At 37.9% G+C, this 141,019-nt stretch overlaps 13 protein-coding genes, 3 long non-coding RNA genes and 1 pseudogene across 34 annotated transcripts; 10 read left to right on the top strand and 7 right to left on the bottom strand.

Moving 5' to 3' along the window:
- The first annotated feature begins 2,554 nt into the window (after positions 1–2,554).
- Positions 2,555–9,023, top strand: PRD3 (putative recombination initiation defects 3). Its single transcript, XM_086596631.1, has 12 exons — positions 2,555–2,757; positions 2,837–3,005; positions 3,292–3,438; positions 3,557–3,686; positions 4,494–4,546; positions 4,656–4,850; positions 5,225–5,287; positions 5,374–5,426; positions 6,658–6,811; positions 7,451–7,532; positions 8,020–8,128; positions 8,653–9,023. Exons 1-11 carry the CDS (start codon positions 2,693–2,695, stop codon positions 8,124–8,126), a joined length of 1,218 nt encoding a protein of 405 aa, XP_086452757.1. The 5' UTR covers positions 2,555–2,692; the 3' UTR covers positions 8,127–8,128; positions 8,653–9,023.
- Positions 9,024–17,806: 8,783 nt separating this feature from the next.
- Positions 17,807–24,703, top strand: TRM15 (GPI-anchored adhesin-like protein, putative (DUF3741)). 5 transcript variants are annotated; one of them, XM_086596632.1, is made up of 8 exons: positions 17,825–18,480; positions 18,870–18,910; positions 19,229–19,458; positions 20,398–20,486; positions 21,104–22,802; positions 22,888–23,033; positions 23,217–23,403; positions 23,491–24,703. In XM_086596632.1, the coding sequence occupies exons 3-8, from the start codon at positions 19,305–19,307 to the stop codon at positions 24,081–24,083; spliced, it is 2,868 nt and encodes a 955-aa protein (XP_086452758.1). In that variant the 5' UTR covers positions 17,825–18,480; positions 18,870–18,910; positions 19,229–19,304; the 3' UTR covers positions 24,084–24,703. The 5 variants fall into 5 exon arrangements, with proteins under 5 accessions (XP_086452760.1, XP_086452758.1, XP_086452759.1 ...); XM_086596633.1 differs by having other exon boundaries at positions 18,870–18,906; XM_086596635.1 differs by having other exon boundaries at positions 18,870–18,906; positions 19,258–19,458.
- Positions 24,704–25,539: 836 nt separating this feature from the next.
- On the bottom strand, positions 25,540–27,362 carry LOC147513543 (uncharacterized). Of its 2 annotated transcripts, XM_086596639.1 has the most exons (5): positions 27,073–27,362; positions 26,768–26,997; positions 26,543–26,683; positions 26,380–26,459; positions 25,540–26,081 (listed from the first exon to the last, which is right to left on the bottom strand). In XM_086596639.1, exons 3-5 carry the CDS (start codon positions 26,606–26,608, stop codon positions 25,832–25,834), a joined length of 396 nt encoding a protein of 131 aa, XP_086452765.1. In that variant the 5' UTR covers positions 26,609–26,683; positions 26,768–26,997; positions 27,073–27,362; the 3' UTR covers positions 25,540–25,831. The 2 variants fall into 2 exon arrangements, with proteins under 2 accessions (XP_086452765.1, XP_086452764.1); XM_086596638.1 differs by having other exon boundaries at positions 26,768–27,362.
- Positions 27,363–31,464: 4,102 nt separating this feature from the next.
- LOC147513544 (uncharacterized) lies at positions 31,465–36,539 on the bottom strand. Its single transcript, XM_086598926.1, is given in 4 exon segments — positions 31,465–32,815; positions 32,817–33,081; positions 33,175–34,065; positions 34,107–36,539. Coding segments are annotated over 4 exon segments (4,620 nt in total). The 5' UTR covers positions 36,220–36,539.
- Positions 36,540–38,151: 1,612 nt separating this feature from the next.
- LOC147513545 (uncharacterized) lies at positions 38,152–40,127 on the top strand. The gene is made up of 2 exons (XM_086598927.1): positions 38,152–38,348; positions 39,107–40,127. The coding sequence occupies exons 1-2, from the start codon at positions 38,152–38,154 to the stop codon at positions 40,125–40,127; spliced, it is 1,218 nt and encodes a 405-aa protein (XP_086455053.1).
- Positions 40,128–41,810: 1,683 nt separating this feature from the next.
- On the top strand, positions 41,811–43,588 carry LOC147513546 (uncharacterized; annotated as a pseudogene). Its single transcript, XR_015215500.1, has 3 exons — positions 41,811–41,867; positions 41,976–42,763; positions 42,990–43,588. The product of XR_015215500.1 is annotated as an uncharacterized LOC147513546 (transcript).
- Positions 43,589–46,048: 2,460 nt separating this feature from the next.
- LOC147513547 (uncharacterized) lies at positions 46,049–49,317 on the top strand. Its single transcript, XR_015217391.1, has 2 exons — positions 46,049–46,707; positions 49,047–49,317. It is a non-coding gene; the product is annotated as an uncharacterized LOC147513547 (long non-coding RNA).
- A 3,829-nt stretch (positions 49,318–53,146) lies between these two features.
- On the top strand, positions 53,147–67,269 carry CCT (RNA polymerase II transcription mediator). Its single transcript, XM_086596640.1, is given in 14 exon segments — positions 53,147–53,417; positions 54,918–54,977; positions 55,643–55,748; positions 56,447–56,515; positions 56,694–56,747; positions 56,923–57,030; positions 59,569–59,718; positions 59,810–60,157; positions 60,329–60,808; positions 60,810–61,587; positions 61,590–62,721; positions 62,896–65,394; positions 66,005–66,320; positions 66,407–67,269. Coding segments are annotated over 14 exon segments (6,681 nt in total). The 5' UTR covers positions 53,147–53,289; the 3' UTR covers positions 66,860–67,269.
- A 3,285-nt stretch (positions 67,270–70,554) lies between these two features.
- On the top strand, positions 70,555–71,312 carry LOC147513549 (uncharacterized). Its single transcript, XR_015215502.1, has 2 exons — positions 70,555–70,731; positions 70,901–71,312. It is a non-coding gene; the product is annotated as an uncharacterized LOC147513549 (long non-coding RNA).
- Positions 71,313–71,396: 84 nt separating this feature from the next.
- Positions 71,397–86,791, bottom strand: ROPGEF3 (RHO guanyl-nucleotide exchange factor 3). Of its 2 annotated transcripts, XM_086596642.1 has the most exons (8): positions 86,653–86,791; positions 73,327–73,701; positions 73,108–73,224; positions 72,870–73,021; positions 72,720–72,794; positions 72,306–72,596; positions 71,827–72,171; positions 71,397–71,749 (listed from the first exon to the last, which is right to left on the bottom strand). In XM_086596642.1, exons 2-8 carry the CDS (start codon positions 73,628–73,630, stop codon positions 71,627–71,629), a joined length of 1,407 nt encoding a protein of 468 aa, XP_086452768.1. In that variant the 5' UTR covers positions 73,631–73,701; positions 86,653–86,791; the 3' UTR covers positions 71,397–71,626. The 2 variants fall into 2 exon arrangements, with proteins under 2 accessions (XP_086452768.1, XP_086452767.1); XM_086596641.1 differs by having other exon boundaries at positions 72,720–73,021.
- LOC147513551 (uncharacterized) lies at positions 83,748–84,521 on the bottom strand. Its single transcript, XM_086598929.1, has 2 exons — positions 84,019–84,521; positions 83,748–83,927 (listed from the first exon to the last, which is right to left on the bottom strand). The coding sequence occupies exons 1-2, from the start codon at positions 84,517–84,519 to the stop codon at positions 83,748–83,750; spliced, it is 681 nt and encodes a 226-aa protein (XP_086455055.1). The 5' UTR covers positions 84,520–84,521.
- Positions 86,792–89,071: 2,280 nt separating the features above from the next.
- Positions 89,072–94,833, top strand: LOC147513552 (uncharacterized). Of its 7 annotated transcripts, none has more exons than XR_015215506.1 (7): positions 89,072–89,483; positions 91,814–92,283; positions 92,847–93,002; positions 93,094–93,213; positions 93,304–93,870; positions 94,022–94,146; positions 94,259–94,833. It is a non-coding gene; the product is annotated as an uncharacterized LOC147513552 (long non-coding RNA). The 7 variants fall into 7 exon arrangements; XR_015215507.1 differs by lacking the exon at positions 89,072–89,483 and adding an exon at positions 90,592–91,689; XR_015215509.1 differs by lacking the exon at positions 89,072–89,483 and adding an exon at positions 90,592–91,681 and having other exon boundaries at positions 94,266–94,833.
- Positions 94,834–94,874: 41 nt separating this feature from the next.
- On the bottom strand, positions 94,875–96,079 carry LOC147513553 (Calcium-dependent lipid-binding (CaLB domain) family protein). The gene is made up of 5 exons (XM_086596643.1): positions 96,013–96,079; positions 95,856–95,921; positions 95,604–95,742; positions 95,191–95,323; positions 94,875–95,042 (listed from the first exon to the last, which is right to left on the bottom strand). The coding sequence occupies exons 1-5, from the start codon at positions 96,077–96,079 to the stop codon at positions 94,881–94,883; spliced, it is 567 nt and encodes a 188-aa protein (XP_086452769.1). The 3' UTR covers positions 94,875–94,880.
- A 299-nt stretch (positions 96,080–96,378) lies between these two features.
- LOC147513554 (GMP synthase (glutamine-hydrolyzing), putative / glutamine amidotransferase) lies at positions 96,379–100,304 on the top strand. The gene is made up of 6 exons (XM_086596644.1): positions 96,379–97,017; positions 97,186–97,436; positions 97,569–97,944; positions 98,073–98,204; positions 98,292–98,467; positions 99,668–100,304. The coding sequence occupies exons 1-6, from the start codon at positions 96,463–96,465 to the stop codon at positions 99,789–99,791; spliced, it is 1,614 nt and encodes a 537-aa protein (XP_086452770.1). The 5' UTR covers positions 96,379–96,462; the 3' UTR covers positions 99,792–100,304.
- A 1,738-nt stretch (positions 100,305–102,042) lies between these two features.
- LOC147513555 (2-oxoglutarate (2OG) and Fe(II)-dependent oxygenase superfamily protein) lies at positions 102,043–103,475 on the top strand. Its single transcript, XM_086596645.1, has 2 exons — positions 102,043–102,528; positions 102,647–103,475. Exons 1-2 carry the CDS (start codon positions 102,173–102,175, stop codon positions 103,248–103,250), a joined length of 960 nt encoding a protein of 319 aa, XP_086452771.1. The 5' UTR covers positions 102,043–102,172; the 3' UTR covers positions 103,251–103,475.
- Positions 103,476–115,472: 11,997 nt separating this feature from the next.
- LOC147513556 (transcription factor GLABRA 3-like) lies at positions 115,473–120,730 on the bottom strand. Of its 6 annotated transcripts, none has more exons than XM_086596648.1 (11): positions 120,576–120,730; positions 119,807–119,859; positions 119,544–119,715; positions 118,620–118,877; positions 118,320–118,416; positions 118,155–118,169; positions 117,908–117,964; positions 116,658–117,635; positions 116,094–116,537; positions 115,931–116,012; positions 115,473–115,823 (listed from the first exon to the last, which is right to left on the bottom strand). In XM_086596648.1, exons 3-11 carry the CDS (start codon positions 119,660–119,662, stop codon positions 115,807–115,809), a joined length of 2,067 nt encoding a protein of 688 aa, XP_086452774.1. In that variant the 5' UTR covers positions 119,663–119,715; positions 119,807–119,859; positions 120,576–120,730; the 3' UTR covers positions 115,473–115,806. The 6 variants fall into 6 exon arrangements, with proteins under 6 accessions (XP_086452774.1, XP_086452773.1, XP_086452775.1 ...); XM_086596647.1 differs by lacking the exon at positions 120,576–120,730 and adding an exon at positions 119,989–120,546; XM_086596649.1 differs by lacking the exon at positions 120,576–120,730 and adding an exon at positions 119,984–120,546.
- Positions 120,731–134,549: 13,819 nt separating this feature from the next.
- On the bottom strand, positions 134,550–134,963 carry LOC147513557 (uncharacterized). The gene has a single exon (XM_086598930.1). It carries the CDS (start codon positions 134,961–134,963, stop codon positions 134,550–134,552), a length of 414 nt encoding a protein of 137 aa, XP_086455056.1.
- Between the last annotated feature and the right edge of the window lie 6,056 nt (positions 134,964–141,019).

The following is a 141,019-nucleotide window of genomic DNA, read 5'->3' on the forward strand; positions in this document are numbered from 1 at the left end:
ATTTTTTGTTGAAAATATGGTACATTATGATTAAGATGATTGAAAATACGAGTAAATAATGATCGCGGCCCATACTGAAATCGGCGGCCGAAAGTCGTGGTCACGAAAATATAGGATTTCATGCAAAGTAGTTAGCATTTACACGAGCCAGTGTTGCCTCGTACTGACGATTTTTACATTTTCTTCATTTCTTTGAACCACTATGCGGTCTATAAGAAGACTTCGCTTCTTGCTGACGTAATAAACTCAGACGATGTCAAACCAAATATAGAACAATAACCACTAATTTACGAGTTTTAACTGTAGTGTTATCATTTGAAGAGCTCGAGCTCGATGAAGAATCAGAAGAAGATGAATCAGAAAAAGATGAATGATCCATTGAAAAATCGTCAAGAGTTTTGGTAGTGTTTTTTTTTTGTTCAAGGAGATGAGTTTAGATGGGAGTGAACATGAAAAATGAAGAGAACATCGCATGACTAAGAGGGTTAAATGGATATAGCACGCGGTTTCTGGAAAACCGCGCGGTTTTCTGAAAACCGCGTGGACTTGAGCCTGTCAGGAATTGGGCTTTAGTAGCGCGGTTTTAATTTGCCAAAACCGCGTAGTTGCTTGGTAAAAATTTGATGTTGCTCCTAAAGTTGCTTGGTGTTTTTTTGGTTCAAAATTTTGGTGTTTTTTTGGTAGCTCTCCTAAAGATGCTCTAAAGTTAGAAAACTTTCCATTCTTTTGGATATCGTGGAAAGATAATTTTGGTATATGTATATAGAGGAACGTCGAGTCATTTCTTGCAATACTTACATTACTGCTAGGGGTGTAAAACAGGTTGGGCCAAGCTAGTCCGGCCCTCAAACCATGAAGCCCATATGATTTGAGGGTTGGGCCTATCATGTAGTGAGGGGCAAGCCTAAGAAGGCCAGTGCTAAAATTGTTAATTTCTAACCCTCACCTCATCCCTCTCTTTAGAGAATTGAGGGTTGGGTTTGATTATTCTCTTAAACTATTTATTTACCGTATAATTTAAATAATAGGTTTTTTCAATATTAATTTTGATTAATATATTTAATTAATAATTTGGTTAAAATTTGTAAGATAATAAAATTCAAAATTTTTGTTCTTAGATTTTATGTGTCAATGTATTCAATGAACCAATAAAAAATGTATATGAGACAAAAAATATGATGTGGTGTTGTAGAGTGTAAAATAATTTGTGTCTGATTAGTTGAAGTTGATTAAAAACTTTATTACCATGTACCAAAGATCATATTACATCAATATGATTTATATTTTACTAGTATATTGCCCGTGCCATACGACATTAAAAAACCCCAATCGAAACTCGACTAAAAAAACTCCAATCGAAACCCGACAAAAAACCTAACCAAAGCCCACTAAAAGTCCAGCCGTTGTTAACTTCAATAATGATACAACACTCTTGTTCCACACTATTAAACGACCCACACCTCATAAGCCATATGATTCACGACGTCATAAGCTATATCCAAAGGTTAGAGGGTGGTGTTTGATGTTCAACACCACCCTAATTTGTTATATAGATTCTTATTTATACATGGAGAAGCGACCCGGGTTCATATTCCGACAATGGAACAATTTATTATTTTGAACTAAATTTTTCATGTAACGTTGGAGGAGCCTACACAAAGCACTAACTTATATAAAACATATTTTTCATTTTGTTATTTATACAATTACGTAATTTTTAACAAAATATAAATAAAATTATATATAAAAATTGTAAAGGCCTTAATGAGGGCCGGGTTGACGGCTGCCCTCATCCTTTCACATATAGGCCTTTACCCTCCCCTCAAAATGTGAGAGCCTGGCTGGGCCGATCCGAGCGAGCTTGAGGGCCAAATTTACACCTCTAGATACTGTCATATGTCATATGTCATATGTGATATGTGAGTGCCAAATAAAATAGAGTAGTCTACTCGCTAGTCAAAACACAAAGGAGAAAAAAAAATCCCTTGTATTTAACTTAGGGTGTGTTTGTTAAATTTTAACTCATATAAAGAAAAGGAAATAAAATGGGTGATCCACTATGGAATGAAAACGAAATAATTTTAAATGGTATGTGTTTGGTAAACTGGGAAAAAGAAAATAAAAACTGGGGAAAGAAATAATAATGTTTGTTTGCAAAAGCTATGGAAAAGAATAATTATATTGTTGGGTGTGCTATGGAAAGAAATTTAAGTCCCTAGCTATCTATTTTATTTCATTTCTACAAAAATTTTACGGGTTAGCTAAGGATATAAAACCTTTTCCATTTATATGATTTTGTTTTCAAATAAAAACTATTTCGCTAGTAAACAAACACAAAACTAAAAAAAAAAAAAAATTTTCCCTTTCTATAGTATTTACACTTTAGATTTTTAGCGGTCCAAGTTGTTGCTGTGGTGCTTGTACAAACTACAAAGGATTGGGCAGCAATGTGACGTGAGTCACGTGACCGAATACCCCTTGCCTATAAATATGTCGACAGCGTGAGGAACAAAATGAATCAAATTCAATAAGTTCCCGCTGAAAACCTCTCCATTTCTCTCTTTCTCTCTTGAAACATCAGATCTAGGGTTTTCATATTCTTTATTCCTCAAATTCACATCGATTGCATCACCGTGTGTTATTCAAGATCGTTCGTCTTTATTCAATTTAATAATAATAATAATAATAATAAATGAAGTTAAAGATCAACAAAGCTTGTGATTTGAATTCCATTTCCGTTCTTCCACCTCAATCCAGGTTCCTTCATCTCTCTCTTTATCTCATTGATTGATTTTTCAGATCTAGATTTATTTATTTTATTTTTTGAATTTGACAGAAGTAGATCAAATGCGATCGGTTTTTCTGGAAGCGATACATCGGTTTTTGGTAGAAGTCAAGGAGCCTCTCAGATTCGTTCGCAGCAGCAATCACAACAATCGTTTTCACAACAAACGTTTTCTCAGCTTTCTCAGAACTCACTTGACGATGTTTTAATCAACGAACAGGTTTTTTCTGTTTTCTAGGTTTACAAGCATCTCAAATCTTAATTGTTTATCAATTTCATACATGTCTCACAAATTCAAAGTGTTTTCATGACTAATAGTAGAAAATGCTTGTGAGATTTTTATGAATTTCGTTGTGTAATTAATTTTAACTCATGGTAATGAAAAAACGAAATTGTGACTATATGTTAATCCTACTTATGAGACTAAGTATGTGTGCATGTTCGATTTTGTCTGTTTGAAGTTACTCACTAGCTGACTTCATTGGGTGATATTTGTTGACTTTCAGCGTTCTCAGGAAAGAGAGAATTCGACAAAGAGGATTTCCTGTTTGGCACCAGTTGCTTATACTAGGGAAGAGTCTCAAATGCCAGTGTCGAGGTCTTCCAACAATATCGTGCGTAGATGGAATTCTGCCCCTCTCAAGATCATAGATGTGAGTTAAAATATCTTGATATTTAAATTACATCATTTTGGCTAAGTGAGTTTCTTTTAGTATCCATGGTTGTATGTTCTGCATTATATAAGTTATGTTGGCTTTCTTAACAGGTCAGATTAGTGAAGAACTTGAACACAGGATGGGAATGGTAGAAAATTCGTTAAACAGATTTGGAATGATCCTTGATTCTGTTCAGGGAGATGTCATGCAAGTAAACAAAGCAGTTAAAGAAGTATTATTGGAGAGTAAGTGCAGCATTCTTTAAATCTTTGAAATTTCACAACGAGGACAATGTATGTTATTAAATTTGATCTCCTAAACTCAGGGGTGTACTCTTTCTCAGTATTGAATCAGGCAAGGGCATTGGATGTAGATTAACATGGAAATAAATCTATGTTCCTCATTCTATTGGGGTGGAGTGGAACATGGCTAACGCCTTTTTTTCTCTTCATACATGGATGATTTCTTATTTAACATGCTGTGTTCCTGTTGTAATGGTATGTCTATATGTGTTATGGTGTCCCAGTCCAGTACGACATGATAGAGGCACTAGTTAACTACTTATGAGAATTACATTAGTTTATTTGGTTTAGATTTTTCGTTTTATTTTCATTTTTTTCTTCTTAAAAAAGTGTAGTAAGGACCTATATAAATCTGAAACCATCATTTTTGTTTCTTTTGTCCTAATGACAACTTAACAAGGAGGTTTCAAATATGGTTAGAATTGTTTGGAACGGATGTATTGGGCATCTGTCCACCATGTTTTTACATATGGCAAATTTTTTGGAGTCTCCATGTCAGGTTGCACTCAGCCACTCAGTACATCTATTTACCCATTGACTTTAAAGTCAGTTAACTGCATATGACTCTATACATCAGTTAAGTTATATTAGTTGTTTGATAACTTGATTGTGAATATCTTTAGTTTGTATTTAAGATCAAATGTGTCCACTCGATCATAATTGGACCGGAATTTTGAATATATAAAAGGAGTGCATTATTCTCATTATCCGCATCATTTACGTAATAATTTATTTGATGTTTTCATTCAGCGGAAAGCACACGGAAGCAGTTGGCTGCTCAAGATAGCTTACTGCACCTAATGGTAACAACCCGAGATTTGTCTCTGTTACTAGCTTTTGTTATTTTTTAATCTTCCAGATGTTACTGGGTGTATGCTTTCTTATTAAAGCAACTGGATTAAATGTGACCAGGTCAAGGGAGAGGAAGATATCAAAGCAATTCTTGATGGGAGCTTGAAATCTATCCCCGATCAATTGAGAAAGGATTTACATCAGTACAAATTACAAGAGACTGTGTCTGCACTTTTATCTTTACCAGACAAGATTGAAGCACAGTTCCTTAAGATGCAAAACCAACTTTGTGGGGTCGTCTCCAAAGAAATGGAGGTACTAGTAATACTTAAAAGGAGTTTAAGTTTATGGATATGAGCTAATTAATGTAATTGTCTTTGTTGATTTCTCTAGGACAAAGTCAGAACTGCTAAATTACTACTTCCTAGAAAATCATTATCAACTTTTTCTATTGCTGAATCTTTTCGGATTTCCTGATAGTTGACAGCAAGACTGTATTTTTAAACATTGATGAAATGAATACCAGTTTACATTTGCATTCCATGTCAAGATTATGAAAATATGATTCATGTTTGTCAAGTAATTTACTCTGTAAGCGCATATCTGAGAGTAAAGGTTCTAATGTTTCAGTTGTGCAATTTTACTTATGCTAGCGTGACCACTTTTTCTTACATCTTGGTTCTTTGCAGGCAATAGTGAGTAGCATAAAATCTCCAATCACTAAGGATATGAGACCCATTCTACCACCGCAGGTGCATTCTTTTTTCTCAGAATGTTGATCTGGTTTGTTCTTGTGTTTTTGCTCTCTCTTCTAAAGCTCCACATTACAAAACTGCAGACAAGAAGCTCCAACATCCAATTTCAGAAGGAGCAAGTACAATTCAGGAAAAAGTATGTTCTTGAGACTTGCATCTTCCTTGGCTATTATTCTGCGACATTGCACTAGGTATGATAGATGTTAGATAGTTGACTCCTCCAATAAGACATATAATGTGGAAAATTCCTGAAATAGGAAACTGACTTTTCATTAGCAACTTGTGGGGAACTTGAGCAAATGCTTCTTAAATAGACATGTGATAAATGCAAGAGAAGGTGCTTCTAATGAAACTTGAGTATAAAATCGCAACTAATAACATGGCCTGCAATACAAAAATTACACACCCAATTTCTTGCATCTCTCTCGTTAATAAGTTGCATGTCATTATAAATTTATCTTTCCTTATTGTCATTTGTCATACCTGGGTGGATGAACAAACACCACTGCCTATGAAGTAGCAACAATTCCCTAGTGGTTTTTGTCTGGAGGAGTATCCAGCAATTAAAGGATGGAATGGATGCATTTAAAAGAAGTATATATCTAGCAGTTTGAAAACAAGTCAAAAATATTATTTTCCTTCAGCTAATGCATGATTATGAGTGCTTGACTGGCTTACTGTTTCTGATGGCTATCCAATTAAAATATTATTATCTGGATCTGTAGTTGATGAAGTAAGTCATTTGTACTTTCAGAGCCATAAAACCTCTGTTCCAAGTGTTGTTATAAAAATCCTGTTGTTTTCTTTATTTTTTTTTCTCATCTGCCGCATCCTTCACCTGGAGAGGTGGTATTTGTTGGGAATAGGTGAAATTTTCCCTAGGAGAGAATCTTGGGTTTGGTACCTTTAGCAGATGCGATAGTTATTTATGTACATTATAGTGTAGATCTTGAATTAATGTGTTTGGTCTTGTGTGTAGCTCAACAAATCATTAGTGCTTTTTACTTCATATTTTACTATTGTAGCACTTCATATTTTCATTGTTATTTTAAGTTTAATGAATGTTTTAGTAGGAATTGTTTGTTTTGTATAAATGAACAAAATAACACTATAGCTTTTTTAACTATTAACTTATCTAAGGAGATTCCATTCAGAAAAGGAGTTGTTTACAACTCGGTTGCCATTTATTAGTACTATCCGTAAGGCAAAAAAAGTTTTTTGCCCTTTTTCTATTTAGTTGGTCCTTATTACAGCTAGAAACCATTAATAATGTATATGTGGGTAACATTTGAATGTTGGTTGAGTTTTTCAGTTTCTTTGGCATTCTTGGTACCATTTTAATGTTCTGGAATTACATATGATGGCAGTGTTAATGAACCTCCAAAGGCTCGCACTCAGAGAACTCTGATTCCAAGGATAAAGATCGAAAGCCCAGAAATCTTCAAAGAGAAACCAGCTTCATTTGCAAAGAGACTAAACAAGGCCAAGCACAAGCAGGAGGAAATCTCTCTAATTGAGCTTGTAAGTTTCAGTACTCTTTATCTTTTGTCTGGAATAAATGCTTCGACAAAACACTTTAAAGCATTCAAATCCTCTTATAAATAGATGGATATGGTACTATGGTGAGAATGCTGTATTAGGAGTGGTTATCAATTTTTCGGTTTGCTCTTCCATTCTAGGTGAAGAAAGGAATCATAGACTACAAAAAAGGATTATAATTTAGTAAAGAAGGAACATTTTTTTGAGAAGATCAATTGCTACAGAGAAGAGGACATGGGTAGCATAAGAACTACTAGTCCCCATATAGGTTTTCCTCTTACCATAAAGCAATGATACTCATTCTTAGGTGCATATTTTACATCTTAATATCTTGATTGATATCATTTTTATGTCCCTCTAGAAGACATATTGATGGTAAGCTTTTAAAATTAGATTGAATAGATAATGTCGATCAAAGGGCTCGTCTTCCTCTGGTCGAAAGTGTGGGAGGAGCTTAAGTATATACCATTTTACTTCCTTTTTCAGATGGGAGAAGAGCATACAAGTAAAAGTACAATAATGTTCCAAATAAAGTTCTTAAAGGAGATGAGCATATAAGTTCAGAAGTACTATCCAAATGAAGTTCCAAGCTCCACATTTTTATAAACATTGGTCTTGCAGGATAGAGAATGGAGAGTGATCATTGATTCAGATGAGGAAATTGATGGAGGCTTTTCCTGCTTGCTTGGAGAAAAGGAAAAAGGTACTAATCTGACAAATTGTGTAATGTCTCATATGTTTATTCTTTCGAAGAACCATAATATGTCTTCCTTGTTAAAATGGTGATTTACTTGGTCAATATAGCAAGTAAAGGTGCTAATGAATTTGATAGCTTCATTTGTGTATGATACATTTCAAATTTCCAATTCATCAGTCTATTAGAAAGGAGCTCATTTCCTACTTGATATAAGTAGATTGGTATTTAACAGTACTGGTCTAGTTGAAATGGAGTTAAATTTTCCTCATTTTGCAAGTGGAAACTTGTAAGCAGAATGACTGTTGAATACAAGCTAAGAGAAATAATGTTGTTGCTAAAGGGGGGAACAAAGTAAAAAAAAATACACGCACAGACACAATTTAGCCAACTAGATAGCCTTGCCTTGAGTATTCAATATTTATGGCTTTAAATAGTAAAGGCATCAATTCTGGACCTACTGGCTATTTGACCATCACTCCTCGTATTAATACAGGTATTGGAGGTGGTTTGTTAGACAATGCAAAGGGAGAGACTGATAGAATTTTGAGAAAAGCAAGACGGAGAAAGAGAAAGTACTGCAATACCATAATTTTAAACTGAAGGTATGATGACATTATTGTCTCTCAATTATGGTTCTTGGTCGCACATCATTTGCTAATTTGAGTTTTGAGTCTACAAACTGAATTTAGGTTTCTCGAGTCCAAGTGGAAGGGCTCTTCAACTGAAGCCTCACTTACTTTTACCTTGAGGCTGAAGGCTGATGGCAAAGTCTTAAACTTTCTAAAACTATCAAAGCTTAAGTACAAAACTTGTTCCATATCATGTCCAGTGTACGAAATCTTGACCCAATGAACCCTATCTTTTCCCTTCAGAGCTTGACAACATTACTAAGCCTATTTGATTATGTGATGGTGTTAAAAAAGCATCACTTGCTGACATTGGATATTTGGATCAAATGATATATTCAATTATATTCTCTGATTTTTCGTGGTTCAAAATGGCATGATAGATTTATTAAAGCAGACCATGTAATATTTTTTCTATTTCACTTGAAACAAAATGTATATGTATATTACTCTTAACCAACTTCATGCGGCTGAAAGAAGATCACATTTTTCTGTCACAGGAAAGAGGTGCAGCTGAAGTTGACAATAATTTCTAGTCCAGATATGGTACTATCATCTTTGTTAGCAATTCAGTAAGTACCTTGGCCTTCAAAATTAGTGTAAGCATGAATTTTAAACATAGATGCCTCTGCTGAAGAGATGCAGATGTAAAATTTCTTCACTTACAAATAGTTAAGCAGATGTACTCAAAGGAGTCTGAGTTGGGTGGGGATTGGAATCAAATAGTATGACCTCTGTGGATTCCATGAATTACTGTTGTTTAACCACAAAAAACTTGAGATCCAGATTGGGTTGAATCTAAGGTGACTGTCAAAAAGATGAAGGTTGCTTTTTAGGGAAAAGTTACTAAATTTACAAGTTGTTTTGATCAGACAGAGAAGCGTTTGTCCAGACGGGTGTTCTTCTATAAATTTATTAAGACAAGCACTTCTTTAGTTGAACACCTATGGTCGAAAAATTTTTCCTATTTCAACTGGTTTCCCAATTAGAGCAGGGTAATTTCTTTCTTTGGCTAGGGTCATACTCACCTATGTTTTAGACTTTTAGGGTGTTGATCACAAAATAAAAGGTTTCTCGAACAACTTTTTTTATTTGGAAAAGTCAATTAAAGGTGTTCCTACTGTATTTCAGTTGGGTTTCTTTGAGGTTTCCAGTAAAAGAGATCGAGTGGTGATCTTAGTTAACTGTGTCAGTCTGTTCATGCTTTTGATGTATGTTGCTAAAAGGTCAGTGAACTCATGCACCATGTTTTTATCTTTGTGCATTGTTCGAGTGCTTGTTTTCTGCGTGAATAGTTTCACCTATTCAGAGAATTTTTGTGGTGGATTACCACCAATCCGTCACAAATTCACAACCCTTAAGGAACTAGTGTGCTGGAGGATCTCATAGTTCCCACATGGGGAATCTTATTCCTCTTCTATGTAAAGTATGAAAATGTGATCCATGGTCCATTTGTCATGTACTGTCTGGACTCTGGACTTTATGAGTGGTAAAAATGAGTGTACGCTTAAAAGTCACCGTGAGACATTTAGTCAGGAGGCACTTTATATCAGGTATTTTTGCTGTACATGTTTATGTAGGATCCAGATAAAGAAATATGTCATGCCCAGTAGCCAACTAGCCGTAATGGATGGTACCAACTTAGGATATTGATTAACCTTCCAGTTCAATATTCTTTCTTCTTGTTCTTCGCTGGATTGTTTTTCAGTTTACTCTCAAGTCTCAACTATAATCAATTGGTTTAGGTTTTGTGACTTTTGTCAGATAAATATTTGGTGAGCCCAGCTGTATCTTACGCACCCTGTGCACACAACACTCTGTCTGTGTTCTTTATAAACGATATTTCTGAGAGAATATATTTGAATAATCGATTAATGAGTCGCATAAATTCCAGTGCCTTTTATTATTATGTTGCACTCAGAGCATGATGAAGTTTTGCCTTTGTCCTATTAAAGTTTTTTTTGCTTAGGGTAAGCTTATTTTTCTACCACATTTGAGCCATTAATTAGGAAGGAGCTGCAATTCAACTAATAGAGAACATATTTTTTGTTTGAATCGGTTCTTGATTCCATTTGACGTTTTGAGCATGCTGGTCTTGGTCTGGAGCGTTGCTCAGCAGTGAGGACTGGACCTTTCTCTTTACTTTGACTTGAATGGTGAACTTGCACATTCTCATCAAAATATTGAGGTTCTATTTATAAGCAGAACTTCTATGGATTCAAATTGTTTCCTAGCTCTACAATTCTTAAGAGTGTTGCATTTTTGTGCTTGTGTAGGAGTTTAACTTCTTACCTAAATTGTGAAAATTCTGACACACGATTAAGACTCTTAATAATTTAAACAAATCCTCATGGATGTTAAAATTTAATTGGATCTCCCAGAAGTTACAACCTGTTTCAGAAACAGTTGGTGTTACTGTACAGATGCGTAGAAATGGTGTTTGGATGTACTGTATTGGTTTTACCAGGCTAATCTGGCACTTACACTCATTTTGCGCGAATTGTTCTCAAAAGCTAGGCTTGCGTATGGACAATTATTTTCTAAACAAAACTTCCTTATTCTAGAATAGTACCAGAACAGGACTCTTTATCATTGCAAATCATCCCCAAAAAACCCTGAATGAGTAAGGTAAGGCACTGAGTCAAAACCCAGAGCACCTCAGTTGGTCAGCTATTTTCAAAGGCTCAAACTGTGTCCAATGCCTACCTCCTACTCTCCTAGCAGTGGTTTCGAGTGACTCTGCTCAGTTTCAAATTTTCGCTCCTTTTGAGAGAACTTGTCTAATCACCTTCTATGATTGAAAGTTTGAAACAACGTTACTCTTCTTGATTCGCTTTATGTTGGATGGGTATTGCATATTCACGATGGTCAACAATCACGAACACTTCTTTAAACGGCAAATTTGAGGATGTTATGGTATAGATAAAGTTAACTATAAAAATTAAAAAAATTCATTGACGAATATGAGTTGTACTTTTAGGTTATTAGCCGTTAACTTGTGAATAATTAGTTTCCCTTCTCGTTTTTAATTGTATAGTTTTGGCTTCTTGCATTGATACTTGTATAGTTGTATGTCATTGATGAACTTCTAAATACAATTATGCCACATGAGCTACCCTAATGACTCTGGCCATAACTTAGTGTCGTATGCGCTTGTTCTTGTTTTGGTAAATGTTGCTTTTGTGCGCAAACATCTCACTCCAGAATGTTGTTAGCATACTCCAAATTGAAATTATTTTTAACTGTTTGTCTGTTTTGCTCACCTTTGGGTAAGTAAGTGTGGAATTTGAGCAGAGCGGTTTGGGCTTGGCTTGTTTAACCTCGGTTCGAGTTTGTTCGTTTAACTATATAAGCCGAGCTCGAGCTCAAATTAAAACTCGTGTAGCAAATGAGTTTGATGCAACTCAGCTCGTTTAGCTCAAATAGTATCTTTGTAGTGTAAAATAACCAAATTATTTGGTTTGAACTCATTCGCTTAACCATATGAGCCGAGCTCAAGCTCAATTTAAGACTCATATAATAAACGAGTCAAGCTTGAATATAGTAAAACTCGGCTCGTTTAGCTCAAATTCCACCTTACCTTTGGTAAACTACAGCAGGAGCTTATTGGTTTATCTGGTTTGCCGTTGGTGGACTCAATGAAAATCATGATTGATTGGTATTATTCTTTTATATCCTTCTTCGTGTACAACAAACAAAATGAGTCCGTTGTTTGACATGGCATGAGTACCAGACCACCAATTTTTTTATATCAAACTTTTATGTTGTTTTAGCTTGTTAATTGTGTTACATATTCTTTTCTTCCTTAAAATACATTTGGACACACTTTTTTCACAAGATTCATCAACGCCAAACGCCCTTAGCCAGGCCATTGTGTGAAACACTTGGCCTGGAGTCCCGGAACTCATGTTAATTCTTTTTTTTCGGAGAGATATGGATGGCAATGATGTGCTCCCCCACTTCCTTCAAGATTGTAGGATCTCCACTTTACTAAAGGTGGCAGCTATGTTCAGGATTGTGCTTGTTCTAAAGATGCTGACGATTCTTTAAGCTGGCTTATGGAAAAATCCTCGTTATATGCTACATAGACGAAATAGAAAAGCAAGGTATAAAATGAGTTTTTTAAAGATGTCAACCTCCAAAAATTAAAATGGTGATTATGAAAAGTAGAATAAGCTTAACTAGGTAATGACTAGTCTATTAGTATTCAACGTCTCAGTGATATATCTCCATTGTCTTATTAGAGGATTGAGGCAACTCACATTTTTTTAACTCGTGTCAACCACTAATTTTAAACTAATGACATTATATGTGAATATTATACATAAAATGAAATAATAAATTAAAATATTTGACCTCGCTTATTGTAATCAATCACTATCTATTGCTTTGAAGGCGGCCAATTGTGAATTGTGATATTGGCGTTGCAACCTCTTAGAGCTTCATATTCTTCAACCTTTAACGAAGCCATTGTCCATTACTGATTTACTGGTTGACAATTTTCGAAATAGTCTTATCAAGGACGTTTCTTTTAAAAAAAAATTGTCGTTTTTTTCTTTTTGGTTTACAACAGGATATTTGTCAGATGTATGTGTTTCTTGACTGACTTATATTCCCTTGGAACTTTGAGTAACGTCTCCAAATAAAACACAAGTGTTTGTTAATTTTTGAGATGGCCTGTCGTTTAGAGCTTGAACAATATATATGTTCATGCATGGTATGCATGATGGTAACACTAATGGTTTTGTTTTGAGTTATCATAAAGTTATCTCACCTAATTGTGTGGCATTGAATCATAAATCCACTTTCTCAAAGTCATCCAACTCATGAATTGATGGACACCAATTTTTTAAGAGCATGGCTTTTGAACTTTGAACTTTGTGATAGGAATTAGGTAAAAATTTAGAGGGTTGAGTAACCGAAACCCAAGAAAAGCATCCGATGGTTTATCTCAAAAAAATAAAATAAAATAAAATAAAGCATCCCATGCAAAAGGGGGTGAGCTAAGAATTTCAAAGACCTAATCTTGGACCTATTAAATGCAAGAACGAGTTTGTGGACAAGCATGAAAATCCTGTCACGGGACAACATTAGTCATTTAGTTGAGTGGTACACTAACAATTTGAGTTACTATGGTAACAACTGAGAGCACAATAAATCTATCTAGTAAAACATAACGGTGTGGGTCCTCCACACCCACCTATTTATCTTTAGATTTAAAATATGACTTGACAAATCTAAATGATGGTGGGGAGTGGATATGTTATTAAGAAGGAACAAGAATAGTGGATCAAGAAACAACAAAAATCAACAAAAACTATTGAATGGGTTGTTCTGTTGGCGTGCTGGGCTGAAATTTAAATTGGGTCGGATAGGCTGGGTTTTGAAGCAGTGTCGTATGGCACGGGCATGCACTAGTAATATAAAAAATTAAAAATCAGTAACTAGTCATCTCCCTCGTTTGCTCTCTACTTCTCATATGTAGTCTAGGTCTTTGAAAATTAGTTCATCATTTCTTCGAAGACAACGAATTTATCGCTTCAACATCGTTATGGTGCCCATTTGTGTATTAAATTGCTCTTTTAGTAAAATCGCACAATATCAAAATTCATCGTTAAGATTTCAATCAAAGCTCATTGTCTCCTGTAAATTTAAGTTTTATGGATAGAACTTAAAGAGAACAAATATCAAAATTTGTCATTAACAGATTTACATCATCAATTTTAAAATCCCCAAACCCCCAAATTAAACCATGATTTGTGAGTTTGATACCCAATCATCAATTCGTTCTTTAAACTTCAATTCTCCGAGGAGATTGATGCATATATCTATAAACGTTTGGGTTTTCTATATGGGTGCTAGTTAGCTTCTTGAAATCTTATATGATGCATGAAGTATCCTGAAAATGAAGTGTGATTTTTTTTCATGGAATCAAAATGAGTTCAACTACCCTGTGAATTTACTAATGGGTGGGCACTGTTGCCTAAAGCTTCGAATTGGCCCCCGAAAAGAGACTTGAGCTTTAAAGATTTGGACTAAGATTAGAGAGCAACAGATTAAATGAACAGTTTATGATTCCATTTTAATTTTTTGTTAGACAAAATAAAATAAAATAAAAAATAAAATGATGTTGTGCTCTAAGTTGTTTCTCTATTAATTTAGGTTGTTGAAGTGGACCACTCAGTTGATGGTGTCCCGTGGACAGGATTTCTATGTCTGTCCACAAATTCATTCTCTCTTCTGTTAACCCAACATCCATCCATCTACTCAACTTACAAAAAGTATAGAAATTAAAGTAGTGCATCCCAAGACCTAGTAATTATAATTTTATTTTAGAATAATATAAGTCAGCTTTTAAGCTACTTCATTGTCTTTTGTTGCATTATAACCTCGGCATTCTGCCATTTGGCTTGGGTATTGTATATGATGATGGAATTATGAATTCTTTTTAATATATATATATATATGGTAGGTTCCATTTACAACACTTTTTATACGACGTTTTATACAATACTCTCACTGGACCCTTCAAGATGATTTAAGGGAATAATTTTTTGTGGATAAGATATTTTCACTGTGGATATGACCTCTATAAAAAAATCGGGTCTTTTGATCATTTCTAAGTTTGCCAAAAAACTATTACAAAATCGATATTTCTAGACCGATAATAAAAATTCATAGGTTGAAAGTAATTTTTTCTCATGGTTAGGAGTTTTCAAATTAGTTGAATTTTTGTAGAGATGATCCCTATGCTGTGAAGATCATATCTACAAATAGTCAAGGCTTAGTTCGTATTTTCAAAGAGTATTGTATGTAACGTCATATAAAAAATGTTGTAAATGGAACCTACCCCTATATATATATATATATTATAGTTTTTTTAAGTTTTGTGTAAGTTATTGAGGTCAACTGGTCAAGTGAATGACATCAAATGTTGCTTACATCCTAACCACTGCAAATTGCGACTCAAGACTAGACAACTATTTAATTAAAGGGCTTGTTTGTGTTTGTCAATACAGTATTACAGTGAGAGCAAATTGATAAAAGTCTCTAAATACCTTGAAATGTTGCAAACGGTTGTTGTCTCGCACATATTTTATACATTGTAGGTTATTGCAGGTGGAGGTGGGTACTGAATGAAATTTCATATACAATTAGAGTAAAAACATTTAAAAGAGTGGGAAGAAAAACTACCTATAATACATGCATTTTTTGGATTGAAAATAAACTAGCTAGATGGAACAAAGTTCGCATTCCGTACAAACAAATTTAGCGAAAGTATGCGGGTCAAAATAGAATGAAATATGTGGTTGTGGCGCATCCGATCTTACAGCCAAAAGCGTAACTAGCTAACTGGCTAACTGCAATATGGGCAACATTGAGTTGCTTTGCCTTTTAGTACCCATTAGGTGGATATGGATTTTTCCAAGTTGTTGAAGCTTTAGGTTCAACCGTTCAACTAAAGATGGACATCCCTAAAGATTTTTGTCTAATTTATGTAGATATTGAGTATCCTCTAATTTAAAGTGGTTAGAACTTATATTATATTCAAGTATTCTTCCCTTGGAGACAAGTTTTGTTATGATAAAGGATGCAGGAAACACTTGATAAAGGTCCAAGTCTAAGTAGTTTGGGAGAAGATCGAATTCTATTAAAAAATAATTATTGGTGTGGTCCCATCTTAATTCGCCATCCTTCTTTATATTATGATGAATTTTGAACATCTTTGTGAACAAGCCAAGAATCAGGTTTTCTGATTGTAGGGTTAGTTTTCCTCATTGTAGGGTATTTGGGTTGCAAAATCCCATTTAAATCTGTATGGCGAAATATTAGTTTTTGGGACCAATTATTGAAGAGAAAAATATTTATTTGGTCTGCATATTCTGCCTGTAAATCAACTCCATTTTTCATCTCTAGCCATTTGATGCACTTTCTTTTTGAGAATTAACATCTTTAAAAGCCTCTTGGTACAAAGAAGGTACATATAATGATGATCACAATTAATCATGACCAACAGATGTGTTTCACTGAGGAAAAAAAATGCCAAACGGCTGATATAATAGTCTAAATTTGGATGATATTTATGCTCGGGAGGGTCGACATTTTAATATGTGATAGTAGATAGTTAGTAAATTAAGGCTTGCTGAGAGTAGCTAAAACTCTCACGTCATGTTTGTTAACATATATCCAAGGCTCCAAGCATCAATTTGAAATGAGACAAATCGTTCCACCAAAATATAAAACGAATTTATTACTATTACAATACAAATCATTGAGGATAAATCATGTTCATGTTTAGATTACAAGTTTAATTTTTGTTAGATTCGATTGTTGAAAGATAAAGACATAATTAAGGTCATTTTCCAACTAATTAATTGCTGGAGACACCTTACCTTCGAGATGCTTAAGTTCTTTGTCAACACACTTTCACAAACCATGCATGCACAAAAAGTCACAATAGACGATCAATCCAATTGACAGGTATCAATATCACAGGACAACAAGAAACAACGACATTACCTTTCTTTTTCAGATTATCATCCAAGTAAGTTAATCTGGTCCAAGTAATTGAATATTACAGCATAATTTTTTTTTATAGGTAACTGAGGTTGTTTTAGGAGTCTCCTACCCCTTTTCATAAAATAAAAGAAGAAAAGTTATTTACAAACGTTCAGTCTCACATATTCTTTTCCCTAGGCATCTCTTCTCTAATTGTTCTATATTCCTCAGTAAAAGTAATAGGATCAATATAAATACATAGGAAGTTAGGTATATATAGTTGAAGCCAACGCATTAGCCAACTTGTTGACTACTCTGAAAATGTGACATATGGTGAACAGTTTCATCTAAAGTTTCATAACGTTAATACTCCTCATCAGACCATTTGCATCCCAAAAATAGCTATCTCTGTTGATGAAGGAGACTACGTTGGTGAGTCAGTATAAGTTTCCTACTAGTGTCTATATATTATGTCAAAGAGACTGAATTGACTTAATTATTAGCTCGAACGATAAAATTATAATATTTACCTCCTGTGCTATATAATATCCCTTAATATAATTTCTGTTGTTGCATTGATGTTGCCGTCGTCGTCATCGTCACCTTATTTCCTATTGGCCATCTCAAAAGGCTACTTTCAAATTTATCTTCTATTGGTACAGTCAATTACCACTACAAACGTGTGTTGGTACTTAGTAATAATTCTAATTCAAGTGGACCTTCACTTTTATCATGGGGGAGAGCTGGGTGGATGCTAGTGGCGGACCAGCCCCATGAGTCCATGACATAGAACAACTGACACTCTGGTGCCTAACAGATGTACCATGTTTTTTTTTTTTTTTTACTAGGGATTGGACCATGCATCACTAGTGTACATGAACATCCCACCAAACAATAGATGAATTTATCTAAAAAAATGAAGGTAATGGTTACCAAGCTTCAATCCAACTCAATTAACTTCCCAATTATTCCTTTGTTGGATGCTTGGAAAAACTTTGTAAGTAATACTTTCGGTACATAATTGGACTCGTATTGATGTCAGTCATATTCAACTGTGTTGTGCTTTGTCGGCTGGTGGCCTGGTGCATATTTTTTTGCCCATTTCCTAGTGGCTATCTGAAACTACTGATTTGCCCTTGTCCTATTTTTCTCCCTCTCTTCACACAGAGTTTTGAGTTTTCTTCTAAAAAGAAGAAGAAAAAGTGAGAGTGAGAAAAGGAAAGAAAGAGAAATGGATTGAAGGAAGGTATAAAGTTTGATCATGATCATTGAACGTGGAGTTGCAGAGCCACTTTTCTTGAAATTAAAGCTAAGTGGTTTGTGGCGTGGGACCCAAGTTCATGGAAATAGATGCTAGTTAGTACACCAACTGTCATCTGTTCATCTCTTCTTCTTCTTTCTCAGCTTTTGTCTCTTTTTTTTTCTTTAACGTTTACTTTTCTTTCTCTCTGTCTCTGATCACTTCTTTATTACACTTTCTCCACTCTGTAAACGACAGAAGAATGTGCTGAAACTAGTGTAGTAAACATTGGGATTTGTGTTCTGGAGAAGAGAATTTTAGACATGGGTGGCCTTATTTTGTGATCATTAATGTCAGAAAGTTTTCTTATTTGGTGATAAAAAGCATTGTGATTAATGTGTTGGAATACAAGGAAAACTTTCCAAGACTTGGGGTGTTCTTCTTTTTTGATGTTTATTGGCTACAACTCCTAAATTTGTTGAAAACCCATCGTTTTTTCTGCTCTAGAAATAGATTTGTGGGTGAAAATTGAGTTCTTTTTTGAAGGTGTGGGAGTTCTTCTTTGGCTGCATAAGGTCTCGAGTTTCAGGTGTGTGTTAGATTGGTTACTTCCACTGCTTTAAGTTTTCCAAGGCTTCATTGTTTGTTAGTAACATAAACTGATAATTAGTACAAGGAGAAACAGATATTGCATTATTCAGTTAGCTCTGATATACATTTTATTTTTGTTAATCAACACTTATAAAAACTACTTTTGTAATATTTGAAATAATTAAACTGGGTTGAGAATCGATGCTCGATGATGTAGAACTTAGAACACCATCTAGATCATTAGTTCACTTCCATAATACCCTTATATCAATTATAAGAAGTTAGGTAATTTCAGAACGGCGGTGATAAAAAGCGTCTAGGTTTGGGACTTGTGCTCCTTTAGAGAGATATTATAACTTGTCTAATGCAATGAATCTGATTTTATAGGGTCAAAAGCTGGATTAATGCCCAGAGCTTGTATCAAGTAGGTAAAGTCTGATTGCTACTTAATCTGTATTTTCTTTTGCTTTCATAGATGTTTTCCATGGACTGCCGAGAAATACATTGGAGTTATTAAAGGCATATATAAAGAGAGATATTCATGGAGTTTCGTGTGTGTGTGTGTGTGTGTGTGTGTGTGTGTCTTCATTTAATTGTATTTCTCAGAATCTAAGAATTATGTGACCTGGGACAAGGGTTTGTGTTAGAATCATTTATTGCTATTTTTACACTCACTTTCCACTTAGAGAAATTGACACTGCTCTGTGTCCTCTAATATGTGATTTCTTCTCTTTATTCTTGGCTAGATCTGATGTGATGTGCTGTCATTTACAAGGATTAGGATAAACAGTTTGGACGAGACTCAGTTAACTACCTTTAGTTATGACAAAGAAATCACAGAGACGTCTTGTGCAGCATGAAAGAGGTCAGTCAGGCTGTATGTCAGGCTTGATCAGTATTTTTGACTTCCGCCAAGGGCGCTCCACTCACAAATTACTGTCTGATAGAAGGCATGGCAGTAGCAGGCACCCTGTTGGTAAGAGATCTGTTTTGAATTTGTAAGAGATGTGACAGTTTCTTTTAAGTTAAGTAGTGTCTGAGTTGGAAGTTTAGGATTCACCCTTGATCATACCGAATGGTATTTTTAATTTTATGTTCCTATATAGATCGTGTGTCTTTTAATCTTTTGGAATATGAACTGTCTTATGTGATTTAACAGTATTCTCTCTCTCTCTCTCTCTAGAATAAGCTTATTTTATTTTTTTGTTCATGATATGTTTGTCATTACTTCACGATAGGCTTATTATAGTTTAGATGGTAATTCGAGACTAGTCATTATTAGTGCCTTGCATCACTCTTTATATGTCAAGAAATTGAATCCTATACATCTGTCTACAGTTTTACAAATATAAATATGGAAGAGTAGCTGATATTTTACGAAAACTACCAAGAAATCAAGTGATTTCTATAGTTGATGTAGATGAATGTTAACAAATATAAAATTCCATCAGAAATGTATGCAAACCAATTTAGAAATACGAGCTCTTATAGTCTGTACAGGGTAATTTCCTGTTTGAGTAATCATCAAGTCCCGTTGCACTATACTTAAAGAGCATTTAAATATTTTATCGGGCACCAGTGAGTAATAGTTTATTTATAGTTGACAGTCATGTAGATTCCTTAATCCCGCTTTTTAACTTAAAATGGAAGTTACTATAATGTGTAGGAGAAAGCATGATTAGACGCACCTCCATATCATATTTATTCAGTCATTCAGTGTACCAGTTGCAGTGATAAAGACTAAACATTGTTACTGCGTTACATCTCTTTCCCAGTCCGAAACTAGATTACTATAGTTTTGTCCGTTGTTAATTGTCGGAGTGTTGCAAAAATCCTATTTTAGTCAATTTTGGTATATCATTGCAATCATAAGCAATTATCTTCACAAGTTGGTCTGTTGATTTTCCTTTTGCAGGTACTGCCCCTTCAAAGAGTAGACTTAAGTTATTGAATAAGACTGATGAAAAGCATCAAGGAAGTGATGCAGATGTTGAAAACTATTCTGTAAGTTCAGATTTTGATAACATGTTTTTTTCCAGATCTTAGGTCAACAAGGTGCATGTAGGCTTTACTTCTATTTTGATTAGCACCATTTGATTAAGACAAATTATTGAATAGATTACTCTTTAGTTTTATACACGAATTTCTACTTTGTTTTACATTTCCTAGTTAATTTGCTTAGTTGTAACTAGTTACCTACTTTCCTTTTTCTAAGCATTTGAGTGCGCACATATTACAAGCATTGGGTCAATTTGTCCCGACTAGGCAGATTTTGCAATACTTGATCAGTATTCAAATCTTTTGCTAGAAAAATTACCTTGCTTTGTCTTTCTAAAGAAGTCTCCTTCTCTGCTTTATCTTTCAAAGCTAGAAAATGGTTCAACTTATCCACCGTGCAGATAAAGCTGATTACCTTTTCCAAGATTGTACAATACGTTAACTAGATGTCATGGATTGTTTATTTGATATTGTATTATAAGATTAATAAAATTTGCACTCTTTGATCTGGATATGTAGCAAATACATCTTGGAATGAAATGATGGTAGTCTAGGTACCTGGATATAGAATTCTATCCCAGAAATGTATATAGCTAAAATGGTAATTTTACCTTTACTCTCAGGATGACGATGAAACCAAAATTTTGAAGCTCGAGAAAAGTAATACAAGTGTGAAGAAACTCATAGAAGAAGATATGTCTGGTGAACAGCAAACTGAGAAGCATATACCTAGTGCTGCAAAGGAGCTGATACAACCTGGTCCAGATGTCAAAGGAAGTGCGGGAAAGTTCCATAAACCAACAAAAAAGAATTGCAAGGTAGCCTGTGATATACATGTCCAAGACTCTAGAGATTCTGCCACCTTGGAATCTCACGAGTATTATCAAACAAATTCAGCAAAAAGAGTGTCACGTCTGGACATAACTTCACTTATGGAAGAATTCTGTAGCCAGATACAACATCATCAGGAAGTACATTTGCACCGTGAGAGAGCGGAAGATTCTTGTGGTGCACAGGAATGTACCGACTTTGTGAAATGCAAAGAGCTTGGTGAGCTGGATATGCATTTGGTTCAAAAGCTTTCTGTCCAAGAAAAATTTAGTGAAGCAGCTGAGGCTTTTCTAAATCAGAAGCTCATTGACACTAAACAACTCAATGAAGATGGGCCAATTCAATCAAAACACTTCGTTGATGCTTTGGAGATTTTGAATTCGAACAAAGAACTTCTCTTGAAACTAGTGAAAAACATTGAAGACCCACATGATGCTCCATCAGATGGTTATTCAAGGCAAGCTGAGGTTGTTTGTAGTAAAGAGGTGCAGAAACAAAACATTCATAAGTTCTTCTGGAAAAAGGACAAGTTTCAAAGAAGGAACACATCAAAGGAAAGTGACAATTCTCAGGTTTCAAATCGTATTGTTGTTTTAAAGCCCAAAGCAAAAGGTGCCCAAATCTCAGCCACTGCAAACTGTCCTAGCTCCTCGCCTCAATCCCCTTACAGTTTGAAAAATACAGGGTGGAGTGGAAGATTCAACTCCCAATTTTCTCTTAGTGAAATAAAAAGAAAGTTGAAAAGTACCATGGGAGAAAACAGGAACTACAGGCATCGGATTTCTATGGATGGCATTCTACATAAAGTTCCTAAGGAGCACTGTGACTCAGGGAATAGTGTTAAAGGGGATCCAGAAAATATTGGTGGAAGAGAGTTGCCAAGTAAATCAAATTTACACATTGAAAGAACATCTGAGCCTTCTACAACGGGTGAAACATCCGAGCCTTCTTCGCAGTGTAATCCCAGCACTGCTCATGAAGTTGCTTCAACCAGTGCGGCTAGTCGTAAAAACTTAACCATGAATACAGGGGGTTATTCCAAGCAGAGAGAGGCTAATATCTATCTTGAAGCCAAGAAGCATCTTGAGGAAATATTGACTGGTGGAGATCAAGACGAAGGCTTCTCGAGCCAACAAGTCCCAAAAACCCTAGCAAGAATATTGTCTCTGCCTGAATACAATTCTTCACCTGGGGGCACTCCTGGAAGAGACAGCGAACATGATTTTGTTACTGCGCAGATGAGGTTTTCTTCTAATGGAAATTTTCAGACTGTGAGCGAAAACATATGGCAGTTCAAACCAAGTAACAATGCCATCCATCCAACTTCATTGAGGACAAACTTAGAGATTCAGCATGAATCTGCTGATGGCGACGACTCTGGTATCAATCTCCAACAATTTGACTCAAAACCAGATAAGTCTGAGGAGCTTCTTGCCCATACTGAAATTCATGAGAGCATCTGTCCTTCTAAGGTGGACTCGAGTCTCCAAGGTATTCTCTTCTCTATCACTTAACGTATAAGGTGAAGCAAATTTTTGGAGTTGTAGTGATTACAATGTTCAAAGGTTTTCTTCAGGTGCTGTGGATACTACGGGAGAAACTGATGTTGATCCGCTGGAGGAGGATAATTTACTGGATGGGCCTTGTGAAGCGAATAGTAGTACATTCATCATCAGCACTGTCGTCCGGGAGGAAGAAGAATCTTCCAAATGCTTGAGACTGGTACTGTTTCTTTATTAGATATTTTGACGCATTTAAAGTTTTATATAAATTTTCAAATGTGGAAAGTATTTCATTTGATTTGTCTACGTTTGATTTGGAATTTTATTCTCTCTCTTTTTTTTTTTTTTTTTTTGTTTATCGAAATAAAGCTAGAGTCTCACCACCCATTGTGTTATTTTCTAGGAGCCTCCGACAGATGATGAACCACCATCATCTTCATCATGTTCGCTCCCATCTGGCTCTTTAGTCATCCAAAAAGTTGAATCTTTGCAGAGCATTAACGACCTACCAGAGCGACCAAGTCCAGTGTCCGTTTTAGAGCCATTCTTCGACGATAATAGCAGCCCGACAACCACCACACCTAAATCAGGTACGTTCTCCTACAGCGTACTTATAGTCTCTGACCCTACACCTTGTATTGAAATTCCATCATAATTAATTTGATCAAACATTGCAGCTGAACTACCAATCCAACCACAACATTTTCAGTTTGAAGACTATGACTGTTCTACAGTGGTGGTTACCTCGTCCTCTTATCAGGAGAACTATTCAAGGTCATGTGCGGAGGATGAAATGACCACTTTTGAGTATGTGGAAGCAGTGTTAAAAGCATCTAACGTGAATTGGGGTGAACTCTCGGAAAAGTACCATTCTTCAGAGATGTTGCTTAATCCATATTTGTTTGATGAAGTAGAAGTCATATCCAGCCAATATTGTGATGACAGAAAGGTCTTGTTTGATTGTATCAATGAAGTTCTCGAGGAGCTATACGAGCGCTATTTTGGCTCTTCCCCTTTGGTTGCTTTTGTCAGACCAGACATCCGGCCATCCCCAATGGGGAAAGGCATCATAGATGAAGTGTGGGAAAGCATCAATTGGCATCTCTTACAGCTTACGCCGTGTACATTAGACCAGATCATTGGAAAAGACATGGAAAAATCCAAAACATGGATGGATGTCCGATATGATGTGGAATTTATTGGTCATGAAATGGTAGAGGACATTCTAGAAGAATTGATGGGAGACATTATATTTGACTTCTGTAGCTAACATCCAATGGGACATTGATAAACATGGGCAGATAACAAGCAACTGAGAAGATGCAACTCGGATTTGGATTTTTTTTTTCAGTATCTGATCGATGACCGATGTGGTATTACGGTAATCAAGCATATCATAGTTATTTTCTTTGTGAAAATGAAGGATTGTCCAGTGATAGGAATGGTAACTCCATCTCCATTGATAGTAGCTTACTAATAACACGTTGGATCCGGCATCCTTCAAAAGTTTAGTATAAGATGTTTGTGAGTCCTAAAGATCAACTGGACGACAATGGCAGAGTAGTTGAATTGTACAGAAGTCTTCAAGCAGATTCATCAATCATCTCTACAGCATTGATTTGTTTTCCTCAATTGTGATAGATATATCAGTACTACAGTGGTTGAAGGGGTCGAGTCTAGTTCCATTCAGGGTAGTGACAGCTCCGGTGTAGTGGTTGAAGGGGTTGAGTGTTTTTTCAAGGGTGTTGACTAAGGGGTTGCTGTGTTTGTATAGATATATATTTTTTTTTCTCTGTTTCTCTTTCTCATTTGTTTTCTGTAGAAAGTTTTCTCGACTCTTTGGTGTGTTATAAACTTGTGCTAGAAAATAATAATTTTTTTTTTATACAATTAGTGGTACTCTGGCGCATCTTATATTTCTGCATCTTGCATCAACTGTGAAATAAACGCTACCGTATTCATCACTTAGTTTGCAATTGAAACTCAATCTAACATTTCCAACCTCAACACTGTACTTTCTTGAACTGCTATGGTAAATTCAGTATACTTCTGCAATAAACGTATGGAAAGCTGTTCAAGAAAAAATACATAATAACACTGGTATGAAGTATTAAGTAAACTCTAATCTGGACTTCGGGAGGGTGGGTTGAATACAACAAAGTACTTCCAAGAGTATCCCATATTCTCATGTGGCCACGCACATAATCATTTTGAGGTAACGTCCCGTAATTTGGAGATGTTCCATTCGGCTATGACATAAACTGAAAACCAATCAACTCCAAGTAGTATGAACTATGAAGAACTGGAATCCTTAGGAAAGGCACTAACCACAATTCTGACAATTTTTTGGAGAAATTAGTCTAAGCATGTTAAAAGATTGCATAAACATTTATACTATCATTTGGTTGAAAAGTATCTCAGCTCACTGATGACAATATGGTAAGGATTGTGAAGTCTGATATTGCTGAGTATTGGTTCTCCCAACATCTCTTCTTCTTCTTTTTTCGCTAAACACATAATACCCATTCATTAAAACTTAAACGGAACAATGTTCAGAGCTTGCAACATCTAATGCACTGTGTTGATGCCTACTTCAAGTCTTTATCAGGGGAGGATCAATTTGCATATCCAACTCTTCTTTTTGCTTCAGAGCATAGAGGATTGTTTTTTTTGTTGGTTTTTTTGTTTAATGCATCACGACTTGATCCCATGACCAAACTAGCCAATAGTGAACCACACTTTATATACCTCAATCTTGGAGGAAGTGAATTCCACAAACTTTTCAATTACTTTTGCTAATGTCTAGCAGATTGAACAAACAAAATTATGAGGCCATAGTCAGCTTATATGCTGTTAGTATACAGTTTATGCAACCTCAAAGATAAGATCCTTAATCAACTAAGAAATGCATGCTGGAAGTCACTTCAGTCTGCGAGCAAACTGTTGACAAGCGCCTTAGGAACTGGCTACATCAGGGCATTCTTTCTTTTCCCAAGTCATGAAATACGCACTCCACAGTCACTTACGCTTTTTGCTAGTGTGCAAAGAAGGTATCACGGGAATCACTCTCTTCTTGGTAAAAGCATTTGTTCTGCTTTCTGGGTCATCATCACTGTCATCGTCGTCTTCAGCAGGGGTGTGGGACTCTTCTATACTTTTTGCAGTTCGACGTTTTCCAGTCTCCAATTTGGCACGTAATCTCCTTTCAACAGGATCCATTGAATATACAGGTTTTGATTGACGTACAGGTATTGCTCCCAGTCCCAGCCTTGAAAATGAATGATAAAAACAGCTCTTAGTTATATCTCTACACTATATGATAGCCGGATCTTTAGGAGGAAAATTTCTCAACCGAACTGTGTATTTCAATCCCTCCTAATATTTTTATATTATTTTTTAGATTATAACTAGAATTCAAAAAACCATACTATCATAGAGATGATATAAAGCGACATGTTTAAAGATTTGAAAAAAAACACCCGATGCGTAGCATGGTTCGCATACTCGTGCATAACATGTATAAGAAAAATTATTACAAAACATCGTAATTCACAAAAAAGAAAAACCTGGGTTGTCGACCTTCAAATTGTACTTCACTCAAATCATCTGCAGCTGTTCCACTCATATTGTTAACCCAGGATTCAGCCTGAAGATAAGTATCAGATTAATGGTAAACACTAGTAAAATCTCTTAAGAGAAATAAACAATAATAAAAAAAAAAGTGCTTACTAGTTTAAAAGCCTTATCCAGTGTGACCAATTTCGGTTTGGAAGCAGGTGGTTTCTCTTTACTCATTTTGCTTCTTATCGACTTCCAATATCTGCAAAAAGAATACCTTTACTAATGATGGAGCTTCTTCTTTTTTATTCGCTGCCAAAAATAAAGAGACCAAGCTTCAAAACCCTTGTTATACAAAAATATCGACGCAAGAAAGACCGAAATATCGATACAAACATATTTCCTTGAGTTTCGCGCGAGAAAAACTCTATAAAACTGTCTGGAAGATGATCTTCCTGGGTTGACAGACACAGAGAAGCCAAGAATGAGAGGGCGTCCAATATCAGAAGGCACTTCAACCTCTCCAAGGAGGATGATGTCCGGAAGTATGTCAATACATACGCCGAAACTTCACTAACAAAGCTGGAAAGAAATGCAGCAAACAGAGATTGGTGACACCCTTGACCCTGCAAAGAAAGCGAGCAAGAGTTGCTGAGAAGAAGAATAGGATTGCAAAGGCTAAATCAGAGGCTGCTGATTACCTGAACCTTTTGGCTACGAGGTTGAAAGAGCAGAAAGAACGCCGTACTGAGAACTTAGCAAAGAAGAGATCTAGGCTCTCTGCTGCTTCTAAGCCGTCCGTTGCAGCTTAATTGTTGTTGAAGGTGAAAAGTCTGCTCGAGTTTTGGTAAGTGTCAATAGCTTTGTCTATTGGCCTTATTTTGCATTGCATGCTATGACTATACTCTAAGCATTTAGGAATTTTGTTGTTTGGGTTGTTTCTGATTATGGATTGTTTAAGCAACTTTAATGTGTTTTTATGACCATCTTGAACGTTTGAAAAAAAAAACTTTCAACCAGACGTGTAAATTAAGTGGGACATATGCTGGCCCAATTGTACACCTTAAACCGATGGTCGGTGCCGTTGATTGTTGTTTGTTGTTTGGTTTGAAGGTGGAGTAGTTATTGCTATGCAAGTGATGTTAGGAATATACAACTTAATTGATCTTTCTCTTCTCCCTCTGTTCTTAGTCGGTACTGCGATGCTAATTGGATATCTGACACTAAAGACTCAAAGTCCACAAGTGGATATGTCTTTACACTTGGAGGTGTACCGCTTTCTTGGAAATCCTCAAAACAAACGCGTGCATAGCGAGGTCCACTATGGAATCGAATTCATAGCATTGGACAAGGCCGGAAGAAGCAGAGTGGCTTCAAATTTCTTAGAGGATATTCCAAATCTGGGCTAAACTCAGGTACAAGGCCATTATTAATACATCGTGGACGACCTAACTGCTATTGGTAGAAGCCGCAGTAGCAGCATGTATAACGGGAAGTCTCGACATATACGTCGTAGACATAATACCGATTAGACAATTGCTCTCAAATGGAGTTATCTCAATCGACTATGTAAGGTCAAAAGATAACATTGCGGATCCGCTTACAAAAGGTTTAACAAGAGAGCAAGTAGAAAGATTATCAAGGGAATGGGCTTAAAGCTTTTGAGATAATCAACCAAGAGTCATCATAATGGAAAAACCAACCTAGTTATTTGGAGATCCCAAGATCTAGGTTCAATGGGCCAATCAATTATGTTAGTGACTCGGTTAGCGGAGAGTAATATTATACTCTAACCCATTCCTATATAAAGCGGTGCATATCTGCCAGCGAGAACCCGGGATAAGTCAAGCTTTTAATGATTTACTATATCTTGGAAAGTTATGTTATCCAAGTGGAGTATTGCGGGATACTCTTTATAGAAATCACCTATGTTAGTCGCGAAGTGGGGCCGCTTCTATGAGAATTTTAAAGACAAATGTCTCAAAAGCACTATCTGAAACTAAGAAGTGTTCAAGGCCAAAATGAACACAAACGTGAGAACCAATAGTATTCGAGACGGTACTGCGTGAAGATGATTGTCTAGGTTTATACAAACGGCTGACAGTTCAAGGACATTAATTGAAGTCTATTGATCGTCCAATTAAATCCGATCGTCTTTCACTAAGGCAAGTTCAAGGCCTCCCATGCTACTTGACCTGATGCGGTATCTTTTCATTTGTAAAAGAACAGAAATCCGATGTTTATGATAGAAGAAGCCAAATTTTCATTCATGTGGGGGATTGTTAGAAAAATGATTTGCTCAAATCCATTTAAATATGAATGAGTAGTTTGTCTCCCAAGTTACCCCACTTAAGATGAAATGGGTTTTTTCTTGAAACAGTACGTAATGTGAGAAAAACCTTTTCAAAATGATGCATTTGTTTGAAACAGTGCATTATGCGAAAAGGTTGCGACCTTTCGAAATGTGCACTGGTTTGAAACAATTGTATCATGCGAAAAGGTGCAACAACTTCAAATAGGCAATCGGTTCAAACGATGTGCTATATGCCGAAATGGTGTGTCCTTTCGAAACATGTGACTTTTCAAAGAGTTGCTTACTTTTTCCCAAGAGTCACTGTGTTGTTTCGAAAAGGCACCACTCACCTATAAATAGTGGATGAATTTGGAGAGAAAGATACACCAGATCACACAGAGTTCTGATCTTTCTCTTCTCCCTCCGTTCTTAGTCAAATACTATGTTGTGTTCGCTGGAGTCTATAGATTTGAAGTGCTAGCTTTCTATAGAAGGAAATCCGTTCTATCTTGGGAGATAGTTTCCCATCAACCTTCAAGCACCGTGAGGGGGAAAATCTGTCTTAAGGACATAGTGTATCTACACTAGGCTCGGATTTAATTAAGAAGTACAAGACACTTACAAGACAAAAGGTTTGTATAGTTTGGTAATTGGTAAAGAGTAAGTACAATTAAGTTGTATATTCCTAACAAGTGATGAATGGTGTATTTGGTTAAATAGCAGTCTCATTTGGTAGCAGTTCTCGCATTGATGCGGTTACTTGAGTTAAAGGTTCATTGCACTTGATTTCGTTTGATCTCGTGTTGTAACAGTAGTTTATTTGAAACCGTTTGGTGTCATATTGTGGTTGTTAGCAGCATAGTCTTGACTGATAGATATTGGTAGTGGTACTTCACATTGAGTTGGGGTAATGCTGACGATGGTGGGATTTTTTTTTCAGCTGAGAAAAACAGGGTCGTAATTTGAAATGGTGTTGTTGTCGTGCTAGAAGAAAGCGGTATGTTTTTGCTTCTTTTTGTTCATTGATTTCATTCCTTGTATAAAATTGTAGATGTTTTATGTTGGTTGGGCTTTCAATCATAAAGTAAATATTGTGTATCTCCTAATTTGTAGTAGTTGATATGTTACATATCCTATATGATTCGTAGTTATAAATAGGTCTCAGCTTCCTAACATGTGATTATGACTGTATTTTTAGCATTGACAGGCCATGACAATCTAGTGGAAATCAATGATGCATATAAGACCATAAAAATGTCTTTTTTTTTTTTTTTTTCGATAGAAAACCACTTTCATTCATACTTAAACTTTAAAGAGAGGTGTTACAGATTCATGCAACCAACAAGGTGGGGGGCTAATCCCTGCATACTTGTTGGCCCATTTAGCTAACTGATTTGCTTCTGTATTACAATTTCTAGTTAGCCAGAAGAATTTAAAATCTAAAGAGGGGTTAGTCTCATGGTACTCTTTTCGAGAACATCCTCGGCTTTGTAGAAGCTATCTTCTGAGTCTCTTGTCATAGTGTTTTCTCCTGTTGCAAGATTCTTCATAAGACTTTGATTGTCTCCCAATATCACTACCTGCGAGACCTGGAGTTTCTTTGTCAGTATAATTGCAAGTTCAACACCTTTGCATTCTGCTTCCATGACATTTTGGCTTTTGAACTTGCCGTAAACTGCTCCTGCAATCCTTCCATCTTGCCCCTTACAGAAAGCTGCTGCAGCTCCTCTTCCTGTGGTCTTCTCATATGCACCATCACAATATATCTTATACCAATTCTTATACTTCACTTGTTCAGCTGAAGTGAATGTGATCAGAGCATTTGTCCTATGAGAGGCATTGTTGGACTTGAAAGCTTCCATGATTTGCTCTGTATGAGTATATACATGATTGTAGAGGTCCTGTGGTTTAGCTTCCTTTTTTTCAAACTTTACCCTGTTTCTATAATTCCAGATTTCCGACAATAGACAAATAGCATAGGTCTTTGCATATCTGCCTTCAGAGTCATTCTTCTGCAAACCCCATCCCAAAGTGTTGATTCAAAGGATTCGACATCCTTATCTTCATTCGCATTGTTCTCCGCCAAGAATAGATCCCATCCATAATCGTCTAGACCACTCGCAACCTAAGAAGCAATGATAATCTGTTTCTATCTCTTTCATCATGAAAGCCACAGCTCACATCTCCTAGAATTTTTTCTTAACAACAGCTTCTTCTCGAGCTAAACCACCCATATAAAGCTTCCATAAAAATAGTTGGGTACTAGCATCTATTTCGAGATTCCAGATTCTTTGTATACTTCTGCTATTGCTTTTCGAGCATTCTCCTTTCTCTGTTTCTCTTGAAAGCATCTTATAAGCTGATTTTACTGTAAGCATCCCTTTGTCTTCTCTCCACCAAATAATCTTGTCTTGATTGTTTGGCCTTACTGATTTGAGGCTGATGCATTCCATGATTGGTTTGGGAAACAACTCTCCCAACCTTTCTTGATTCCATTCAGTAGTGTCATTTACTACTAAATCCTTCACATATCCACTCCTTTCCACTGCTGTGAAAGAAAAATCATCAGTGACATAGTCCATTGGATGAACCGGTTTGTCATTGAGTAACAACCAAGGTTCAAAAATGTTTTATGCTCTTGCCATTCCCAAGTGACCACATAAAGCCCTCTTCTTCGCACCCAAACTCTTCTTTACACCTTTCCGAAATATGACTTAGATTCTTTCTTAAATGATTGTTTCTTGAGTAAAAGCAATCCCATTTGTATAAGGCTGCTGAAAAAGTTCTTGCCCATATAGAGTCAAGATCTTGTATCATTCTCCAAAATATGCTTTGTAAGCATTGCCGTGTTCATGTCCCTAGCTCTTCTGAAGCCTAGACCTCCATTAATCTTTGCTCTACACAGTTTTTCCCAACTAAGAGTATGCCATGCATTTGATTTATCCACGCCATTCCACCAAAAGTTCCTGTTTATTTGGTCCAACTTCTCACAAGTACTTACTGGTAGAGAATAGACTCCCATGGCATATATTGGTACTGCCTGACCCACAGCTTTGACAAGAGTGGTTCTGCTTGCTTGTGAGAGAATCTTGGACTTCCAACCTGTAACTTTCTTTTGCAGAATGTCCACAAGATATTCAAAATCCTCCCCTTTCTTCTTACTGAGTAATATTGGCACCCCTAAGTATTTTTCCTTCTCCGTGAACTTTCTGACTCTCCATCTCTTGATCAGTATTTTCTGGTGCCTGTGGTGTACATTTTGACTGAAATAAGCACTGGATTTGTGCCAGTTAACTTCCTGGCCTGTGGCATTGCAGTACTTCTCTAATAACTCCTTCATGTTGCTAGCTTCTTCAAAACTAGCTTTACTGAATACAATCAAATCATCTGCATATAGTAAGTGACTGATTGAAGGTGATCTTTTCCTTATCTTGATGCCACTTAGCTTCTTTTCCTCTTCTGCCTTACCCAAGAGTCTTGACAAAGCTTCTGTGACAAGTATGAATAAGTATGGTGACAAGGGATCTCCTTGCCTGAGACCCCTTTGTGGAAAAATATGACTCAAGGGAGAGCCATTTAGAAGCACTCTATAGGATACCGTCTCTAGGCATTTGTTGATCATTGATATCCATTTGTTGCTGAAACCAAGTTTTTCTAGTACTTGGTATAAAAATTTCCACTCCACCCTATCGAAAGCCTTTTTCATATCCAATTTGAGAGCTAGCCATCCTTGTCTCTTCTTTTTCATCATTCTCATGTGATGGAAGATCTCACTTGCCAATCCTATATTGTCACCAATGAATCTTCCCTTGACAAATGCTCCTTGAAATGGGGATATTATTTTATGCAAGTGGGTTTTTAGTCTATTTGCAAGAAGTTTTGAGATGATTTTGTAGGTGAAGTTGCATAGGCTTATGGGTCGGAATTTCGAGATATGGTCTGGGCAAGGAATTTTGGGAATTAAGGTAATAAAAGTTTCATTTAAATCAGGAGGTAACATATTATAAGTGAAGAAATCCTTAACTGTCTTGGTGATAAGAGGCCCTACAACTTCCCAGCAACTTTGATAGAACACTCCTTGGAAACCATCTGGACCTGGTGCTTTAAGAGGTTGTAGTTTTTTGACAACATTCCATATCTCCATATCAGTAGGTACTTCCCAAAATATCATTCTCCCTTTTTGTTATAACTGGCTTGAAAAGTTCCAGAATTGTGATATCTGTTTCTGGACTATCAGTGCTGAATAAGTCTTTGAAAAAAGTATTAACCACTTCACTCACTTCTTCTCTACCTTTTTTCCATATGCCGTCTTCATTCTTGAGTTTCTCTATTTTGTTTTTCCTTCTCCTATACATGGTAGAGATATGAAAGTACCTCGTATTCCTTGCGTAGTCCTTCACCCAGTTTTGCCCCTCGACTTACGCCCACATGCTTGCTTCTCTCTCAAGTAACTCAACTAACTTTGTCTTTAAGCTTTGAATCATCTCATACTTCCTTTGATTCATGTCACCAGTCAGTTGTTTCTCGAGCTGCTTCTTAACATTCTGAATCTCGAGACCCACATTGCCAAACACTCTTTTATTCCACACTTTGAGTTTCTCCCTTGTAGCTTCTTGCTTCTGCGCAACCAGTGTCATGCTATCATTTTCCTCTATGGAATTCCAGGCTTGTTCTATGACATTCTTGCAGTTCTCATCTCTGAGCCACATTTCATAAAATCTGAAAGGCTTCTTTAGAGTAGGTTCAACTTTATGTAAAGTAATAGATAGAGCAAGATGATCTGAATTGACATTGGGTACAGTAGTAACTTTGGCTTCAGGGAAAAGTTCTAGCCATGAGGGAGTTGCTAGAGCCCTATCTAATCTTTCTAAGATGTGACTTCCATAAGTTCTATTGTTACACCATGTAAATTTAGAACCTCTGTAGCCTAAATCAATCAGACCAATACCATTTATGAAGTCGTTAAACTCTACCATGCTTCTATTTATAACTTTCCGACCACCATCTTTTTCATCCAGACTTGTAATTGCATTGAAATCCCCAAAAAGAACCCAGGGATCTACTATGTGATGAGCTGCATTGGTCAAGTCATCCCATACTCTCTTTCTATTGTGAGAAATAGGTTCTCCATAGACAAACGTGAAAATCCAGGATGATGAACAACCAAAGTTTGTAACCTTTCCGGTGATATAATTTTGAGTTGCTGCTAGAATGTTCACATTGCAATCTTCTTTCCATAGAACTGTAAGACCACCTTTTCTGCCATCTGCTGGTACTACATGGCTCCCTTGGTACTTTAAATGTTTTCTAACCATCTCCATTCTCTTTCCTGTTGCTTTCGTTTCAGATAAGCAAAGGACATCCGGGTCGTGGGCACGGATGAGGTCCTTTAAGATATGAACTGAAGAGGAGGTACCCATTCCCCGACAGTTCATGGCTATCATATCTGAGGAGGCCGCTGATGAGGGTCAGCAACCGCGAGCCCATCCATGTTGTGCTTCCTATCTTCAATCTTTTGAATTTCTAAATCCTGACTTACTGTGTTGCTTTCTTCTGATGCTACTACTTTCTCTGCTTGTTCTGCCTTCTGACTGTTGCTCTCTTGAACTATAGATGCCTCTGATTCCTCTGCTTCAGATATCTTGCTTTGGACACCATCCTCTTGTACTTGAGACTCCACCTCTTTCGAAGTTTGTGCTTCTGTAGCTTGCAGTTCTGGTTCTTTCATCCCTGCTGGAGCTTTCAGTGGTTTTATCTTAAGCCTTTTGATTTTGAGATTCTGTTCTTCTTCCACTGATGCTTGTGCTTGTCGCTTTAATCTGTTTTTTACTGTTCTTCTCTTCTTCCCCATTGTAAAGGTTGGCAGGTTTTCTTCAAGGCTTCTCTTTTGACCTCTTGGTTCTTGTTTGAGCTCTTCCTGATGTTCTGTGTGTTTCTCTTGGTCTTGCAGCTCATGTACTAGCCCCATCCCCATTGGTAAAGATTCCTTAATATCTGTATTTACAACAAGATTACATCCTTGTTTTTCTATAGGTGCTTCTTCTACCATTTCCACTTGCATTTCCTCCATAGATACACTTTGGAGATCTGTACTATTACTCACCTGATGATTCTGTGCTTCAGCTTCTCTATTATTTCCTTCTGTTTGAAACTCAGCTTGTATTTCTGCGTCTCGGGCTTGTTTATCTATTCTGGCATTGTTATTAGAACAGTCCATGGGTTCTTTTTCATTTTGGATCTCTAGTTCATCACTCATTTCTAAGTTTGTGGGCTCCGTGATGATATCTTTACCCGGGTTAAGGCCCACCGGGTCTATAAGTGTATTTGGCTGGTCCACTATCATGTCCTGTTCAGCAGACTCTTTCTCACGTGCTTCAGACTGGGCCCTCTCACGCCTAATATGCTTCATTTCTTCTAGACCGCCAGGTGTCCTCTCCTGTGTACTCTCCTCAACATAATTCTGCTCTCCATTTGTTTTTGAGGCGGTGCCACCTGTACTCTCCTGATTCGGTTTTGCCAATTCATTTCCTTGATTCCCACTGCCTGTTGTAGCCCTGCTGACTGTGCCCCATATGTCCTTTTCCATAGACTTTTTTGTCGCCATTCGATCTGAAACTGCCACCCTCTCTGGTGCGTTGGTCCGGTGACCTTTATATTTAGACCTCAGATCTTGCAGTTCCTTCAAAAAATCTCCATCTCTAGTATCTTTTTCTGGATCCCATTCTAAAGTGACTCTATCCTGAATACCTCGACCCAGCTTATAAGCTTTAGCCCTTGTTTTATTGGACCATTTAAGCAGACTGTTTATATGAACTCTCCCCTTCTTCTGTTTTACTTCAGGGATTTCAAGGAACGTAGAACACTCATTGTAATCATGGCCTATGTGGCCACAATAATAACAGAAAAAAGGTGCTCGTTCATACTTAAAAGCAACTGTGTACTCTTTGTTATTCTCTAATACTATTACCTGTTCTTGAACAAGTTGTCTTCTGATCGGGAAATCTACTTGGACCCTTGAGAAAGAAGAGCCTTCCTCTGAACCTCCAACCGCGTCTAGAGCAGTAACCAGACCAAAGCCACTTCCTATTTTATGAATATTTTCCCATTGTAATCTCTCCGCCGGTAACCCATAAATCTGAATCCACATTTTGAAGTTTGCAAAATCATACTTATCTAAAGGTTGATCTCTGACCCATTCTTTGAAGGAGATGACAAACCCATGTATAAGCCATGGCCCATTGTCAAGCACAAAATCCACTGCTTTCTGGGTAGTAAATTTAACTTTAAAGATACCTTTCGTGAGTGATGATAGATAGAACTTCTCTGGTATTTTCCAGTTCTTTATTAACTGGGTTTTGATATCTTCATCTTCAAATCTTCTTGGAGAGAAAAGCTTTCCTACTACTGAAAACTCCCAATCCTTCTTATCACTTTCTTTCAGGTCTCCTAGTCTTATCCTTCTTGGAAAAGATGGGAGATTCCACTTCTTTTCCATTTCTGATTGTAAATCATCAATAACCAGAGCTTCTAAGATAAAACCATCCTCCGTTTCCATAGTTGAGCAACCATAAATAGAAAGAAAGAACTTAAAAGAGCTGTTGAGAGAAGTAACTAAAGAGAAATAAAAAATAAAAAGAAAGTTTTCTATGGGGAAGGCCTCACTTTTAAGTAAGAAGAAGAACTGATATTGACGAGAAAAAAGTGTAGGGAATAGATGAGAATACACTGAGTTTAAAGTTCAAAGAAAGTTTGCTGAATCAATGGTGATTTTGTGTGGATCTAGGATTGGTTAGAGGGGTTTTTCGAGTTAGGAATAAATTAAAAATATATTAAAGTTTCTACGCATATTTTTCTCTCTCCGTGCGTACGGGAATTAAAAATGTCTATGTACTAAGGGATCAAGTAAGCTTGAAATACAATGGATGTCATTTAAAATAAGTTGTCTGAAATCTGAATTGCATATGAACAATAATATAAGACTAGGAAAGTTTTCTTTGTTTATCTTCAACTATCGAAAGCACATAAGGGGGTAAGCTTTGTGTGTGTCTTAGAAAGAGGAAGGGGGATATGCTAGGATGTCCGTTTTGAGTTTTTGATATCTCAAAGGATTGGTTTCTTCTAGTCTATCATAAGTCAATTTTTTCTTGTTTGCAAAGCTTATATAAGCTTGTTTAAGTTGTTATCTTTATATATATATATATATATATAATAGCAGTCCCTTTTCAAGCTCTCTGAGATTGTTCACGTAAGTAAATTTTAAGTACCCACTTTACTCACGCGAAATCGGGAGAGGAAAAATTACTCCACGGGAAAACAAGGAGAGAAAGAAAAAAGGAAAATCAAACTTTCGACACAAAACACTAAATTCCTCTATTCTAAAACCCATCCAAAGATTAATCTAAACCCACCAAAGCCTACGTAATGGAAGAAATAACCAATACTCACAAACAAGAAACAAAAAACTAAACCCAAAAAATACAAAAAGTGCACGGGTAGCCTCCTTCTCCATTAATCGCTCTCGGAAAAGCCTAAATCAGTATAAGTCAAGTCAGGCAAGTGTTTTTTAATTTTCCTAATCAATTATTCACAATTTTTCGTATTAGCCGAACTTTCTTCATAATTTCCTTATTAAACTATCATTTCAATTATTATACCATTTAACTTTCTGCATAATTTCCTTCCTAGGCAATCATGGTGAAAGAGCGAATTCAAGCTGTGCAAGAGCGAATTGCAACAGTATGAAATACTATTATATGTGATTTCACTTTGTGTCATAACCACTTTAATATCTATCACACATATATTTGTTCACACATATATATATTTGTCCAGTTATATATCTATCATTATATTGATTGTTTGTTATTTACGAGTACGTACAACTATATCAACATATTAACGGGCGTATCTTAGGTCGCGACTTCATTACCACAAACTGGAGAAATGAAAGAGAGGGGAAAGGAGTTGTTAATTCACACAGTCAATTCCACAGCACGACATCCTGTTACGCCTCCCAATCCGATATATGTGCCTCCCCATCGAAGATATGCTACGCCCCCCCAATTTAGTATATGTGCTTCATAATCGAAGATCTACTCCTTCTCCATCTGTTGTGCCTCATAATCGAAGATCTACTCCTTCTCCATCTGTTGTGCCTCATAATCGAAGATCTACTCCTTCTCCATATGTTGTGCCTCCTAATCAAGATCTAATGCACTCCCAATAGGCTATCATTTGTGCCTCCTAATCGAAAATTCATCGCAGACTCTCAATAGGCTATCTCTGTTGTGCCTCCTAATCGAAGATCCACTGCAGTTCTCACTAGGCTATATGTTGTGCCTCCTAATCGAAGTTTTATTGCGGTTCCCAATATGTTATCTCATTGTGCCTCCCGGTCAAAGATCTATTGCACCTCCTAATCGGAGATCTCGCCTGCACAACGCCTTCTTGAGAAAGGGAAATGCAAGTGCCTCTAGATCACGATCAAATGACTATAGCACAACAAAATCGGAGACAGAGAGAAAAAGATGTTATGTCTGATTACATAGCAGATTCCTTTAAGAAGACGAGGTCAACGTATGAAGTTGGGTCCTCTTCATCAATGTATGATATCTTTTACGAAAAAAAAGCCGACCTCCAAATACAAAAAGATGTAGCAATGCAAAGTTGTGAGGATAACACTATGTAAGTTAAAGCTTTAAATTCTCACTCTTATGTTAGGTTTCAACATATCGTAAAGCGTGATATATCATAGGTCTATTTTTGCGAAGGATCATGATATGACCGGATTTGACGAAGTGAAGAAGAAATTCTTAATTCTCATAGAGGTCATGCGCTTCCAGCCCAAATCGCCGTCACTTTTTGGGAAAGATGGATGTTCTTTGTCCATTTTGTTCGGCCTTCATTGGAAAGATGAACAGTTATCGAAATCAAGGCTAAACCGACCTTTATTTGGAACTTGGCTTTGTTTACAAGGAAAAGTTAAGCTACCGCTTCTTTCTCCACTTGCCTCCGCACTTAAATCTTTATTCGGCGATCTAATAAACGTGCAAGATTATTCCGCGGAGCGATTCGCAATACAATGTGTGTAATGCCTTTACCAGTCTTTGGTTGCAAATTTAATGATCGTGTGTTACATGGGCTGGTCCAACCTCATTCATCCCATATGGGAGTTGCGGCACCAAATCGGTTCATTGTTGCCTGATCCGGGGATGGAACCTAAGTTTTCGCAACTTTATATTTATGATCCCCTAGCTGCTTTGGATCACCGCCACAATCGCAACCCGAATTTGTCAAGGGAAGTGTTGAAAAGTGTACAAGAAACTCTTCCTTGACCCACAAGTTTTGTGATATCTATAAGCAAGCATTTGAGGTTTTAAACGAAAATGCTTCGAGAATAACAATGTTCCGGTCCATCTACACTATGATCCGCGTTCGGATAGACGAAGGTACAATCTTCCGACAACTGATGAGATCGCAGTGATATTGCCTGGAGATGGGAGTAAGGTTGATGCCATGCGTGATATTGTACTTCGCTTGAGAGGAGGGCATGAGTTGGAACGGATAAGCGAATGCCATCCCGCTTATTTGCCTTTGCATTATGTTCTTCTGTTTCCTTATGGGGATTTGGGTTGGTCACCTGATTTAAAGTTGTGGGACGTCAAGAGAAATGCTCCAAGCAATGCAAGACTCACCCAATTATTGTATTACGCCTACCGTTTGTTTGAACGACCCACAGAGTACTCATCCATCTTACTGGGGTGTAAATTGTTGCATGAATTTTTGGTTGATGCTTGGGCTGCATATGAACAGAACCGTCTACGATATATTAGACTAAATCAAGACACCATCCGTTCGGATGTGTACAAGTGCTTGACAAATGTTGCACTTGAGGGATTAAGTCCTGATCAAATTGGCCAACGGTTCATTTTGTCTTCCTTGCATGTTGGAAGTCCAAGGCACATGTATGAGATTTTTCAAGATTCAATGGCTATCACCCGGCACTATAAGCACCCAGATATTTTTCTTACGGTGACTGCAAACCCTAATTGGCAGGAAATTAAAGATGCGCTCAAGGAACACCAAACTTCAACACTTCGGCCTGAAATAGTTGCACGGGTATTCGAGCTTAAACGAAAAGCAATTATGAAAGAAATCTTGAATAATGATATCTTCGGCCGGGTGGTTGCATATGTCTATACCATTGAATTTCAGAAGCGCGGTCTTCCACACATGCATTGCCTTTTATTTCTCGCACATGATGACAAGATCCCAAACAGTGAGCAAGTGGATAAATTTGTATGTGCTGAATTCCCGCACCCGACACCCACCCCCGCATTGTTTGAAACGGTGAAGAAGTGCATGGTTCATGGCCCCTGTGGTGATCGAGATCCGAAAGTGCTTCATGTATGGAAAATGGTCGATGCACCAAAGGCTATCCAAAAGAGTTTGTGGAGGAAATAATTATGGATAAAAAGGATACTCCATTTACCGGGCGCGTGACACTAGCAAGAAATATTTTGTGAAGAGGAAGAATAAAATGGTTAAAGTTGATAATGGAGATGTTGTTCCCTACAATGCATATCCGCGAAATGTTTGATTGTCATATCAATGTTGAAGTTTGTGCATCGTGTCAAGCTAAATATATTAACAAGTACATCTACAAAGGCTATGACAAAGCAACAGTGGTGGCAGCAGGAACAAATGATGAGATTCAGCAATATATTGATGCAAGGTACATTGGACCAACGAGAGGCTGCATGGCATCTATTTCAGAATCCAATGCATAAAGAGTTTCCAAGTGTCCAACGATTGGCTTCATTTGGAAGGCATGCATAAGGTTGTTTTCAATAGCAAAGAGCCCATGGATGCAATTCTTGCCCGAGCAGGAGACCAAACTTCAACACCGACTTTCTTTAAAGCGTTGTCTTTGAAGATCCGTCTGCACGAGCATATACCTATCAAGAATTTCCACGACACTATGTTTTCCACAAAGACTCTCAAGAGTGGACTCCTAGGACTCAGGGACCTTCCATTGGTAGGATGTATTTTGCAAGCCCTAATGCCGGGGAAAGGTTTTATCTACGCTTGCTACTTACGGTTGTAAAAGGGCCTACCTCCTTTGCATATCTTTATAAAGTCGGTGATACCGTGTACAACACATACAAAGAAGCATGTATTGCCCGTGGGCTGTTGGAAGCTGATGATGAGTGGATACAATGCCTAGAAGAGGCGGCGATAATGAAAACTGGATATCAACTGCGGAGGTTGTTTTGTGTAATTCTTTTAGAATGTCATCCGTTGCGACCGGATCTACTTTGGAGCAAATTTGCATCGAGTATATGTGATGATCTTGGACATCGGCTTCAACAAAACATGGCATCCCGTGATCCAACCGATGAGCAAATAACATATTACGGCTTATATTTGGTGGAACAAATCCTTTTAGAATCTGGGAAGACATTGGAAGATTTCCGCCCATGCCAAAGCAAAAGGAGGATTGGAGCAAAATTGTTGGCAATAGGCTCATTTGGGGAGCAACGCCAACTTCAAAGCATGAAGGCATAGGAGAAGAGGGTCAGTAGTTGATGTAAATCGCCTTAATGACGAACAACTTCATGCTTATCTTCTTTGTGTGATTGATTCAAGATATGGTGATAAGGGCAAACTTTTCTTTTGAATGGAGCGGTGAGGGTGCAGGGAAAACTTTTTGTATAATACAATTGCAAAGGCACCGCCGACATGGGCCTTATTGTTATCATGGTGGCATCATCGGAATTGCATCTTTGTTATTATGCGGTGGACGACCGCTCATTCTACATTTAAGATTCCAATTGATGTGATGGATACCACTTTTTGGCGGCTTTGCTAAACATTCGACCTTTGCTAACCTATTTAAAGAAACAAAACTAATTGTTTGGGATGAGGTGCCCATGCAACATAGATATTGTGTTGAGGCCGTGGATAGAACACTTCAAGATATTTTTGCGGAAACAAGAAGATATTTGGTGGTATCACTACGAGTTCTTGGTGGTGATTTTCGCAAACACTACCTTATATACCGTTAGGCGAGAGAGCAATTTGTTGGTGCATCACTACGGCTCTTTCCTTTGGAGTTATTTAGAAGTTTTGCACTTGGTACAGAACATGCGGCTTGAAATGGCGGAGTCCGAGAATGTCGAATTCGCCGATTTTTTGTTGGAGGTGTGCTATTAATGCCTTCTAATTAGAATGTTTTTTCTCAATTAGTTCCATATATAAACGAACTATTTTAGAAACTAATGAATTCATTTTTTGCTTTGATTCATTTAGATTGGTTCGAATCCCAAAGAATGCGTACAATTGCCAAATGGAATCCGCAAGTGTACCAATATCCAAGAACTCATATTCTCTGTCTATCTCCAATTGGATGTTATGGACACACCGTCTCCAACTTTCTTAACTGATCGTACTATTCTTGCTGCCCCGTAATGATGATGTGAGTTCAATTAATGAGGTTGCACTGAATTTGTTCCCGGTGAAGCATTGAGTATTTGATCGCAGATAAAATTATCGAAGATGATATTGATAATCCAAGTGGGGCTCACTATCCCACCGAGTTTCTCAACTCCCTCGACCCTTCTAGCTTACCACCTTTCAATCTCAAGTTAAAACCTAGATGCCCTATAATGTTGCTCAGGAACATAGCACCTAAAGATGGCCTTTGCAATGGGACACGACTTATGGTGCTTCAATGTGCGAGTAAAGTCCTTCAAGCCAAAATTTTGACTGGAGAGAAAGCTGGAAACCCGGTACTCATCCCAAGAATATCTCTGGCTCCCTCAAATTCAGAATTGTCTTTCAAACTATCATGGCGACAATTCCCTGTTCGACTAGCTTATGCTATGACAATTAATAAGTCGCAAGGTCAGTCAGTGAAATATGTTGGCATTGATTTGAGGACACCGGTTTTCAGTCATGGGCAACTCTATGTGGCCATGTCCAGATGTACTTCTTCAAAAAGAATATCCGTTTTTCTTCCACCTAATGCAAGAAATTGTACCACAAATGTCGTATACCCAGAAGTTCTTCTCTAAGAACATCGATACCAATGAGAAAAGGTGAGTGAGAAATTAAAGAATGTTACTTTTATTGGTTTAGAAATTAAAGAATATGTTGTATCCATATATATGCTATGTAAGTTTTATGATAGGTTTTTTTTTATGATAAGCGTGGATACTTAAAAATAAGAATAGAGATTATTTTATTTTGAGAACCATCTCTTTTGTAAACAATATGCTAAATGTATCAAGTCTAAAAAATCATGTGTATTTGGTTTGTTTGCAGGTACCAAGTTAAATTGCCATAATTTTTCAGCGACATGATTGTAGTCTTTGCTCCATGGCGCATTTATCCATATGGTAGCAGAATGGTGTGAACAGTATGCATAGAGGGGAGAATGAGAGAAATGAGGAACTCGATCAGTGGGCGTGGAGTATTTATTTTATTTTATTTTTCTCTTTCGTTACTAGAATTAGCCACAGGTGAAAAATTATGCAAAGTCTTCTTTAATGTTTAATGAGTTGTCTTTTAGTTTTAGAAGTAATTTGTGTTATGTATAAATATAAAGTTATATATTTTGGTATGGTTGATCTATGAGAATTGTATTGTTTGATTTTCAGGTTATGACAGGATTTAGGTTTTTGAAATGTTGAAAATACAAAGGAGACTATGCTGGATTTTTTTATTTTTTTTAAAAAAAAATGATGATACTCTTAATTGAAGACTCTCTCCTTTTATTTTCATCATTCTCATTCTGATATGTATTGAATTAATGAATGTATAAGGGTACGTGTAAAGAGTTGGCTTGTGAGAAATGAAATGCATAGAATTGTAATAATTAAGCCCACTTGAGTATGCGTATGAAATGATTATGAAGTATAAAACTATTGGAAATGGTTATATTATCGATACAATGCTACCATAGAGATGGTCTCTCTTGGAGTGTTGTTCAAAAGCAATGTGTCTAGAGTGCCGACTGGCACGGGCATTCACTAGTATGAACAATAATATAAGACTAGGAAAGTTTTCTTTGTTTATCTTCAACTATCGAAAGCACATAAGGGGGTAAGCTTTGTGTGTGTCTTAGAAAGAGGAAGGGGGATATACTAGGATGTCCATTTTGAGTTTTTGATATCTCAAAGGATTGGTTTCTTCTAGTCTATCATAAGTCAATTTTTTTCTTGTTTGCAAAGCTTATATAAGCTTGTTTAAGTTGTTATCTTTATATATATATATATATATAGCAGTCCCTTTTCAAGCTCTCTGAGATTGTTCACGTAAGTAAATTTTAAGTACCCACTTTACTCACGCGAAATCAGGAGAGGAAAAAATTACTCACGGGAAACAAGGAGAGAAAGAAAAAGGAAAATCAAACTTTCGACACAAAACACTAAATTCCTCTATTCTAAAACCCATCCAAAGATTAATCTAAACCCACCAAAGCCTACGTAATGGAAGAAATAACCAATACTCACAAACAAGAAACAACGAAGAAAAAAAAACTAAACCCAAAAAATACAAAAAGTGCACAAGTAGCCTCCTTCTCCATTAATCGCTCTCGGAAAAGCCTAAATCAGTATAAGTCAAGTCAGGCAAGTGTTTTTTAATTTTCCTAATCAATTATTCACAATTTTTCGTATTAGCTGAACTTGGGCCATGGAAGGATTAATCAGTCTCCAATCCTTGCTACCCACTCAGTCCTTTCCCACCCACCCACTACAAGTGGCGAAGAGACTGGTTGGCAAGAGAACAACTTAAGATCGGCTCTGCTCTGTTTTATGCATTGCTTTCAGAGCTCAATGAGGTATCATGGATTTTTCTTTATGGTATCATGGATTTTTTTTATAGTAGTGATTGATTAACTGAGCCAAGACTGCATCTCTTAGTCAATTTCCCGAGAGCTTATTATATAATAGTTGTCCCATTAAATTAACTTGCGCACCTTTTTTCCCGCTTATTGTCTATTCGTATCTCGAGGTAATTTGTTTCAAACCTCGATGCTTCATTGATTGCCCTGATTATCCAAATTGTTGAAATTTTGATTGAGTTGATTGATTATATGAGGTTTTTTATTGGAGTTTTAGGATTTTTTGATGTTTTAGGGTTTGGTTATTCATGTTAATGGGGTTTTTGTGTTTTTCATTCATTTAGGAACCGATCCATGTGTTTTCAGTTTGAAATTTTGTTTAATTGAACCATTTTTAGTTTTTCGATTGATTATTCATCGTTTTGATTAGTTTGATGAAATTGTATTGGATTCATCGCTCATACATGTCAAAATTTTGTATACATTTTTATCTCATCTCTTTTGCAGACAAGTAATTGACATTCTTTTCAATAGAGTGGGAAAAACTGAAGTGTTTATTTGTAGTGTACAGGATAGTGAATAAGGATGGCTTTCTTTTGGAATTTTACAAATGGAATAGATATAAACACTGTTATGGATGACGAGGAAGGAGAGGATTTTGGTGTTGGTAATGGATTAGGGAATGAATATGTCAATGGGAGTTTGAGTGAGAAGGATGTTCAGTTAAGGATTGATGATGCTGAGGGAAGTAGAGGTGACATTCAGGGTTCTGGAGTCGGAACAAATATGGTTGGGAAGTGGGGTTCCTCATTTTGGAAAGATTGTCAACCTATGTACAACTCACAAGCTGGCAAATGATCGAATCAGTCGGAATCGAAGAATTTGGATTCTCGATTATAAAAGTGATGAAGGGTCCAAGAAAATAACTCTTTGGATGATATGAATGGTAGGTTAGAATCGGGGGATTGTGAGAAAGATGGTGATGATGTACAAAGGAGTCCGGCTGATGTGCCTGCTGAGGAGATGTTGTCTGATGATTATTATGAGCAAGATGGTGATGGCTAGAGTGATTATTTTCATCACAGATAAATTAATCGGTTCGCCACTTCCAATTTGAAGAAGCTATTGAGGCCAGTTTCATTTAAAAAGAATGTTCAAGAAATCAAAGAGTTGAAATGCTGATGGTGATTATTATGAAGACGAATATGACAATGATGAGGAAGATGATACTTTTTTTTTGGAAGTTATTTTCCTTTTTAATAGGTTAACATATTTATATGCACACATGTTAGAATAGGAAGTGTTGAATGTGGAGCTATTCACGTCATTTATGCTGGCACCATTTCTTTTTACTAAGTTACAATCATCACCATTCATTATATTATGTAGAATACATTTGTTTCGTTGTTGGAACTATTTCAATTATTTTTATTCTTTTCTTTATTTTCCAGAAGTTGACTGCGATGATGTAGATTTTGAGCTTGATGATGCAGGTGTTGATGGCGGTACCACAAACAAGGTTATATTTCTTTTGAATTGGCTATTTGATTTTCAAAAAAAACGTTGGAAATGGTATTTGCTTTCTATTTCTTAGAATATATTTACCGTTGACCAACATAATTTTGGCACTTATTACTACAATTGAATTTATCATTGGTACACCCCCCTTGGAACTGGGCATAATTACCTTTGGCATAAATTTTTAGGTTTTATAAGCTAATTTATTTTTATTATAAAAATTATGTTTCTATTGACATCGACTATTGGGCTCCACTCCTTTATCTATAATCAGGAGACTAAGTAGGAAATAACTAAACCCTTCGTCAAAAGTCAAAAAGTACAAAAAAAAACGAAAAATCCTTCGTACGCTCCGGCCTCCCAACCTCTCTCTCTCTTATCTTCCATTGCATCTCATCTACATGCTACAGTACTAAATATCCATCTCTTATTCTTCCAAAATTCAACAAATCAAAACACTCCTATCTGTGATTTATGGAGATTCCTTTATATGGAAGCAACTTGGTATCGATGCAATTATGAGTTCCAAATTATGTATGGACCAAGGGTTAATTGGATGATTTTGGGGTTATTGGAATATTAATTGATGTTATGAGATTAGTGTTTCCATGTAGTAAGGCGGTGATTACCCTAGAAGATATGCTGATTCTGGATGGACTTCCAATTCTTGGAGCATCGGTACGTAGTCTTTTTTCACAAGAATTAGTTAGTATTGAGAAACACTCAGTAGCTTTTAATAAAGATAGTTGAATTTAATAAAGACTTTACTCAAGGAGCTTTTATGTTTTTATTTAATTTGTGTGATAGAAATTGTAATAATATATATATTTACTGAGGTTGTGCATCATGTATGTGATTATAATCTTCATATGCAGACAATCGGTGTTACTTCGGTGTTACTGCAGTGTTAGATAATGACTTATGCCTTAAAATTTAATTATTATTATTGCCTTATTTAGTTAAGCTATCTTTCCTTTAATTTGGCGGTATTGTTTGTAACATTAACTATTGTGTGCAAGTGATCGAATCACAAGTATTGCACTGCGACCACAATGCAGGACCACAATACTAATGTATATTGTTCTTTTAAATTTACACTCGAGAATATTTTTTTGTGCGTTTGTGTGTTACCTTTTTCTTAATGTGCATGTTAAGATGTAGTTGGATGATAAAATTTATTGTTTATGTAAATCAACACACTGGATGTCAGGCTTAGTGATTGAAACCTTTTGATCAATCATCTAATGATACTTTAATAGTAGTAGAGATAGAGACCGCATGTTCTTAACATGTATCAAATCCACATCAATTCCTCGCTGTCTCTCTCTCTGTTTAGTCTCAGAAGGTCAATTGCTACTACCAACAATGGCATTTGAGTCACATGCAATACTTCCACTTCTTATATTTGGTAGAATTTTAGGTTCCTCTACATCTTAATCTTATGAGAATTTAGGTCGATTCAAGTATCCTACAAGCTTTGACTTTCTATTTACAAGTTATAGGAACAGTATGAATGCTTGCAGATCTGATGATAAGAGGTGGGATTAACTGAAGTTCAGGTGGAGAGTCAGAAGTGCCTTAATATGTCTATTAGACAATCTCGTATTCACATCTTCCTTTCTTACTAAGTGGCTAAATATTTGATTTGGAATGGTCAATGACCATGAATTCCTAATTTTTAATACCCATGCATTTTTAAAAATTTATAATGCCCTATTTTTTTATGATATTTTCAGGATATACTTAGAACTCCTTAAAATATATATTGTCTCGTAACAAGATTTACACCTTAGTTATAATCTATGGTTCTCTTGCATTTTTTATATTTTTTATAATTGTTTCTCTTTCAATTTATTGATATTTGAATACATGTGCTCGACTTAAATTAGATACTTTGTTCTTTCATTTATTCTAGATTTATTACTGCTATCATTATATATATACTGAATTTACATCAGGTATATCTAAGGTACCAAACCAAGTAGGTGAACACATGAAAATATCACCTTCTTCCTTGTCACAGACAATTTTAAGGTTTTGTTTAAACTTGAAACAATGAGAAGTGAGACTTGCTAAAACTGATTATATTAAATAGAAATGATAGTAATAATTAAAAAAAATTGATAAGAATCTCCACTTGGGGAAAGCCTAGGCATTTGTGGACAGTCCACCGCCTCACCTTGATAATGCCTTTGACAGCATATTTGGAGAAAGGTACTCATCTTTTATCTATATCCAATGAGAGAGTTTGTATATCACCTTGATAACGCCTTTGACAACATAGCTGGGGAGAAGTACTCATCTTTTATCTATATTATCCAATGAGGGAAATTTTGTATATGCATGTAGTTTGTATAGACTGCATCGATCACGACTTAAGGCCATATTAAACCTTTTCGCCTTGGCTCTTCAAGTAGAACATAGACTGGGCTACCCTTTACATATAACAAAGCATCACTAATTTCTCTCCTCCCAATTTCTACACATATAAGCTACAACATTGATCATTGCCTTCCATATATTTATTTTGGTTTTCATTACAAATAAGCACTTAATTATGGTATGACTATAGTACTCTTGATGGTTAGATCTTCCTCAACCTCTTTTTTAAGTTAAAAGCCGGTACTTGATTCATATTTAGTGAGTTGTAACAATTGCTCTCACATAACCTATATCCTACACATGATTTTCATAGTTTACTTATTCTTTTCACTTACAATATATACCCTCCTACATTGTTCTGTTTTATGGTTACATAGAAGCTTAAAGCATATTGATCAATAAATTGTGTGCAAAAGCTTCATTGTTACATTTGTGTTGTAATGATTGATGATGAACATTTTTGGATATGATGTCCAATTCATCTTATTTGTTTTTGTTGTTTTAAGAGTTTAGGTTGCTGTCATAGGCTAAGTATGTCGGAAATAATCCTCAAAGTAGATTGCAGTAATGTAGTTATATATATACACTGTCTTCGATGGGACTGAAGTACTTATACATATTTTGCATGATTACAGGATTTACAGCAGCTTGGAGGCTTACCTTCAAATGAAGAAATGGATGATCATGCACTCACCCACAAACGCTACTATTTGATGCAAAGTTTCGAGCACTATTTGATTGCACAAGGGAATTAATTAGAACATTACAATTGGTGCACTTCAGATTAATGTCTTCGATTCTATTGTTGATTTGGTTATTGATTTAAGTTGGAATTTTCCAATGATTCATACCAGTTCGTGATTGGTACTTTTCTCCAAAAATAAATCAAATATAATATGTTTTCAATATTTGATTACCCAACAACAGGTTGGAATTCAAATTGTCATAATTCAATAAGGTGCACATCATTTACTGGGGTGGGGTTTCATATGATAATCAAAAAAATTATAAAATTTTGGCAAAAAAAAATGGGGGGGGGGGGAAGAAAAATGCCTGTGGGATATGATTGTTGTTTTTCCCATTACACATATTACCAGTTCCACGTATCTAATCCATTTGTCGCAAAAGTAAATTCCAAACCAGCTCACATCTAATGTAATGATATGAGCATACAAATAGTGTGGTTTTATTTCAAGCATTCCACAAAAATTATCACATGTCATTTCAAGGCCAGACATTTTAAGAAATTTATTGATTCCACATAGTTAAAACCATTTATAATTGTATTTTTTTATGCTAAGTTATTTTCTTTAGTTCCATACTTACACGCTCTGCATTGTCAAAACAAATACGTTTTTTGTAACTGCACCCGTTTGTAGGACGGGTTCGGAAGCTAGTAATAAACACATACCGGATCTTTAGCTCGAATGGTAGAGTACTTGGGAGAAGACTTGGAGCATACCTTCATGTATCTCAAAGTGATGGTGGTTCAAACCCACCAAGATCCTTAATTCTATTTATCATTTGAGATATTTAACTATTTGCACTAGGGGAGGTGGGTGGGTGGGTGGGTGGGTATACAGTGTTTGTGCAGGTGCATAAGTTATGGTCATATTGGTGGTCGTGGTTGTGTGCTGGTTTGGTGGTTGTGGTGAAAGCAGGTATTAGGAAAAAAATTGTCCATATTTAGATATTATTGCCTTGTAAAAATGGTGATTGATGGTTGTAGCTTCTGATATTCTTTGTTGTTCATGAAGATGGCAGCTTAATTTTCTTAGTGTTATTGATGTAGTCTCCTTCTGTTAATGGATGAAGTTCATGGGCTCGTGCCATATGAGCATATCACCACTGCATCCATTTTACTGATAAAAAAAAATTCACTACATCGATTATACATTTTATTTATTTATTGGTAAATCTATTTTTAAACGAAATTAGTAACTCATTGATGTGGTGGGGTTCGAACTAAACCTAGCTTTGGTATCATCACCTCAAAGGTTTTACCAATTTGGCTAGGTGCTTCATAAAACCTCAAGTATGCTTCATAAACAATACCATTTGCAGCATCACCTCTTTGCCTCTCTGGTGCTTCTTGAATATTGCATTCAACACGTACGTAAGGTAAAACATATCAAAACATTGATGAATGGATACTGATTAAATACTAGGTTACATTACATTGACATGGGCACGCGTGTGTCGGTGTTCGACACAGATACAGAGTGTCGGATATGGCGAGCAGTTGAAGATCTACACGGGGACACGGATAGGAATAATTAATTAATTTATTAATAAGTATACATTTATTAAATTATATGGTAAATAAGAAATTTGAGATAAATTAAATACAATATACGTGGTGGATACGTATCCGATATAGTTTTTTTTCAAAATATGGCGTGTCCATATAACATAGATTAAATAGAACATTACAATGAAAGTTGGAAGCGAAGTACCATTAGCATATCGGTATTTTTTTCACGCGTATCAGTTAAGGTGTATTGTTTTTACTTTGTTTTTTGTTTATATTTGATTTTACCTTCTTTATTATTATTATTATTATTATTATTATGTTTTGTATGAAAACAAATAAATATATATTTCCAAAAAGTTTAAATATTATTTGCCACAAGGAAAAAACCATATAAACAAATATTAGCAAAACTAGCAAATCTTATATTTTCCCACTATAATTTTTTGCAAACAAATATTGGCAAACTGAAATTTTCCCACTAGAATCTAATGGAAAAAACACCGACAAATATAACATTTTTTCATTCAAGGTTTGCCAGTAAACAAACACAACCTAACAAAATAACCATATCGTCGGGATTTAAAAGTGTAAACCAATAACCATACATCTCAAAATCTCACCATATTGTTGTTTTTAATTTTATATATATACCAAAATATTACATATTTACCAAGAAACCAACAATATTAAACCACACATTTGCTGTTTACCACAACAAACCATACATTGTTTATTGAATCATTCCCTTGCATTATTACATTGGTATGATTTTTTCTCACTACGATTTACATGCGTCTTTGAGCTAACTCATTGAAAAAAATTAAAAAAAAAAATAAAAAAAGAAGAATAATGTTAGTGAGTTATAAAGGGAAATGTTACTTAGTCATAAAAGTTAAATGTTCATCTGCGAGAAAGTCATATTAATATCATTCTAAAATTTTATTTTGTTGAACAACAAAATAGAAAAGTGTATATAAGGAGATGAATGAACACAAAACAATGTAAGTAAAGAAGTAGAGTAATTCTATGGGCAAAAAAAAAAAAAAAAAAAAAAAAAAAAAAAAATACAGTACAAACAACCTATCAGGGCTTAATAACATGTAAATTCCATTGGATTCTCATATTTAAAAAATAACAATAAGTAGTAAGCATTTACAGTCTTAAAAAATATATGTGTTTATACAAAACATAACTTTCAGTCTTTCACCATATGATTTCTTCACTAGACACTTTGGTACCTATTGATTATACATATTCGAGTGAGCTAAGAGCCAAAGACGTATATCTATCTTTCTTCATCAATCTAATGTTATTCTTAGTACTAACAAAAACTTGAAGTGAGTACGCAACAACGTAATAAATCGTACTTACTATAGTTAAAATCCATTTAAGGATAAATTTACTTAAACAACCCTAAACACCACATGTAAAACCATATAATAAGTATAAGAAATGGAAAACAATGTAAGGCTAATCTGGTAAAACAACCACAAACTATTTTAAAAATCAAAACGTACCCTCACTTGTCTCGCACCAGAAGCAACACAAAAACGCATCATCTCATCGTCATCATCATCAGCAGTAAATTTACCAAAAAAGAGTCAAACCCAATTTCTCTCTCCGTCTCTCTCTCTCTCTCTCTACGAAGGTACGCAATTTCTCTCTCTACTTAATTTTAGGGTTTTCAATTCGGCAAATTTAAAAAAAAAAAAAAAAAAAACCTGTTTCACATGTTCCAAATCGCTGCAATAAGTATTATTATTTTTTTTTCAAAACCCTAGATTTAATTCGATTGTTTTTTGGTAAATTGAGAGTGGCTATACTCAAAACCCTAGGTTTTGAAGTAACTCCACATGTGCTTGTTTGAAAAAGATTCGAACTTTAACTTTGAACTGTGTTATTTTGATTTATGATTTGAAATCGAGGAAAGGGGTGTTTTTGTTTTAGTTGGATTGGCAGTTGAGCTGAGGGTTTTTATTTTTTATTTTTATTTTTATTAGTTTGAGTGTAAAGTTGTTAAATGATTGGAGGGATATGGTTTGAGCTACTTATTAAGTTGATCTTTACTAGTTTTAGTTTTCAATGAGCATGGGGCATACAACGGATTAAATTGAGTTACTTCATTATTATTTATACTGTTGTAATTGGTATATTTGTCCATTAAGTTCAAATTGTATTGCTGATTTGCTGGGGATGTCAGTGTTAGTAAAAAAGATTGTTATATTTCAGTTCGGGAGCGTTCCTGTCTTTGCTGAATAGTTCAGAAGATATTCTACTAGAGTAACTGTGTTCGTGGTCCGGTGGATATTGTCTTCTTGCGAGCTAAGGTTTCAATAGAGAAGATCAAGACATTCTTCAGTTTCGTATTCCGGTTTATATAATAAGGTCAGAGGGGATAATCCCGACCTTGTAACTTGAGTAATTTAGTTGGCACCTTGCTGGAGGCTGCTGTATTATTTAAGCGGACATATATCTGATTTTGGAGGTTATTTTGGGTTGGAGGAAGTTTGTTTCCATGATTGATGCTCACACACATTGTGGCGAGTTATGATGGACTATAGATTTTTGTGCTTTTTATAATGGCACTATATCTAGTGGCAGTATGCCGGTGATTGTGGGGAGAAATGCAAAGGTATCCTGCTGCCAGCTGTGGTGGTGGAGCTAGTAACCATTCAGTTGGCGGAGCTTCTGCAAGGGATACGGCAAGAGCTGAAACATCTTTCCCGTCAACGAATTTCTCTTTAAATCCAAGGTACTGTGGTACTTAACCTCATATCGTTTGTTTATCTTTGAAAATTTCGGGGACCAGGTTCTGTTTGTGTCAATATCTTTCTGTCCATATTTCTATAAAGAATCTGGTTTTTTCCATTTAAATTGGGTCATTGTTATTTACGTACTTATTTGGTGTGTAATTGTACTCTCATGATGACGATGTTCTTTGACATCGCAAAAACATGAATTCTTGACTTACAGAACTTGATTATGGTTGTTATGATACCCTATCTATATGATAGGAGTACTAATCTTTTGCCTTCAAAAGACACCTAGGTAGTTTGTTGGTCAGATTGCTTTGGCTTATAATACTAGCTTTCATATGGAGTTGTGGCGTACTCCTACTCAAAGGGCTAATGATATAAAGCATATGACTCTTATACTTATCTCCCATTTAATAGAAAACTCAGGGTCTAATATCGTTGACTTCGCTGGGCTAGACTTGATCCGATTTTATTCCGCTATGTTTCGTGGACTACTGGACTCTATTAAAATGGCGTTACACTGGTCTTGGACACGTGTTAGACTTTGACACGACTTGTAATCTTGTGAGGCATATTAATTTGCTTTAGTAATGTACTACACTTATTCCGCTCCCCAACTGTACATTTTTTTTTGAGACCGATCTTGGTTTTATTGTGTTATAGCATGCACCACAACATATATCCATGACATAATATAAAACAATTTTGCTCATTAGATTAGTAATCATGTTTCTTTTTGGTTTTGCTCAGTCAGTCTGTAGCTGAGTAGGACTCGGGCATTCAGTTCTAGGGTCTGTCAATTTAATGTATTGACACACATGTTTGGGAAGCAAGTGACTCAAAGGGTGGAGTCCACATAATTGGTGGTGATTTTATGATATTCGTTGCAAATCAAAGTATGCTATTGTAATAAGGAGTCAAGCACAGCTAACACCATATGAACAAACCAAAGTACTATAGGTTTACAGTTCTAAGGCCAACCCATTGCATATTTTAAAAAGAGAAGATATGTATGCGGGGTGTTTATTTTTGAAACCGAAGCAGTTAATTTGAAGTTAATAACCTTCTCTGGGGAGAATAGCTTACCCTTGTGTTTGGTTTTTAATCCTAGGTAGTGTGTCATGGTAAATAGAGTGACGTGCAGTAATTTGGCAAGCTTTTACTTATTGATTTATTGATTTATTTATCATTATTGGTGTTTTATTCCAAGGATACTTAAACAATGGGTTTATTGAAGTATCCTGGTATGTTGACCGGGATGCTTTGTAATTCCCCTTTCAGTTTGTTATGGATTAAAAACTACGAATATTGTTTCAACTTTATTATAGGGAGTTTTATGTCAGTTCCATCTGCTTCTAAGAAGGATTTAGCAACCGTCATGTTCATCCTTTTAATACGTTCTTAGAATGTCTAATGACACGTTTCTTGATTATTACCAATACGTTTTCAGTCAATGCATAGTTGCAACTTTTAAGGATATTTTCTTTATTTTGCAGGCGACAAGCACAGCTAACACCATACAAGCTGACTTGTGAGAAAGAACATCTAAATGGAAGGTACTATTATTAAAGATGCAAATCTTGTTTTGTTGGTCTTATAGTGAGTTGAAATCCTTGTGAAAGAGAACACTATGAACCATGCAACCCTAATTAAGATGCCATGTGGCACCCATTTTAACAGATAACCATACAAATATGTAGGCAATCCTTTTGATGGACCAAAATGGCAAACTTGGATTTTATTTATATATTTATGTTTTTGGTATAGTAATGTACCTAGAAGACTTTTTCTATGATATAGATTTCTAGGCAATTTTGGAACATTGATGAAATGATATAGATTTACGGCAAAGTTGACTTCTGGATATTTCGGCTGGGGGTTGCGTGGTGCAACTTTCTAAAAGGGGCATGTTTTTGTTGCTTCACTTGTCTGTTTCTATTTCTTCTTCTCCTATAGAAATTTTGATCAAGTAATTAGAGAACTTAAAGCATTTTGTTTTGCATATTTGTACATGTTCTTTTATCTTAATTTAAAATTTATTCCAAGTATTGATGTAAAAGATGTAGACTACTTGTGAAAAAAGTGAGACAAAAAAGATTGTGTCTGCTGTTTTGCTGTTCATTTGGGCCCAGTGCTTACAAAAGTGCTTAGCAAACCAAAGTTGTGATTTGACTTTAAACTTTTTTGTTGTTCTGTTTTTCTTCCATTTTGTCCCCATTAGACTTGGGCCACCTGACTACTACCCCCAAACTCCTAACTGCCCTGAGGAGACCTTAACCAGGGAGTATGTGCAACATGGATACAAAGAGACTGTTGATGGACTTGAGGTACATTTCTAAATTGAGCTCCTTTTACTTTTATTTTCATTAGCAGTATTGTCTTGATGGGAACAGCCCATCCTTCCCATTTTTGGGATATTAATTTATGGGATGGTTATATGAACTCCACCTTATAGTGACTCCAAAGTTAATGCACCCCTAAAAGTGGACTTACAAGACAAATTGAGGGCTGATTTTAGGTGGAGGTATACATCCCATAATGAAGAACACCCCCACAAAAATTCAGCTCAATTGAATTTGTTTAGCCTTGTTAACAGTTGTATTGAAATTAGAATAATCTGGACGTTGGATAATTCCATAACATTCTCAACGATTTTGGACAAGGTTTTACATCTTCAAATGAGTTGATTTTTGTGAGGATGATCAATATTGCGTAGAGAACATCTCCACTAAAAATTAGCTTCTAATTCATTGTATATAGTGGCGGAGTTTGTTTGGAGTTCGTTTTAGTGGAGTTCATATCACCATCCCCTAGAAAATGATTGGGGCATCTTTGCTAAAAATTTCTAACTTTGGTTTTCCTTAAGAAAACTTTGATCAAGTTTTCGATTCTGTTGTGTGTTTCCCATTTGATGTTGTAAATCTTGTGTTCTTAGCCTCGTTTATAGTTGCATACGTGATGATATCATCTACATTGAAAAAGTAATTGCTTGCTCTTTTCTTTTTGTATTTCGTGCTTGTATCAGGAAACTAGAGAGATCACATTTTCCCAGCTTGGAACTTTTACAAAGCCTGTTGTTGTGAAATGCAAAGAGGTACTATGGTCATTTGTTAATCTTTCACATGAAAATGAGATATATTTCTGAGGCTGATTGTTTGCGTTTGGAATGTGTAAATGCTTAGGACTCCTGTTATTTTGTTAATTATATAGCCCACGTACTTCATTTATTATTTATAGTTTTTGGCTTATCTCTCTACACCTGTTTCTTTTAGGCAATCCGGAAACGTCTCAGAGCTATCAATGAATCTCGTGCTCAGAAGCGCAAGGTACCAGTCTGGTGCTTTTTATCAATCCATCCTTCACTTTTTTGTAACTACGCTGGTGATTTTTAAAGGATTAGATATAACTTTTTTAAATACACGCACATTCCATTTTCTACTATCTTCTGGTGTTCTGGTCATGGGAAGCTGAAGCTGGATATGGCTTCTTGATATGCAACAGGCTGGTCAGGTTTATGGAGAGCCTCTTTCGGGATCGCTATTAGCCAGACCACATGTTTTTCCTGAGCAAAGGCCATGTGGAGAAGATTTCAGAAAGAAGTGGATTGAGGTTCGTCTCCCCCTCCCCGTTCCTTTGTCTTTCTTCTATATTTTAAATTCATTTACAAAAGAGTGTCAGTGTTGAGCATTGCCTGGGGACATAGAGCCATTCTTTTCGACTTTTCATTGATAATTTGTTTTTCATTGAAGTTATTGTTTTCTATTATGTATTGAAACTTAAAATGTGGGAGGATAAAAATAGCTTTGCATGAACTAGTGTTGTGGCATAACTTCTCATTCTACAGCATTAATCGTGCCATTACAGCAGTTCCATTCGATCCGAATTAACTCAACCAAACCAATAGCATATTGGAATATAAATGAACTGTGACTCTGTGATCCAGATTTAGTGTTTTAATTCAATCAATATTATGGATATTGATAGTGATATCATCCAAAATGAATATTCAACTTAAAATTTCTGGGACAATATTGTTTACATTACTACTACTATTATTATTACATCATTATTATTGTTACTGTGACTGTGACTGTGACTGTGACTGTGACTGTGACTGTTATCGTCATCATTATTATTATTACTACTGTTATTGACTGATGCTAGGAGATCTCTTTGGGATTAGGGGGGTGAAAAACAAATGACTGTCAGAAATTCTGTCCCCAAAGAGAGAAACCCTTTCTCTTCTCTCCTTTCACATTCCAACCCATCATGATTTCTCCTTTCCTTCTCTCCACATCTTTCTCTTTATCTTCTTCTCCTCCATAACTGTTCTCCGCCATCACAATTTCTTTCTGATCTTCACAAGTTCGCCGCCTCCACCAACTGTTCTTCTTCCTATCTAATGTTGGTCTTCACTGCCACGCGGTTGCAACTTGAACGTGTACTACTATTTTAACAAACTAGCACTGTGCACGCACATTTTTGTATTTGCGTGTGTTTTAGATTAATATGAAAGAAAATAATTTTTTTTAAGGAACTAACTTTAAGTAGTAGACATTTACTAAATTAGGAGATATCATACACAATTATATAGTGTGTTGGACCATGGAATCAAAGTGACTTAAATGTTAGAGAAAACAATTAAAAGCAAGACCAACATGTGGCATCAAGCTAGTGCCTCACTCAGTTTTGCATTAAATGCGTACATGAAAGCTATTGAAATTTGAGTAGTTTAGGGGTATAACTGTCTCATAGATGCTTGCATGGAACCACACATCTCTGGCATTACACGGTGAAAATTAAATTACATGAGTATCACTCCAATGCCATCAACTATTACATTGTTTTGTTTGGAAAAAAACATTGAAATAAAAGAAACACAGCAAGGGCAAAGCCATACAAATAGTGAGAAAAAGTAATATTTTTTTTTAGTGTTTTCTCACTGATACCCAGCAAGCACATTTTATATTAGTAGAAATTTACATTTTCTTAAAAAGTCATATTATGTTATTTATAAGTGTTGTCAAATGTATTAATCAACTTACTTTCCCTTTGATGTCTGCTTAAATTTTTTTTGGGAGACTAAAGTTATCATATATACTATATAGTATTATTTCTGTGTAAATGCAAATTCTTTTTTTAGGAAAGTGGAAGTTTGTAGTATAGGGCTATAGGCGTGACAATGAAAACATTTGGTGACCTTGCAATGGACAAACTTTGGCTCTAATCAATCTAATTAACACAAGAACTTTCTTATTGTATAAAGTAGATCATTTTTCAAAAGATTAGGCAAATATCCCGCCATGCCTGATGACTTGCAAATAGAATGAGGGAACATTTTCTTAGAAAGTGCAATTTTGCATGACCCAGCTGAAGTGTGCCACATGCACCGTTATTACTTCTGAGCAGCCCCGGATTTGCAACATTCATGTTGCAGTTCTAATCGCTGTACTGAATGTCCACTGTTTGCAGTGCAATTTGCTGAACCACCGAACGGAGGGACGCTGTCACGTGGCGGCTTGTTTTCAAGTTGCATAACTAACTTACAAGGTCAAAAAGAACCCAAACACCTCCATATGGTCAGAGGATCCATTTCCAACAACTTTTTTCCACATGCATGTCAAACAAAATTCTCCACAGCGATGTGGTTTATAATTTTTTTTGTATTGTGTCCTATTTGAATGAGCATAGAAAAGGGAGGGCTTTTAGCCCAATTTCATGATTATTTCATCTTTCTACTCGCTCCAATTTCATCAAGTACTGGACTATGCAGGCCTTTTATTACCATTACATGCTGCAATTGAATTATTTCCAAGTTTCCTGTTATTACTTCATATGTTATGACTATAGGATTGCTTGATAGCTAACTAGCTAAGTTATATTGACACGGATAGGTGTGTCCATATCTGTGTTGGATACGAAGTGTTTGACACGGCGAAATATAAAAAACTGAGGTATATCACATACAATGTGCCGTGGTGTGTCCGACACGGACACATGGATACGTATTCGACACTGATTATTTTTTAAATTATGGCTTGTCCATGTAACATAGCTTGATAGTCAGCTATTAATTAGTGCCCTAATGGTTTGAAGTTTCTTGGATGAGTTGAAAATTTTGTAAAATAGTTCTTTACTTTTCTTCAGGGTCTCTCACAGCAGCATAAACGACTGCGATTCTTGGCTGAACAAGTACCTCATGGTTTTAGAAGGAAATCTCTTTTTGAAATTCTAATTAGGCACAATGTTCCATTGCTAAGAGCTACATGGTTTATCAAAGTAACCTACCTTAATCAGGTTTGTGAAGCCTTGAAGGTGCATTTTTAATTATCTTTTCTTGGTTCTACTCCACTGACGCATGCCAAGCTGGGGCTGCTGCACTTTGCAGGTTCGACCTCTCTCCACTAGTGTTTCTTCCGGTGGAACAGACAAAACTCATTCAGCTCGGTCTGAGCTCTGGACGAAGGATGTCATCGAATACTTGCAGTACCTTCTGGAAGAGTTCTTTTCGAAAGATGGTTCTCTCTCTACTCCACAAGGAAGGGATCAATCACCTCAAATGCTTTTGGCTGGGTCCGTACATCTCAAAGGTGATTCATCGCTGGCCCTTCTTGAGGGTGATGAACCCTCTCTTCACTTTAAGTGGTGGTATATGGTGCGCATCTTACAATGGCACCACACAGAAGGTCTGCTAATCCCTTCTCACATTGTCGAGTGGGTTCTCAGTCAAATACAGGTTATATACTGTACCTTATTCATTTTTATTAAAGGTATCTATGCATATGTCAGATAGATGTCAGTGTGGTCGTCTGTGGGTGTATGATTTTCTAATAATAGTTTTTAATAATCAATTTTTAAGGAACTAAAATTTGTCCATGACATTTCTTTTTTGCTTGTTAAATTGCAGGAGAAAGAGTCATTTGAGACTTTAGAGTTATTGCTGCCTGTTGTATTTGGTTTATTAGAGACAATTTCATTGTCACAGGCACATGTGCGCAATCTTGTGGACATTGCGGTTCGTTGCATTCAGGAACCTTCTCGTGGAGGTTCTGGATTATTAGATAATTCTAGAAGGGCTTACATGATTTCTGCTCTCGTTGAGATGCTCCGGTATCTAATAGTGTCTGTGCCAGATACATTTGTTGCTTTGGATTGTTTCCCTCTTCCATCTTCTTTACTCTCTGAAGCAGCAAATGGTAGGAGTTTCTTACTTAAGGAAGCCGAGGGAAATCCAAATGGTCCAAAGGATTTTCTCAACATGTCCACTGACAAAGGTTTTGATGTTCTTTGTAAGTTCTTATCCTTCGATGAACCTGTTTCGTCTCTTCAGAAACGTGTGGACAATCTTGTCAAGGCTGTAAGTCCTGGAGCTCAAGGTAGTGGTGTGGCTAGCTAAAGCTGTACAGGCTCTGGATAAAGCTCTGATTGTGGGAGACGTCAGAGAGGCTTATAGTTATCTCTTCGAGGATCTTTGTGACAGTGGTGGTAAGGAAGTCTGGATTGCTGAAGTTAGTCCTTGCTTACGAGCATCCTTGAAGTGGATAGGTACAGTCAGCTTGTCACTGGTGTGTTCTGTTTTTTTCCTTTGTGAGTGGGCAACCTGTGATTTTAGAGACTGTCGGACTACTCTTCCTCCTGGACTGAAACTCACTGGCAGAAAAGACTATTCACAAGTATATACTGCAGTTCTGCTTTTGAAGCTGCAGATGGAAGCTATGCTTGGTTCTGCGCCTTCCAAGGAAAGCATACCTGCGGGAACTGAAAAAGTTCCCAAAGGTGCCAGCCAGCATGATAATATATCAGGTGGGACAGCTGTTGGAAATGTGGATTTTAATAATGCCAAGTCAAAGAATTCAGGTTGGAACATGGATGCAGAAGATATTTTGCAAAGCCCAGGTCCCATGCATGATATCATAGTTTGCTGGTTAGATCAGCATGAAGTCGGAAAGGGTGAAGGTTTCAAGCGTCTTCAACTTCTTATTGTGGAGCTTATTGTTTCTGGAATTTTTTATCCTCAAACCTATGTGAGGCAGCTAATAGTCAGTGGAATAATGGAGAGGAATGAAACTCCCGTGGATTCGGACAGACGCCAGAGGCATCACAGGATCTTAAAGCATATGCCAGGATCGTATATGATTGATGTCCTGAAGGAAGCTCAAGTAGCTTCTGTCCGACACTATTGGAGGCTGCACATGTCTACTCAAACGAACGCCGGCTTGTGCTTCATGGACTAGCTAATTGTAATCCTAGAAATAAAGGTGGTACACATTTTGTAGCCCGGAAAAGAAAAGATAAGTCGACTTCTGGAGGGGATGATACTCCTGCTTCTGTTGATAAGAGGGAAAATCTTCAGTCTGTATCTATTCCTTTGCCTGTAAAAGTTTCCGGTTTTAAGTCTCAAGTTCCAGAGTTAAAAGATGCCATTGCAGCACTACTGCACATACCGTACTCTTATTCTGCATCGACAGGTACGCAACTTGGGGACTCTCAACAGGTCAAGAGGCCCTTTGGATCTTCTGGTACTACCTTTGACTCATCGGAAGGGGGAACAGATGGTTGTGAAGAATGTAAAAGGGCAAAAAGGCCAAGGTTGACTGAGGAAAGGAGTTCGTACCAGCATGGGGTTCTTTTGAATTCATTAGACAATGAAGACACTTGGTGGGTGAAGAAGGGAGCAAAACCCTTTGACTCGTTCAAGATTGATCCACCTCTCAAAGCTACTAAAAATCCATCCAGGGGTAGACGTAAGACTCAAAGTTTATCCCAAATAACTAGGATTGAAAGTAGTCAGGGAGCATCTACAAGCCATATATGTGATAATAAAGTAAGCTGCCCCCACCATAGATGCACTCATGGAGAAACGTCCAAGTCAATTGATGGGGGCAGGACAACACATCTTGGCGATATTGTCAAAACTGGAAAAGCTTTAAAACAGCTGCGGGTGCTTGAGAAAAGGACCATTGCACTCTGGCTAATAGCTTTAGTCAGACAATTGGTGGAGGGGACTGAGAAGACCGCTGCAAAAGTGGGCCAAAGTCCAGGGTCTTTTTCTTCCATTGATGAGAGGAATACTGCACAATGGAAGCTTGGTGAAGGCGAATTATTTGCTATTCTTTATTTGATGGATGTATCTTCTGACTTAGTTTCAGCGGTGAAGTTTTTGGTTTGGTTGTTACCGAAGATACCCAATGGTTTAAGCTCTGCTTTTCATAGTGGGAGAAACATTTTATTGATGCAAAAAAATCCAGAAACCCATGCTTGTGAAGTAGGAGAGGCTTTTCTTTTATCATCTATCCGGAGGTATGCAATTCTGTGTTACGCCCTGTATTTGTTTAGGTTGTTATTCATGCTGGATGAATCCTGTCCGCATATTAAAAGCTTATTTTCCCAAATAATACATATATATGTACACCCACACACACACACACACTAATAGTGGCTTCTCTAATTTGCCAAATTATTGGTTGCATTTAGGTACGAGAACGTTCTTGTAGCGGCAGATTTGCTTCCTGAAGCTTTGTCCGCAATAATGCGCCGAGTTGCAGCAGTTATTACCTCCAATGGAAGAGCTTCTGGCTCATCAGCTTCTAATTATGCTCGAAACTTGTTGAAAAAGTATGGGAGTGTGGCTAGTGTGGCAAAGTGGGATAAAAGTTTCAGGGCAACATGCGATCAGAGACTTCTTGCTGAACTGGAATCTGCACGGTCCCTTGATGGAGAGTTTGGATTTTCTACTGGAATTCCAGCAGGAGTGGAAGATCTTGATAGTTATTGGCATCAAAAAATTAGTGGGAGGATATCTAGAGCGGCACCAAGCATGAAAGAATTGGTGCAAAAATCCATTGACGATGCTGTGCAATATCTTTATGGTAAAGAAAAAAAGCTTATGTCTGCTGCTAATAAAAAAGGACCTGGCATAGAAAAGTGGGATGATGAATATCAAATAGCTCAAAAAATTGTTTTGAGTCTGATGGACTGCATCAGGCAGAATGGCGGAGCAACTCAAGAAGGGGATTATTCGTTGGTTGCTTCTGCAGTTGCTGCTATTGTTAGTAATGTAGGTGCCGCTGTAGTAAAAAGTTCTGATTTCACATTGAGCAGTAATCACTCAAAACTCCAAGCACCTGTAAGTTTGTTGAGTTTCGCTCGCCGCATTGTGTATATTCACATAACATGCCTTTGCTTGCTTAAGGAAGCTGTTGGAGAGCGTCAATGTCGTGTATTTGAAATAGCTCTTGCAACTGAAGGTTCTTCTGCTGTTGCTGGAGCCTTGGCCCCTGGGAAAGTTTCTCATAGTCAGTTTTCTGAAGCTGCAGCTGTGTCAGCACTTGTAATCGGAGCAGTTGTTCATGGAGTTACCACTTTGGAAAGAATTGTAACCCTCTTCAGATTGAAGGAGGGCTTAGATATTCTTCAGTTTGTTAGGAGTGCGAGATCCAATTCAAATGGGATATCTCGTTCTATTGGGATCTTAAAAGTGGATCACTCCATCGAAATATATGTGCATTGGTTTCGGTTGCTTATTGGGAATTGTAAAACTGTATTTGATGGATTAGTTGTGGAGCATCTTGGTGAGCCATATGTATTAGCTCTTTCGAGGATGCAGAGAATGCTTCCTCTTAATTTGGCCTTTCCTCCTGCCTATTCAGCATTTGCAATGGTTATCTGGAGGCCGTACATTCTCAATGGTAACATTGCAGCCCGTGAAGACACCCAAGTATATCAATCTTTAGCAGTGGCTGTAGATGATGCCATCAAGCACCAGCCATTTCGGGATGTTTGTTTAAGAGATACTTCTGCCCTATATGACATTCTGGTTTCGGATTTAGGTGATTCTGAGTTTGCAGCGATGCTAGAATTGCATGGGTCGGACAAACACTTGAAAAATATGGCATTTGTTCCTCTTCGTGCAAGGTTTTTCTTAAATGCCATTATCGATTGTAAAGCGCCACAATCTTTGCTTAGCCATGGAGAATCAAAAGTACAGCACACAGAAAATGAGATGAAGCTTATAAATCTGCTTGTTCATGTTTTGGACACCATACAGCCTGCAAAATTTCATTGGCAGTGGGTTGAGCTGAGGCTACTCTTGAATGAACAAGTTGTGATTGAAAAAATTGGTGCTCCATATAATATACCCTTAGTGGAGGCCATTCGTTCTCTTTTACCTAATCCTGACAATGTTAATCTTTCTGAGAATGAAAGGCATTTTACTGAGATGATTCTAACAAGATTACTTGTCCGGCCTGATGCTGCTCCCCTCTATTCAGAAGTTGTCCATCTACTTGGGGGGCGGTCGTTAGAAGAGTCCCTGTTGTTGCATGTTAAATGGTTTTTAGCTGGTCACGATGTCTTATTTGGTCGCAAGTCTGTCAGACAACGCCTTATCAATATTGCTCAAACCAAAGGCCTGTCAACTAAAGTTCAGTTTTGGAAGCCATGGGGATGGGCAAGTTCTGTTGTATATCCAGCAATGAACAGAGTAGATAAAAAGTTTGAAGTTTGCTCTCTTGAAGAGGGGGAAGTTGTTGAAGAAGGAATAGACTTTAAAAGGTTAGGAAGAATGGCACCTCAAGTTCCTGCTACTGACGGTTTCGTACCCGGCCAACAGTATGCAACTGAAAGAGCCCTTTCAGAATTAGTTCTTCCTTGCATGGACCGAAGCTCCAGTGATGCTCGCAATACATTCGCTAACGATATGATCAAGCAGTTGAACAATATCGAACAGCAAGTAAGTTTACTTGCTGGTGGTTCGTGTAAGCAAGCTGGAACTAATCCCCCTGGAATTGATGGTACTGCAAACAAGGGCAACAATAGGAAACCTATCCGGGGTGGAGGCGGAAGCCCTGGATTGGGTAGGAGATCATTGGGAGCTGCTGATTCTGCACCACCCTCACCTGCTGCATTGAGAGCTTCTTTGTGGTTGAGGTTGCAGTTCCTCCTGAGGCTGCTTCCTATTATTTATGCGGACCGGTAATCCCAAACTCAAAATTCATCTTTATACTCCTTTACTCTTTCATCAACTTTATTTTGTTTGGAAGCAGATTGCGTATGAGCTCCATAGCCTTTCTATAAGTGGCTAACTATGTTGACCGTCAACTCAACTTTATTGAAACGTTGCTTAGTGTATTTAAATCTTCAAGTGCATCATGAATTTAAGAATGAGAAATAATTGACCAACAGGGCTTTACTACACAAACTTTACTCCCTGGATGAACTCTACTTGTGATCATCAAGTACATGACTTGCCTTGATCAGGTCTTCCAATGATTTAGTTGGTTTGGACTTTGGACTTTCGAGCATTGGCAATGCCTAACAAAGCAACAGGCATATTGTACTAGTGCCCACTGATCTTGTCAATCCGTACCTTGTGATTATCCTGTACAAACCTTCCCTTGATCACGTCTTCCTTGGGTATTTTGACTCTGGGGAAATGATCTCTAACTTTTCTGTCTATGTCCCTTCAAACGATTAGAAAAAACAAGGGAAATGATAACCTTGTCAAAAATATATTGCGAAGCTTGAGAAGTCAATTTCTATATAATTATATATTGCTGGCTTCTCTTATTTCTTTAATTTTCAGGGAGCCATATGGCAAGAACACGAGGCACATGCTGGCTTCAGTCATACTCCGTCTACTTGGAAGTCGGCTTGTATATGAGGATGTAGACTTCTCTTTCAGTCCCATGCAAAGCTCTATTAAGAGATTGGACTCAATGATGGATACATCAGTCAATCTCTTTGGAGAAAGCCTCTTCGACCAGTTATTGTCTGTTCTGTATGGGTTGCTAAGCAGTTGGAAGCCCAGGTGGCTTAAGCCCAAGTCTGCCTCCAAGTCGACCGTCAAATCTCAAAGAGATTTTTCTGTGTTTGATCGTGAGGTTGTCGACAGTTTACAGGTCTGTGCTGGTTAAGTAAATGTTATAATATGTTTGCGGTTAGATGTATCAAATTCTCAATGGGATGTTTTTTCCCCATTTTGCAGTCTGAGTTGGATCGGATGCAATTGCCTGAGACAATCAGATGGCGTCTTCAAGCTGCAATGCCGGTGCTACCTCGTTTCCCTTCATTTTCAATCTCTTGCCAGCCTCCAGCAATCTCAGTGGCTGCTCTTGCTTCTATTCAGTCCAACATCTCAATTCCTGGGTTGCAACATGGATATCTAAATCAATCTCAGAGAAACACTACACCCTTGGGCAGAGTGGGTGCAAACACACTAGGAAAATCCAAACCTTTATCATCGTTGGATCAAGAAATGGAAGTCGATCCCTGGACACTACTGGAAGATGGGACTGGTTCTGGTCCTTCTACCAGTAACAACAATGTTGGTGTTACCGGTGACCAAACTAATCTAAAGGCTTGCTATTGGCTCAAAGGTGCTGTAAGAATAAGAAGAACAGATCTTACCTATACTGGGGCAGTTGACGATGACAGCTGATATGCATGATATCTATTTTTTTTTTGCCTCTGGATGATCTTGTGCCTGATTTGCTTTGAGAAAACATTGTCTACATCTTCGCAAGAGGTCGATGCAATTGGCAGCAAGGAGAGTTCTTGGAATTGAGATTTCTCATTGGCAAGAAAACTTTCTCATTGGCAATTGGCATCCAAAAGAGAAGTCTTGTTGAAGACATTCTCCGCAGCAGGCAGGTGTCAGATCTGGTTAGCAACTAACCTTTTGATAGTCCCCTCCCTGCCAAGCTCGCACAAGCGTGGCTCGGAGGTTGTTGTATATATAGAGATATTATTTTATTGTTACCCCAAAATTGAGGTGAGTAAAATATCAAGGACGTCTTGTAACTGTTTTTGATCTCATCAATATCTTGTTATAAAATCTCTTTTCTGCAACTCGTGCATCTGGAGAAGTTTGCAGGTAACCTGTATCTTATTTTATTGCTTTCTTTATTGTGTACTTGTTAACTTTTCCATTAAGTGATTGCTTATTCATGTTGCTCGAAACCTTTAAATGAAAAGGATGGTGCCGCTATTTTCTCTAGCGCTGTTCTACGTGGGTGCAATATCGAGCCAAGAGCCTGTTGAATTTGTCTCCACTACATGTCTACATCAACGAATATGCGCGTGGTGAGGCTTGTTATGTTCATATTGTGGCTTTGAGGTGGCAATATTTCCTGATGCTGGCTTTGTTCTTGGTATCTCGAATGAAACTTTCATTCTCAGGTCTGTCAGTTACTCGTTTATGTTCAAGGTTCCTTGTGGTACAGGTTCTGGGGCAATTTTGCTTTCTTACATGTATAGGTGGTTTGTTTACATTTATTCTTCAAAGTTGGGAACATCAGCTGAATTGCATTGATGCTACACTCAATAATCTAAATCATCCCTTGATCTCAAGTGATGTGTGCAACTTTTAATTAGTCCTTGTAAGTTTTTCCTTAAGGATTATTCTAATTAATGAAATTATAGGATGCTGCGAAGTTTCTGAAATTCGTGTTAGACATTCCATGGAATTTCCTAATTTGAAATTAGTAGATTTTCTTATTTAGGGTATTTATGTAATTTTCAATTGTTTGACTTGAAAGTTAATGGTCAAACTAAGTTGACTGTGTGTTTAGAGGGGAGACCCTAATTTCCCATCTAGGGGGGGGAATCCTAATTGGCTCATCTAGTGGGGGGATAATACTAGTTAACCCAATAATATTTTGTTGCCACATTTTTAGTGCAGACTGCAAACCACAGTTTGATTTTATCGTGTCCGTACTCTATACTCCATACACGCTGCAAAACTGTATTAGTGTATTACCGTGCAAACTGTAAAATTATAATTTTTATATACCTTTAAGCCAATCGCTGCATAGATAGACGTAGGTAAACAAGAACTTGGTGTTATGGCTACGATGATTGTAAATGAGCGTTTTAGTTCACCTTTACATACACGGATAGAAGGAGAATGGGATTGAATATAGTAAAGACTGAGTTCGTTGATGAGCGAACTGCTTACGTATCTTCTCTTGATTTTGGGGAGAGAGAAGAATCAGGTCTGACGTAGTTCATGTAGGTGGTATTTATAGATATTGAGAGTATAGATCCACGAGACATGTGTGCTGCCATGCGCAAGTGTGGGGTGGAGATTAAGAATGAGTGTTATGTTGGTTTTGGTAGGAATTATGTGATGATTGGGAGTGGTTGTATTAGTTCGTATATCACGGTGATTGGAAGTACATGTATGGCTCAGGTAATGATTGCCTCTGGATAAGGGAAGGTGTCATCAGATGAAGCGTTCTACTTGAGGTCGTCTGTTTGACCTGTGATATCTTGTAGCGAGCTGAAGTGGACCACCTATATGAAGCGAGCTCAATACGAAGCGATCTTGAAGGTAGGATTCTTGCTTATGAACACGTGCTTAATATTCTTGTATGAGAATATTACTCCCTCACAATGATGGATACCGTTTCAAGAGATTCAAGCCAAAATGAGAAAGATCTTGAAGCCCAAACTGACATATGGAAGCACATGTACGGATTTGCCAAGACGGTCATGCTAGCAGGTGAGCTTCCATTATGAGGTACTTGGTACACATGAAACTCTTTGCATCGACAATGACGTACGTCATTGAGGATGAAGAATTTGGATCTACTGGTGCATCAGAACTCCTCGTGAAAGGTCATGAGAAGAGCTTGATCACATATGTTATGTTGCAAAGTGCAAACACACCCTGAAGCGTTTACGATGTGCGGTCATATTATTGAAAGTTTTGATATAACAAAGAGCTTTTGGATGTCAACAAATGGATCCTCATTATATGAGAAAATAGAGGATGAACCAGAACATATAAAGATGGTTAACGATGCAATGACAAGTCATACTAAGTCTACTAGTAGTGCGGAGTGAGCGGAGAGGGAAAGTGGCTGAGAGTGAGAGAGGGAGAGGGAGAGTCAAGGTACACACCTCTCCCCCCAGGCCCAGATCGTTCGCTCCGCTCTCTCGATGATGGAGGCTCTCAGTCGTGTCTGGGTTAGTCGAGGAAAAGGTTCTCGAAGTAGTGAAGTCGCTTATTGAATATTGATGTTAGTTGGAGGAAATTCAGGTGTTGCTGCTAACTTGCTAAGGCAATTGCTCATGCCTTCCCTCAAGTCAAGTGCTGTGTTATGGATTTGGTTCATGTTATAGAAAATGTCCCTGAAGATTCAACATTCCAGTGTACGTATTTTACCTGGTGACATTTTTTTGCTTGGGTTCCTAATGCTGCTGTTTTAATGAAGGTAATTTCTTAATTCTCATTCTCTGTTGCATGCTTAAGTTGACTACACAGGGTGATTGTCATGGTCATTGTCATTATTTTTAGAACTGTTTTAATGGTCATCAGAAAAAAAATTACATCATCGGTGTGTCATATTTAATTCCTTGGGCTCCAGCAGCCGGCATGTTAAAATAGTGTGAAGACAAGACATATTTATCTGTCTTCTTTATGAGCAAGCTAGATGAAGATTGCCTTGCCATTTTAAGGACGCTATACATCCAGATGAAGGGAAGGTGATCTTAGTAGAGATTATACTTGATACGGAGAATTTCCCAGAGTTTTCTTTTGAGGGAATGGATACGGAAATTATCTGCATGGGAGGAAAAGAAAGAAATAAGCAAGAATGGGAAGATCTCTTGCACAATGCCGGGTTTAATCACTTGAAATTAATACCTATTACGGCTATCGAATCAGTCATCGTGGCCTATCCATAACTTCCGTTTATTAGATTTCGCGTATAAGTTCGTACATTTCTTGAACATCTGTTGTGACTTGTGACCTCTATGTGTGTGTACTTGCGTATGTAACTATGTACCAAGGTTTAATCACTAACCCCTATGTATTTATTTGTTGTTATCTGCGTTATCCTATATTCTCCACGTACTCGCCAAATTAAGAGGTACTTAAAATATCTATTTCAACAATACTCACGAAAAAAGATCGATTAAACTAATTTCAGGTCTCCGGTGCACAATGTGGAATGCATGTCACGGTATTTGAAATAATGTTTTTGTTATAGACACCATCTACTTACCACAAATGACAATGAATTAAATAAATTACGCGTTATTTACGCGTAAGTTTTGATGATCAAATTAATATTGAACCTGATTGGTGTATTTGTAGCCATACATTAAATTCCCTTTCACATGATTGGTAGGTTTTCAATCACCTGAAAGCACCTTCACTTCATGCACAGAATAGAATCTCAACAAGTCAACAGTGTACCTTTTTTTTTTTCTTTCTTTCTTTCTTTGCATGCTTTTATATAAGTTAGTTTGAGATGGCCAGTAGTTTTCTCACTACCAACTCCATATTCCCACTTTTGAATTCCAGTTAGTTTTTATGCAATTTTTATTTCTAGTTCAAGATTTCTTGTAATTTTGACACTTTGGAATATTCCCTTTTGTTCTTTTCAATCTCTATACAATTTGGGCTTGTTTCAATTTGATTCAATAAATCTAATTTAGCTAATTTATTTATTTATTTTTGTAAATTTTGCAGGTGGTGGTTTGTGGGTATGGATGAGAAGATGGGAAAAGAAGAGGTAAAAAAGTGATGTCACCATGTGATGTTGAAGCACTGAAGAAGTGCTTGGAGGAAAACAAAGGTGATCGTTCAAAATGCCAATCTCAGGTTGAAGCTTTTAAGGATTCTTGCTCTTTGAAAAAACCCAAGTCTGATTCGTCTTCTGAACCTACAACTGGGGCAACTCGGAAACCATCTACTGTGAAAATCAGGCGTGGTGTGATCTCTGATGTTTGAAAATGGCATTTGCAATGGTTTATGGTGATGCCCATCTTGCCTAATTTTAGATTATTATTAGTCAGATAGTAGTTCTATATGTTTCATACTTTTGTCCGTAATCGAACATATGATCATGCTTTAATGGGAAGTTTGATGTCAAATTTCTCTACTTCTTATGTATTTGCTGCGTAGAAAGTTCATGTGTTTTGAGCGTTTCCCATCTGGTTCACCGATTGCTAGCATTAGTGTAACATTAGTTAACAAACATACTACCCTGCAACTCTGCAAGCATACATTGATTACCAATAATCTATAATCGGAAAAAAAAAACAATAATCTACATTGTTGTTTCATTATATTGGTTTTGTTCTACTCAATTTGATTTTGCGTGTTACAAAATTACGCTGGAACAACATATATTAATGGGAGATGAGAATTGTGTGTCCCACATGTCAACCATAATGTTGAACTCATTCAGTAACTTCATTTATCTTGGTGTCTCGTTGTATTATCGACATAGAGTACATCCTCAATCCAAGCAACAATGTTGAATGCTAAGCCTTCTAACACTCTTGAGTAGCTCTCTAGGATCGCTTGCCCGACATCCTGTAAGAATTGATTTCTGTTAGACCAATTTGTGTTTTAACATATTAGTGCATACATGTGCACATGATAGTATGTACCTTGTTTTCCTGGATCTTGCTAGCGTCCAAGGTTGTCTGTGATAATTCAGGGTACCTCTGTTTTAGTGATAACAACAGACTCTCTGCTCTGGAAGCAAGTATGTAATTCTTGTCATTCTTGTCACCATCAGCCATCATGTCCTTGATCATGTTCCATGAGTATTTCGTGTTATTTATGCATGCTTTACGTCTCCATGTGTACATTGAAGCCTCAACTCTGTCTGCTATCTCAAGTGCCTCATGTTCAGATGTTATGTTAAGGCAATTAAGAAGATGATTTGGGGAGAACTTGTCTGTAGTCGTCATGTAACGATAGATAGAATCGCCCACGCAGGCTCTTCCACTCTAAAGGAGGACAGTTTTTAAAGAATCAGTTTTAGGTGTTCATTTTCTGTGAGAACCTGTTTTGATCCTAAAAGAAAGAAAACAGTCTTGTTTCTTTTGTGTTAAAAAGTTTTGTTGGAAGAATTTTTTCATACCTTAGGTAGAGCTTCCATGTAGTTATCTGGAACTTTCATATCTGCAAGAATGCCATTATTTATGGCCATGGCTGCTTTATGAATTTGATTTGCGCAGTCACGTTTGTGCTTCAGTTGTTTCCTTGACTTCTCAGAGATGCCACGCGTAGGAACACATGGTACTGGCAACCACCATTTGTCCTCGTTCCGATTGATAACCTTACGAAATGACCCAGATTTAGTTGTATTTGTTGGCAAGCTCCCCTGTTCTGCGTACCAGAATTCTGTGTCACGGAAGGTATCTAATATCTCCTGTTGAAAACGAGTTCTGTTCATTTCAATACAATTTACACGTTGACATTTTTCAGTTCAGAAACCACCAAATAGTGTATCAATATTTTTGGAAAACAATGCTGCGAAAGAGGTTTTTCTTACTAGTAGCATGGTATCCAGCTGCTGCAGTGCAGGAAGGTTCATGTAAATATCTGTTCTGGGTCTGGCTGTCATCACCTGAGTTAAATGGTCAATTGCATCAGAACAAAAGAAGAACAAAACCTGTAAAAGGGGTACCTGTTTATGCAATACCTCAACAGCTCTGTCCGGAAGATTTTGTGATGCAGGGACAAATTCAACAATGTAGTCACATACAGATAGAAGACAATCCATCTCTTTCCTCCACATCGATATCTTTTCTGGTGGTAGAGGTTCTAACCTCAAATTCTGACCAAAAGCAGTAGCTGTAGAAACAATTGATAGGACTGAGAAGTAAGAGGCAATAAGGACACTTATAAAAAATTTCGTAGTATTAGAATAAAATCCGCACCATAGAGGTTTGTTATAGCATTTGAAACTGCAACTGCTGTGCAGACGCCTTTCCCACTTCCAGACATGTCTTCACCCAACAACAGCTTCGAAAATCTTTCCCTCATCATGTCAAAATCTGAAAGAAAATCTATTCAGGCTGTCTAAAGTAATACGCAAATAATTACATGAGGGATATCATTTTCTTCTAAATAAGATAGCCTACACTAAATGAACTGACCTGGATCGACTGCGTCGTGATCATGGGAGTTATTCTTTACAGCATCAATGTGCTGCTTCATTTCTATTCTCGTAAGGATTGCATGACTACGTGCCACTGACTTGGAAATTGACCAGCGCAAAGGGGAGTTTCCATCAGCACAGCTGTTGTCATCTGTAGGTTCAGAAAAAGTTGATATCTCCGAGCTTGTACGGCAGTATGCAAACGAATCATCTCCACTCAAAGTGGAGTACCCACTAGTATCTACATTAGATTGGTCAGTCTGCTCCCCAGGAGATGAAGAAGGGTGACAAAACTTCTCCATCTGAAGCTTATGTATGTTAGTTACGATGAGAAGGTGACCAATCACAGAGGCTTTGAGGACGTTCAGTCAATCTGAAAATTACCAAGAAACATACTTCAGTATGTTTAAGCATTGGAATTGTGCTTAAACTATTAGAGGTGTACGTTCAAACTGCAAGCTTTTGCAAAGCACTTCAACGGACAAACACATTAAAAGTTTGCTACTAGTTGAAAGAGGAAAAAGCAAAAGCAAAAAATAATTCATATTAGAAGCAGACTTAAAGAAATGGTCCCCTTTTCTTGACATACCTGTAGGGGAGTGATATTCTCTATACAGCACGCGCTTAGCATAGTGGAACTAAGGCACCGACCTGTGATATCAGGTCGCATCCACGAGCCAACAACGCGCCACAAGACAGATCGCATCATCACGCGAACTACATCAGGCAGTGACACATACTCCCTATCCATAAGCAATCATGACTGACGGAGTACTTGCACTAATCATTTGTCGATCGATCCGACCGCAAGCTACTTGCTCGGTATCCTCCTCATCATCACACAGCGGACCTATGTAGATATTTCTCACATGCTCCCATGATCCACACCCCGTTGGTGATATCCTCTACGTGGAGGAGTGAGGATACACTCCGAATCTCTATAAATACCACTCCTATGAACTTCGCCCGGACTGATTCTACTCGAGCCCGGCCCCGAGCAAGATCGTGGGCGATTAAGCTCCAAAAAGCGAACTTCGGTCTCACCCATTTATTCATATCAGTCCCCAGTGACTGTTTGTAGAGGAATAACACATCACACCTTTACATTGGCGCCGTCTGTGGTCTCGATTACTTGAGAAGCCAAACCACCTTTACACTAATCATTAGCAAAAAACCAAACCAGAAAGATTCTCAAGCCCACGAAGCATGGCAAGCCTCGAAGCTCAATTCAACTCTTTGGCCGGCCAGCTAGGAACCATGAACGAACAAATTGCACAACTTCGGGCAAAGCGTCACCTTCGTGCACAAGTAGATACCTGAAGCCCTACTAGCTGGCGGCCGACGACGCGTTATCAACGTCGGTCGACAAATCACCGAGCTAAATCAAAGGCTCGACAAAGAATGCGGTCAAGAAAGATTCCACTCAAATAGTGCGAGAAAATCGAAAACCTATCGGCGCCTCTCCATTCATTTGCCGAAGTCCTTCACAAAGGTCTCGCCTCCGGACTTTGTCGACCACGTTTTCCAGCAGTATGGCGGTCGTTACTGCCGGGCGGCGGCATATAGCCGCGATATGCTCAAAGCCTCGCGCTCTGGTAGCCCGAGTTCGACCATCTCATTCTGCAGACTCTTTCCGGCCAAACTAAAGGGACGGCCCACTCGGTTGGTTTTCTCCCTCGAGCCCGACTCCATCGAAGCTTCAGCGGCTCACCGACGTTTCGCGAACCCGATCGTGCCTGTGAGCGCAAGAAGGGTGATCTCAATTCACTCTTCCATCACTTCACTCTGGCGGGGAGAAACCTCTGACTCCTTAAAGCGGGTTCAAAAGCGAGCTCTTGGACATGGAAAGCGGCCTCAAGGAATCATTTGCGCGATGGCTTTCCAAACCGCCGCTCCATGAACACCGGCCTCACTGGGTCGCTCTTAAAAGACCAACCCGACCGTTGGCGAAATGTATCGCAGCGAGTGGATAAATACATCAAAGCTGCAAGAGGCTTTGTTAAAAGCGAAAAAGGAAGCGAAGAAGCGGCGGCGAAGAGGAAGAAGTTTCAAGGTCGCATCATCATCTAGGAAGCGACCCGCGACAACAAAGGCAACCCTCCGACCCAAACCAAGAAATGATCGAATTCGCCGTGCTCACGGATCTCCTAGTCACATACTAGAAAAGATCAAAGCGTCTTTGCATTCTACCGCCCGAGATCTGACGACCAAATGGATCGCCGGATCAACCCTGGCGCTTTTCATCGGCGCGCCAAATTGCCATGAGACCGGCGTCTGGCGGGGGCTCAAGCATTACTTGCAAGACACGGTGAAGGTTGGGCACATCAAACGATACACTAACATCCCCGGCGGCGACTGCGCCACAAACTCATGGCCCGCAAGATTGAAGCGAGTCCCCACCAAGAAGGGGCTCGAGGTCTCCGATTCGCCCTCACAGGTAGGGGCGCTCCCGAGCAGCGCCTATCCGGATCGCCGTCGACCCGTCAAGGCGTCGCGAGCCGCATGAGAACCATCCACATGATCACTCTCCAAGGCGATTCCGTCTCAAGTTCCGCGGGAAGCGAAAGGCGGCGTCCGGAGCCCTTCATGAAGTATACAATTTCTCTTCACTGAAGCGCGACCATGCCATGATTCGGAAGAAGAAGCGGGGAGATATCACCTTCTCCGAGGTCGACCTCAACAAAGATGCGCCTCCTCGCATAACGATGCACTTTCGTGGTCCACGTCAAAATCGATGATTTGGACCGTCAAGCGGTTTTTGATCGACCACGGTAGCTTCGTCGATATTTTTGTTCTATCACCGCGATCCGGAGATGAACTTACCAAAGTCGGTCTTCATAGACCCCATTGCACCCTCTTCGATTCAACGGCTCGAGCCGACCCAATAGGAGACATCATCCTCCCAGTCTCAGTGGGATCCCGGGAAGACAAAGTCAGCTTCAACACGCGCTTCAGCGTCCTAGATACCAAGTCGTCCTACAACGCCATTCTAGGACGGCGTTGGATACATCAGATGCAGGCCGTACCATCCACGCTGCATCAGGTCATCCGTTTTCCCGGCCCAAGGGGAATGATGGAACTTCGAAGCAACCAGCTCGAAGCCCATCATTGTAACCAAATCATTGCCGCAAACCAAGGCGAGGAACCTCCCATCTCCGTCGACCAGCGAACCTACCAACTATACTATGGCCAAGGATTTAGTGGGCGGGTGAGGCTAAGCGCCCTTAACAAAAAGCGATGCGCGGGGGAGCTCCGGCAAAGAGTTTTCGATCCACCGGCCCGATCTCAACCACTACCAAAGCACTAGGCATATCGGCGGTTCAAATCCCGAGATCGCCCCATTAGGCGACATCCGCGAACAAGCACGACCTCGTGCTACCACCACCACCTCCCCCAACCGGCAAAATGTCGGGGAACTACCCGGTTCTGTTGTCCGCGCCAACGACGGCCGATCCTTCGACCCTGTTTATCGTAACCACAGCCGGGCGTCCCAGTTCCTCGACTCGACTCACGGCTCCAACCAACACACCAAGATCTGAGGCACGCGAACATTTCGCCCGAAGCGCGCCGAGCGGCTCCAGGCCAAAGGAGCTCAAGACAAGCGACAAGTGAACCTCGGAACCGAAGGCGACCCTAAACTTCGTCTATGTGGGAGCCAACCTAGACCCCACACTTAAGGCTCAACTTGTAAACTTTACGTCCATGAATAAAGATGTGTTAAATGGTCGTATATTGATGTGCACGGTATAGACCCTAGTGTCGCATGCCACCGGTTAAACGTCAACCACGGTGCCAAACCGGTTCGACAACGTCCTAGGCGATTGTCACTACGCTTTCAAAAAGCAATCAACGGCGAGGTAGATAAGCTCAAAAAGTCGGTTTCATCCGCAAGGTCGACTACCAGAATGGATCGCCAACATAGTGGCGGTCCGAAAAAAATATGGCACCGTCCGTTTGTCGTCGACTTCACCAACGTCAATCAAGAAACTCCAAAAGACGACTTCCCCTACCAAGAATCGACCCGGCTAGTCGACCCGGACTTGTGGGCGCGAAATTTTATCATTCATGGGCGGCGTATAGCGGGTACAATCGAGATACCACTAGTCGAAGAAGATCGGGAAGACATCATTCATCACCCGAACAAGGAACTTCTTTATTTTGGCGTACTCCCATTCGGACTAAAGAACGCGGGCGACCTATCGGTGACTAGTAACTAACATGTTCCGGGACATGTTAGGGGATACCATGGAGGTCTACATTGGCGACATGGTTGTCAAAAAGCAAAAAGCGACCGACCACCTCACCCACCTCGAGCAAAGCGTTCTCCGGATTCTGACGAACCGGAATGGCCCGAACCCGAGAGAAGTGTCTTTTTGTGCGTCCTCCGGAAAAATTTCGGATATCGGGTCTCCATGGCGAGGTATAGAAGCAAATCCAGACCAAATTCGGTTCATCGACATGCCCGACCACTCAAACAAAAAACGGATACAAAAAGTTGTCGGGTATGGTCACGCACTCAACCCGATTCATATCCGAGCATCGGACAAGTGCCGACCATTCTTACAAATACTCAAAAAAGGCGAAAGCAATTCTCATGGAACGATCAATGCCACCAAGCATTAAGCCACCCTCAAAAGAGTACCTCCATGACACCACCTCCGTCCTCGCCCGAAACCAACCGACCGGAGAAACTCCGGGGCTCTATCCGGGCGGTATCGATTTAAGCCATCGGTTCGGTCTGTTCAAGGGCGAACCAATTCGAAAGGCCGATCTACTTCACAAGCAAGACACTCATCCGGTAGAAGAACTACTCTTATATAGAAAGAAGCGGTCCTTGCTTTGTTATACTCGGCAAGAAAATTCGGACCCGTATTTCGGGCTCATCCAATCAAAGTCTTTTGGCGATCTCCCTTTTGAAGAGGATTCTTCACAAAGACAACAAGACTACCAGGATGGCAATATGGGCAGAAGAGCTGGGCGAACACCATATGGACTTCGTCCCGCGCATATCACGGAAGGGTCAGGTCGTTGCAGACTTCCTAGCAGATTTCCCAGTTGACGACCCTAATTGGGAGGCTGAAACAGAGGTCGCACCCAAGAAAGGGAGCACGCAAACAGTCTGGTCCCTCTACGTCGATGGTTCCAGCAACCCTGGAGGCAGTGGTATGGGAATCGTCCTAGTCTCCCCCGAGGGAGCTATGGTAGAGAAGGCAGTTCGGATAGACTTATAGCGTCAAACAACGAAGCGAGTCACGGGCACTAATAATGGGAATCTTGTAGCGGCGATCCAAATTTGGGAGTAAAGGAGATCCAAATCTTTAGTGACTCGCAGAATCGGTGGTTCGCCCGGGTTGCAAAAAGAGTACACTACCAGGTGAAGGTAACCTCTCTAAATACCTTCAAAGTTGTTAACAATTTGCTTCCGTCATTTAGCAGAGCGTCGATACACCATTTTTTGCGTGACGAGAACCGTCACGCAGATAGCTTGGCATATCTAGCTACCCAGACACCGAACTGTGTCCCTCGACAACTGATTATCGAAGTAGTCGACCGACCTGCTTACCAAGCGGACCAAGTCTTGACAATTAGCGACCTGGTCCCACTCTCTGAAGATCAGACGAGTCACTCATGGATGCAGCCTATTATACAGTACATCCAGCACGGCACACTCCCAGAGGAGCGCACCAAGGCCAAGAAGGTTCCACACCAAGCACGTAGCTATTGTTTGGTGAACGACAAGTTATTCCGCCAAATCCGCAGCGGACCTCATCCGAGATGTATCGACCCGAGCAAAGGCCGGCTAATTTTTCTTTGAAAATTCCGCGAAGGAGAATCGGCAACCATCTTGGTCGGTCACTAGCCCACAAAGCGATCTCCCAAGGGTACTTCGGCCTCATTATGCGGATCCATGCTAAAGCGTATGTCCTCAAATGTATCAAATGCCAAACATTTGGTCACAACATCATGCAACCAGGCTCATGGCCCGATTAACATTGCGAGTCCTTGGCGTTCCACATGTGGGGCATGGACATTATGGGACCATTCATCCCTCGGAAAGAGCAAACTTCCGCTTTGTCCTAGCTGCCACGGACTACTTCACTAAGTGGGTTGAAGCAATTCCGTTAGCGCACGTCAAAGAATCACATGTCAGAAATTTCATTTGGACTCATCTCATCACCCGGTTTGGCCTACCACATACACTGGTGATGGATAATGGCTCCCAGTTCAAGGGCAAAACAGTCAAAGAGTTTCTGGCCAAATGGAAGATCGTTCATGCATTCTCTACACCACAGTACGCTCAAAGCAATGGACAAGCAGAGGCCAGCAATAAGGCCATTCTGGAGAATTTGAAAAAGAAAATTGAAAAGAACAAAAGCCAGTGGCCCAATCAGCTGGAGAACATACTCTGGGCTCATCGCACTACAGCTCGCTCAAGCACCGGCGAGTCACCATTCTCCCTATGCTATGGGCGAAAGCCGTCATACCCACCGAAGTGACAATCCGACAACCCGATCTGAACTTGTCCGAAGCAGGCCTTAATAACTTCGGTTCTAGCTCGAGATCGACCTCCTCGAGGAGGGGCGACCTAGCGACCATCCGAGTAGCGACCACCAACAGTCCTCAAAAGATCTTACAACAAACGAGTACATCCACGATCTTTTCAACCAGGCGATCTCGTGTTGAAGAAAACTCAAGATGATGCTAAGCTAGCACCAACATGGGAAGGCCCTTACATGCGTGGAACGATGTCGTTGGCAGCGGCGCCGTTGGATTAAAACCCAAGAAGGAAAGATCTTTGCCACGACCATGGAACACATACTTGTTAAAAGCAATTTTTCCAATAGTTGTATTACGCATTGTAATTCCTGTTCCCAGGCACAACAAAGTTCAAATGAAAGAAAGTCAAGATGGTATCATAAAGGGCGGACCTACTCACATCTCCAAATCACGCCTCCCGCGACATACCCTCGGGGGCTAAACACGCCATCATCTGGCGGGGCGCCTCTCGGGGAGCTTACAGCTCAGCGCCTCTCGAGTCTCGCTAAGTTGAGGACCTATACTTTTCGAATCAACTAAGCGAGAACGCTCTCAGGAGCAGAACGCCCTCAGGGGCTAAACACGCCATACGCGGGGGGGCTCTCGGGGCTTACGGGCTCAACGCCTCTCGAGTCTCGCTAAGTTGAGGACCTATACTTCTAGGATCAACTAAGCGAGAACGCTCTCCGGGGGCGCGAAACGCCCTCGGGGGCTAAACACGCCATATACGCGGGGCGACGCCTCGAGAGCTTACAGGGCTCAACGCCTCTCCGAAGTCTCGCTAAGTTGAGGACCTATACTTCTAGGATCAACTAAGCGAGAACGGCTCGGGGAGCGAGCGCCCTCGGGGGCTAAACACGCCATACGCCGCCAGGGCTCTCGAGCTTACAGGCTCAACGCCTCTCCGAGTCTCGCTAAGTTGAGGACCTATACTTCTAGGATCAACTAAAGCGAAACGGCTCGGGGAGCGCAGCCCTCGGGGGCTAAACACGCCATATCTGGCGGGGCGCTCTCGGGGAGCTTACGGGCTCAACGCCTCTCTCCGATCTCGCTAAGTTGGGGGCATATACTTTTCGAATCAACTAAGCGAGAACGCCTCGAGGCGTAGAGCGCCCTCAGGGGCTAAACACGCGCTCATACGCGCAGGACGCTCTCAGGAGCTTACAGGCTCAACGCCTCTCCGAATCTCGCTAAGTTGGGGGCATATACTTTTCGAATCAACTAAGCGAGAACGCTTCTCGAGGCGAGTAACGCCTCGGGGGCTAAACACGCTCATCGGCGCCGGGGCGCTCGGGGAGCTCATAGGCTCATCGCCTCCCCGAGTCTCCCTAAGCTGCGGGCATCCACTTTTTTCGACTCAACTAAGCGAGAACGCTCCCAGTGAGCACCATAGCCCACGAACTCACAGGGGCAAAGCCCCCTTGTCGTCCTAAACGATCAAACGCTCACACAGCGTATTCCCATACATTATCATAGCAGCACAACATGTAGCAAGAATACATTCCAGAACCAAAACATATACAGCATTAATCCGATCCAGAGCACCGACCTGCTGGGTCTACCCAGAAAATCCAGGTCGGCTACCGAATCGCAAATACCAAAGGGACCGAACTGCCACTTTAGTGGAAACCAGTTCTCCAAAAATCAAAAGAAGCGAACTGCTCGGGCAAGCCCGAAAATGCAGCTCTAATGTTTAACCCTCATAGGGGCACAGAAAACACACGATCAAAACAGACAAATCAAAAAGCGTATCCTCACCAATAAACAAAATCAGCATCACGGTGCGACCACATGTTTATCCTCAGGAACAGCGCTGGTTGAGGGAACATATCTGGAAGCTCGCAGAACAACACGCATACCGGCCTCTTGAGCACCATCCGCCTTCTTCAGCTGACAATATTTCTCGTCCAGCTTGGCGTACTCACTACAGGCAGTGGTATACGCGTTCTGAGCCTTACGAGCAACCCTCTGGCATTGCTTCGCGTACTCGGTCACCTCCGTGATCTCCATTTGCAAGTCAACAACAGACGCAGCAAGTTTTTCATTTTCGTCAGCCAGCAGCACGACACTTAGCCGACATAGCTTCCAAATTCCTCTTATGCGCTGCATCGAGAAAGTATGCAGACATCCCACTTCGACTTCGGGCATCAACATCGATGCGGAGTTACTGCCTGGCGTTCTTCACTTATCATAACCAAAGAAGAAACCGCAAACACGAAAGTACAATGAACATCAATCGAGAGAACGACCGAAATTAACAAACAAATACTTTCTTCAAAGCGGCTTCGCCATGTCCATAGTCCCGGGAGCGTGTCCATATCTTCGCCTCAACCTCCGCTTTGTCCCCCGGCCCAAAGACGATGCCCCTCGGAAGACCGGGTCGCTATAGCGCAGTGGAAGGAAGCCGATCGAACGCTTTACTGACGCTTCTTCCCCGACCTCCCCGGCGTAGAAGAACTTCGCTCCCCATCCCCTAACGTGAGGCGAGAACTCCCACTAGCGACGGGCCCCCCCATGCTCCAGTCGTCCATCCGTTCGGCAACCCGAGGGAGGCCGCCCTCTCGATGGGGCGACGATCACCACACCTCCAGATGGGCTCGCCCGACCTCCTCGGGGCCGTTTAGCTTTCTTGGACCCGTTACTCTGCCTTCCTCTTGCCACGGTCGCCGTGGCACATGTGGATGAAATTCCATCTCCCATCATCAGGAGGAGAGCTCTCGCCACGCGCTTCCTCCCACACCAAAAGCGTAACAACGAGCCATATGAACAGCTAAAGCACAAAGAGCAAATCAGAGGCAATGAGGAAGAGATAACACCTTTACAATGATCAAAAGAGAGACAGAACCACCATACCTGAGAAGATGACCACCAAAAGCAAACACGTTAAGCGGAGTGAAGACAGCAGCAACAGGAAATCCAAATGCCATCGCTCTCCCCGAACAGTTTCTATTTATACAAAAGAAACGTCTCTTCCCGAGGCAGCTCATTAAGGCATCGAGACGCCAAACGCCAATCCAACTGGCAACCATCATTTCATATTTCGCAAACTGTTCATCTCCGCACACGTGCGAAGCACGCACTGAAATGGAAGTGACCATTGCTCACAGGGCGCCCGGTAGCATTCAATACCGAAGTACTAGAGGGCGCTTTTTACCCGCCTACACGCGACAACCGTTCAGATCGATAAGTCGACCAACCCAAGGGGCATACAAATCAAACACACATACAATATGCAAGAGCGAAAAACAGCGGATAACAACATAGCATTAATATAAAACAATTAGCAACCTGAAGACCACGATCCGATACCAGTCGCCAGATAAGCAGAGCTGCTGGGTCTACCCAGAAAATCCAGCCCAGTTAAAACATCGCGATCATAAGCCACGGACAAAGAAAAGACGAAAACCCGTAACCCCGGGAAAACAGCCCTATTGTTTTAGGCCAGAGGCCGCTTACAAATGCAAAAACCAGACCTTCAACTTTCAAACAACATCTTCAAAGCCTTCAACCGGGGGCGTCGCCCAAAGACTTGGGGAACTCGGATCACCGAGGACGCCAATTTCGCTTCGCGTCCCACCCAGACCGCCAACGACGGAAGGTTGATCCGCAACCACTTCACCAGCAGGAGCAAGAACGACCCAGAACCAGCACGACCGACCTCGAGCGAGTCGACCTGCCGATCTATTGCGTCCTCGTCCTTGAGTCTCTCTCCCCGGCGGCGTCGCCATACCTCGCCTCCAGTTCTTCTATTTCAGCACGGATGGCAAGATAGGCCGCCTTCGCCTCCATTGCAGTAGCTTTACAACGTGCAGCGAGCGTATTAGCAGCAACAGTCTTCTTCTTCAGCTCATCGACCTCATGTCTCAGCCCAGCCCGCCTCGTTCACAGCCGACGTCCTCTCCAGAGGCAAACCCGATTCCTTTCAACAGATCCAAATTCCACCTTCTCCGATTGAGATATCGCTCGGAGATCGGAGATCTCGAGCCTCAAGGACTCAACCTCCGACTTCTCCATCTCAGCAAACAAGGCAGTTGTCTTCAATTTCTGATACCCGGCAACCATCTGCAGCAGCCCGCACATAGTACCACAAACACACGATAAGCAACAGTGTACAATAAGGGATAGCACAAGCAGTAATAACACTACCACTTACCAGGCAAATCGCCTTATCCACCGCTCTCAGATTCGACTCTAGTTCCTTGGAGTCAAGGTCCTTCCTATCACCATCAAGCGTCATCCCTTCCAACAAGCAAGCGGCTATGGGTGCAGACTTGTAGCTGCAGTCTGACCTCTTCACATAGCGCTTCTTCCCAGTTACTTCTTCCACATACATCAGGTTGCGCTCCAGCTCGTCCTTTCCAGTACTGGACGGCCCCTTACCAGCGTCTCTGGAGCCAACCTTCCCCTTCATCTTGCCCGAGGCATCTCCAACCACCCGGGGTCGAATGACCTCTGGGGCAACCTCCGAGGCGTCCTCAGCTAGAACGCTGAAGTCAGGCATCGGCCTCGACCTCGGGTTGCGAGCTGCCCTCCCTCCCATTCGCACCTCACCACCCTGTGCGATCTGGGCCACCCTCGCAGTCTTAGCAGGTCGGTACTCCGGAACATCGGAAGGAACGTCCTCAACGTCGAAGGGAGCATCCTCCCGACCCATGCCCGACCGGACCGAGGCCCCAAAGCACCCGGGGGTCGCTTCACCCCAGTACGGCCCCGGTTTCTATCCTCCCTGGTCACCAAATCACTTCCACGCTTCTCCATAACATCGCTTTTTGACGCCCCTTACCACGAGCCCTACTTTTCGAGCTTCTCTTCTCTCTTCCGACAGTCCTCCACGCCCTTAAAGAACTCGGCGACCTCTGGCAACTTGGCGATTTTCTCGTCCCGAAGTCACCGAAATCTCTCTCGACACGCTTCGGTTCGTCTGCAGTGCAGGTCGGGTATCTGTACAAAAGACAAAACACCAAATGTTCGATCAGTACAAAATCAATCGATATCAGCGAAAAACCTAAGAAAGCGTACTGGTACCCACCAGTGAAATCACACGTTTTCCTGTCCACACTGAACCCGCTCGCACAGTAGTTACCGACTAGCAGGAACGGTCTTTTATCCCAAGACTCGTTACTCACTCCATCCAGAACGGGCGACAGAGTAGCTCGGGTTTGCAAGCTAAAATTGTATGCCCTAGATCGCTTCAAAGTGAAGTGCTCAATAATATCAGCGACTTCGATCTGGTATTCACCGCTGGCGTTCAACAGGTCGAACACCTTTAACAACCGCCAGGTGTTACCCACGAACTGCACAGGCGCTTTGCCACAGCGGTTCAAAAATTGACAAACCAACTTCGAAAAGGGTATCGTCATGTGCGCCCTCAGCTGCCCCTCACAGACGATCACCCCGTGGTGCGGTGGGACGTACCTATCGCTAAAGACCAGGACGCCTCGGTCAGGCTCGTGGATCTCCAGACCTTCTACGGTTATACCATATCTTTTCCTCAGATATGGAAACGCCCTCAAGGCGTGTTTATCCACAGCCCTAGGCGGCAGCTCGCTCGAAGCCGACCTCTCACCGCGTCCTGAAGTGCCAACGTCGAAACCACGAACCCGGTCGAGCGAAAGCATTCTTCTTCACTCACGACCTCATCCCTATCTTCCTCACCCAAATTTACCAAATGATTCATCTGTCTCCTCCTCCTCTTCCCAACCAAGGGAAACTTCACGCACTTCGTCTGAACGAGTGTCATCAGAATCCGACATTCTTCTCCTCTAAACTTAACAAACCTAGCTACTGGTATCTAACAGAGCACCCTAACTACTCTAGCACAGAAGCTTAACACTAAACAAGGGAAACGGGTTCAAAAATGGCAGAAAACTAACCTGAGGGTTGATGCGCTAATGAAGTTCTCTACCAAACGAAGTAGCCAAATGAAGCCTCAGTCAAGCAAGTAAGATTTTTGAACAACCGCCCCTCCAATTTCCAAGGCATTATGATTACACCGTAGCCCTAGCCCCCACGACTTCCAAGTAACTGTCTTGTCTTTTCACATCCCGAAAAAACGGGGCGCCACGTTCCCTTTGTCGCGAATCGCCAGATCCCACGTCTTTGCACGCGACGTCCTGCGATCACACTAACCAACTCACGCGGTTAGCACTAGCTGTTCTACACTGATCGTGGCCGATCCCCAACTATCACATAGTACGCGCGTGCCACCGTTCTCTCTCAGCAGGTCGTTTTCACAACCTACTAAGAGGGGGCTGTGTAGGGGAGTGATATTCTCTATAAAAGACGCTTTTAGCTTAGCATAGTGGAACTAAGGCACCGACTGCGTGATATCGTGTCGCATCCACGAGCCAACAACGCCACAAGAAGAGATCGCATCATCACGCGAACTACATCGGCGTTGACACATACTCCCTATCCATAAGCAATCATGACCGACGGAGTACTTGCACTAATCCCCGACCGATCATCGATCGGACGACCGCAAGCTACTTGCTCGGGATCACCTCCTCATCATCACAGCAATAGACCTATGTAGATATTTCTCACATGCTCCCATGATCCACACCCCACGTTGGTGATATCCTCTACACGGGAGGGTGAGGATACACTCGAATCTCTATAAATACCACTCCTATGAACTACGCCAGACTGATTCTACTCGAGCCCAAATTTCAGAGAAAGATATCGAAAGTTAAGCTCAAAAAGCCGAACTCGGTCTCACCCATTTATTCATATCAGTCCCCAGAGACTGTTTGTAGAGGAATAACACATCACACCTTTACAATACCTTTCTGTGCAGATTCAAAATCAAATAGTTGAAACATAGCTGAAGTCCTTTTGAAACTGTTCCCTCCTATTTCTTGTCTAATGACAACGTATTCCCCCAAAAGCTTCTTTAAACGACTCCATTTCATCAATAATAATAATGCAGAAATATGGCCTCATGATTCTTGTATCTGATAATCCGAGACAACCCCATTTGGAGTTTGGCTATAATAATTCACCAAGGACTTGAAGAAAAAGAAGAAGTATATCAGTATATGTCGAGGGAGAGTTCCAGCTTGGCCGTTTTTGAGACTTTTAGTTTTGCTCCTATTGAAAAGTCTCACTGTCTCTTTGATCAACTAAGGCCTGCTTATATTATATATATCTTTGCAGTTATTGTTCTTGGGGCGTCCCACACATAATATTTCCCATTTAGCTGGAAATATTAATATCTAAATCCTTCTAATATATACTGGGCTGGATAATTTACCTCATTGCGGAAGTTGCTTTGGAGAATATGATATCCTCCGACCTATATACTTACCATAAGTTTTGATGATGATTTTTGGGTTACTTATTTTCTCCTCCCTTTAATTTATTCTTAACCCTTGGCTTAAGATATATGGTAAACTTTGGTAACATTTTAGGCGTTTATATATGATATAATATCCATTTTGAATGATAGGTTTGTACTCAGTTAAAGAGAAAGTGATGATCATATCCAACTATGGTGCTTTTTGTGGAATATACCATAAGGTGTTTTCATGGTAGATGTTGGGGTATTGGATTTCATTGCTCTATTGATTCTACTCAATCCTGTTTACCTTTTGTGCATCTGATACAATTTTTTTTCCAAATTACTATATGTTGTTGGTAAGTTGACCATATGTTGGAGTGCTGGATGTAGTACTAGTTACTTACCCACCACAAATAATTGTACGTAACGCCATTTTTCATTTCATAAAATTGTTCCAAGAATCCAAGTTAAGTGGTTGGAAGATGACAACTATTTGGAGGGGAAATATTCTTGTATGATTTGAAATTATTTTCCATTTATTTCTATTCCATTCTTTACTATAATTAAAGCTGGTAAGTTTTGCTACGTACTGTGCTTGGCAAGTGGGAATATTTGATGTAGCTGAAAAGGTTGCACTTTCATAAAATGAAAAAAAAGCAATAACTTGTAAGTTGTAACCCAACTCCGGATGCAGGTAATATGGTAGGTAGTTTGGTCGGAAGGTGGCTAGAGAGTCATGTGGAGTTGCAAAAAAGAATTGGTAGTATTACTACGTGATATAAACATATGTTCGTAACATTATTAGGTCGTGAATCAAACGTGCATCCCAGTATCTCCCCTTCTTCTCATTGACTTTGAGAAAAAAATATGTTATGGAACAAAGTTCAAATATTAGTTGTTTGGATCACAGAGAGTAGAAACTTTAACATGTACAACTGAAAATATTCCCACAAATATTATCAAAAATGTTATGGAACAAAGTGGAAGTTGATAGTCTTGATACTTTCTATCGAAAAAAAAAAAAAAGATAGTCTTGATACTCTTTTGGGCCCATTGCTGCTGGACAATGTCTATCTTTAGCCCTGGTAGACTCTTCCTTAATAGTTCGACTAGCCGGACTTGTGGCCATTTTGTTAACACTTTTATCCAAGAGAACAAACAATTGGGCTGAAAACCCAATTTTCCAAATATTTTCGCCCCAAGTTCACTTTCAAATTTAATTACGGATTCAACAATGTAAATTAAAATTTTTCTATGTAAAATATTATATAATAAATTTACATAGATAAAGAAAACTATATAATTTTATATTATCATTTGTATAAATACAAATTTACATATAAAATGATGTCATCCTGATTTGTTTTTGAGTCGAAGTTATTAATGAAATTTTGTGTTTGAGCTGAAATTATAAGTAAAAATTGATGAGACATCAGCTTAATTTTCTTTAAATTCGAAATTAAAATTTAGAGTGGATTTGGAACGAAATTATTATTGGGCTTTGTCTTTTGACCCGTAGTCATTGCTATTAATGAAGTAATGAGTAATGACAGCTATTATAATGGGCTTCATGGATTTAAATAAATGGGAGTTTTATGGGTCTCGTTTGTTCAATTTTCCTTGGTAGGAATGTTTAGTAACGAAATCTGAATTTCATCAAATCTTGGACATGAGCCGAATTTTATCTTATTCTGGTCAAAATAATTGGAGCATACGTAATGTTTGTTTGTTTGTTTTTTTTTTTTTTTGTGCTTATAACGTAAACGATCGATTTTCAAATATTTGATGGCTGTCATACTTCATTAGAAAAAAACAAAAATAAAAAATCCTTAATCAAGTGAGCGAAGTGAACGTTTTTGAGGGGTGGGGGTACCTGGGACAAAAAGTGTTTGATAGATTTTTGTCTGTCTGTCCTCACCTATCCCTCTCTCTCTCAACCAAACCCTAACCCCTCCTTCTCTCTCCCCACCCACAAACCCATCTCTCCTTCTCTCTTCTCCACTCTCCGCTCACGCCCCACTGCTTAGCAGTTATTTAGTCAAGTGGGCGGAGCGAAAGTTCTGGGCCGAGAGAGAGGTATGTGGCCAAAAATGTCGTTAGGTTGGTTTCTGTATGTCTGTCCTCTATTCTCTCTGCCAAAACTCTCCTCTCTCCTCTCTCAAGTCTTCAACTCCTCTAACTCTCTCGTTCTCTCTGCCAAAAATCTAAAATAAACTCTGAAGCTTCGTAAGAAAGGGAAACAGGTAACGAGATTGTGTGCATTGGAGGCAATGAAAGTGGCGATGTAAAGACACAATCAAGGCTCTTTCTTGAGTTTTAGTTCCATTAATACGAGGGTTAGTTCTTTTTCCCCTTTTCTTTCATTTAAATTATAATCCTGCTTAAATTTACTTTGTATTAATTGTTGAATTTTCCTTATTAGTTTTATTGTAGTTTAGAATCCACAATTGATTGAATCTCAAGAAATTTGTTTGCTAAAGGTTCGAACTTCAGTCCCCATTTTAAACTTCGAACTTGATATAAGAAAAAATAACCTAATTTGTTTCCGTGCGAATCCTAACTTTGGGATTTTTTTTTGTAAACTTTCCCCACAATAGGCCAATCTTCAAATTACATACCTCTTCTGTGTGAAAATCTCAATACAGTTTTGTCTTAGGGTATTGTAAGTGTCCAGTAGCTAGAGTGGTGCTAGTGGTTGTACAATAAGGTTGAAACAAAAACTATCATACACTTAAATTTAACCTAATCAACTTCATTGTCCATTTAACTAATCTTTTAACTCTTTTTCCTTAAAAGTTCAATGGGGTTCTACCTTAAAATGCTATTCTATGTTATTTTAAGTAAATCGGCGAGGTGGTGTTATTCACCTTGAAGGATGTGCTTGTTTATTTGGAACTGGGTGAGTGAATTTGTCGAATAACCATAGCATACGTAGGGGCTCTGCTCACGCCCTCACTGCATTGCAGTATACTAATTATATAAATTTATAATGGAACACATAAAGCAGTGCAATCCTAATACAGTACGTTGATTATTGGCAGGTTGCATAATCTATCGAGTTTGTCTACCCCGTGGATATCCTCGTAGGGACAAAATCCGAGACCGTTGGATATCTCTCTATGAGGATATCCTTATAGAGAGAGAATGTGAATTTGTTTTTGATTTTCGGACTGTTGGATCACACATCCAACGGTCTCGGAGCCCTCCTCTCTATGAGGATATTCAGGACTTATCTAAAATACTTTAATAATTGCGCCCCTCATCTACAGTCAAGCAATAGTGAAATATTGTTTTTTTTTTTTATGTATCTCTTCGTCTCTTTGACACTTTTTATGACATTTTTGCCCCTGTACTTTCTGGACTATTTTATTTTACGAATTCACCGACTCCGATTTTAGTTTCTCATTCTCCTTCTCTAGTCTCATTTAACTTCCCCAATTTTAGTTAGGGGTTGTTTGGTTTTTTTAGTTTCAACATTTAGCACATCTAAAACTTAAGTTTTAGCAGCAACATAAATTGTTGTTTATTTTTCTAAATGGTTTAAGTGTTCAACAACCAAATTGGATTTCAGCGTTCCGCACTAAAGTTGCTCCTGAATGCTGAATTGAAGTGGATGAAAGTGGTGAGTACCAGTCTTACCCTTTGTTTCATTGCTCATCTTCATGCTCTAGCCTCCAAACTTGCGATCCAGGAAAAACCCATCCAATATTTTCATTTTCAAATCATACTCGAGAGTGAGAGAGATAAGAGAGAGAACTTCTTTGATAGCCGATGGAGAGAAGAGGGAGAGATTGAAGAGAAGAAAAGGAGGATTTTTTTTTTGAAGGAGCTAGTTATCGAAACTGATTGGGAATAGGTTGAGGACGATGTGTATTACCCAACTTTTAAAAGATTTGATGTGGTGGTACAAAGTCTAGACAAAAGTAAATGTGTTGTTTGGTATTCTGTTACAACAAACTTATAAAATCCCATTTGTTTTCCTCATTTTACACAATCAAAGTAAAAGTAAAACAAGAAAACAATCCCATCACATCTATTTGATCATGATCACAAGCTCATGCACCCAAGGTGAATCATGTTGAAAATTATGTGGAGTGAAGTTTATAGCATCAATAAATTTGTGTTCAAAATTGATAACAGGGGTAAAATTGTTCAAAAGATTTATATTCAGCATTCAAAGTCAGGTCATTCTGACAGAAAACAAACATGTTTTTCAGAGTTCAGCAGTGGGCTATTTAGCATTTAACATTCAGCATTCAAAGGCTTTAAAAAAACAAACCACCCCTTAATCTCCTTCCCTAGTCTCATTTAACTTCATTGACAATTAAAAGGACTCTATATACTAATAAATATACGAACCTGAAACCTGCATCGACCAGACAAAACCACGTTTTGCAAAACATACAGTGAAGGGAGTTGTTTCGTTGGTTCAACTGGATGTGGTTTTCTTGGGATTGTTGGACTTCTTTCTCTAATCCATTTCGACAGATGCTTCATCTCTATTTAAAGCCGCTTTGATATGCACCCCATCCATGTATGTAGGTTTGTGTTAAATTAATTTAATTTGTTGATACGTCTTTCATTTTCCAGTGAATTAGCCGATATCATACCTGATGAAAGCTTCATCCAATAATTTTAATTTTGTTAATACATCTTTCATTTGCAGTGAATGTGCCGATTGTTAAATTGAAGCTATACCCGGTTGTTCATTTTGAGGAGTACTGTCCCACGTCAGTTAAATTTGGAAATATATATGTATACAATGGCTGCTAATTCGTACGACGAAATTGGTATAGAGAGCGTCAGATGATGTCCGAGGAGCAACGAGAAATTCAGAGGGAACATTGGCGTTCGCGATACAGAGAACGCATACTAAATATGAGTGATGAACAGATTGCCGCTGACAGAAATACTCAGTTGGAACAACGGCGAATTGGTATAGAGAGTGTCGCAAGATGATGTCCGAGGAGCAACCAGAAATGCAGAGGGAACGTTACGAAATATGAGTGATGAACAAATTGCATCTTCCAGGAACGTGTGAGGAATCGGGCTAGAGCACGTCGATCATCTTTGACTGGTGCTGAAAATTTGACTTCAGAGCATACAATACAAGCTTGCTAGCATCCCTTAATTCAGGTGCTGAAAATTTGACTTCAGAGCATACAAGCTTGCTAGCATCCCTTAATTTAGGTGTATATACTGTTATATAATTTTTGTGTAAACACTTAATTATTTGATCCCTGCTTTTATTCAAGTACTCATATACCTCAGCATGTCTCCCCTTCCATTGACAATATAATTGGCAAAGATCCCACTCTTCAATGCATTCTTCGTTTTGAAACCGATACGCAATTGTCTTCGGGGCGTGCAAGCTCACTAACATCTGATCATTCATATATGTACGTACTGTTATATTATTGTTTTCTATACAATTATTTGTTAGTTCCTTGAGCTTACTCGCATACACTTACCTTACCATGTCTTGCAAGTCAGCGTGTCCCCGATTCCATCAATAACGAATTTAGCCAAGATCCAATTCCTCCTTCTATTTTGCATCATAGTTCTTCACTTGGCCTTGGTCAGCCATCTACACTTACTACATAACTGCATATTTCTTCTTCTTTGCATCACCATGGAATTCATATTTATTCGTCTTTGTTTAATTAATTATAATTGTTTTATTTATTTTATTTTTTTAGACAAACAATCGACTACAGAAAACTTAGATACATCTCATCTTTTTAGCATTTTGCAACGACATTTGGAGTCGGAAGTATCTAGGATTGGAGGTCACCTTTACACTCCTGTTTTGGATATTAGCCAAGGTTCTATGAATGTTATGTTTAATAATACAGGTGTGTTGGCTCTTTGTATTCTTGTCTACACATCAAATATGATTCATGTCAATTTTGCGATTGATTTGATCTTATTGCATTCTTACATTAGTAGTCTCCACTCCCGTTTGCGGGTTCCAAAATTTGAATTCAAGTAACTTCGGAGATTGGAACCTATATGAGGAAGGTCATGAGAATGAAGACCCTGATCAGTACCTATCTACTCTTGCAGGTTTTTCTTTACCTCTTTATGTCTTTACTGTATGTTCTATATATTTATTGATATTGGGTTTTCCAAGCTCATTTAATTATACCATCACAGATGATCCCCCAGTTGTTCAATCTGGTATATCAAACCGGTCGAAACGACTATCCAATAGGCAACGATCATTTCACAACTGTGCTAGAGACTTTACCGACTCGCCTCCTCTTCAGCGTATGCATTTAGGCAGGATGCGTACGTGCATCCATTGTCAGGCAAAACTATACTCTCATGAATCACGAGAGTTCTGTTGTCTTAATGGACGTGTCAAATTAGCAGCAATTAGTTCATTTGTGTACTATTTTCATATGTAAATTTGGTTCAATGTTTGTAGTTGCTACTTCATTAACTGATTTATCATGACAATGTTTATAGTTGCCTCCAGCACTCATGACATGGTTGGGCTGGCTCATTTTTGGAGAAGCCGGTGTTTACTCTAAACGTTGGATTCCAAAAGCTATGGATGGATTTGAACTGCCACTGCAGTTTGGTATTTCAGTGCTGGTAGTTGCCTACCCATGTGCATTGGGTTCAGCTACCCCAACAGCTGTCATGATTTCCACATGAATAGGTGCTTCGCAGGGCGTTCTCATCAAGGGTAGAAATGCTCTTGAAAAAGCACACAAGGCAAGAAACTGTATCTAATATCTGTTAATAAACATTCAAAACTGTTATATGTAACTTTTTATATCTTCTATTTTGTCTTTGATTCTAAACACATTCTGTTGACTAAATGCATAGAAAGATGATTCATTGGATTTCAACACTCTGGCTTCAGGTGAAATGTGTTGTGTTTGAGAAGACTGGAACTCTTACACAGTAGAGAAGCCTTTGGTAGTTAGTACGATGCTGTTTTCAGACATGGCTATTCAAGAATTTTGTGACATGGTTGCTATTGTAGAGGTAGCCTCTGTTTCTAGCTACTCCTCTTATCATTACTTGCTTTGTAAGGGAAAGGGGAATAGTTGTTTTGGATTACCATTTATTTGTTTTTATTTTTCTTTAATTTTCAAAGCAAACAGTAAGCATCCTGTCGCAAAAGCTATAGTGGCACATGCTAAGAAGCTGCATCAGCAGTATAGGCATGTAAATGTAGTTAAAGACTTAGAGGTGTACCCAGGGTCTGGGGTGGGCGGCATGGTTGGTGAGAAAACGGTATTGGTTGGGAACGAAGAGACTCATGAAGGCTCACAACATCCCAGTGAACCCTGAGGTTCAGGAGTATATGTCAGATAGTGAGCAGCTTGCTCGCACTTGCGTGTTGGTTGCTGTGGATGGCATGGTTTCTGTATCATTTGCTGTGACAGATCCTGTAAAGCCAGAAACTGAGCGTGTAATTTCATTTCTTCAATCAATGACTGAAAACTGGAGTGGATGGTAATATGTCCACGCATATCTAGTATCTACACTACTTTAAAATCCGCGACTCTCTAAATATCTTAGTAGTTTTTTGTCTTGCATGATTTTGTTTTGACTATTTTACCCACTGTTTTTTAGTAGATAATCAAAATCTTACAAAAGACCAGCTTTAAGCAAAACGCACAACTGGCGTGCATCAATCTAGTTAATTTAATATCAGCATGGCTTACTCTCTAGGTTTTAAGCAACTTGTAAAATATTTGAGATCGGTGATTGTCCTAGTTTCGTTTGTTTATAGCCATAGAAGGAATGGATCTCTTGTAGAAATGGAAAATCCTCCATTGCGGGATTCGCAAGTAACTGAAAACTTTTTTACACATCGACCATGGTGGTTGGTTCTCCTCGTTGATGAAATCTCTGCTTTTTGTTTGCATTTCTACCTGCAACTTACAAGATTACGTGAGTAAATGAATATCAATGTTATAGCTTAAGCTATAAATCAGGTCACAAAATTGCCAATAAAAGAACGACCATATGGTAAGTGCAATAAATTTCATACTTGGGATATATTTCTAGTTTTCTACTTACATTTGAGATGAATTTGAGGCCGATTTTGATTTCTCCCTCATAAGTGTCATCGAGCACAACTTTGTATGGCGTTGCTTTCAATTCCATGAATCCTTTTTCGTTCCCTTCAGATATTATTCCTCCCAAATGAACTCTGCGCAAAAATGCCAAACGTATATATATAAAGTAATGAGCATGCTAAAAATGCATGGCCTAAACACAGAACAAGGATGTACGTGTTTGGTAGCAAGGCATATCTCATGACAAATCTTTCCCAAAATTATAATTATTTATTTATTTTTATGAAAATCTTATCTCTAATGATAAATGGGCTAAAGGCCGGTCTAATTAAGTCCAAATATTTAAGATAAAAATGCGAGAACAATGACAGTTAATATTGCCGATAGATAATGATTCTTTTAAGGAAACTGTACATAGTTTCTCCAATGAAATTCCCATCTGACAGTGTTTTCTCGTCCATGATTTTGAGCTTTAGGTGACTCCTATTTTGCCAATCGAAATCCGAAAACTTGAACATAAATTTCTCGTTCCAAGTAGCTTTCTTGTCTTTCCCTGCACTATCGAATTTCGTTACTATGGGATCATAGAAAATAATGCATGGTGGTTTTTCTTATATTGTTCTGAAAATTATAATAAATAATTTAAGTAAGTGGCGCACTATAAACCTGATGTAGTTTTGCTTTTAAATGCTTGGTCTCCACATTGTATGACCACATAATAGTTTGGTCTACCTGATAAAAGTCACAAAAGAGTTGAGATATAGATTCTATGCACACGTTAATATATGCCGATATTACAAAGGAAGGGAGGGAGAGAGAGTACCCAAATAGCTTTTCTTTTTAATTCCCTTTGCACTAACAAGAAGCACTTCAAGGATTCCTTCCTTCATGTTCACTACCATAGGCTATGGGTGAAGGTTGCCTGATGCTTGTGATTGGAATGCTAAGACAGGAGTTTCAAATAATGAAATGTACATAAAATTTAATCTGTATCGAAACGTTTTCGCTTTAATTGATTTTTGGTTTTTTTATGTTTCAATTAAGAGTAGTCATTTACCATGCAAGTTATGTTCGGTAAAATCCTACTGTGTTTGGGCCGGATCTAATACTGGGCCGACCCGATTGAACAACCCGGTCCAAACAAACCTAAAACCCTAAACCTTACACACTCCCTTCGCCACAGTGAAGTTTTCGAGATAAAACCTCAAAACTTTTTCATTACAACACAGAACGTTAAAAAAACCCAGCCTCAAATCTTGATTTCCAAGTTTCAATGGAACACCAAACTCGAAAATCAAACCTAGTCCTAATCCTTGACTACGGTTCACAATACACTCATCTCATAACGCGCCGTATCCGAAAACTTTCCATTTTCTCTCTCTGCATTTCAGGCACTTCATCACTCAAATCCATAACTGATTTAAACCCACGTGTCATCATCCTTTCTGGTGGCCCACACTCTGTTCATTCCGAAAACGCCCCTAGTTTCCCAGATGGGTTTGTTGAGTATGTTGAGAAGAATGGTGTGTTTGTTTTGGGTATTTGTTATGGACTACAATTGGTTGTGCAGAAACTTGGGGGTGAAGTTAAAGTTGGTGAGAGACAAGAGTATGGAAGAATGGAGATTGTTGTGGAGAAGAATGATAATGAGGCTGGGTTGTTTGGAATGAAGAGTGTTGGTGATACGCAGTGTGTCTGGATGAGTCATGGTGATGAAGTGGTCAATTTGCCGACTGGGTTTTCTGTCGTTGCGAGAAGTCAGCAGGGTTCTGTTGCTGCCATTGAGAATTCGATGAGGAAGTTTTATGGACTTCAGTATCACCCTGAGGTAATTTTATCTTTTTTTTTGGTACATTATTTGATTAAATGATTTGTGGTTTAGTAGTTATTACATGGAGTTTATTTGTAATGTTTCAGCCTTTTTTTTTTTTATAGTTATAGTAAGCATGTGAATAGTTTTATTAGAAATGGTTTTGATTCACAATGATCTTTGCAGGTCACACACTCACCAGAAGGAATGGAAACTCTGCAACATTTTCTTTTCAATGTTTGTGGAATAACTGCTGATTGGAAGATGGAAGATGTGATGGAAGAAGAAATTAAAGTGATTAATGAATTGGTTGCGCCAGAAGATCATGTCATTTGTGCATTATCTGGGGGTGTGGATTCAACAGTTGCAGCCACCCTTGTCCACAAGGCAATTGGAGATAGGCTTCACTGCATTTTTGTTGACAACGGTTTATTGAGGTGAGAGTGATAGTGCTCTTCTACAGAAAGCATTGATTAATTACTTTAAAAGATTACATTTGTTTTATTGTACTTTTCATACGCATTGGTACTGTGTTTGGTAATAGAGCTTATCGCCGACTTAAAATTTAGGTTCAAGGAGAGGGAGCGTGTCATGGGAACCTTTGAGAGGGACTTGCATTTACCTGTTACATGTGTTGATGCAACGGAGCAATTTCTCAGTAAGTTGAAAGGAATCGTAGATCCTGAGGCTAAAAGGAAGATAATTGGTAAGGAGTTCATCTGCATTTTTGATGAATTTGCACAAGAGTTGGAGCAGACAATAGGAAGGAAACCAGTCTACCTTGTTCAAGGTACGTTGTATCCCGACGTTATTGAATCATGCCCACCACCTGGCAGTGGAAGAAGCCATTCCCACACGATCAAGAGCCATCATAATGTTGGAGGGCTTCCAAAGGACATGAAATTAAAACTCATTGAACCTCTAAAGCTTCTCTTTAAGGATGAGGTTTGGCATCCATTGCTCTCCAGACACATTTTTTCATGTATCTGAATTATTTTCTGTTAATATCTGTTATCATTTTTCTTTGTTGTGCTTAACATATTTGTAAGTATTGTTGGTGATTTTTCTTTTAGGTGCGGGAATTGGGTAAGATTTTGAATGTTCCCGAGGCATTTCTTAAGCGTCACCCATTTCCTGGGCCTGGCCTTGCTGTACGAGTGCTAGGGGATGTCACTCAAGGAAATGCACTGGATATATTGCGCCAGGTTTGGTTGTCGAGCTGTAGTACTGGAACTAAACATCATTTCACTAGGGCAGATTACTTGTATTTACATTGTCAAATGTGTTTCCAGGTTGATGAGATCTTCATTCAGTCAATCAAGGATGCTGGACTCTATGATTCTATATGGCAAGCATTTGCAGTGTTTTTGCCAATAAGATCAGTTGGTGTACAAGGTGATCAAAGAACACATTCTCATGTTGTTGCTCTCAGAGCTGTTACAAGCCAGGATGGAATGACAGCGGACTGGTGAGTTTGACCTTTGTTATGAACTAATCTTGTTTTATTTGGAGAGCTTTGAGCATATTCTTGTTTTTTTACTAGAAAATTATATGCTTCTCATTCTAGAGTTAGTTTTAATTAATATAGTCCTCAGTAGTTTGTTGTTGTATTTTCCCTTCCCATGAGTCATGACATCTTTAAGATTCCTTTTTTTTTTAATGAAATATTTTTATTATATATAAAAAATTACATAGGGGGAGGCAGAAAGCACGCTACAAATTGTGCCACTAGTCCCTTCTAAATAGCAAATCCAACCTTCCTAAAAAAAAATTCATTAGCACCCTGCAGTCATCACATTGTTGTGCATAAACCTTCTGCAATCTTTTGAGTATTTCAGAATGTGATGCTAAAAAGTCAAATGCGTCAAAGGCAAATGGGATAAAGCATTGTTGATTAACACTAATTTGTAGTTCATTGTTCGATTTTTTAAGAAACCAACTTAAAACATGAATCTAACTCCTCATAAAATGAGAATTCCTCCTTTCTATTGTAGGGAAATTCTAATTAAAACGGAAATCCTTCTCCTATTAAAATGGGAATCACTGAATTACACTTCTAAGTTAAGTCAACTTTTATAATGGGATCTCTCCCCTAATTAAAAATGGGTTTTTAAAGGACAATTAAAACGATTTGTTAATTAGAAAATTCAACTACCTCCCCCCCCCCCCCCCACACACACACACACAAACAACAACAACAACAACAAAACTAAGACATACGATTTTTTTAAATTCCACATCATCGCCTATTAAAACGGGAATTCCTTTCCCTATTGAAAACGTAAATTCTAGCAATTCAAACCAAATTAATACTGTAGTAGTGGTCTTCTTTTAAAAAGTGTGTTGTCCAGGCCTTGGTACGATTCATCAACTTGCCCACACTCTTTTGTTCACAACGGAACACCTTATTCATCTTTCATTAGAAAAATGCCTTAGAGTCATTTCATTCTATTTGACGTTTTTGAAATCTATCCTTTCTTATATCGATACAAAGGATTCGCTTGTAGAGGAAAAGCTATCAAATACAAAAGCATGATGGCCTAGATCACCAGATGTGGGGTTGCAAAACAGATCATTAACTTGAGAAGTTTACATTCTAAGAACCAATCAGATAAGAATTGCCAAATGTGCAATGAACTTTATTAATGATTGGGTCCATGCTTTTCAGGTACAATTTCGAGCACAAGTTCCTTGATGACGTGGCACGAAAGATCTGTAACAGTGTCAGGGGTGTGAATCGAGTCGTTCAAGACATTACATCAAAGCCTCCGTCAACAATTGAGTGGGAATGATACTATCTTTGTTGGATGGACTATTAGATGATGTTGAATTTATGACACAAAGTCCGTGGATTAGCTAAGTTCAGGTATCTGGAGTTGGAGTTTACATCAGCATAACTGGAGCCTGTTGGAGACCTCTCTGCCTTTTCAAAGTGTCATGTCTCGGTCTGACTATGATCTTTCTTAGCAAAGGAAACTACTGGAATTCGCAGTGTGCTGAATTTCGATTAATCTTGATATCATGCTCATTATAGCCCTAATCAGGTAAGATTCTTTGGAGGGATGGGCAGTTATATACTGTTCTTCAACATTTCAGGTCCCTATGATATGTATAGAAAAATATGTCTTTTTTGTTTTCATTGCTAGTTTTTTGAAGGAAAGAATATTAGCTATGTTTGCACTTGATTTAAAATGTTGGAGCCCTTAATTTTTTTTGGTTGTCAAACTATTAATGCAATGTGTTATTGTATTTTTTATTACCTTTTACCATCAAAATGTTGGAATAAATGTAGTTATATTCTAGTTGTTTTTGCTTTGATAATGACATTAAAAGTATTTGTGAAAGACGGGATTCCTTATTACGATCATCTATTTTTATTTTATTTACAAGTTACATTCTTCAGAAGGTGGCAAAAGGAGTGAATTTTACTATTATGTGTATGGATAGAATGTTATGTTCCGAGATATAGTGATTGGAGCAACCCTAAACAAAGTAAGGCTCTGTATCATCTGTTTGATGCCGACCTAGGCACATTTAGGTTTTTAGAGACTTGGTATTCCATTGGGAGGTACTTAACTGGGGATTAATTAGTCCTTAGTGTTCTTTCTTGAGGGTGTACTGTATCTTGTTCTCTTGTGCTATTAGCCTGTTATAGACTTATAGGTGAGGTTCTCACTCGCTATATAGCACCTTTGTATTATGTATAGTTTTGATATATTCCAATAAAATTCACTTATAAAAAATAAACATTTAGGTTTTTAGAGCAAGGATTGGAATTCTCCAATCTTGATAGTCAACAATCAACAAGTTCTGTAGGTTGTTAATGCACAAGCATGTCTGTTGATAACACTCTCTTCCCTACTAAATAAATAAATATCAATATGCAAAATCAATTTCCACATACAGCCATATTGTGTATGGTTTCCTTGTAAGCATGTATTTTGTCCTTCTGATGGTGTGGAACATTGTGTTCTTGGGCTTCAGTGTGTGACTTGGCTGCTAGGTAGTCATATAGTTGATGGGGTTCTTTGCCCTTTCTCTTAGTAGATAAAATAATTACTAGTCAACACTTCCTGAAGAATCCTAGCTCTAAAATCTATAGATAACAGAATTTAACAAAGCCTGACGACCAGCACATATCCATCATTCCTGCCTGGTGCTGCGTCATTTACCTGCAATAAAAATAAAGGCCCTTCCTTCATTGACTTACACCGATAAATAACTAAAGTTTGTTCTTGTGCCAGTCTTCACAGTTACTGTATGTTTTGATGAAACCATATAAAATTGTGGATGAACTTGTCCTTTCCCTTATTATGTATGGCCAAGTAATGGAAAACAAATTGTTAAGTTGGATATTTATGTATTATAAAAAGGATATATATATATATATATATATATATACTAGAAAGTAGGCCTGGGCATATCCACCGGCTCTTTTGAAAACATGTTCAACAATCATAACTATATACATATAGAAATTTTCTAACAAATTGTGATTCCCGTTTTAGTCGCTAACCTATTGTAATTTTATAACAAATCGTTTTAATTAAGTTTTAAAAACCCGTTTTAATTTTCTAACAAATTGTTTTAATTAAGTTTTATAAACCCATTTTTTAACCCCGTTTTAATAGTTGACTTAATTTAGAAATATGATTTCCGTTTTAATAGGAGAATGATTTTCGTTTTAATTAGATATGCTATATTTTTCCTTTTCAATAAGGAAGGAATTCTCGTTTTAGTGTTAGAATTTCTTTTTTCTAATAGAGGAGGAATTTTTGTTTTAATAGGAAATTGATTCCCGTTTTAATTAGAAGTGTCTAATAAATAGGAATGGAATTCCCATTTCAATAGGAGATGATGATGTGGAATTTTAATAAAGCTCGAAAAATACTATTTGTGGTAGTTTTAATATATATATATATATATATAATGTATGCCTCTCTATGTATATAGGTGTCTTGACCTGGATTATACTTGGCATCACATCTAAGGTTTAAACTTGTTAATTTTGTTATCATCATTAATAAACAGTTGAAATGTTTATAAAATATGCAAATATTTATGTTCCTCTCTCTCTGCCCACCTTTTTCTCTCTCTGTATCTATCTATCTATCTGCCTATTTAACAGCCCATTCCAACTGAACAAACCAACGGGTTTCTAATTTTTCATAACATGTCTGAGTCTCAGACATCTATTGAACTTCCTATGTTAGACATCTCTCAGCCGTTGCACCAATCTTCTTTGGCATCTCTTAGTGAAGCCTGCCAGGAATGGGGATTCTTCCACATCACCAATCATGGTATCTCAAAAGATCTTTTAAGAAATATTTATACGCTTTCAAACCAACTATTTAGTCTTCCAGCAGATGACAAACTTAAGCTTGGCCCATTATCATCTATTAAAACTTACACTCCACATTTCATTGCGTCACCTTTCTTTGAGAGCTTGCGTGTGTCTGGACCAAACTTCTATGACTCTGCTAAGAGTTCCACTGACGTCCTCTTCAACCCACCAAATTCTGAATTCAGGTAGTGTTTTATTTACTAGTTACCCTTTATTCTTTGTGTTTGTTGTTCTCCTGTGTGTTGTCAACTTACCTACCTTTGCAAGTTTTTCTTTTGCTTGCTTCTTGTATTGCTCTCATAGTGATATACTGCAAGAGTATGGGAACAAGATGGAGGACATATCCAGGAGAATATTGGAGATGGTTTTGATGTGTTTGGGAGATGGTTTTGGGCCGTACTTCCTATCTGAGTTTACAAATTGTCATGGATATCTGAGGATAATCAACTACTCCCCGCCTGACAGTGTGGAAGTTGAACGAGTTGAAGGGCTTGGAATGCATACAGACATGAGTTGCATCACAGTTCTGTACCAAGATGAGATTGGTGGACTCCAAGTGAGGTCGAAGGAAGGTAAGTGGATGGACATAAGTCCATGTGAGGGAACATTGGTGGTAAATATAGGTGATATGATGCAGGCTTGGAGTAATGGAAGACTAAGATCATCTGAACACCGCGTTGTTCTGAAGCATTATATAAACCGCTTTTCATTGGCTTTCTTCTGGTGTTTTGAGGATGATAAGGTTATATGTGCTCCCAATGAAGTGGTGGGAGAAGGAAACTCAAGGAACTACAAACCATTTGTTTGTTTGGATTATCTGAAATTTAGAGAGAGCAGTGAGATAGGGAAGTTTGAGAAAGTTGGATACACTGTCAAAGATTTCGCAGGGAGTGACCTTTTAGCGTGATTTCTGACAATTTAAATGTTCGTTTGTCTAATATTAGTACATAATATAGGGTTATTTGACATTGTTGTAAAACTGGAGTAATAACATTAACTGCAGAACGTTTTTAATTCTTCAATATGATTTCATGCACTTAAGGGTTGAGGTATGCATGTTTGATGTATGTTGGCTGTGAGCTGCTGGAATTGTAGAGAAATGAGTTTGTTAAAATTCTGATTTGATTTGGAAGTTGGTTGTTTGGAATGGATGGTTGCTTTCTTTCTTTCATTGCGGTTGAAGCGTTGAATTATATTATTCCCTTAGAGCATTCCCATTGCAAGTCCCTATGAGGGGAAATAGGGAACCCTTATTTAGCCAAAAACCCTTGCCTAATGCAAGAGTGATAATGAGGGTAGCTTGTAACTTAGTGACAACGAGGGCAGTACTTGCTATCGAGATTGTTACTGAGCTGTGAGTTTCGGACGGAACTTTTTATTCCGTCTTGTGTGTTTTTTTAAAATTTTTTACCTATTTTTTTTATTTTTTTGATTTTTAAAACTTTGGACGCAATATTTCATTCCTTTCGGTGCGTTTTTTCGATGTTTTACATTCAAACGAAATAAAACATTCCATCCGAAGTTTATCATCACCTTTGCATTGGGCAACAATTGGCAGCTTTTCACCAAAAAGGTAGCAACGAGGGGAATAGTTTTATGTGGAGGTGAAAAATTGTTGTTTGCATTGGGAATGCTCTTAGGATGTGTTTGACAACTAGGATTTTAGAATATATTTCCAAAAATTAAGAGTTATCCTGTTTTGCAACCTTTTTATGCATTGGAAGTCTGGAATATAATGGAAACCTCAAAACCCCCAAAATCAAGAAGGTGATTTAATGGGGCACTCATCAAATTGCATTGGGCAGCCTCTGGCCCAAGCCCGACAACTAAGTGCAACAACAATAGCTCAGTAAAACAATGGGAATTGAATCAACAATGGGAATTGAAGTTGGTGACTTCATCCAATTCGAGTCGTGTCCCGTTTGAGTATATACTTAAACTTGGTTGGGTTAATTAAACTTGATTGGGGTGGAAGATTGAGTTGATTAAACTTGATGATTTCAAACTTGATTTTTTGGAGTTTGAGTGGAAGATTGGGTTGATTAAACTTGAGTTCGAGTTTGTCCAAGCTTGATGAACTCGTTTCGAGTTTGGGTTGATTAAGTGGAAGTTGATTTTTAAAATGAACATCGTGACAAACAAACTAAATTTTTTAAGTCCAAACGACCCAGCCATGTCGCCCAAGAGAGTCCCCAAACGATCCCGCCATGTCGTCCTGGAGATTGCCCAAACGACCCCGCCATATCGTCTAGGTAAAAACCAAGAGTTTTGTCTCAAACAACACGCGCAGACCACTTGAGTGTACACTCAAACTACATGGTGAGGTCGTTTGAGTGTCCGCTCAAACTACATGGCGAAATCACTTGAGTGTACATTCAAACTACATTGCGAGATCGTTTGAGTGTACACTCAAACTACATGGTGAGGTCGTTTGAGTACACACTCAAACGACCTAAGGATTTCGTTATGGCGAGACCGGTTGGATTGGTTGTTGGGCCTGAGCTTTGATGACAAATTTGTAATATGACAAACTTGTAATATATATATATATATATACCAATTGTTATATACTAGAAAGTAGACCTTTGCATACGCACCGGCTCTTTTAAAAATTTGCTCAACAATCATAACAAATCGTGATTCCTATTTTCGTCGCTAACCTATTTTAATTTCCTAACAAATTATTTTAATCAAGTCTTAAAAACTCGTTTTAATTTCTTAACAAATTGTTTTAATTAAGTTTTAAAAACTTGTGTTTTTTAATTGGGGGAGGAATCCCATTTTAATTTGGAAATAAAGAGTTTTTATGCTACTATTTGAGTTTTGGTTTTAAAAAGAAAGGAGATTCCCGTTTGAAGTTGGATTCTAAATGGAAAAGAGTTTCCCGTTTTAAGTTAACTATTAAGTTGATGACGTGGAATTTTAATAAAGCTCGAAAAATACTCTTTTGTGGGAGCTTTAATATTAAGATATAGATATATACGGTTTATGCAATTATGTTTTAGTAGCAAAAAGAATAAGTTTAGGGTATATATATATTTTAGGAGATGGCCCAATCCAATTTGATGAGTGCCCAATACAAGACCCATTAAGAATAAGTTTTTATAGGGGGCAAAAACGTGAGATTTCAATTCCATATATTCAAGAATTTTAAATGTTTAAAATTATAAATCCTTCAATTATATTTTCAATTCCAATTCCAAAAGAAAACTTTGAAATAGACCCCTTACCAGCATGTTGTTTTTTCTTCTCTATTATTAGTTGGTAGCATAACGAATGCTCTTCCACGTGCTTTTGAAATATGTAAAATGTATTTATCGGTAATTAATCATTGTTAAAGAGGTCATTACGACTACAGGAATCCATTGATTATTTGATTATATGACTGACAGCTCCTTGATCAGTTGCCTGTTAATGCACAATAGTTTAATTTTGCTTATCACCATGTGGGTATTTGTATAAGAGGTCAAAAACATAGACAGTGCAAATGCTACTAAATAAAGCTAGTGTACATATTACTAAATGGATTTCCGTTGTAGTTGCTTTGAAGAATACAATAAAGCTTCCTTATTTTGGCAACTTGTTAGTGATCCACCATAGCTAGTGTACATATTACTAAATAGAATGGTCCCAACTCCCTACTGATAATCAACTTGTATTTTTCTATAATTTTTTTCAGTTTTGTTGGTTCAAATTTTAATATTATTTCGTCTATTGCCTTAATGCATGTATGAAAACAGTGTTCAGTCATTTGAATAAACTCAACTTGCTGGATTCCTGTTGGACTTTACCGTCTGAAGTGCAATGTGAACTCCTGCTACGATTAGTTGCACTAGTAAATTACTTTAATTCAGTCAAAGGTAACAACACAACCTCTCATCGTCCAAGTTATTTACGATAGTTACATCATATTTACGCAAGTATCATGGCGAGACGTGCTCTTTTTCTAGCGTTACCTTTTGCATGATGGCCAATACCTGCGGGAGAAGGAAGTGACAGATTTTCAACATTTTTGACAAAACATTGATGTGCCCTTAAGTATTGAGTGGCCCGCTGGTCATGAAATAGGCCCTAAAGCGTTGGGCCTTCCCCTGGTTGTCAGTCGACGGTTTAAGCATTTTTAGATAAGTTCATCAGGAGGAAAATGAGCTGTGGGTGTAACTTTTAAATTTCTATAACAAAAAAACTAAGTGGTCTAACTTTTAGGACTAGTAAAATAGTAATCTATAATTTTTGTTACTGAAAACCAAACTAACTAGAGAAAGCCGGATAAGACTAACTCAAGGAGCATAAATTCACATTTTTATTTCATTTTTTATTTTATTTTTTTTATTTTTTAAGTCCTCATTTGTACTGCAAGTTTATGCCAATGCCTTTCACGTAGATATCAAATCCAGCCTGTAGGTTTCAATAAATACCTCACCATCTAAGGACCTCTTTCCTAGACCCTTTAAAAGTTTGTAGTCAAAGAACAAGTGTCAATGGTGTATGTTTCGACCCCCACCTACGTGGCGAACGTCCATTGGTAGGAGTCTCTATTTTATTCATTTAATCGACAGGGCTAAAGCCCAATTTGCAATACTGTGGATCAATGTACAGGCCATTAACTCATGTGTCTAAGGTCAACCTTAGCCACATGGCTTGCCACTAATGTGTACATTGATTTATGTCCGTGATTCATTTCTTATCAAAGAGATAATTATCGGTTGAGAGTTATATTCTATCACAATGACTCAAGCTACAAGAATACTTGAGCTACAAGGATTCTCTACTCTACCTAGATAAATACAAATCTATTTTTCATTCGTAACTAGGTTCTTGAGACTTGATCCCATCGATAATTTGGGTAATGTGCAACCGCAAGGTACAAACCTCATCATTCCCCCGATCACCATCATTTTTCTAATTACTTTTCTACGTTCTTCGTCTTTTTCATCAACACTTGGTGTTTTGATCATATTTGGTCGAAACATAATTGGCGCCGTCTGCGGCTCTTATGCAAAACCGACGATCACGTTCTACAAAAGTTATGACGAATACTCGACGAGCCTAAGTTCTTGATGCATTTACTGACGATCATCGCGAATGTGCGGTTCCAGGTCAACTTGGCGGTATCGCACTACTCCCTCCTATTCCTTTTAAACATCTGATTGCATACGACCCACGACTACCGGATTCCATCGATGCCAATTATTCAAAGACGGTTATTGCCTCGACGATTCTTTTCATCATCCGTTACTTGATAATGTCCGTCATATGTCTCGAGGCATTCTTGTATTGAAAATATTACACTGGCCTTGTTTCATGCTGTCAGACGTCTTACGCTTATTTCAAAGAAAGAGTAGTCAAAGTTTATACTTGTCGAATATCCGCTGCGCAAGTTTTTTCGCAACGTCTACGGATCGAGTCGCAGAATGGAAAAGTTACCTTAATTTACAACATTGTCTCGACACTCATATAATTAAAACGAGAGACAAACTTTGGTTTAAGCTAATGACTGATTTTCTTATTGATGATATTCCTATGTCGAAAGCATTACTAGATGAGGAAAAACGTCGATCTCTAATTGTCATTACCTCCGGGCGATGACTTGAAATATTTATCGGATATATCGACTACTTGCTAGATTTACACCGATAGTTAAGCATAATAAGTCCGCCTCCGGTCTTGTTTGTGTCATCTTGAAGCCGAATGAAGACATAATTGAGAGGTCTCTACATTGGGGATTTGATCGTCAAATAATATGGCCGAAGTCCGAACTGTCATTTGTGGTATACGCACAACTCTTCAGCTGGGGGCGACTAAGTTACGATTAATTATTCTAAACTAGTCGTTAGCCAATTTGAATGATAATATGCGGCTCGCAATGATAGAATGGACGTTTATTTAGACTTCGTTCAACGAATTGCATGAAATTTTACATCTATCATTACTGTACAGTATCCGTGTTATGATGTAAGGCATCCTGATTCTATCGCATACTTATCCGTGGAAAATCAAGTCGTCACTGTTATGACAACACTGGATTAACCACTTATGCTGTAAGATGATTCCAACGAGCTTGACACTGATAATGTCTCGGTATCTACCAACGACGATCATGCAGCTGACGATGCTCAGGAATTCCTGATGACTAAAAAACTCTATCACAGGAGCACAAGTCTCAATCCTATCCTTTGTTGTTTGGGCAGAACGAACAATTTACTAGGCCTCGAAGGAATTCATTCAGGACTATGTGAACACCACTCCCGGGGGCGAAGTCTCGCTCACATAGCAATGACCCAATGGTATTGGTGGCCATACATGCCAAAGGATGTTAAGCGTTTGTCCGAGAAGTGTGTGCCTTGTCAAACACATGATATATGATATGGGTCAACTTCCCGCGACGAAGCATCATCCAATCCATAAACCTTGGTCATTTGCGAAATGGGGCTTTGACATTGTTAGTTTATTTTCGACAGCCCCTGACAGTGTTCGTTTCTTGCTCGTCGCAACAAGTTATTTTACTAAGTGAGCGGACAAAATTAACAAGTTGGATGAAAAACCGGACAAAAATTTGTTAGTCTGTTTCCAGTTCAATAGTTTCTTTTCTGTTATCATCTTTGCACTTTTCAAGATTTGGTGATCAATAAAGTCTTTCTTTCACTTCAGTTATAATGGCATAATTTTGTTTCCATCGCAATATTATTATCGCTACAACAAAATCTGACGAAGTTACCGCGTTTAGCTTCGTCAGTCTAAGTTTGAACGCTTTTACGCTCGCTTAGTTCGTTACTATCACTACAACAAAATCTGGCGAAATTACCACGCTTTTACGCCGGCTAGTTCGCTCAAAATCTTGAAATTACCACGTTTAATTTAAAATCGGTCCTAAGTTGAACGCTTTTATGCTCGCTTTCGTTACTTTCAAAATCGGCAAAATTACCACGCTTAATTTAAGTTACTATCGCTTACAAAACAAAATCGGCGAAATTACCACGTTTAATTTTAAAATGGAATCTAAGATGAACGCTTTTACCACGCTTTCCGGCTTAGTTGCGTTTTACTATCGCTACCACAAAATCAAAATGAAATTACCACGTTTAATTTGGGTTAAGTTTGGGCGCTTTTACGCCAAAAGATGAACGCTTTTTACGCTAAGCGGCTTTTACGTCGTTATTATCGCTAAATTACCAAAATTTTGGGAAATTACCACGCGTTTAATTTACTATCGGTCAAAAAATCGAAAATTACCACGTTTAAACTTTTGTCGTTTAGTCGTTACTATCGCTAATATTTACCAAAATCGGACGAAATTACCGCGTTTAATTTCGAACGGTTTTACGCTTCGCTTATGAACGCTTTTATTACCACTTAGTTTAATAATCGCTATTTATCGTTATTATCGACAAAATCGGCCGAAATTACCACGTTTAATTTCGTTTTATCTAAGTTGAACGCTTTACGCCGCTTTCGTCAGTCGCTTATTATTGCTACGACAAAAATCGGCGTTTAATTTTCGAAATTACCACGTTTAATTTTGTCGGGTCCTAAAGTTGAACGCTTTATTACCTTTTTAAAAATCGAGTTACCAGTATTATCGCTTACACAAAATCGGCCGAACTTACCACATTTAATTTCGTCCGTCTAAATTGAACGATTTTACGGCAAGTCGGTTACTTTCGCTATGTCAACATCGATGAAGTGCCCGTTTCGTTTAAATCGGATTACGCATCGGACATTTTTTTAAGCTCAATCTAATTTTGCAAGCTTAAAGTTAGCATTGGGGGCGTTTCATTCTATTTCGTGTCATATATATAAACCAACAACATTATCAGTTTTACACAGGTATGTTATCAGACATCGCAACTATATTTAATTGCCAAAACATACTTTATTTTTATTTTCATCACAAGAATTTTTAGCTCTATGATATTACATTCACACAATCATATATTCATTGGTTTGGGAAAAGCCAATAGTTCCTTATCAGTTTTTTGCTTATACAACTCGTACAACTCTTTCCGTTTCATGCGAAACTATATGACAGCTTAATTATTTTTTCTATGGCATTGTGCCGATCTTTTTCTACGAAAAAATTTCGGCGAAAATTTTCGAATATATTCATTATTTTGTCTAAGGCAACGAGACGATATTTCTGAGTGAATCTTTCCTGCAGCTTCATTGAGCCAATCTTTCTGAGCAAAATTTTCCGAGCGACACTTTCCAAGTAAAACTTTCCGTCAACTTCATTCTTTTTTTTCTAAGGCATTGAGCCGATTTTTCCGGGCGAATCTTTCCGAGTTAAACTTTCCGACAGCGCTATAAGACATTGAGTTGATCTTTCTCAACGAAACTTCTTTCAGCTTCTTTCATTCTTCTACGACATTAATTGACACCTTGTTACGCAAAACTTTTCTCCGTCGACTCCTTGTGAATATATTTTGCTCGTACTACCGCCGTTTCTCCGTGCGGCAAAAAAATTCGCATTATGTTAACTTTCCGAGCGGATTGAAAATTATCTTCACCTTATTTATTTTTTCCAAGGCATTGAGATCATGCGGAGCGAAACTTTTATTCGCGGTCTTTTCGTGAATTTCTTTCTCCCGTCGTACCGCCGTTTCTACCTGCGACGACAAGAATAAACTTTTCGTCAGTCTTTCAGACTTAACCAAAATTTTACGATAACTAATAAAAAAAATACTAACATATCTGTTTCCGACACCGCTTTATCATATTCTCCGCACTTTTCTCCGTTTTCTTCGTCTTCTTCGACAGGCCAAATTTAAGTTTTATCAAAACTCAATAATTTAAGTTTAATATCCTAGCCGATCCAATTTGAAGTTGCTCGATCCTGAGCTAGATTATGTCGTGGCCTCGTGTATTCGTTATATCTGTCACCTTCTTTCCACCTCACCAAGTCTCCGATTGTCATCGAGTTTTTTTCTTCTCGATTATCTTTCATCCGTAATACACGATCGTTTTACTACAAAAACCCGGTCAGATAGCTCAAAAACCGGATGCAATAGCTCCACAATGGTGAACCAAGCCAAATATATGGGACACAGGTACGGTGCCCCTCCTTAGAGGGCGCTGCACCATACCGTGTTTTATTAGATCGGTTTGAATTCTTTCCAGGCGCCTTCATCACCTTCTCCACAGCAGCGCCTTCATCACCTTCCCACAGCAGCGCCTTCATCACATAATGCAGCGCCTTTTTTATTTTTTATTTTTGTCGCCTCAAAGAGATGTGTCCCACTTTTCATTGAGGAAGAGAATAAGGTCACACCGCAATTTTTTTTTGTTGCTCAAGAAGAAAGTGGGGGTTGACGGGCAAAGAAGATTCTTTATATGTTGCTCAAGGGCATTGATATCTTTGCCAGAGGGGTCTTTAGCAACAAAGCAATCATCATCAATGGTGTAGATATACTTCTTCTTAGAAACCATATAACCAAAACACCTACAAGCAGAATCTTTAAAAGAAATACATGAAGCCTTGGGGCCCAAGATTTTGTTTATATCATTACGATTATAAAGTTCATAATCAAAACCTTCAGGTACTTTAATAACTTTTGAAGGATCACCATCTTGAACAATGATAAGATGATAATGTTGAAAATAAGGTCTCCACATCTCCAGAAAATCGAGATTTCGGATTGTTGGTATTACGATATCGACCCCTCTGACGTCCATATCATTGCACCATATAATCAAAATAAAGTTTGACCTTTATTAGAAAAGGCAACGATTTCATGCCTGGTTGCAGTGGTGGTATAACACCATATCATTGCACCTTTAATAGAAAACCAACGATGCGTTCTTCTTCTTCTCTGTCAGTGTTTCTATCAAGGCCTTGTTGCTTTGTCGGCCAGCCCTGCGCCTTCCCGGAAACTGATACAACTTTATATATGAGAAGAGCTTGATGGTAAGGAAACGTACCTACTAGTCTAAGTGAAGACAGCACACAACGTTATGGAGCGGCAGTAATGCAGACGAGGACGAGTATTTTGTGACTTCAAACCTTTTTCTTAACCACGACTGTTTTGCTAAGCTCCAGCGCTTCTATAAGGTCGAACTGTTTTTCAGTTCCGATAGGATTCTTTACTAATCCAACTCCTTCTCTAATCTCAATTCTTATCTCCTCCACATTCTTATCTCATCCGCACACTTTGAGTCCAATTAGTATTTAACTACCTTTTATTTTTATTATTACTAAACTGCCCATACGTTTAATTTTTAACGGTATAATCCAAGTATCGCAATTCCGTTGGCACACATCGTCGAATTCAAATTTCGTATTATTACGTGACACGTTCGGTACAGTTTTCGGCAATCGATTTCTTTTGCAATTTTATTTCTATGCATATTTTATTTTATTTTTTCTATGCCTTTTCGGCCTTCTTTTATTACATTGCGTCCTATATACGTTAATTTGACATTATGTCGTTTCCGATAAATTCACGAATTTTTTCCGATTGTCATTTTCCTATCGTTTACGTTCACACGACACTTTCGTATACGTTAATTTGACATTATTTCGTTTCCAATAATTCACGAATTTTTTCCGATTGTCCATTTTCCTATCGTTTACGTTCACACGACACTTTGTTATACATTCCGCTTGCTCTTTTCTTATTCCAAGTTTTCCTTGATTTTTCTTCTCTTCTTTGCCATGTGAACTTTGTTCGCATGACAAAGAGGGGCTAACTGTTCGACCCCACCTAAAATAACGCCCATTGGTAGGAGTCTCTATTTTATTCATTTAATCGGCGGGGCTAAAGCCCATTTGCAATACCATGGATCAATGTATGCGGGCCATTAACTCATGTGTCTAAGGCAAGAACCTTAGCCACACATTTTGCCACTAATGTACATTGATTTATGTCCGATTCATTTTTATCAAAGAGATAATTATCGGTTGAGAGTTATATTCTATCACAATGATGACTCAAGCTACAAGAAATACTTGAGCTACAAGGATTCTCTACTCTACCTAGATAAATACAAATCTATTTTTCATTCGAACTAGGTTCTTGAGACTTGATCCCATAATTTGGGTAATGTTAGAACAACTAAGGTCTGATCTCATCATTCCCCGATCACCATCATTTTTTAATTACTTTTCTAATGTTCTTCGTCTTTTCATCAACACTTGGTGTTTTGATCATATTTGGTCGAAACAGTTGTACCTCGGGAAAGAGTGCACTTGTATTAAAGGCTACCACCACAAGGTTTAATGGCAGCAAAGATAGAAAAGAGAAAGGAGATAATTATGCACTGTATAGGTCTGGATTTTGTGTATACGACCTGATGTTGAGTTTGGTAGGGAATGACTGTACTTTTTCTTTAGACAAAAATTGCCTACGTATCAAGTTCTTTGGGTAAACTTGAATCAAGCATTACGTAGTTCATTTCTCTCTACTTATAGATGTTTGAGCTGACTTTCCTTATTTGCTTCAGGCCGTTGTCAAGTGTAGATCGATATTTTGTGCTATCTTGATGATTCGTTATTACTTCTGATGTTACAAAGTAAATGTCTCATTAATTGGTGCGTTGACTGAGCTTCAGGATCGCGGTGGATCATTTGTTTCCATATATGGTTGTACTTGATATTTGGGACGATCTGAGTTTGGGTCGTTATTACGTCCTAGTGGCGTGGTACGATCTGGTGATGTACGAGTTGTGAAGATACGACTTAGTATGTAGACACGTGTGCTGTAGTGATATGTTTGAGAACGGAAAGTACTTACAAACACCGTTTTAAATTTTGAAAAAAATGTATTTTTGAGAAAAAACAATAATAAAACACTTCATTGCGATAATATAACTGACCATTTAGTTGGTTTGGTTTTTGGTAATAAAAATTGTATGTTACCATTTGATTAGTCCTAAAAGTTAGACCACCTTTTTTTTTTTTGATAAAAATGAAAAAATTCAGCTCATAGGTAATATTCTGTTCATCATGCCTCGATTTCAAACCTTCAGGCTTGAAAATATCTGTATTAACAATTGGATCCAGTAAACTTTGTAATACTCAGATCAGTTCCTAGCACAATTAACTATTGTGTGAGCATATATTATGTAAAAGTTTGCAACTTGCAATCCAAAACATTTGCACGTGCCATGAGACATAATTAACCGAGTAAGCCTAAAAATCAGTAGGAGTAAGGAAGGCCGGGAAGTTCGTTGATTCTAGTATGGCTTTCAAAAGTCAGAACATAGCAAGAATTCCAGATTTCCAGTGTTGTTTAAGGATTATTAATGGACCGGATTTGGGACCTTTTTCATTGACCACCGGGCTTGGGTTCGCGGCCTTTTTACGCGCGTGGGTTTCCTACCCGTGTTTATAAAACTTAACGGTGGTGCGGGTTTCCTAAGCAAAGAAAACTCTCAATTATTCTTCTTATCTAATTTGTCTTATGCTATCCAGTAAGGATTATAGCTTAGTTTTTCATTGAAATAACGATGGCCGTAGCTCTAGGCAACTTTACGAGAGGGGATAAAAATTGGCATATTACAGCTATTATGTTATACCACATATTACATTGCTGTTTTCAGGATGCCCGAAATCAAAGAAATATAAGTGCTTGATGGACAAGGCAGTATAAGTTTGTGGGTTGAGAGTGCTCATTTTTCTTAATATAATTGAGCATTCCAGATGCAAGAAATATCTCTCCAATTCTCCATTCTGGAGCATATCGTGGCACATTACAGTGCTTGTTGAGGGTTTAAGAGTTGAGTGCTGGTTTGAAGCTTGGTTGGATATCTATCTATTAGAGTCTGATGATCTCTTGCCCGTTGCAATTGTTAGTGTGTGAACCGAAAAGAGAAATAGTCACACCGTTGAACAAGAAAGAAGTTCATCATGAGCCCAGGCTGGCACACCCCGGGTGTGCCCAGGTCTTAACAGAGATAAGTTCAATCGGGCAAACCTCTTTCCCCAATTCCAGTGCACTGGAGTGCAGTAGTTGCATTTCTTTCTTTCGGTGACTTTTGATGCTTAGAAAGTTAGAAGGAGCACTCTATTCCTAGGCAATTTTTTAAAATATCCAGCCATCATTCTTATGAACTAAGGAAATCCTACGCATCAATACACTATAAAGCTGCTCCGGTCCGTATAACACAGAGGTTACATTTCACTCGAGAAACATTTCAACCAGTCACAAAAGAATGAATTAAAGAGTTTAGGAAGCACTCACTACAAAATTCGTTACACACAATAAAAAGAACAGACCTTGGACACGGTGCGATGACCATGCTAACAACTTACCTATCCCATTATTAGATCGTTACTGTTTTATTTCTTCTTCTTATTTCAAATGTTCGACACAAGGGTGATAATGCACTTTTCAAAACCCCGTTCCTGAAGATTTAAAGAAGCCTCGCTCAGGAAATTCCAAATCAATAAAAGCTTCACCGCAATCTAACAGTACCATAGCAGTGAGGTGAAATTAAAAATTCTGGTAGAGTACTGCCTTCTGCAACTAGGAATCGTTTGTGCCTGTACAACACAAAAGCAGGTTATATTGATATTAAACGAAAAATATTTATTATTGCAAAAGGAATTGTGATGAAGTCGAGCAACCTGTGAACAAATAAGTATTCAACCTGCTGACAGAAGCATCCTCGATACTTCTCCCTCAATCGCCAGTTTAATCGTTCCTGCCGATACAGGTCCAGCTCCCTTAAACTGCAAGCAGTTTTAAATTGATTTTAGAATTCTCGAAGTTTAATGGGAAAGAATGAAGTAAAAAAAAACAGGAAGACGAACCTTGGATTTGAGAGTAAGGGACAGAATTCCATCGGAAGTTGATGAATGAACTGAGTAAGCATCCAACTGAAGATTACATACCGCTTCCATTATTTCAAGAAGTAAACATTCTCTCCATGGAACACTCACCGCGATTGTAATCTCCTTCTCTTCAATGCAGACATTGACATCTGCTGCTAAATCATCTCCCTGTGAAACCCAATCAAGTTCAGGGCACATCATCTCGATATCACAAGCCTTCCTCTTGTTTACATTCACAAATTTTCCATTGGCATTACCACTATGGAAATAATTATCAGTTGATCTCTCTGCTATATCCAGGTATTTCCGTGTTCCCTTTGATTTAAACTCTGTTAGCTCCCTGCAGGACTCCAACTCTTCTACTCTTCTCTCAAGATCTTTCAGGTATTCTATTGTTTCACTAAGAACAGATGCTCTGTCGAACTGCATAAACAGGGAAAATGTTGATGATTCCATAAACCATGTAAAATTCTAAAATAGTTACAAAACTAAAAAATTACAGACTTTTAATTTCAAACAATGTAGGAATAACAATTTAAGCACCTTATTGACTGAAGGAACCAATGATCTGAGAGCAAGAATTTGGTCATCCAGTTTCTCATTTTTCTCCAATAAGAAATGACTAGCATCAAAATTCTCTTCCTCGGTTATATAAAGCTCGTCGATGCCACCATTTTCTTTTCTCACCTTCATAAAGCAATTACCATGCATCAATGGAACATCGCACAAAATCTTTTTCAGCATCTTCTGTGGGACTCCACTGTGTGGCTTCTGAGGGGTCACCAACCTTTCTTTCTTCCACATCAAAAAGCTGGATTTTTTATTGCCATTGTGTGAGCGTGGCAATGCAGTCAGGGGGTTGGAGTTCCCTAGAATGACAGAAAGAGTCCTCGTATAGTGCAAGTCATTTACGCCAAGATCCAAAGAGCTAAATTTTGTGCGGTTACAGTCTTGAAGGTCTAGCATATGATTGTTTGATTTTTCACTATTTGGAGGAGTAAAATGCTTCTCAGGATTCAAGAATGTCTGAGATATACAGTCACTTGAATTCATGGAAATGGGCACACAGTTGCTGAAGTCATCATCATCCATCAACTGCCAGCTCTGGACTTGAGAATCCCCACCATTTACTCCGTCCTTCATAAAGGAGTCTTGAGTCAATTGATCAGGATCACTTTCATATAAACTGTCGGGAGAATCTGCTTTAGATTCTTCACAAACTTTTGCCTGTAACTCGTTGTTTCCGTTCTGATTAAACTCAGTTTCAGCACTAGGGACATAGGAAGGGATAGATAACGGGAAGACTTCTGTCCTGAGTTTGGTTTGCCCACCACATTCTAAAACTGGATCATAATTCTCTAAACCAGTAACATCAAGTACATCATGATCGACTTCACAAATAGGATCTTTGTCGTTGTCATCATTCCATGGGATAGAAATAGAATTTTCAGAACATCTAAGCTTTGGAAACTCCAAGAAAACAGTCTTAATATGTTGAAGCAGATTTAGATCCTCTGTGACCTGTGATAACAAAATAAGATCTTACTTAAAGCTAAGACTATAGATATAGTTGTGTTTCAAGTGAGCTGAAGAGGAAACTCCTATTGAAGATTAGACACCAAGGAGTACATTTCTGAGACTGCCTACTTCAGCCGAGAAATTGACATGCCTCATATCAACTGGGGACTCACAGTGTAGCAGGCAAACTCCAATTAACAGGACACGTCTTGTGTTTCTCATTGGACTCTACTCCCTAGAGTAGAAAATAGACTCAAATATGAAACGGAGCTTACCAGATCAGACACGCCCAGCTCAAGGACACCACCAAACCAAGGAAAGCATACAACAGTCTGCAAATAGACGGAGGATTAATCAGCAACTCAGTCCTCTTATTAAGTTACTATTTATAACAAGTACAATTGAAATGCAACTCTATGTCCCATTGAGTTAATACATTAGAAGACCATAACCAAGTTTAACATGGCTACTGAAAGTACCAAAACTTGGGACCCTATGTAAATATGGGTGGTGCCGTCTTACCTGGATAGATGCACTCTGAAGGCGGCAATATTCAAGCCAAATTTCATGAAACGGGATATGAAACAAAACAAATCAGTTTTCAGCAGTTTAGATAACAACTAGCATCAAGTTTATAATCCAAACAACAGATTAGTCAAAACTGGATGCTATCCAGAAAATTCCAACCTTAGCTAGTAGAGAGCGAGTAAAGACTTTGCTATTGGCACATGGAGCATTGCATAACCAAATATGTTGACCGCTTGAGAAAGCTCTTCCTGGCATCCTGAGGAACCATTAGGACCATGTTAAAAAATTACACACTACACCTGTAATCAGAATATTAGCTTCATTCATAAATATACAACATTTTGATGTGTTAAATGAGAGTTGTTATATTACCGAATACATTTTGAACCATCCAAAACAGAGTGAACAGGCACAAATGTGTACAAAACCAATGTTAAAATCAAAGAAGAGAAACAGTACCCTACTCCAGAAGCAAATGTGAATGACATGCAAACCAAGTAGTACCACTCCGCATCTGAGAGATCTTCAGGTGACAATGCAGCTGAAGACCTCTTAGCTTGTTGACTAGTGTCACCTACCACCAACAATTCATGATATAATTCCCTCAATTGCTCACTCCTCTTCAAGCCCAATTTATCTACGTTGAATTCCATAGGCTGCATTGTCTTCCTTGTCTTGATGTCACCATTATAGTAACCATCACTCCACTCCAGAAGCCTATAAAATCTCATTTGCACATGAAAGAAGAAATGTAAGATTTTATGAGTACTAAACACAGAATCAACTTCTAATAACAGCTGTACATTGTTTAATGAGATAAAATAAAGGCAGGTTGCTAACTAAGAATTATATGGCTTAGTTAAAGACAATCATTGCTAAAAAAAAATAGACAAAAACTGAAAGTAAAAATAAAAATGAAGATAGAACACGAAACATGGAAGATGAAGGAAACAAAAGGGGAAAGAGCAGAAACATAAAAACTAGATCCAAGTAACACGTAATTTTCCTGAAAGTTAACTTACAGAAAAAAAAAAATTAAAATTAAGAACTAATAATAAAACAAATAAAAGATCAACTATGCTACAACAAGCTTCAGCAAATTAAGTAATTAATTGTTCCCTAAATAACCTGCTTCACTATAGCATTGAAAGCAAAAGTACATTGAAATGAAAGACCATGAGAAGAAACGTATTGAAGTGGTCCTAATTTCTAAAGAGTTCTTTAATGTAGCATTGATGTGACCATATTTATATTGTTCCTACATGTTATATATCAAAAACATACCTGACAATTACCTGCAAGAAATCATGAAGACAGGTGAGGCTAGAGAACCACACATCTAGGGCAAGATAATAGAGCAGAATTATGTACAAGGATTCTTACCCTTGCTGTTGGACTGAAGTGGACCAGAAGATTGCATAGCTCCATTGTATGCTTTTAACAGCTACAGCAAGCTGGTTTCTTAGTTGCATCATTCCATTGTTTTGAAGCCGAGTAGCCATTGATCAACAAAGATCGATCTCTGGTGGTCACTGTACATAAAAGATCCCCACTCCTAAAAAAAAGAACAAAACAAAACTTTGAAGAAGAAATGTGGTATGAAAAACTCTGACTTCAATTCTTCATCACAAAAGCAGAAAACTAACTGAAATTCCAATTAACTATAACAGAATGCCAACTTGGGTTTTCCTCCTGCATGCTACAAGAACCAAACAAATATATTAAAAAAAAACGATGCATTAGTACAAATCCATAGTACTCATTATTTGTAACATGATTTAAACTGACTACTACCAAAAAAAAAAAAAGTGTTCCCAGTTCACCTGACCTTCTGAGTAGAACTTTAGAACTCAATTTTCAGAAAATTAGTTGTTGGGGGGAGAAGGAAGCTTCCTTGTTCTTTCTTTTAGCTGGGTTTTTGATAGTTCTTAACAGAAGGTGCAATTTACGATCAAATATTAAAAAAATATCAAAGTAGGTGCTGAATTATTGTGTATGTAAAAAGACTGCAGGGTGCTTTCCATGCTAGAGTGGGAAAGAGAAAAAGACACTGAATGATACAGAGAAAAATCCCACATATAGACATGGTTCTTTTGTAACTGATGAAAATTTGACCCTACCACCTATCAACCAAACAAAGCCATTTTCCCACATATCACTCACCTATAAACCAGAGAACAGAACTAAGGTGACTTATTGAAGAAAGAAAACAGTGTACATTTTCAGTAGTTTGTTTTTTTTTGTGAGGAATATATCATATGGTTCACACTTTCTGTTCTCATATCATGATTGTAGCAAACTTTTAACTTTCAACACTGAGATTCGAGACAAAAGACAGTAAGTAGTAGTAAACAGAGAAAAGAATGGTTTTGCTCTTCTCAAGGACTGAGTGTTAGTTTAATTTGGACTGCTTACCAAGTTACCACCAGAGCTTCTTGTGATTGAGAGAGAATAATGAAGAAACTAGGGGGATGAGATTCTTCTTGTTTCTATAAAAGGATGTTGTTACTGTTTCAGTCTCCCAGAAGTTGTCTGTCACGTGAAACATTCAGCAGGTAATTGTATAGACTATAGACTATAGACTATAGAGTATACGCTTATATGGAGTATGGATAGGCATATATATTATTTTTGAAACGTTAAAAAGCAAGATCGAACAAAAAAAAATTAAAAAAGAAAAAGACCAATTAAATTTTGCCAGCATCGCAATCTGGCCGTGAATGAATTTTGTCGTACACACTCTACGTACAATGTCCCGGTCAACTTCGAAATGTACAACAGTGACTGCTCAGGCCCATCGCATGCCTGGCCTTCTTATTTTGTAGCCACGCCCTTTTGTGCAACATTTTTAAAATTTTATTTCCTGATAAGGACAACGCTTTGCATGGACACCAAATCTCCTAATCACAGTCTGTCCACACCAAATTCAATTATGGAAAGATTATAGGGACATAATACCTAAACAAACTCAAAATTGTTAAAACATTTATAAATTTAGAATAGTTAGGAGATTATATCTACAAAAAAAACCTAATCTAAAACTTATAAATGCCCTAACAATTTTTAATGATTTTGAATTTGTTTACGTGTTTTTAAAATATATATCCCTAAAACCACTTCTTTTTAATTATTATACCAAACTAAATGAAAAACCATATTCGGTTCTTCAGCAAACACACTTAAATTTCAAGAATTGTACTAGTAAATAACTAAATATAGGGTTGATAGCAGATAAAGGTTTGCTATCACGATTGCGGAAACATCAATTGTACGAAAGCGGTTACCCAAGTGGAGTGTAGCAAATTGTTTACTGTATAAAGAGTACAGAGCATTGTATCATAACTCAAGCTCCAATTTGGTTGGTAGCGTGGGAATTATTTTTTAAAAATATAAATTTTGTTTTTATGAATTGCAACTTTTGTAAGGAGTCCCCACGGTTTAAACTAAATTTTGGAGCACAAGAATTAAAATCCTGAAGTTATGTACGTTTCACTTATTTTTGTTTTTTTTATGCATAAAAGTTGAGAAATGCTCCCTCTTTGGGAGTAGCATAGTGATACCCCGTACCAAACAAAATTTTTTAACTTGGCACCGGTTTGTATTCGTCCACCAAAAAAAGGAAAAGTTTGTTCTCTCTAATTAGTCTTTTCCCTCTCTCTCTCACTAAACAATTACTTAACAATACAGACGTGAAATCACAAAGTTATAATTGGGAAGTAAACGTACGCAATATGAACAAAAATTGTCTTAAAAAAACACACAACAACAATAACACTGATTTTTTTTTTTTTTTCATTCATGTTCTTGAAGAAATATTCAGTGCATGCTCTTTGATCCCCCTTTGAAATTCGGGTTTTAAATGTTTGATAATGCATTGTATCAGCCAAGCATCAACATCACCTAATGCACAAATAGTGTGTGTGCCTCTCAATTTGCTTAGTCAATCTTTCAATAATCATCCATAGTCATCATATCCCCTCTATGCAAGGTGTGCACTGCTCACAACTCTCATGTTTGTAAAAATAAGAAAGACATGCAATTGTATCTACAACGCTTGTAAAAATAAGTTTTGTTTTAACAATCTAAATTGAAATAAATATAAACTACAAAAATAGTATAAAAACATAGCATCCTCCTTTTGAAGTCCAAAGAATGCATACCAAAAAAAAAAAAAAAAAAAATAACAAGAAAATAATGGAAGACATGGCTTCATACAAAAGACATGATAGAGATGTGACATAAAACTTGGAGGTAGCTTCTTCAAAATTCAAACCTCACCTTTTAAGGATGTAATAAAATGGTTCACACAAAAAATGCTAATATAAACAACTCAGAGAACATGGAAATGGATTTTAATTTAGATTCTCAAAGAGTGATAGCTATGAGTATTAAGCTACAAGTAGAATTAACCTGACATCACAATCAAACTATGAAGATAAAACTGAATGCAAGCAAAAAGATGATTTAACACTCAAACTTCTTATATTCTCTTTGAATTATGTTTGGCAACTGAGAGAATGAATAGAGAAAACAACATGAAAATAATGGAACACATGGCTTCATATAAGGTTTTGAAGTTTAGAAAGAATATTACCATCAAGTCTATGACAATTGAATCTTCCGAAGAGAGTCAGTAGAAATGAGGTCTTCATCCAAATTGTACGTATTGTACCTAGTTCCATTATAAAGTAGATTACATAATGTAAGCTATAGAACAACTTTTTTTCACAACGTATTGGCTTAGGTACTATTATTAGTTTAATTATAATTAAAAATAAATAAAGGAAATAAAAGAATTGCAAGATAATATAATCCGAGAGTAGTAGAGTCATCTCAATATGTTCTAAAGACAAAATTAAGAGATAGATTACAAGCCCAATCTTTAGCATGCTGAGCTCTCGAAGAGGTCACAAATAGAAGCAGAAAACTCAACCTTTTTATCACAACAACGAAAACAATATTAACAATTGCAAGCACAAACAATACAAATATGTGCTGGATGAAAACCTCGATTGCCTAGAAAAAACTATGAGAAATCAAGTTGGTGTTTCAACTTCCATCAACAAAGCAGTATATAATAAACAAAGACCAGTTGATCCTGCCATATGTTATGTGTACCTGTCATAGAGTTGACCATGCTCAAACACATGATCTAACAGATAAGTCCCCACATGAGGCAGTGTTTGTCCCTGAGACTTGTGCACAATTAAAGAAAATCCCAAGTGTATTGGGAACTATTTTCTAATGAAGTCAAATGGAAGCTTGAGATCTTTTGACGGCTTTGTTGGAATTCGATGAAGAAAAACAGGTTTGCTAGCATGACTTCTCGTTAGAATTTCAGCGTAAATGACATTTCTTCAAAACCACCGACAAAGAAGTTTGGTTTCATTTCACAGACCATTATATTGGTTGGGTCGATATTTCTGAGAAGAATAATTGGGGCTCCTAATTTCAATTTGTGTGAGGCTAAACCACCGAGAGATATGGTGTCTAAGAACATTTGTAGCTATCGTGTGGGGCTAAACAACAACATTCTAAACATTTGTATGTAATTGTCGTGGGATAGCCATATAGCCATGCATTAGCTGGGAAAGGAGGCTTCAACCTTGGTTTCCAATGTTTCCCTTCCAGACTCCCCAACAATGTTGTCTCCTCAACACCAATGTAAGCACCAACACCATAATGGACATGAACATCCACATGCATTCTTCGCCAAAAGTCCATCTTCATAAGCTTTTTTCCCGGCCTTCCCAAATAAAAAAAATGTGTCAGAAATGGGATCTGGGGACTGATTGTCAGTGAATGAAGCAAAAAATATTGGAAGTTCACTAACATCCACAGAAATAAAACTAAAAATTAATTTTCTTAAACTTCTTGACAGTTTAATACTATTTAATCCTACAAAATGCAATAGGGAAATGTCAGGAAATTGACTGAGCTATGGGACATCAACTTAATATAAGTGTACAATAACTAAGAAATTCACTATGTTGTTCGCCAGAGTTCGGGGTGATAGTGAAACAAGCTCAATATCAATGCTCAAGTATAATTAAGTTCAATTATATTCAAGATTTCACTTCAAAACTACAAATTTTATTAAGAGTTGTCCATGATGGGCAAGAGAATGCATCAAATTAGATTAGTTAAAAAAATTAAGTAATAAACTTAACGTTTAAATAATTAAGCAGATAGTCACATACTTAAATCAATCATTGAGCAAGTATAAGTAAAATAAATTAAAGAAAGACGAAACAGACCTTGAGAACAATTGACGAAGTAGAAACAACTATACATACTAGGGATGGGAATTTGGCCCTAACGACCCTAACCCGGCCCTGACCGACCCGACCCTAAGCCCTATAAAGCCCTTACAACTAAAGCCCTCACAGAGTTTAGGGCAGGGCCGACCCGGCCCTAATGCCTTTTAAGGCAGGGTCAGGGCTAAGGTTCTGAAACATAGGCCCGACCCTAACTAAGCCCTAACCAAGCCCTAATTATAATTTCACTATAAAATACACAACTAAAACTATCCAACTCCTTGTTACATATTTTCAATTAAAATAACATTGTCCTTTGTAATTTATCACTTACCGTATGAGTACTTCTAATAACTTGTCTTATATCATAAAAACTTGTAAACCTAATTGTTTCTATATCACAACTCACGTACACCTCACAACTCCCCGTCTAACCTAGTCGCCAAGAACAATAATGAGCATTGGGCACTAGCCTAATGAAAAATAGGTTGACGTCAGTAAAAACTCATTCCATACTCTTATTTGTCTTTGTGTTCTTCAATGTTAAATGTAATTTTGGTGAGATTTGAGTACAAGAAATAACGGATTTATGTCAGTGAAAGCTCATTCCAAAATGTGTCTTGTGCATTTTAACTATAATTTTGAAATATAAATATGAGTCTATATGTACTTCAGTTTATTAGATTGTAGATATGCATTTTGAATTGTTGGACTTATCAAGAATTATTACTAGATTGGTTGTTATTCAAATTTCAAAATGGTGGGACTTTGAGTTTGCAAATCTTTGAAAATTTTTTGTAATATAAATGAGTTTTAAAACTGATGCAGTAAAAAGAAGAAAATATATAGGCCCGGCCCGGCCCGGCTCTAAACTGTTAAAGAGGGCTTAGGGTAGGGTCAGGGCTTGAAATTTAGACTTATGACCCGGCCCGACCCGGCCCTATGGAGACTTTAGGGCCGGGCCGGCCCTAATAGCTGAAAGGCTTTAAATGTTTAGGGCTGGACTAGCCCGACCCGGCCCATTGCCCACCCCTAATACATACAGATTCACATGTACTGTTGAGCATCATAGTTTCAACTGCACCAAAGTTTGTAATTAGTGGTGCCCAAAATCATATTATCCAAAATAAAAGTTAGCTTCTATTCCATTTATATATTAGCAATGTCACTATCACATATGCTACTTCTAAGATATATCTTGCCATGGTATGAAAATCTTTCTTAGTTTAGCGGGTCAAAAAAAAAAAATCTATCATATCTTCCCTCCATTATGAATCTTTTTTGGAATGTATGAACCTAAGTCTCTATAACAACTCCCACATACTTTACCGTCTAAGTTTGCCGCTCACACCTTGCCAGCTGGAGGATTCACTTCTTTATATTTAAAATCCCACTCATAAAACTTCAAAGTCTGAGTTTCTTACAATAACGACAATAACATCATTCCTACAAAGAGATTGAAAAACCCTCATACTAAATGTCCATACCAAACTAAGCTACCCTCAGATGTTATTATAAATGAAAAATCAGGAAATAAGAACCCATTTGGCCTATTCATCATAATTAATTCAAAACCAAATCTCACCATATCTAGTTAAGTATATTAGTTTCCTAACTTTTCCCGCTTACCTTTCATAACGCCATGTCCTTTTAACCGTAGCTCACCACTATTGCCTAGAGGCATACATGAACTAGAGTTCCAATTCACAACTTCAGCCTGCATGTTTGGCACCAGAAGTCCCACTAACATATACTTCCTAAATTTTCCATTATTCAAGTCACGTGCTCCTATTGCAGTGGACTCAGACATGCCATAGCCCTGAAGAAAAAAAAACAAAATGATATAGTATTAGACTGTATGCAAAGGTCACTCGCATATAAATTTCAATAAAATAGTATCAAATGGTTTTAGATTTCACTTCTAAACTAAAAGGAGTTAAAAAGAAAACCTGGTGGAACCAAATAGATCGATACACTCCCATCTGAAGATTAATCTTGTACTAAACGAATAACATCAAAGTAATAGAAAATATTTAATTCTAAGGTAAATTAGTGCAGACCATTTAAGAACTACATATGTACATTACATAATCCTAAAACTCATGGATGGTTTTGCAAAGCTTACTCTATAGCAATGGAACATGCTTTTAAATCTCTACATTATATCATATAAGCATACATGAACAAACAAATTAGGAAAACAATTTATATTTATTGGTTAATTTCCATAGTGTGTGCCTCTGGTTAAAATGCAGTGTGTTCTTTTATGTACAAATTACTCCTTTAACATTTTACGGGTTTCCTTAGTTCACTGAGTTAAGAATATTAAATTTAAAAAATGAGAATCAACCGAAAGAGTATATTGTACACTTATTAAATCATAAATCGAGACAATAATGGTTTCAAAATTAAACCAAATTTAAACATGTGAAATTGTGTTCTCATCGCTTTCCTAGATTAAATCACCTGTGCAACTGTAACAAATAAAAATCCTCAAGAACAAAGTCAAAAATTTAATGAAGATTTCATAATCTTGAACTAACCTTCTTCCTTTGATCGAAATGACGAAAATGCCCATGGGCAGACGTAGAATTTACTATTCATCCACCCACACATTTTTCTAGAGTGAACGTCCTACCCAAAATCGAAATGGGGTAATGATTTTTTTTAGGCCAGGTTTCCTTCCCTTTGTACTATCTCTCTCTAGAATTTTCATTTTTATTCTATCCTTGTGAACTGACGATTTTGCCCCCACAATAGATAGTGAAAAGACAAAAATGTCCCTGTGACGTACGTGAAAAATATTGTTTATCAGCCCACCCCAGATTTTTCTAATATAGTAATAGCAGTTTTAGCATGTGCTAGCTGTATCGATACGCAGTGGTAGGAGAGCCTAGATCCAGTACCTTGCCATGCAATACACCCTCACCTTTTGATGGTGGAGGCCCCAGATGGCATGCGTACTCATAAACCAGTGTACTCTAGATTTTGTCATATATTAAAATATATATCGTCCTTCTCCATACAGTGGTACACCAGTTCATCTTGAGCAAAGTTTTCAAAAAATAGGTTTAAATTCATTTTGTGGGTGAAGTTTTACTTACGGACTTATTTTAAAGTTAACTTAAGTAACTATTTTTAAGAGAAGGACTATATATATATATAGTCCTTCTCTTAAAAATAGTTACTTAAGTTAACTTTAAAATAAGTCCGTAAGTAAAACTTCACCCACAAAATGAATTTAAACCCAATTTTTTTTTGTGTGGATATAATATACTCAATATTAAGATCATCTTTACAAAATTTCAGCTCATTTGGAAACCTCTAACATTGGCAAAAAACAATTACAAAAATTCAACATTTCTGGACCGTTAGATTTCCTTTTAAAGTTGACAACATTTTTAAAAATGACAACAATTTTGAGGTTTCCAAATGAGCTAAAATTTCGGGAAGATAATCATTATGGTGAGTGCTTCATAACCACAAAAAATTATGTTTGAATCCATTTTGTAGGTGAAGTTTTATGTACGTACTTATTTTAAGTTAACTTAAGTAGCTACTTTTTAAAAAATTACTATGTGTGTGTATATATGTGTGTGTGTGTGTGTGTGTGTGTGTTTTAACATAACAAAATTGAAACTTTCAATCCATGCAGAAGATGATTGCATCATTTATTTTTCCATGGATACAAATTAAAATTGAAGGGGCGAACATTAACAATTCTTCTCACATCAAGAGAAATTTGGTAAGAATTCCAAAATGTACGTGATGGTATAAACTCATCCCAAATGGAGTTTCAATTGAAATCAAACATCTTCCTCCACTATTACATATAAATTACAATCAAGTGAAGGACTAAAAAAACTACAAAAATTGCAATCTATCTGACATAGTTCTACTAGATAATCTACTGCCCTATTACATTTCCTAAATACATGAGAAAAAGAAACATAATCAAATGACTGCACAAGGAAATGAATGGCCTTAATTATGAACCAAATTTCATAGAAATAATTTAAAAACATATTTATCCCATGATCCCATTAATGTCAACTTGTAATTGTGTAGGAATTACAATGAGTGTGTAAAGGTGACGTTTTGGTCCTCTTTTACATACAAGATTAAGAGGAGAAGGAGATTGGATATTGATAAGATCGAGTTCGTTGATGAGCGAACTGCTTACGTATCTTCTCTCGATTCTGGGGGGAGAGAAGAATCAGGTCTGACGTAGTTCATGTAGATGATATTTATAGCCGTTGAGTATGAAAATCTGTGAGACACGTGTGCTGACATATACAGATGTATGGTTAAGATCAAGGATGAGTGTTAGGTTGGCTTTGGTAGGAATTCTGTAATGATGGGGATCAGTAGCTGTGGTTAGTAGCTTGCGGCAGTGGTTTGTGAAAGTGCAGTTTTGGTAATGATTGCATATGGATAAGAGATGGTGTCATAAGTCGAGGCGTTCTGCGTGAGATCGTCTGTTCGACCTGCATTATCCTGGAGCGAGCTGAAGTAGACCACCTACATGAGGCGAGTTGTTTATGAAGCGAGTTTGGAGAACATTGACATGAAGTCGGTGTGGTATTCCTGTTTATACTAGACACGTGTCTAATATTCATTATATGTGAATATTACTTCATCTCTGAGTGAAAAAAGAAGAGAAGGAAAATGCAGTTGCAGAGAGAACAATGGAGAAGGAATAGATTACCTCGCAGTGCGTGTGCCTCTTTTCTCTCTCTGAAATTTGCCTTTGACTCTGTGTCCTCTTAAGTGTAGAAAGCCTAAACTTGTTAAACTAGTTAACATTTGGAAGTATTTGTCTTGGCACAGGGAATCCCTGATGTTGCCCTAATGTACTGTTGAAGTGGATTTAGGGCTTATTCCCCACACATCCCCACATAATCTACAAAATGTTGGACTGGACAACCCCCCACATACTGCTACCATACAGTGCTAAACCATAGTCCCTCACTTAGATCGAGTTGCCTGGCCGCCACGAGTCAGAACATTCATGATACGCCACCATAGCACAGTTAAGTTGCACTTGTTATTATTTGACACAATAGCCCACAACGTAGTACTTGGATAGATTAATGAACATAATAACAATTTTTAGAATGGCAGGCATAAAATATGGATTTTCATATAAATATCACTGATTTACCAAGGGTACCATTTGTGTTTTGTCAATATTAAAAAAGCATCTTGATTTAATGGAACGTAAAATAAAATCAAACTAATCAAAATTAAATATTTTGTTTTATAGTGCTTTTCAATTTTCAAGTGGTGTCTATTTAATCTAAGAATCTATTTGGTTTTGTTTTGGGTGTGGGCAGCATTCTCAATAAAATAAGTGGTGCCTTTCTGAAAAAACCCTAAAATATTAGTTACTTAGTTTTCGTCCCTAACATGATTTATAGCACATGCGTGCATAAATTTAATAAACGAGTCTAATAGCTTCAGGTGGCCGTTATTAGCTAACTTCCAAGATAATTCAAATAGGCAAGTACCCTGTGATGGACAACATGCATATCCAGATATCCTGCATGGGTGCATGTGCTTCTTAATTTCTGTGTTTATGAGATTGTTCATTGCATTATTGCTTAGTATAACTTCGGACGTACGCACATTTAGTGGTACCGTTTTTTTTTTTGATAGCGACTAATTGTATTCAGTGGATCTAGTCTAGCCAAGTTACGGGGAATTCGTTGCAATCTCTTGTGATACTTCTAAACAAAATACTTGAAAACAGCCAACTTTCATTTCAATAAATCAATGCTACTAATTAGTGAAAGCCATGATAACTTTGTATGTTGATCGATAATCTTCACGCAACACTTTGCTTACTTCTGTTTGCATCCCATTTAATGGTGATGGTTATTAGTGGTATCTATGAATTGAGGGATTGCCATCAAAATACCAAAAAACAAAAAACCCAAAAACAAAAAAACGAAAAAATAAATAAATAGGGTAACAAATAGTGCACGCTTTTTCTTAAACGGACATGTCCGTCCGTTAATAGACATATTCGTGGGTAACTTATATAGTGTATTGAACATCTTTTTAATTTATGTTTATTAACTTGTTTAACAAACGACACTATATAAGATACTCATCAAGACACTATATAACATGTCTGTTAAGAGAAAGCCTGACGAATACTTGATAGTAACGTAGTTATTGGGCTAACGAATTTGCTCTTTAGAATTATTGCAGTGTGGTGGACAACATTAGAATTATTACAGCTGCTTTTGTTTGTTTTTTTTTTTTTTTTTTTCATTTCTAGATGTTGTTCGGAATTATGTAATAATAAAGTCAATGGGTTAGCCATTTGGGCTAAACAACAAGCTTTATCTAAATTGACTGCGATGGTGATAGGGAGTTTGTAAAGAATGGAGATGATTTTGGTGTCTTCACTGTGAGACATAAAATTTCAATATATTTATAAACGTATTACAAGTACAGGAAGAGAAACTTTCCCTTCAAGTTGAGAGACTTTCTCATCAAGAATTTACATATAGAAAGAAATCTAATTATACTACAAAGGAGAATATATACAAAAGAGGTACACCGAATATATAGGAGATTAGAAAATATACACCAAGATAGTGTATACGTTAACACTCCCCCTCAAGCTGAGCGTGTACATCAGTAATGCCCAGCTTGCCCATAAGACGATGAAATGGATTTGCACTGAGCGGCTTTGTGATAATATCTACTATCTAATTGGAGGAAGGAATGTACCGAGGACTAACGAGGCCTTTCTGAATCTTTTCCCGTACAAAGTGACAATCAATTTCAATATGTTTTGTACGTTCATGGAAAACGGGATTTTTAGCAATGTGCAAAGCCGCCTGATTATCACAATACATTGTGATAGGGGAGGAGTGATAAATGCCGAAATCTTTGAGCAAATAGTGCAGCCATTGGAGCTCACTAGTTAAGGTTGCCATAGCATGATACTCTGCTTCAGCGGAAGAGCGGGAAACGGTGGTTTGCTTCTTTGTTCACCAAGATATAGGACTTGCCAAGAAGAACACAATATCCTGTTGTAGAACGACGAGAAGATGGGCTTCCTGCCTAATCAGAATCACAAAATCCATGCAAATTAAATGTAGAGAGCTAGATGATGACAGAAGGATTCCCTTACTAGCTGAACCTTTGAGATAACGAAGAACACGGTGTACTGCATCCATATGTGCGCTACTTGGAGATTGCATAAACTGACTAAGGATATGAACTGAATAAGTGATATCAGGTCGAGTAACTGTCAAGTAAATAAGTCGGCCAATCAGGCGCCGATAAATAGTCGGGTCAGGCAAAGGCGTCCCATCAGTTGGAGATAATCGCAAATTTTGTTCCATGGGAAATGCTGAAATACGGCCACCACTTAGACCAATATCCTTAAGGATGTCCAGAAGATATTTCTTTTGAGACAAAAATATGCCTTTGCATGAACGTGCCACTTCAATACCAAGAAAATATTTTAGACGTCCAAGATCTTTGATAAAGAATTTGTTCTCAAGAAAGTGCTTGAGATGCTTGATAACGGAATCATCATTACCTGTTATGATAATGTCATCGACATAAACTAACACAAAAGTGGATAATTGACCGGTGATATGAGTGAACAGAGAATCTCAACCTGATTTCAAGAAGAGCATAAGAAAATTTCTAAAACCACTGGCGTGATACTTGTTTCAGGCCATGTATGGACTTGTTTAGGCGGCATACTCGATGCTCCCCCCTGACGGGAAAGCCAGGTGGTGTTCTCATATATACTTCTTCTTCAAGGTCACCTTGTAAAAAAGCGTTATTAACATCAAGCTGATATAGTGGCCATTGCTTAACAGAAGCGACACTTAGTAAAGTTCGAACTGTGACCAGTTTAGCAACTGGTGCAAAGGTATCGTGATAGTCTATCCCTTCTACTTGTGTAAATCCTTTAGCGACCAATCGTGCTTTATACCGTTCGACGCTTCCAACAGATTTGTATTTGATTTTGTAAACCCATTTGCACCCAATGAGTTTCTTGTGGGATGGAAGAGGACAGAGACTCCATATATTATTCTGTTCAAGTGCTTGAAGTTCCTTTTGCATTGCCTCATGCCACTTAGGACACTTAACTACTTGACTGAAAGAAGTAGGCACATCTCTGGAACAAACACTAGAAAGAAACCCCTTATGTGCAACAGAGATATTAGAATTGGAAAGGTACTTATGAATAGGATATGGATTACCTGTCAACTTGGAATTGGATGGAGGAGGGGAGCTAAACCCGTGTGCATACATAGTCACTAAGCTTTATAGGAGGATGTCGATCACGCTGTGGATGATGATACTACTGCGGAACAATGGGTGTTGGAGAGTTATGACCAACAGGGGAATTATGACCAGCAGGAGACAATGGTGCGTCATTGATAGGAATAATTTCTGAACTAGGAGAACCGGGATTACCACCATTATTCCCTTCTACGATAATATGATGATTGACTTCATTATCATGAGAAATAACTTCCATACTATCATTATCATTTAAAGGAAGGGGAGTAACATAGGGAGATGTAAAAGTAGATTTAGAAACATCATGAAAATGAAAAATTCCTTCAAAAAAATTAACATCTCGAGAAACATATATGGTTTTACTTGCAATATCAAATACTCGATATCCCTTTTGACCATGGGGATAGCTAACAAAAATGTCAGGCTTAGCTCTTTGATCAAATTTATGCTTAATGTTACTGTTGTGAGCATAGCAAAGACTACCAAAGACTCGTAAATGTGAGTAACTTGGTATAGATTTAAATAAGAGTTCATGAGGACTTTTACCCGATAAAATAGGTGATGACATTTTATTGATAAGATAAGCTGTCGTGAGAATACATTCACCCCAAAACCTTAACGGCAAGTGTGCTTGAAATCTTAAGGCTCTTGCAACCTTAAGCAAATGACGATGCTTACGTTCCACAACACCATTCTGTTATGGCATTGAGACACTACTCCTTTGGTGGATGACACCATGATCAGAAAAGAAGCGTTGCATGTCATTAGAAAGGAACTCAGTGCCATTGTCAGAACGAAATTTTTGAATTGGTGAGAAAAGTAAAGGACCAGTTCCTGAATAAAGATTATGGACATGAGTGTTGAATTGAGTTCTAATCATGGCAAAGAAAGATTGCAAAAGTCTTTTTGTTTCAGATTTAACATGCATGAGATATATCCACGTGCAACGACTATAATCATCAACAATGGTTAAGAAATAACGAGATCCATTCAACGAAGGATGGGAAAAACCACCTCAGATATCACAATGAATTAGTTGAAAGGGAGAACTAGTAGTGATCTCACAGGAAGGAAAGGGCAAGCGATGTTGCTTAGCTTGTGGACAAATTCCACAAGTACTTTTATTAGAACATGAAATAAAAGGAATATCTCTACTTAAAGTTTGCAAAGAGCGATAAGATAAATGCCCCAAACGCCAATGCCAAAGATCGATACTAGGTGGTTTGATGACTGATAAAGCAGATGGAGACTGAAAGTAATATAACCCCTCATGATAGTTACCCTGTCCAATCCTCTTCTTCGTTGATAGGTCCTGAAAAATGCATTGATTGTGATAAAAAATTAGCAGACAATTGAGAGATTTTGTGATTTGGCTAACAGACAAGAGATTGAACTTAAACGACGGAATGTAAAAGACGTTTTCAAGTCTAATGGTGGGGGTAAGAGTGATTGTACCAATTGTCTCTGTTTGCTTCCAAGGAACACCGTGCAACTTATAACAAGTGGTTGTATAGTGCCCATCACGACCACAGAAATCACAATGGGGACGCCCTTTGGGTTTGCGATTTGCTCCTGATTGATTATAGCCACCTTGTTGAAAGTTTCTAGTTTGTCGAGGATTACCAATCTGTCGATCGAAAGAATTGTTAGATCGGTTTTGAGGGGCGGGTGCATGATTTTCAAATTTAATGGTGTTGAGGGTTGCTACTTCTGGAATCAGAGAGGTAGCGCTTTGGATCTCTTGCTGTTTCTCTACTTGACGAATTAACGAGTACAATTTAGGCAGACTCGGAAAAGGTTCTATCATGAGAATCTGATTTCGAATTGGACGAAAATGGTCGTGAAGCCCTTAGAGAAACTTCATGCCTTGATCTCTTTCAACTTGCTCAGCATTAGATTTTCCATGACCGCAAGTACAGGGTTGAACAATAGAGAATGAATTAAGCTCATCCCAAAGGGCCTTAAGTTTGGTGAAGTATGCCGAAACAGATAGATCTTCTTGGTTAAGGAAGGCTATGGAATCCTTCAGTTGGAAGATCTTTGGAGAATTTGATTGTGAATAACGCTCCTTTAGATTTGTCCAAGCTTCTCTTGCATTATCTGCATATAAAATACTATCGTGAATGTCGTTAGATACTGAATTCAATATCCAAGAATTCACCAAATCATTACAATGTTCCCACTTGTATACTTCGATTTCAGAAATAGGTTTTGAGATTGTATCGTCCACAAAACCCAACTTGCTCTTGGCTCGAAGAGCCATGGTCATAGATCAAACCCAAGTGGGATAGTTATCGCCTGAGAGAAGTGGAGATACTAGAATAGAGTTGGGGCTATCAGAGTGGTGAACAAAGAGAGGATCATTTGTTGATCCTTGATCATTGAGAGAATCGCGAGTAGTAGACTTTGTTGAGGGCGTTGGATTTTCGGCCATGACAACTAGAGATTATTGATTGAAAAGAATGGAGAGTCAGAAAACAAGAATCGTTACTGCTCTGATACCATGTAAAGAATGGAGATGATTTTGGTGTCTTCACTGAATTGTGAGACATAAAACTTCAATATATTTATAAACGTATTACAAGTACAGGAAGAGAAACTTTTCCTTCAAGTTGAGAGACTTTCTCATCAAGAATTTATATATAGAAAGAAATCTAATTATACTAGGAAAGAGAATATATACAAAAGAAGTACACCGAATATATAGGAGATTAGAGAATATACACCAAGATAGTGTATATGTTAACAGAGTTCCTCTCCTCTTCCCTTTTAATAGAGAAATGAACTACAACCACTTTCTTTTTGCTTTTCGCTGAAAGGGTAAATCGGTAATTTAAAGCATTCCAAGGACTATAAAACTCAACATCTTCAACAAACAAAGACAGAGAAACCATTTCGTGGTTTCACAAAAAAAAAAAAAAAAAAAAAAAACGCTCATCTTCTTCGTTCCTGACCAATACCCCACTCTCCCATTCCCAAATTAATTTTAAAATCGAAATTCCTTATTTCGAGTTTTCACTTTCTACTTTCTTCCCACCAAAACTCTCTGAATTTTTTTTGATCGCTAGTACTACGTAATGGTTTGCAAATAATTATTCACTTCTTCGGATTCAACGTATGATTTTATTTCTGACATTGTCTTCAATTAATCTTATTTTCGAATTCAAATTAATCTTATCTATTGTCTGCAACTTTGGTACCTTTATTTTCTTTTCAATAGTTCGAACAATTATTTTGTGGGAATGTTCAAATAATATTTGTGTATCAATCACCAAGACCTGTCTGATAATGCTGGAGTATTTAGGTACAATATTGAACTTTAGTTTTCGACCTATAAGTAATCTCCATTTTTGGTACAATGCAGTACTTCTTTGATTCCATCACTAGGAGGTACAGGGAGAAATTTGGTAATATGGATTACTTGGAGAATCAAGAGATCGAAATTAAGCCACTTTTTGGCATTGGTGAGCAAGCTCTAAACAAAGAAGATACGATAGAGTTGGTCATCTAATGGACAGTTGAAACACTTCGTTGAGACTTGCAACTGATAGGAGGTGAGTGCTCGTGGGATTCACCTAGAGTTTGAACTATTATCTATTTGTTGTTCCTGTGAATCCTCATTTCACTATTTTGTGTACTCACCATCCCCAATTTTCCATATACACTTCAACTTAAAGACAAGTTTAAGAAAAGGGAAAAGCATACGAATGAATCATGTAGAATTGATAACTCCTTTGCAATTTGTGTATCGTACTTTGAATTTCATATTCGTATTCAATTACATTCGTGACGGAGTAATTAAATATCTAAAATAGGTTTAAAGGGAAACTTTTGTAGTTTTTTAGTTTCAAATGTTGTTTTAAGTTAGCTGTTGGCAAAGGGAAAATTGGCACCTTATTACATGCATGAAAACATTACTGATTCTTATGAGACTAAACTTTTATATGTAGACATTGATTAAGGTAGTATGAGTTGTGTTTGTTTTGAGGGAAACATGTTTTTTAAAGTTTTTCATAGAATTGTATGCATATTTGAAGATGTGGCACATTAACATTGGTAACCGCCTCTTTTAATTAGGTTAATGAAGATGTGTGTAATGAGTTATTAAATCGTTGAGTACTCGCTACTCACTGCTTAGTCGACCCGACTAACAATTTAATCCCCGATCACAATCGGGCTCAAAAACTCCCCGAGTACTACTAGACCGATTAGCCCTGATTAGCCGATTAAAACATGTCAATTAGCCGAGTAATTGTATTCACTATTTCAATGTTAAACATCAAACTCGATATTTCGCCAATTCGATCAACACTCGATTCTGTAAAGTTCTACACTTTTATCATATGTATTTTAGTTGATTGAGTGTTTTAATTGTTTATTGATTGATTGGGTTCTTAATTGGCTTTATTACGTTGGCATTTTAAAGTTAAATATATTTAATAAGTATTTGTAAAGAAATATAGTGTTATGAAAAATTGCTCGATTAATCCCCGACCGATTACACCTACTCCTTTTTAAATAAGTAGCGATTCAACTGCTGCAGAGTGTGTTAAACATTATCTATTGTGCCAAATTTTTAATTTTGTTCTGTCTCTCAATTTTTCAAACTTTCCAAATTTTTTATATTCATCTTACGTAGTGAATAATGTGGTTTGGTGCATTGAGAAGGGATATGAAGCTATATATTTTACCATGTCAATTTACCACCTTCATGGTTTACTTTTACCTTCTCCGTATGATACTACTAGGCTCAACTATGAGTATTGCTTGCCCTTTTTTTCATTGTTATGGATAGTTTTAAAAAGATTATACGAATCATAGCACGACTTTTGTAAACATTAGTTTTAGTTTTATTATTGGTGAAAATTTGTTTTGATTTTTCAAATCAAATATCATTGACTCATGTGTGAAAATTTTCCTTTTTTTAGATTAGAGCACACAAGGACGAATATATGAATCAGATTTGTTTCAAGGAATACTAATGTTCAAGTTATGCCAAATCACAGGTACTTCCATTTTCTATTTATGTAAACATACATAACCTTACACTTATAGTATTTGTATTTGTGTGTAGACCTTCCTAGCTTATTAATAATTGCTTCAGGCTCTGAGTTCCAAACATGTGTTATAGTTATCCTTTGATTTTATCTTCGGAAAACTTATGACATGTTATAGTCATTAGTGACTTTTCTTTTGTCAAGATAAAGTATTCCAATAGGCGTTAATTTGTCCTTATTTACTTTAATTTTACAGTTTACAATGAATTGAACCTATGTATGGAGATGCCATATTTTGAATATAGCTTGTGTCGTCTATGTATCCACGTCGGACACGACTTGGACACATATTGTATGTGATATACCTCAAGTTTTGATATTTTGTCATGTTAAACACTTCATATCCGTGTCAGATATGGTCACATGCATATGTGTCAGTATATATAATTCAGCAAATAACGATGACATCATTGACAATGATGTTTGACTAAAAGTTGCTTATAAACAGGTCTTGAGCCAAATGGGTTGAAGAGAATGTTACTCAATATACTTAATATAGTGCAAACAATATCGAGTTAAGTGACAGTTCTTGATCCTTTATATTGTTTGACTTCTATGATTACTCATTCAATATTTCTTCAAAGTGATTTAGCTATGTTATATGATAATTTGTTTTTTTAAATGTTTCCTTCTTGATCGGTTATGAAATTATTAGTTTTCATGTCCTCTCCTAACATCTTTTTTTTGTTCCTTATTTTTAAATTTCTTATGGTTATTTTGGTTTAATTTGAAACAAACTTTAGTTACCGGCTCACATTTGTTTCTTAAGTTCATTGCGACTCTGATGTTCTTTTCTTTTCTTTTCTTTTTCTTTTTCTTATTTTTTTTTGCCTCTCTTCAATTCTTTTGAGACTGATTTGTGTTTCCATTGTAGAACCGTAATTCACGTATGATAGGATTACTTCTGGACAAACCTTATTTGAACCGTTGAAAGAATGGAATCATATCGGTGGTATGTTTTATTTGTAGTTCTATTTGATGCATTTCAGAGTTAAATATCCATGAAATTCGTTGTCATATGGAAAAGCCTCACTCACTTGGAAAAAGAGAAAAACTTATTGGAAAGAATGAAATGTACAGGTGTGTTGCAGTCGACAGTGAAACATTCAATCAGATTTACAATGGTAACTACTTTGAAGTCGCAGAGCCAGTCTTGAAGAACATTTACAAAGCCCCCAATAATGTCGGGTTTCGGTCCGAGGTCAAAGCCAATTTTTTTCAGGTTAAGTCATTATTGTTTCCCTTCAATGCTAATGTCTTTACTTTACCAAAGTCAAATCAAATCCACTTCAATATGCAGTTAATTGATTTCATACCTAATATAGGCGATTTTACTATATATATATATATATAAAGGTTATGACTTTGATATTTTGGCCATCACCGGATCCACGTCGCTCCACTCATGGTCTCTTTCCTTCAGATTTGTCTCGTCCTCAGTAGGGGGTCAAGTTGCTTGGAGGTGCGGTCAGCATTGATTCATCCTTTGTCATAGGCCTTGTTCGCAAGTGTGTTGAAAAGGCTATGAGTTTGATGGACCGTTTAGCTATTTTGGAAGATCCACAGTGTGAGTTAGCGTGCTTACGAGCTTGTGCTTGGCTCTCTAAGTTGGTCTTTGCGATTCGTACTTGTTCACCAGATCTTTTCAGAGAGGCAGCTAAGACTTTTGATCGACATCTCCGCAGTGTTCTCCAGGGTATTGAGGTTTCTGATGGTCCTGACTTCGGTGATTTGCAGTGGCGTCTATCGACACTCCCATTACGTCTGGGTGGGTTAGGTATTTATTGTGCCACTGATGTCTCTACTTTTTCTTTTGTGGCCTCACGTTGTCAGACTTCTGAGCTTCATAACCACATTCTTAGGAGTTGTGGCACAGTGCCTTTGGATGAGATTCTTAATGTTGCTAGCAGTGCATTGAGTCTCTGTCTACCCGATTTTGACGTTAACTCTCTGGCTGTGAATGCTACCATCCCCTCAAAACCACAAAAAGTTTTGGCAGAAGCATTTTACGGTAAGATTGTTGCTGGTCTTGAGAGGGAGTTTGTGTTATCTACTCGTCAGAAAGCAGTTATTAGATGCTTGCAGTTAGAACATGCAAAAGATTTTCTATTAGCTATTCCGATGGAGGGACTTGGACAGCGTATGTCGCCGGTGGAGTATCATTTTATTCTTCGGTACTGTCTAATGATTCCTTTGTACTCTGATGGTAGTCTATGCCCTGTTTGCAAAAAGAGTAGACTAGATGCTTTCGGGGACCATGCAGCACATTGTAGGTATTTCCCAGGTTTCAAATACCGACATGATCATGTCAGAGATATTTTATGTGATGCATTTTGGAGGGCTGGGGTACAATTGAAGAAGGAAGCTCCTGTGAATTTTCTCACTGATCCGAATGAGGGAAGATCGACACTTCGGCCTGCGAATGTATTGGTCTACAGTTGGTCTGAGGGGAGGCATGCGTGTGTTGATGTAACTGGAGCCTCTCCGTTGGTAGGGCTTGGGAATGGAGTCTTTGAGGTGGGAGAAACAGCTAATAGAGCAGCGACAGGGAAAATTGAGAAACACGAGGAGGCTTGTAGAGCTAACCAGCATTGTTTCATTCCTTTCAGTTTTGACACCTTTGGTTTCTTGGCACAACAGTATGTTAAGCTCCTTAAGAGATAACTAGAATCAGCACCAGAATAGGCCGCCTACAAAGCTCATGTTGCATCGAACAACAGACTATCTGCCAACATGCTTTCACAAGTGTACAAATATACGTTTAGCCTAATTGTGCAATGACATTTGCATATATATTTGACTTTGTATCAATGATGTTGGTGCTTTTTTGTTTTAGTTATAAATATTATGACACTACCGTTCCAAGTCGATTTTGTTACAAAGATTACGGTCCAAAGACAAAGCCCAATAATAATTTCGCCATAAGTCCTAAACTGGGCTGATGAAATTTCGGCTCAAGGACACATTTTCAATTTTAATTTCGTTGTAAGTCCAATGTAAATTTAAATTTTACATAGTTTTCTTTTCACATATAAATTTAAATTTGCATATTATTTTAATATGTAAATTTAACTTTACATGGAGTAATGCTTATGAGCATTGGACTATTGGTCCTTCATATTCGCCTAAACTTGAAATGATGTCATTTTATTAAAATTTTAAAACCTGAAATGCACCTTTATCTACTTCACAATTTCACATCTTACCTTTATCTACATGTCATCCTACCTCTATTTACTTAACATTTTGTGAGAAATGTTTT

Source organism: Coptis chinensis, chromosome 3 (assembly GCF_015680905.1).
Source record: "Coptis chinensis isolate HL-2020 chromosome 3, ASM1568090v1, whole genome shotgun sequence".
NCBI lineage: Eukaryota > Viridiplantae > Streptophyta > Magnoliopsida > Ranunculales > Ranunculaceae > Coptis > Coptis chinensis.

Excerpts from the sequence above, each read along its gene's own strand:
- LOC147513554 (XM_086596644.1), top strand. The coding sequence starts at position 96,463 with ATGGAACACCAAACTCGAAAATCAAACCTAGTCCTAATCCTTGACTAC. Across the intron at positions 97,018-97,185 it reads GACTTCAGTATCACCCTGAG|GTCACACACTCACCAGAAGG; the intron begins GTAATTTTATCT and ends TGATCTTTGCAG. Across the intron at positions 97,437-97,568 it reads GTTGACAACGGTTTATTGAG|GTTCAAGGAGAGGGAGCGTG; the intron begins GTGAGAGTGATA and ends CTTAAAATTTAG.
- ROPGEF3 (XM_086596641.1), bottom strand. The coding sequence starts at position 73,630 with ATGGAGAAGTTTTGTCACCCTTCTTCATCTCCTGGGGAGCAGACTGAC. Across the intron at positions 72,597-72,719 it reads AGCTGGATACCATGCTACTA|GAGATATTAGATACCTTCCG; the intron begins GTAAGAAAAACC and ends CGTTTTCAACAG. Across the intron at positions 71,750-71,826 it reads GCAAGATCCAGGAAAACAAG|GATGTCGGGCAAGCGATCCT; the intron begins GTACATACTATC and ends CAATTCTTACAG.
- LOC147513551 (XM_086598929.1), bottom strand. The coding sequence starts at position 84,519 with ATGGGTCGGGAGGATGCTCCCTTCGACGTTGAGGACGTTCCTTCCGAT. Across the intron at positions 83,928-84,018 it reads TGGATAAGGCGATTTGCCTG|ATGGTTGCCGGGTATCAGAA; the intron begins GTAAGTGGTAGT and ends GGGCTGCTGCAG.
- LOC147513555 (XM_086596645.1), top strand. The coding sequence starts at position 102,173 with ATGTCTGAGTCTCAGACATCTATTGAACTTCCTATGTTAGACATCTCT. Across the intron at positions 102,529-102,646 it reads CCACCAAATTCTGAATTCAG|TGATATACTGCAAGAGTATG; the intron begins GTAGTGTTTTAT and ends TTGCTCTCATAG.
- LOC147513553 (XM_086596643.1), bottom strand. The coding sequence starts at position 96,079 with ATGAAGGAAGGAATCCTTGAAGTGCTTCTTGTTAGTGCAAAGGGAATT. Across the intron at positions 95,922-96,012 it reads TAAAAAGAAAAGCTATTTGG|GTAGACCAAACTATTATGTG; the intron begins GTACTCTCTCTC and ends GACTTTTATCAG. Across the intron at positions 95,743-95,855 it reads TAAAAGCAAAACTACATCAG|GGAAAGACAAGAAAGCTACT; the intron begins GTTTATAGTGCG and ends TCGATAGTGCAG.
- LOC147513545 (XM_086598927.1), top strand. The coding sequence starts at position 38,152 with ATGACTATAGCACAACAAAATCGGAGACAGAGAGAAAAAGATGTTATG. Across the intron at positions 38,349-39,106 it reads AGTTGTGAGGATAACACTAT|ACGAAGGTACAATCTTCCGA; the intron begins GTAAGTTAAAGC and ends GCGTTCGGATAG.
- TRM15 (XM_086596634.1), top strand. The coding sequence starts at position 19,305 with ATGACAAAGAAATCACAGAGACGTCTTGTGCAGCATGAAAGAGGTCAG. Across the intron at positions 20,487-21,103 it reads CAGATGTTGAAAACTATTCT|GATGACGATGAAACCAAAAT; the intron begins GTAAGTTCAGAT and ends CTTTACTCTCAG. Across the intron at positions 23,404-23,490 it reads AACCACCACACCTAAATCAG|CTGAACTACCAATCCAACCA; the intron begins GTACGTTCTCCT and ends CAAACATTGCAG.
- LOC147513543 (XM_086596639.1), bottom strand. The coding sequence starts at position 26,608 with ATGAGTAAAGAGAAACCACCTGCTTCCAAACCGAAATTGGTCACACTG. Across the intron at positions 26,460-26,542 it reads TGGATAAGGCTTTTAAACTA|GCTGAATCCTGGGTTAACAA; the intron begins GTAAGCACTTTT and ends ACTTATCTTCAG. Across the intron at positions 26,082-26,379 it reads TTTGAAGGTCGACAACCCAG|GCTGGGACTGGGAGCAATAC; the intron begins GTTTTTCTTTTT and ends TTCATTTTCAAG.
- PRD3 (XM_086596631.1), top strand. The coding sequence starts at position 2,693 with ATGAAGTTAAAGATCAACAAAGCTTGTGATTTGAATTCCATTTCCGTT. Across the intron at positions 3,687-4,493 it reads TAAAGAAGTATTATTGGAGA|CGGAAAGCACACGGAAGCAG; the intron begins GTAAGTGCAGCA and ends GTTTTCATTCAG. Across the intron at positions 5,427-6,657 it reads CAAGTACAATTCAGGAAAAA|TGTTAATGAACCTCCAAAGG; the intron begins GTATGTTCTTGA and ends ATATGATGGCAG.
- LOC147513557 (XM_086598930.1), bottom strand. The coding sequence starts at position 134,963 with ATGGCTCTTCGAGCCAAGAGCAAGTTGGGTTTTGTGGACGATACAATC.
- LOC147513556 (XM_086596651.1), bottom strand. The coding sequence starts at position 119,662 with ATGGCTACTCGGCTTCAAAACAATGGAATGATGCAACTAAGAAACCAG. Across the intron at positions 117,636-117,907 it reads AGCTGGGCGTGTCTGATCTG|GTCACAGAGGATCTAAATCT; the intron begins GTAAGCTCCGTT and ends TTGTTATCACAG. Across the intron at positions 116,538-116,657 it reads TGGTTCCTTCAGTCAATAAG|TTCGACAGAGCATCTGTTCT; the intron begins GTGCTTAAATTG and ends CTGTTTATGCAG.